General features: G+C 40.3%; 1 protein-coding gene across 3 annotated transcripts; it reads right to left on the bottom strand.

The window, feature by feature from the left end:
• Positions 1-3,527: 3,527 nt before the first annotated feature.
• Positions 3,528-74,965, bottom strand: PRMT8 (protein arginine methyltransferase 8). 3 transcript variants are annotated; one of them, XM_074901907.1, is made up of 11 exons: positions 74,854-74,965; positions 74,066-74,477; positions 37,194-37,379; positions 34,545-34,700; positions 28,740-28,803; positions 24,966-25,108; positions 24,489-24,576; positions 20,852-20,967; positions 14,186-14,336; positions 6,946-7,067; positions 3,528-5,103 (listed from the first exon to the last, which is right to left on the bottom strand). In XM_074901907.1, the coding sequence occupies exons 2-11, from the start codon at positions 74,138-74,140 to the stop codon at positions 5,020-5,022; spliced, it is 1,185 nt and encodes a 394-aa protein (XP_074758008.1). In that variant the 5' UTR covers positions 74,141-74,477; positions 74,854-74,965; the 3' UTR covers positions 3,528-5,019. The 3 variants fall into 3 exon arrangements, with proteins under 3 accessions (XP_074758008.1, XP_074758007.1, XP_074758009.1); XM_074901906.1 differs by lacking the exon at positions 74,854-74,965 and having other exon boundaries at positions 74,066-74,689; XM_074901908.1 differs by lacking the exons at positions 34,545-34,700; positions 74,854-74,965 and having other exon boundaries at positions 74,066-74,689.
• Positions 74,966-144,179: the final 69,214 nt, after the last annotated feature.

Genomic DNA, 144,179 nt, shown 5'->3' on the forward strand with positions numbered 1-144,179 from the left:
TCAAACTAGGCAAATGCACACACTGGCATAAATTTACACCTCATATGCCAACCTGAAGATTACTTATAAAATGTGTCCTCCATGCCACCAACACAACAAGGTAAGAGACCCCGAGGCATTCTTTAATTAGTGACCCTTGGAGTTACATTCTTTGCAAACCCTTTAGATACATCTATTAATCAGTGTGTAACAGCAATATATGCATAGCCTCTGTTAGAAGGAAAAAAAGGGTGTATGTGAGGATTACAGGTGGATAGGTGGTGTAATTCATATGAAAGCTAGGATGCAATCAAGGGTGGTATATGGAAGAGAGGGACTACCACGAGGGGACTACAGGAGAAACTATAATAGTTGTATATTCTGGTGTCTAATGGGGAGTTACAGTGGAAACAGAACTAGACTTGTCTCAAGGGCAAATAGTTTGAAGTTATAACTTCAAGAAGAAGTTGAACAAGAGCCAACAGTTTGAAGTTGTAACAAGAGAAATTCCAGTTGAATATAAAATGCTTCCTTGTGAGATTAGCACAGCACTGGAACAGCTGCTCAGAGAGGCTGGGTAATCTCTGATCTTGGAAATGTTCAGACCCTTTCTGGACAAGGGCCTGAGCAACATGGGTTAGCTCTGAAGTTAGCCCCACTCTGAGAAGGTGGTTAGAATAAAGACTTCCAGAAGTCTTTTCCATTACAAATAACTTAAAGCTTCTGTGAGGTTCTATGGCAAAATAACTCCAGCTACTCTGTTTTGCTGTCCCCTTTACAATTCAGGTACTTTCTTTTTTCCCCTTCACCCATCCTCCCTTATATAGTGGGAGTCATTGCCTGTAGCTAAAGTAATCTACTCTTACTCAGCTGAGAAAGGAGTTCTGAGCCCCTGACTCCACCTGAACAAGGGAGCTGACAAACTGGTAAGAGGTAGGTCACTCTGATGTCTGCCTGCTCCACCACCCTCCCCACCCCTCTCTCCTCCTACTCCTGCCTGCAAAAAAAAAGCATGCTCCCCAATGAAAGCAGCCTCTAAAGCTAATTTCCCATTTCTATAACACTCATGGGGCTTTGTGATTTGAAAGTAATTATAATACTCTGTTGCTTTGTTGATTATACCAGGGATACTGGGACATGATTTTGTTAAGTAAATCTTTCTTTCCTAAGTGTTATTTATACTTTTTTTGCAGAGAACATGTTGCATCTACCAGTATGCACAGTACTTGAAGTTACTGATTATAAAACACAGACAGATTGTCCTCTATTACACGGAGTTCAATTCATATGAATGGGGCCACTTACAATGTTACTGACAAGATGTTGAAATGATAGCACATATAAGTATTTTTTATGTAAGTAGTATATGTGAGATGTATTTTACAGTTAAAGGAGAGTGACGGTTAGATTATCTTCTTAAAGTGGGGGTTTATCCTTTGTTATAGACATTGTATACCACGTATCCTCGGTAAAATTACCTTCTAAGTGAAGGAGGTTTTTCTTGATTATTTACAATCAAATCTGTATGTGGTAAATTAATTTATAAATTAATATTAAATTTAAGACAAGTCCTGTAAGAAATTATCTCTGAGAAGGTTCTTCAAGCTAGCTCTGTAGTGAAAGCATGCTGTCTCTGGTAATATTATTGTCTATATTCTGAACCATATCAACCCCTATAAAAAGTCTAAGACAGTATAAAAAGGCTCTAAAACTCCTAATTCTGCACACGGGAAGGTCCCCAGAACAAGCCCTGCAAAACCCAAACCAAAACTGTGAAACTTTAGTAACATTAGGCAAGGGCTAGTTGCTGCTGGGAATAAGAAATGCATGTGAGAATAAAGTCATACTCTACTGTTCGCTAGAGAACCTTGGGAACACTGAGTGGCCCTCTTAACATTAGGGACCACCTCCCTAATCCTGCGGGCACTGCAAGTGTGAATTGCACACTATGCTTTTTAGAGGCGTGCTCAGTATCTAGCTTTTTTGGATGCTCCTTTGAGTTTCAACTGACAGGACAGTCCTTGGGAAGAGCTTTAATACTTTTGCCTTAAGAATAGAGTCAAGGCAAAAATGACCTACTTTTTTTTTTTTTTTTTTTTTCTCCAGGACTGTATTTGTTACTCATCAGGGACAGTCTTTTGTGTAAATACTGCATTTCAGTTTCTTTCTCATGCTCTGTCCTCAGCTTATCATCTTCTTTTCCTGTCAGTGGGAAGGAAATGAAAAGTTTTTCAACATATATCTGTTTCAGATATCAATGGCCATTTTGTCAGTAGTATTTTAATGCAGAGCTTTGAAGATCAGTGGCTTGGGTTCAACCCTGGAGTTCATGATAGACTTTTCTATTCAAGCCTTGAGAAGATTAGGCTCAGACTCCGTGGTAGTTACCCAGACTTGCTGGATTGCTGAGGAAAACCTATGAGCTGATTGCACCTGGCCTGCGAGCTCTTCACATATCTGTTTCACTAGTGCTGACCTAACAAAATCTATATGTGCTGAACTCATCGATGCTTTAAGAACATTAGTAGTAGTTAGTAACACCTCTAATGGCCTTGGAAGCCCAAATTTTCTTTTTGATCACTGTGATTTGAAGATACTCATCACTGCAGTAGGCACTCTCAGTTCTTGATGTGATGGAGAAATATGTGATGTGTTTTTGATATGAAGCACAAGTCAGGTTCCCAGGGCTCAATGTGACTGAGTGTGTTCATCACCCCAGAACTGTGCCATTAACAGCAGCAAGGACATGCAACACTGAAGTGAAGGGGCACTTGTAGTAAGAATGCAAGGTGGGTGCTTTTGAAGGGGCACATACATTTCATTCTTCTTAGGTGAAAGATGAGGCAGAAATGGCAGTACACAACAGTGCTTAAAATACCTCTCAGACTGATTAATGAGCTGTTCTAATCAAGTTTTCTTTGCTGCATCCAATACTTTCTGCCAGGCAAAAATGACACATTCTCAGTACAGGCAGGCAGACCCTTGTGAATTACCTTTTTTTTTTTTTTTTTTTAATTTTCTTTTTTCAAACAAGATGTTGGGGTTTTTTGTTGTTTTTTTTTTTTTAAATATTAAAGATATTAGAGATTCATGCAGTGGGCAAGAGAAGTGGATGGTTTGAAGTGCTGTTAAAGTGTAAGTTAGACAACAAAGCAAGAGTCTTTCCTCTTTCAGTTACAGTCAGCTCAGTTGTTACTAGTAAAGAAGATGAAAACATTGTTTGGGTATCTGTATAAATGGAGAGGACTGAGAAAAAACCTGGTAGAATTCCTTACCTTAAAGTCCTAGAATGGCAGAAGTGTTAGTAGAAAGTGACTTCTAGAGGTTTTCTGGTCAGTCATTACTGAAAGGATAGCTGATCTAGCTATGAACTGTTCCCTGAAAATTACAGCAATATGTGAAAGATAAAATCCTACTCATTTTGTGAGGAAAGTTGTTCATCCTCATTCCAAGAAAATGTAAGAAAAGTGCTTTAAAACAACAGTGATGAACTACACTGCAAACAGTATGCTTTACTGCTGAATTACAGTTTAATTTCATTCTACATAGATACCATGTGATACAATCCCTAGACCATAATCTTTAGACCATAAGAAAATGGAGGCACTGTACAGTTTTTGTGAAGGGAAAACCAATAGAAATAGGTTTCTAAAAAGTGAAAAGTTGACAAATACTGGCAAAATACATCTTCAAGTATGCTTTATTTGCAGGTGATTAAAAAGTTTTTTAGGCAAAAAACCTAGTCAATCTCATCCATGATGGAACATGATTTAGTGCCTAATGCCAGACAGACTGGAATATGGGTAGATAGGACCGATGATGCATTTTTTGACGAATTACATGTGGTTAAATGGTCAGGATTCATATAGTAAAAAGATACATACGTATGAAGAATTATAAGCAGTTAATATTTTACCTATAAGCAGGAGATATTGTAAGAAAAACAAGGGGTGTAAGGGGATGGGGAAGCTACAGACATCTTAGTAATATCAGAAGCCACAGACATCTTTTTAATGACATTAGCTTGTTCCTGCAAATCACTGCACTCTTGAGAATAGTATTTGCAATTTATAGCTTATCTAAAACATCACCAAAAGGAAACACTAATTCTTATTTTTTTAAAAAATGATTTTGTATTAAGAATCTTGCAAAGAACTGAAATATGGCATGGCCAAGAAACATGAATTACCCACCATTTCAGAGACTTTGCATTCATTACATTTAAATACTAGGTGTCTGATTTCAGAAGGTCTCATGCAAAATCCAGCTATAAAAACTCACCACAGAATATTTTCAAGGATAAAAAGCTATTTTAAAGCTCTGACAGACATCCAGTTGTGAAGGTGAATTTTAAAACTAATGGTCCACATTTTCCAGAGGACATTCAAAAAGATAGTTGTTGAACTTTCTGTAAATACCCAGCTCTTATCTACACTTTGCATGGAATATTTACCAAAGCTGTAACTTTGGACAGTTAATGGAATATATCACTGCCTAGAGTAGTGCCAGAGGTAACATCATCATTATCTTTCCATAATTGCATAATGAGAATTAAATAATCACAAAACAAATTCCTATTATGAAATGACATTTTTTTTCTCATGTACAATATATATATTCATTTATATTGAATATAAGTCCAGTAATACTATCACAGTAATGTGCAGTAGTGGTCTTTCATAGTGAGAAAACTGCCCTAATCTTCTTTAACATGCAAAGCTTGGAAGAACCAGAAATTCACAGTAAGTAGTACAATTTGTATATGCATCTTCTGCCATCCTAAAGTTAACCAGAACACTCAAGACTCTTGCTTATTTTTCCTATATGTTTGACAAAAGCTACAGTTCTGTATACTGTACATTCACAGTGGGATACCAGCCCCCTATACTATCTGCAAGAAGGATCAGGTTACCACTTTCCATCAGAGTAAACATTCTAGTATTTAATACAATAATCTTGTGAACAGTAGTTCCTAGCTTGAAGTTCAGCAGTTCAAGACTTGATAAAATTCTCCATTTCTTCTCTCTGAAAGGTTTCTTGCTAGCGCATTTTGTAGTCATTAGATACTGACATTTCACATAGCTGTCCTTTAAAATCCAGGTCTACTGTGAAATCCAGGTCACGCTGTAAAAAAATTTAAATGTAACATGTAAGTAAGACCGTAAGTTCGGTGTATGAATTCAGTTATCATTGCTTGGGTTGAAAAGACCTGCAGATTCAAGAGATACCTCCTGTGGTTTATAACTTCGTTTGGTTTTAAATGTTGCTAACTATGAAAAAGCAGGATATAGGATGTGTAAGAGCATTCACCATAGAATCTATGTCTAGGGCATATTTGTATATTCTCAATGCTGATTTAGAGTCCTGGTTACAACTAGGAAGTTTCTGAAAAACTCTGCTATCATACATATTCTATAACAAATTTTTAAGGGCATCCCCCATTCAGATGCTCTTGATCGAGTGTAAAGGGCTTTCACACTAGGAGTTAGTCTAGAACAGATCTAGTAAACTTCTTGTTGTAGAGAAACCTTCAGTCATTCCTTTTTCTTACGACATTTTTTTTTTGAAAGAGGCACTACACAGCCCTACAAAACAAAGCTGTCTCTCTAAAAGCTTTTGAAAGGCTTCGTGTTTCAGAAGAATAAAGCGCTAACAAATCCTTCTGAACCGAGGTAGTCCCTCTGTCTTATGATAACTACTGAGAACCCATTAATTTTAGCACCTAAATCTGCATTCAGGTGCTTACTGCTGTGCGAACAAATTTGATATATTTTCTTCATTTTTCCCTCAGAAGAAAACTGATAAATTCAACCCAAAAGAAAATGTTCCAGTTCCCCAAGAACAACATAAAGGTGGGAAACAGACTGTTTTCTTCTACTTTCACAGCATGTGGTAGCTTCAGGAGTGAATGTGTTTGTTTTAATGCCAAGTTTATTTTGTGTTTATTTCTTCCCCTGTATCAACACTACTATGAAAACCATATCCAATCTGTATTTGTTACAAAAAAGGAAAAGAAATGCAAAAAAAGGAAGGCAATGAAATGTTAAGATTTGCTGCAGTCAACAAATGCAGTATTTCAACAATTATAACAACTGCATGGATGGATTATAATCAGGTTATTTTAATGGCTGTATGTTGTAATAGAAAATGAAGAGATTCTGCTCAAGTTTTTTGGCAGAAAATGGTGTCTCTGTTTCTCCTAGAAGCCATACTTCTCATGTCTTGCTCTTATATACAGGCAGGGGTTGTCCATCAGAGCACATCTCACAGTCTCCTTACAAGTTAAAAGAAGCACTGAATAATTTACATACTTGGTGAGGGATTCAGCCCATAACAGAGAAACTGAGAAAGCTTTCACCACTTGTCATAGTGTGATATCCAGTATCCATCATGCTTTAGCTTTAGTCTTAAATAAAACATCTGTATTTTCTGTGGAAACCCAGTTTTAAAACAACCATATCACTTGATTAGTGAGCTCCAGTTGCACATTTGATCAGTGAGTTCATACAGACATTCAGCTGAAATCTGTTACTTAATTTCCTAAAGGAGAGTTCTTAAGCACTGCGTGGGAAATCTGGCGATAGATAGGGAACTGAAGTATTCTTGATCGTCCTCTATTGGAAGAAGAGAACTTACTGCTGATTTTAGTGATAGTATGAAGAGACTCTTGTTTACTTGTGTCACAAAATGTCAGCCAAGCTGATTGCAGAGGGCAACTGACTTGGTGATGTACTTGAATCATTTCTTCCCATGCTAGCTTGTTTGCAGGCTGAGTTCTGTGACATTAGCACTGCATTATCATTGCTGTTAGCAGCTTTGGTGAAGCTGTGACTAGAGCTCTTACTAATAAACATGAATTTACAACCTTTAGCATGCTCATTGTTTTACTTACGTGCACTTTATTTACTGTTTATTTATAGTTTGTGATCAATAGAGTTGGAATTAGAATCGGTGATGCTGACTCACCACATTTTTTGCATTTGGTTTCATGGATATAGTCCCATAGATTTCTTCTCCTCGTCTCACAGTTAAATAGTCCTCTAAGTAGAAGACAGTTTGCTTCCAGTGAGTATAGGGAGCATCAGGTGCTAAAAAATATATATGGATATTAATTATAGACATTTCATCTTTGCATTGCACATCAAATTAAGACTTGGGAACAATTGAAAAAAGCTTTCTTCTCATAGAATTCTTTAATTTATATACTATATTAGCAAATATGCTTTACAACAACACAATTTTCTTGACTGTCAGTGGCTTGTCTTCTGACTTCTACTGGAATATGTCAGATGTAAATCACACCCAGCAAGGACTCTGCAAAGTGGGTTACTGGGCATGATAGGCACTTTTTTGATGTTTCCCTTTCAACCCACACACATTCAAACTGGGCAAATCAACACTAAGTGCTTTGAAAGTCAGAAGTCTAAATTAGTTCAAAAAACAATTACACAAAACCATAAAAGAAGGATTCATAGAAAACCCCTATTAATCACAATGACGCAGATGAAACCTTTGACTTATGATCCCAGAACAGGACAGTTTATATTTTCCAGGAGGATACAGCTAGGGAAAGGGCACTTGCACTTTAAACTCTTTAAAAGGCATTTGCTGTGGGAATTTGCCAGAGATGAATATTGGTCTAAGTTCACTTCTAGTCTTGCTTAGCAAAATCACTTCGATAACTTTCTGCTATTTCAGGGTTTTATTTTACTTTGGTTTTATTTCTGAGTTAAATTCAAATCTTTGAGCAGTGCTTAATGAACTTGCATTGGTTACTTCTTATTCCTAGCATTCTTGCAGTTAAGAGCCTCTAGGAACCTAAGAATAGCTGGACAAGTTCAGAGACTTCCTGTCCTGACAAAAAAGCCTCCAATAAATGTATTTTTCTTCCATTTGTTTCTCCAGTCACTTTCTGATGCAGACATGGGCCCAATGTATTGAATTATGCTAATAATACCTTAGCACAGTTCAATAAAACAATGATCTCATTTCATTTCAAAATCAAAGTTTAAAAAAAATATTTGGCTTTAGAAATTGTTTGTGACTGGTGGAATAATGAAGCTTTTTTTAAAAACTGCCAGGACAGGAATTTTTAACGGTCCTTTTTTTTTTTTTTTTTTTTTTTTTTTTTCCCCCAAATCCTAGAATCAGAAGACCAACAGAAAAAAACTTTTGTCAGAAACAGTGTTGGCAAACTGATATCTTCCAAAGGAAAAATATTTTACCAGCTAATTTCTGGCTATATGTCTAGACAGTTTTAATGACTGTTAATCTCAATGCCTAATTTCTTTCAGGAGTTCAGATCCAGAATCTGTTTTCCATTTGGACATGCTCTGTAAAATTTCTAATTGAAAACATGCTAGACCAAAAGTAAGATGAACTTTTAGTTTAAATCATAGCTGCTATCTTGTACACACAGATGTACATGTGCACATGCCCTTATGCAGAGCTATCTTCCTTAGAAAAGCCTGGCATATCTGGAAACTGGTGCTCCATGGACAGGGGGGTTGTGTGGAATGTAGGCGCAGGTCTTGGAGTCCATAAGGTATTCATAATTAAAAAATGACATATCAGTGAAGTGGCACTTCCTCATGTCCTACAAACCTGGATATTTTACTGAATTCAGTAGAGCTCTGCCAACAAACCCTAGCTGGAATCCAGACCAGTCTTCTAGACAGTGCTGTCTACTCCTTCAGTTACTGAAGGCCAAACAACCTTTTAATGATAGAGTTACTTCTTCTGCACCTACCTTATCATGATGTGCTGAACAGAGGCAGAGAACCACTTCCCTTAACCTCCTGTCTACACTCATACAGGTCAGGATGATTGGCCAGATTTGCTGCAAAAGCATACTTCTGACTCACGTTCAGTTGTTGCTCACCAGAGTCCAAGAGTCTTTTCCAACAAAGCTGATTTCTATCCAGTTGGCCTAAGCAATAGCATGGAGTTGTTTGGTCCCAGCTGCAGGACTTTGCAGCTGGCTTTGCTGAACTTTATAAGGTTCTCATCAGCCCATTTCGAACCTGTGTAGGTCTCTATAAATAGCAGCCCTTTCTCTCCAGCCTATTCTCCTCCCAACTTGGGATCATCCACAAATTTGCTGAGAATGCACTTTATGCCATTATTCAGGTTGTTAGTAAAGATGTGGAATAATACTGACCTCACTGTATGTCACCTGTGGGATGCTACTAATAGCTGGCCTCTGGTTTGACTTTGCTGACTGACACATTTTGAGCCAATTTTTCACCTGTGTTATTGTTCACTTATCCAGTCTGTATCTTACCAATATAGCTGTAAGGATGCTATGCAAATCTGTATAAAGCCTTACCACTGGTGAGGCTGCACCTTGATTACTGTGTTCAGTTTTGGGCCCCTCACTACAAAAAGGACATTGAATGACTCGAGCGTGGCCAGAGAAGGGCAACGGAGCTGGTGCAGGGTCTGGAGCACAGGTCGTAGGAGGAGCAGCTGAGGGAACTGGGGGGGTTTAGTCTGGAGAAGAGGAGGCTGAGGGGACACCTCATGGCCCTCTACAGCTGCCTGAAAGGAGGGTGCAGAGAGCTGGGGATGAGTCTCTTTAGCCAAGTAATAAGCAATAAGAAAAGAGGTAATGGCCTCAAGTTGCATCAAGGAAGGTTTAGACTAGATATTAGGAAGCATTTCTTTCCAGAAGGGGTTGCTGGGCGTTGGAATGGGCTGCCCAGGAGGTGATGGAGTCCCCATCGCTGGAGGTGTGTTTAAGAGTTGGGTTGACACAGGCTGAGGGATCTGGTGTAGCTGGGAACTGGCAATGTTAGGTCAATGGTTGGACTGGATGGTCTTCAAGGTCTTTTCCAACCTAGATGATTCTGTGAAAAGGCCTTCTAACGTGAAGATGTACAACAGCCACTGACCTCTCCTCATCTATACAGCTAGTCATCTAGAAGGCAATCAGGTTTGTCAGGTATAACTGGCTTTGGTAAATCCATGCTAACTGTTCTCAGTCACCTTCTTGTCCTTCACATAGCTGGAAATTGTTTCCAGGTGCATTTGCGTCATAACCTTCCCAGGAACTAAGGTGAGATTGACTGGCCTGTAGTTCCATGGATCCTGTTTACAGCACTTCTTGAAGATGACTGTGATAGCTGACTTTTTCTAATCATCAGGAAATTTCCCCCATCACCGTGACCTTTTAAAGATGTTAGAGGGTAGCATTACAATGACATTGACCAGCACCTCAGCATGCTTGGATGCCTCCTGTCTGGTCCTATAGACTTCTTTAAGGTTCTGTAGTCCTGATAGCATGCCCTGAGGCACAACTCATGTACTATCAGTTTCATGGTTTAAAAAAACCTTCTTCTCCAATGACTGGAAGGCACCTCTGCTATTATTTTAGATACTTTGAATAACAGTTAACCCCTCCACATAAACAGTACGTGTCTTAGTGCAATCAGAGGGGCACCACATGGGATCCAGATGAAACCCTGGACCAAGTATTGTGCAAAGGAGTCACAACCAATTGGTTCCCCCAGGCTTCAGAGTGGTCTCTACATCTGCTATAATTGGTGATATGGCTGTAGCCTCATTTGCATCAAAGAAGGCCAGAGTGAACTTTGGTTTTAGAAGAAGCCCTTGTCAAAAACACAAAAACAACTTGAGCATGGACTTGAAAATCTTAAGAATTTGACTTTGCACAGATATCTGGATAGCAGGTCTTCTCCATCTGCATACAATGGCATCCAACCTTTTTTATTTGGTGGGTCATACAGCCTGCTGGGCAAGTGAGTCACTGAAGTAAGATGTTCAGAGAATTGGCAGTAAATCAAAGAAAAGCATTCAATGGGAGAAATGCCGCATTTGCCAAGTGGCAGGAGACAGAATTTGGAGACATAGGAAGCCTCTTCAAGCAAGCCTCCAAGGAGGCTGAGCCACCAACAGCTAAGAGATCTAGTTACAGAAAGGGTGATGAGAAAGGGCAAGTCTTCAAAGCTGGAAGGATTGTAGAATGGGAGTGTATGACTAAGCATTCAGAAGCAGCCTGTGGAAGCTACAGATAGTTTAAAGAAGCTAGGTTTTCAGGCACTGCTGATGAACCCCATTCTTGGTAGAGGTTCATAAATATTGGAGATTGTGACTCCTTTCCCATCTTTTTTATGACAGGTAGGCACAAAATACCTTGTACATATATTTGCAAGTTGAGGTGGGTCTGCAAAAACCTCTCTGTAAGAAAAGCACTATGCCAAACTTGGCATCTGCCCTAGGCTTTTGTTCAAATGTAGCCTCTTCTCCCTAACAGTATTTAACCTTCCTCCTTCCTCAAGTTCTCAGTTCCTGTGTGCTAAGGGAAGCTAAGCCCACCCGTGGTGGTCTTGCAGAACATTTCCTGTCCAAGCGCTTGAATGAGCCCTTTTCATTCCATACACCCAAGAGGCAAGAAGAGTCAAAAAAGTCCTCATCCCAGCCACCTTTTGCTATACTGATACTGGAGCAAGTCTATGCCTACTCTGCAGACAAGCAATGCCTTGCAATAACATCACAGGTCCTTTTCCTTGCTACTTTTGATGCCTATTCACTGCGACGTTTAAGAGTCAAGCAAAGAATGGCTGTGTTTGAGGGCCAGATATGTTGATGGGACACATTTGGCTAGAAAACATTAATTAAATAGCCTAATCTTTCAATGGATGTTTCTTAAAACATGCATGTTCATATGCACACGTAAAACAGAAACACATTCCATTATTCCTTTGCAGATGAAGCCACATTCTCAAAGACATAAAAGACCTTTCATGTAGTTCTGGCAATATAAGACCTCCTTTACTAAGGTAGGTTTCAGTTAACATCACAAGACAGTAACTACACCCTTCATTCAAACCTATTTTTTACAAAATTGGAGGTTTGACTATATTACGTTTTAAAAAACAGTGGGCTGCCTTCTGCTGAAAAAAAACCAGCCTCCTGTGGAAAAATCAAAAGCTGAAAACTGTTTTCCACCTCAGATAATTTTGTTCAGCAGAAACCCAGAAACCTGTGTCCAGCACAAACTTCAGGATACTACCACAGTGCCTCACAGATTGTTCATATCTACGCTTTGTTCCCCAGCACATACCGATGCCTATCACGGTGTGGGAGATAGTATAACACATTTATAAAATGACCAGGGAAACACAGTTATTGAAAAACGTAAGAATATGAGGCACCAAATAACATCATCCATACAGTTATACTTCTAGAACCAAATATAAATTAAGTATTTTAACAAAGTATTTTGAGCTTTAAATATCATGTAAGGGGCTGAGAGCTTCTGTGAAGGGAGGAAAAAAAGTGATTTCTAATCATATTTAGAATCTGGCAGTAGCCACAAGTGAGCGACTGATGAGTTGTGGGCTGGGCCAGGAGTAACGGCAGCCACCCCCCACTCCCACAACAGGCAGCCCCAAGGAGCACCAGCCACCAGGAGCGTGGTGACCAGAGCGGGCAAACGGGGCCTGGCACAGCAGTTTGCATGGAAGGACGCACAGGGAGGGCAGCTCTTCGAAGGAGGGGCATTCCACTGGCTGAGCAGAGAGGCTTTAAATTCGCCTAACCCAGCAACGGGGCACCGTTCAGGTGGCTCCTCAGGGGTCGGTGTTGGGACCAGTGATGTTTGACATCTTTGTTGGAGACATGGACAGTGGGATCGAGTGCACCCTCAGCAAATGTGCCAATGACACCGAGCTGTGTGGTGTGGTCGACAGGCTGTAGGGAAGGGATGTGCCATCCAGAGGGACCTGGACAAGCTGGAGAGGTGGGACGTGCAAACCTCATGGAGTTCAACAAGGCCAAGTGCAAGGTCCTGCCCATGGGTCTGGGCAATCCCAAACACAAACACAGGCTGGGCAATGCGTGAATTAAGAGCAGGAGAAGGACTTGGGAGCAGTAGTGGATGGAAAACTGACTATGAGCCAGCAATGTACACTTGCAGTCCAGAAAGCCAACTGTGTCCTAGGCTGCATCGAGTGTGGCCAGCAGGTTGAGGGAGGGGATTCTCCCCCTCTACTCTGCTCTTGTGAGACCCCACCTGCAGTGCTGTGTCCAGCTCTGGGGCCCCCAACATCAGAAGGACACAGGCCTGCTTGAGTGGGTCCAGAGGGGGCCATGAAGATGATCAGGGGCTGGAGAACATCCCCTGGGAGGACAGACTGAGAGAGTTGGGGGTGTTCAGCCTGGAGAAGAGAAGGCTCCGGGGAGACCCTATAGCAGCCTTCCAGTACTTAAAGGGGACTACAGAAAAGATGGGGAGGGACTCTTGATCAAGAAGTGCAGGGATAGGATGAAGGCTAACAGTTTTTAAACTGAAAGAGGGAAGATTTAGATTAGATATAAGGATGAAATTCTTCCCTGTGAGGGTGGTGAGGCCCTGGCACAGGTTGCCCAGAGCAGCTGTGGCTGCCCCCTCCCTGGAAGGGTTCAAGGCCAGGTTGGACGGGGCTTTGAGCAACCTGGGCTAGTGGAAGGTGTCCCTGCACATGGGATGAAAGATGATCTTTCAGGTCCCTTCCAACCCAAACCATCCTGTGATTCTACAAGCAACTTACATTAGGTCCCATTTACACCTGTTTGAGTTGTGTAATGATGCTAACTGCAACCAGCACCATCTGTAATTTATTGATCTTGTCATTAAAGCGTCATAAGGTTGTTTTTTTTCTCATAACACTGGCTGTATTCACTCTGGTTAACAATGCCATATAGGAATGGAGTTACTCCTTTAAATATCTGCTCAATAAGGTAAGTTAGAGTTTCACGTTTGAGTTGTTAGAGTTGTTTTACATAAGCAGTATGTGTGTTGTTAGATCTTGGAAAAGTATGATGTTTTTTTTCTAGACTCTGAGACAAGCATGAGCTTTTGCTGAATTTTGGATTTGGGGGAAACTAGGATGCAAAGTTGCTGCCTCTCATTGAGCCAACCCTGTCTAATCAGAGAAACTTGTCACAGGATTTAGATATAACTAGTGATGGGCATAAAGTCCTGGGTCTTAATTTGAGCTGAAATCTAAGCTTGATAGCCCTGATGTTTTGGCAGAATTCCTACAGGCAGTTGTCCTTCCCCCATCCTGCTCACTTTCCCCAAAATTACAATGTTTTTTATCACTGAAATTCAAACCTGGTGTTACACTAAACCTTCCTGTATCATTTGACCAGTATCACTGATTATAGCAATAGGAATGAAAATAAAAGAAATACAGATTACCCGTAGAAAATCCCATCTTCTTGTGGCACTTTGTAAATTCGATATTAAAATAGGTGACCAAGGCATGAATGTAATCATTACGCTGAATTTGGAGGCAGAATGCAGAAGTAAATGCCAATTCTTCAGTCTTCACTGTATAAATATCTACTTCCTGTTTTGAGGAGAAAGAAAAAGACATTTACATGCAGATGTCTGTGACTCTAAGGTAAATGTTAAGTGATGTACTTAAGCATTTTATTTAATGATCAGCAACAGAGACAACTGGCAGCCCTTTAACACTGTAAGAAATCAATGGCACATTTGAATATATCAAATCATCAGCAAATGATCCAGTTATGTGACTAGGTTGACGGAGTGTGATAAGAGAGACCACTCACAGAAGAGTGTGTGCCCTTGGGAATGGCAGGGAGGGGCTGCGGGAGCTGGAGGAAATCAAGGTAAAATGTGCTTTGACAAATATAGGCACAATGGATGCTGAAACAGAAATATAGGTCCCAATTCTAAGATGTTTTGTCATCAGGGATTGTCAGCTTGAGGAAAGATGGCAGAGTTGAGTTTTTAATAAAAATAAACCTCTGATTTGTTTAAGCATCTCTGGAAATGAATGTGACCGTGTCAAGAAGTCAAAATATTTGAGGCATGACAGGGGCTTGCTTTCTGCCAATAATGCTTTCTAGTCCTGTGTCAGATAACCAGTTCCAGTTAGTAAGCATCTTACTCTTAAACTAGATGAAAGCAAATAATGTAAATCGTACTATGTCTTGACTGCAGTAGTTGGGAGCAAAGATATAGTCTCCAAGACTGATTATTCCTCTCAATATTTAAATCTCACTGTTCAAGGCTTAAACTAATGTTTTTTAGATGGATCTGATTTCTCCAGCTAGATATTGCTTTTATTTGGGTTGTTTCCAAAACTTCTAGTCATGATAGGGAGGATACTAAGTCTGAAATGCTATTAATTGTATTCTAACACTATGGGAAATGTTTCCTATCAGTGCACTTTCTGATATCCTCCTAAGCGTATCTTGCTTCACTGTCCTTATTGTCTTTGTCAGGGAATATTTGGCAAGAGACAGGTATGCCCAAAATATTTTTCTCTATATTATTTGGAAGGTCAGTATTAACGACAAAACTGCTTATGCACACAGAGAAATAGAAGCTTTGTAGGCAGAAATCCAAATTTCCTCTACCACCATAAGCCAGGAACCGTATCACCGACCTCACCAGCATTAATTCAGACTCACATTGCAAAAATGGAGAGCAGAGTCTAGAATGTCCATTAGAGGGCTCTTGTGGGCTCTTTTAGGGCACTATAAAGGGCTCTTTTAGCAAATTGCATTCTATGATCTAAGAGAAGTCTGCAAAAATAGACATCCAAAGTTGCAGCCATATTTCAGTTACCGAGGTGTTTGCATGGGCCACTTACCATGTGTTTCTGAGACTTAGAAAACTTATGGTGACATGATTTAAGCAAGCTATAGTTTTGGTTTGTCTCATTATCAATATTGTTCAAGAATAACTTAACCATAATGAAAATTATTCTACATTGCGATTGCACCCTGAGTCACTAATGTTTATAAGTGACCCATGCTTATAAATGGTCATTTAAAGTGACCTAAACATAAAATTTAAGGTGATAGCCTTAAAATGTTTGGGTTGTTGGTTTTTTTTTTTCCACAACAGATAAAAAGAAAAAAGCATACTAGGAAAAAGAATTTCTGAAGTCTCCTGGCAGACTTCCATAGCTGCCTGCAAAATTTGCTTTGACAAGCTAGACTGGACTGGTGGGTGGTAGAGGCAGATTTCTGCAATTTTTGGTGGCTTCTTCGTGGTATCACTTGTGGAAATTGTGAATTAAGTCCAATGATGAGGGATGTAGCTCCCTCTCTCTGAACTGTATTGGCTCTGCAGGGTAAAGTGGAATCAAAAGCAATAGGAAATATTTTTATTAGAGAAGTTAGTGGAAATGTCTCAGAAGTAATGAACTATGCAAGATATGAGATAAATGTGGAGAGTTTTATTAATTAATATAGTTTCGAAACTGGCCTGATCCTGTTTTGGTGATCTCTTTGAATCGTAGTCTGGCTACTATATATTATGATATTAAATGTCACTGCTCATTGAATGCCAATTAAAGCTAACAACACAGGGAACAAATACTATATTTGCATAAAATAAGTGAGAAAAGTAATAATTTACTAAATTTTATTTAGATTTCAAAAACAACAACAAAATGGGCATAGTTAAGCAGGGATCTGATCAAAATACAGTTCTTAATTATACTAAAAAAATAAAATGTGTTAAGCTGAGCAACAATAAAAGTGTCAGAATTATCAGCTAAATAAGGAGGTCCAGACTGTGGTTGACACTGCATGAAACACCATGAGACATCCCATACTACATGTCCCTGTTGCAGAGACACATAGAGGCCAGTTTTCACACTCACTGCATAAAGAATGGTTCTTGGGCTGTCCTGTGGCACCAACTGCTTTAGGACTGAGCAAATGATGTATAGAAAATAATTTAGAATCACAGGGGTGATGACAATGAGGTTGAAAAGTGGTATTGCCACCTGCTGTGTGTTTCTTGAGTTGTATCACCCTACCTGAAGGCAACCTAACTAATGAGAGAAATGGCCCTGAATCAGCTTCACTGATGGGAAAATCCCGACTTGCTGCCTGACCCACCTCCTCATGTGAATCATAAAGAGATACCACTGCACCTCTTTTCTCATCTCCTTCCCAGCCAGTCAGCTTATGCGGTGAGGATTGTGTGAGCATGGAGGTAAAGATTCAGACCTCATTGAATGCCTGGTTTTGTGGGGGATTTTGTTTGTTTGTCTTTTGGTTTGGGGTTGGAGTTTCCCCCCCGCTTCCTCTCTCCCATTGCACCAGCTGTCTTGGTTTGAACGAAGAGGGAAGTGGTCACCCCAACACAGGATGGGATGGTGAAGGCAGTGCTGCTCACAGCAGGCCAAGGTGCTGAACTGATGTAGAACCCGGAGGACAGGCAGCATTGGTACAAGCAGTATTGCCAGCTACAGGAAAAGGATTGATCTGAAGGCTGACAGTAAAACTAATTGCTAGGGAAGGGAGAACCAGCCAAACCCTCTTTTCTGACAAGCACTGAGAAAATGACCTACACTGTCAGATGCACACATGCATACACATGTGAGGGCAACACCGAATGCAACAGTCAGCCCCCAGAACACATTCACTTTTTTTTAAAAAAAATTATTTTTCTTTTTTCTTTTCTTTAACGAGTGCAGAGAACTAACAGTATTAATGTGGGGAGAGAAGAAACAACATTAAATTCTGGGTGTTTCAGGGAAGCAGTGAAAGGAAGAATGGAGTATCTGAGATTGTTTTGACTAGATATTGCAGTGTATGTTGGTTCTCAATTAGATGGAATAACAGGGAAGCAGGTATAGCTATGGCTTCCTGATAACAGAGACCTCAGCTTCCTGCCAGGGCCCCTTTTCTACCATCTCTTCCTGTTTGCACAAAAGGAAATGCTTGAAAATGACTAGGGTGTTGTTTGTGTTTTGTTTGTGAGGGTTTTTTTGGACCGTGGGGAGGAATAGGTGGAGTTAAACCTGAGGATGCTGAAAGGAAAGACTGGGGAGAACTGTTGGAAAGAGTGACAGGGAAAGTCACTTAGGAAAGGGAAGGGAGATTTTCATGTGGAGAAAAGAGTAGAGAAGAAATATGAGAAAAAAAGAGCAGTGTTTGAAGAAAGATGGAAAATGACTGTCGCAGGTGCCTCTTGCTTCACTTTAGCAGAAGCTGGGAGAAAGGGATGTGATTAGGGTGTTCACTGAAGTTGCAGTGGAGCAAGAGAAAAGTCTCACGCAGACTGCCTGGTCCTAAACCTCATGGGTCAACATTGCTATGGGAGAGGAACGTGGGACTCTTTGGAGCTCACAGACAAGTGCCTCACCTGTGTGGCTGGATCTCTCTGAGCAACAGTACCTTTCTGCAGAAAATACTGCAGGTCCTTTGAAACAGGTGAATCATGATATTTCCAAAACAGCGAAAATTTCTCCAAGAACTGGGTATTTGAGCACATAGGTCAATGCTTTTTTGCTATTATGCTATGTTCTCTGATAAACAAGAATGTTGCATTTTTTTTTTTTTTTTCTGCAGGGAAGGCAGTTTGTGCTTTAAGTAGCATTGAACTGTGTAATCTTAAAGTGGTGTGTGACCTGCAGGAGCTTTAAACTGTTCCTGGAAAGTGTGGGACAAATGGGAGCATAAAAGTAGATTGATTTCTTTGGTTCTTTCTCTGTGGCTAGATAGGGGAGGATATTCAGGAAAGTTCAACTGTATTTTTTATTACAAATATATGTGGCACGTTCTTCATTCTTGTCTGGTTTTGTGAGTTTTTGCCACTCTTTCATTGCGAGTTTTTCTACAGCTGTGTGAACAATTGATTTATTGTTATTGTAGTCTCTGGTGCTCACACCAAATAAAAATTAACACGGAGAAGAAGTTTTGGGTCAACCCAAACCCATTTGTATTTCTCTATTGTTCAAGGGGATCAGAGAAGAAAACACAACTGGTTTACTGAGTTTGAAACAAACTTTCCCATTTTTTTAGGCAATGTTACTGTGAGCAGTAGGCCCTCAGAAGGACACTTGTACACCTGAGATCAGTTATTGACTCTGGTGGTTTGAAGATGCTTTGGTTCCCCTACTCTCTCTGGCTGATTTGGTTTGGAATTTAAACAGAGGACTCCTACTTGTCAGGAAAATTCCTATGCCCCTGGAAATATATTTAAGAGATCATTCAAAGGGGAATTGCTTCCACAAGAGAGGAGATGCTGTATTCCCTGCAAGCACCACCCCCAGTGCACCCGTGGCTTAGTGGCTAGAGTTTCTTGAAGAGTTCAAGGCTTGGGTTACATTCAGTTCCTGAAGAGTACAAACGAGGAAATTTTACTCCAGTCTCCATCATTCTAGATGTGTCATGGTTACATAGCATGCAGGGGTTGATGTCTTATTTTGATGATTTTGTAGAACAATTTAGAGCATTTAAATCGGGAATTGGAATAACTGCAGAAGCACAGGGTTCTGACTGGTCTGTTAGGAATGCATCTAGCAACCAGTTCATCTACTGACTTACGTACAGGAAACCTGGATTCATCTGGTAGGCACCCTAAGTTAGTTGAATTTGAGCTGAATACACCCCTAACAAATCCCTTTGTGAATCTAATATGAATAAGCTGTGCCATCTTGAAATGCTATAATGAAATTTTTGAATAATTCAACATGAAATACTTTGTTTATTCTCAAATATTTTCTTATGCTAATATTATTCTCTAAATTCAAAAATATTTTCAGGATCAAAGAAATGCACTTTCTAGAAATATACCATGTGCAAAAGTAAATTAAATTAGAAAAAAGAAATGCAGCCTCAGTTTTTCCTGCTTCCATATTGCTATCTTGAACAGAAGCCTCCCTCTTTCCTGTCTTTCATTGACAATTTTACTTTTTTTAGTGATTAGTTGTGAGATTAGGGAGAGATTCTAGAATGGAGAGTGTTTTCTGCTTGTGTAGTTATTACCCGCTTTGCTCCCAAGGTGCCATTACATGGTAAAGCACCATTCAGTGTATGGACATAAGATGTCAGGCTATGTAGAATTAGATCAGTGCAGATGGACTGTGCATGCATAGTACTCACACAGAGTTTCTACTTCTGTTCCTTTTTGCTGCTTTCAGTAAAGGTTCTGCAGACTAAAGGTATGTCTTTCCTTTTTGCATATGGGGATACTTAATGCCTTGTTTGTTACTGGCAAAAAGTGAAAGGGAAAAATTACAAATGAGTCTTTGGGATAAACGAGCATACTCTTGGATGCATGGACCTGATTTTTACCACTGCTATTGATGTGGACAGCCTTATTCATAACAGTACTCCTACATGAGGAGGACTGCTTTGCATGGAAGGAATTTTAGAACCTTCATGTGTTAACCAGGGGTCTTGTGAACAGGGAGTAGTGACCCCTCTGTCTTATATATAGAACAGGGTAGAAGCTAATCTCTGGCTGCAGATGTTGGGGCTGTGAGAGCACAGTAACATTCTGGATAAGGCTAAGAATTAGGAAGTTATACAAATAAATTAGGTTCCAACTTTGATACGCTCTGAGGTAAATTAGAGTTATTTCATCAGAGCTGACCAATTCAGGAACAGATGCTTCAGTCTTTTTTTATTGCAAACAGAATCAATTTACCCCTTTTCCTCAGCAGCATTCCATCAGTAATTTCCAACCTCTACTCACAAGAAGGTAGGACAATTAATATCTAAATACACTATGCCCATATTTATCCAGTATTTGCACATGTATAATTTGTAAGAGTATTAAGTTACAGTAGCAGTAGCCAGACGAGTACAAAGTCACAAGGAGAATCTTGCTTTTGGGTATTCCATAAGTGATAGAGGTATCAATGTTCTCGCTTAGCTCAGGTGACAGTATTGGGCATATGCAACATACTAGTACTGCCTAACTTAAAACTGCACAATTTTCCTTCTTACTGTAATAGCATTCTATGATGATGGCTTCAGCAGCTAGTTAGAAGCATACAAAGATAAAACATAAGTAGCAGGTCTCCAAAGAATCCTATAGTTAGGTGTAAACATTCATAATTAGGTACATTTGGAATTACCAAACCTTTATTAAACAGGCATTGGTCACCACTTGCTTTGGATCTACTATGTCCACCAAAGGTTCCTTCATGGCAACATCCCTAATACAGGTCATGTCAAAGCCGTACACATTCTCCCACCCTGTCAATGCAAATGGATGTGTCAAAGATTAGCAGTAATAATAAAAATATTTTTTGTTTCTCAAAGCATCTTTCATTTGAAGGACTTTCTACCATGCCCTAACTTTCAGCTCTCTTTGCTCCCTGCCCCAGTTGTCTAAGTCATCACTGATATCTTACAGATAATGCAGTTGTGGCAAAATAACCTCTCAATGTAAATCTTTGAACAAGTGGCCCTTGTTTTCTGGTGTTTCCAAAATTGTGTTATATGAGATTTGTCGATGATTTTCATGGCTTCAGACATCTGAGAGTGTTGCCCAAAATCATATAATATGTCAGGTTGAGACTTGGGAATAGCTGCTAAGGTTAATCTATCCTTTCCTATCCATTCTGGTTAATATTTCCTTTTTTTTTAGAGACTGCTATTCAATCAGCAGTTTGCATGCTCTTAATTAATTTAAGTAGTCTTATTTTCAGCAAGTGAATTACTGACAGGAGTGGACTTAGAGGTGTGTTTCAATATCTGGGGCACCCAAGTTTTAATCTGCATGTACATCATGACAAAAAACCAAGATGTCCACTTTCTAAAAGATTTAAAGCCATGCTGATCTTCTGATTGTTCGGATAAATGTTTCTTATCTTGCTGAGGGGTTTTTTTCCTTTTCATTTTGTTCAAGAAAAAAAAAGATTTAAAAGTACACTGGCTTTGCTTTTAAGATTGCTTAACAAAATGAAAACAAAACCCTTCCAAAAAGTGAAATCTTAGTCTTACGAATCATATGAGACGAGGTTCATTCAATGTTCCATCTGAAAGTCTAAGCTGAATACCGTGAAATTTTTAAAAAATTGTTTGAACACAAGCAAGGTAAACTGATAAACAGCAACAGTAAGCATGTTTAAAATGTCTTGTTTCTTCAGAGCATAGCATTTGGGCTACTGGTGTTTCCAGAGGACTATGACTGAAAATGTAGTATAAGCAAAAAATCGGCATATTTCTAAATCGGAACAAAGCTGGACATGGAGAGTTCTTTGTTGTGTTATCTCTTTATTGGGCTGTGAGTTTCTCAATATTTCAGGGGAGCTGGTGATCAAAACTTTCGTTTCAGGCATCATGAGCGTGTGGGAACTTCAGATTGTATTTATAGAAGCCATATGTTTTTATGTGGTTACTCAGAAAAGATTAACTAGGAAACCCTGAAGGAACAATCTATTAACAGTTGTTGGGGCCTCCATTACTTGATGTACTTCAGCCTGTGTGGGATGCCTTTGAAGTATATGCCACAGTCTGTATTTGACAGAGACCTGTCACAGGAGTTAAAAGATAAAATTACATGTTTTACATTTTGCAGAAAATCAGAGTAATTTACTGTAGTAGTACTCTGTGACATTAATAAAGTTTGAGAAATCAGAAGTCAGATTTTTTTTAGCAGCCTCATATTGCAATATTTCTTAATCAATATGATGGTTCTTGAGTGCCCTTTGAAATGCTCAGCCCTGCATCTCATATGAAGGCAAGACTCTATCCACCTTGAGAGCAAAAAAAGGAAGATGAAAAATTGAAATGTAAGGAGACACCAGGATTTATAAACTGAAAAGAGAAACAAGGTGGTGGTGCAGATACAGTGAGGTGGAAATAACTGAGGAAGATACAGAGGTATAAAAAGTGAGGAGGGAAGGGAAATCAAAAGTGAAATCAGAAAAGAGAGTGTCTTAAAGGCAAACAACATTTTAGAAGAGAAATAGAACCTGAAACATTTTTTTAAAACGATGAAGAAATGAACAAGTTGAAAACGGGTAGAAAAAGGCTCAAGGCCTAGAAAGGTAGGGGTTCAAAAGCAAGGTGAAACAAGGCATAAGGGAATTTTTTAGGCCAAAATGGCTTTGATTCCTTTACAGAATGCATCCCTCATACGTCCTTTTGAATCTGTAAATTTTGTAAGGAATTTAGCTGTCAAGGTCATCACATCACTGAGGAGAAAAATCTAGTCTGTGCTTGAGGAGTAGATAGAATTCTCCCTGGCACCTACACAGACTTCTTATCACTGCCCCACTCCTTTGGGCTTGCTTTTGACCCAAAATGGCAGCTTTGACCCATTGGCAGTTGTTTATAGGCACTGAATTTGATTAAAGAAACACCAAACTTTCTTTTCTGAGAGAAGCTGAGAGGCAAGGAATGAGGAGTCAGGCATTTTCATTTAAAGGTTGACTGAACCCACTAATTTTACTCAAGCTTTTGCATGTATCCTTAATTAATAAAACTGCTTAGGTATTTTGTGAAATTTTTTTCCCTCTAATGGAAAATGCCTTTAAGTGAAATTGACCAACTCTGAAAAATAAATAAAAGCCAAAAAAAAAAAAAAAATAAATAAAAAGAAGAGTGAAATAATGTAGAACTTACTCATTTCATCAAAACTATTATGACCAAATAAATCCAAACTTGGGTGACCTGGGGGATAACAAGTTGAACATGAACCAGGAGTATGACCTTGTGGTGATGAAAGTGAACCACATGCTGAGACATGAGGAGTGTCCAAGAAAACCTGGGACAGACAAGGCTAATGGTGGGATCTAATTGCTATCTGCTGCTACAGAAACAAAGTCAGATTCCCGTCAGGTGACAAGGGACAATGAAGGCAAATTTCAGCAAGGAAAATTCTGACTGGATATTCAGAAACATGTTTACTCCTGAGGGTGCTTTAGTATTTGAACAGTGCCCAGAGAAGCTATGGAATACCCATTTCTTGACTGCAGGGCAGAGCCCTGAGACACCTTTAACAGTAAAATCTGGCTTGCTTTGAGCAGAAGGCTGGACTAGGTGACCTGTGGAGGTCACTAACAGCACCAGTTATTCAATGAAACTACAAGGAAAAAAATCCCAAAATTATAAATGTAAAGGAAAAGTCAGTTTATGCATCTATGAAGTAAACCAAAAAAGTTTAGAACTTTTTTTTCACATCAAAGTAAAATGGAAATTTCTGATCCTTACTTTTCATTTAAAAATTCTCACATAAAGTGTTTTAAAAAGTTAAAAAAGCATTACTTTTTTTACTTCTTGACAAGCTTATTAGTGAGATTTTTTTTTTCCTAGGCTTATTTCTTAACATTCACAATTCATTTGCATCTTATTAATTTTTCTGTTCCTGTTATTTTAAAACCAGAACACAGCACCTGGAAGGCAAAAGAATACTACCAATTTTAATGGCAGTTATGTGGGATATCTATTTATCGAAAAAACAACAGAAGGAAATCTCCTAAAATCCACATTTGAAAATAGAAATAGAGGTATCAACATACTCTAAGCAAGGTCTACGTCAATTGATATATGCATCTTTCCTTTTAAAGCATTTTAAATTACTACAAGTTTCCTGACTTTATCAACAGACTAGAGTTTTCTTAGTGTTCATGTTTATCGTGGAATTCTGGCCTCATCAGCATGATTACTTGGCTTTTGCAAAACTTTGCCAGTGAAGAGATTAGAGTAGGCCACTATAAATCACATATTTTAGGAAAATAACCATAAAAAGGTGTTGGGTGTTTACTCACAGTGAATTTTGAAGTCCTTGTACTGTCTGTCTTCAATTGCTACCACGTACAAAGCAGCTCGGTCTGGAAACATTAGCCCTCCAGGTTTCTGTTGATGAATTGTGGGGAAATGGATCTCGTAATCTATTCACCTGACAAAGACATCACATTTTGAACTGCACATACAAAAACCAGACAAGCACCCCTTGCATGCCTTTATTGTTTTCCTTCAGATTGTCACATCAGCTTTAATTTCAGCAACTCTTGCAGCCTGTAGCAATGTCATTGATAGTGTCTATACGAATTTCACCAGCAGTTAATCAAAAGCAAAGCTCTTTCACTGAAATTCCCTTTCTTAATCTTTTCGTTAAAGCCCAAGAAATGGCACTTGGACATGTAACTGTGTCTTGTTATGGTGATAGTAGGAGAGGGAAGGCTTGTAATCAGAAAATAATTGATGATTGCTTCAGCAAGGAGCATGACATGCAGAGCACCTACCAGCCACTTGTCTCGTGCGAAGATGACTGTGTTTAACATTGACTCATAGAACAGACAGTAACCCATCCACTCGCTGATGATGATGTCTACTTTATCCACAGGTAATTCAACTTCTTCCACTTTACCTTTAAATATTGTGATTACTGAAAAAAGAATCCAAAGAAATATGTTTCACATAATAAAAACATCTGACTAAGTTCCTTACTGATGAATGTCAGGATGACCTTTTCAATATGATTCTCTTCTTGAATGCCTGTAGATAAGGGGTCACTCCATGCAACTCAATGGATTTTATACTATTTTAAAACTACTTGCAGAAGTTTTTGGATCAGTACAAAAGGGAAAAAAAATCCCAAACTAAAACCCAAACTAAATAAAACCCATGTATAAAAAAACAACAGAAAAACAGGCCTTACCTGGTTACCTGCATGATCTCATTTTACCTGCCCTTTGGAATTTGGAAGATTTTGAGATCATTAACCAAGTAATGCAAAGAATTGACTTAGAATCCTTTAAATATCCCTATAGGGTTACACATACATGATCTCATCACCGAAATATTAGAGATTTATGTAAGTAGGATATAACTCTGCTTTTCAAACATATTATTCTGGCTTCACAATGAGGAAACTAAGACTTATTTCTTCCATGAATTCTGGGGAATGGGTTCAACTGAGAAAGTCAGATCTAGCCTGACAGTACACAGTTTGGACAAACATGGTTCTTTCATGAAAAATCAATCATTTCATTCTTTTCTGCTTCATGATTGAATCTTTTATAACATACTGGCATTCTCTGTCTGAATCTTCTATCTGGTTGAGACTTGAATAACTTTCCACAGTTATCGAAAGTGACCGCTGGAAACCACTGCTGTCAGCTATTTTATCACCAAATTAGTTTAAAGGAAATTAAAAAGGTTGCTAGAAGTTTGATGTAGTAGAATAGCAGATCCTCAGAGACACTATTACAACACAGCACATTAAATTACTGGCAATACTGTGTACTATTTACAGGAGACTGGGTATGCACTGCAAAAGCAAATCAACAAGCAATTAATAAAACTTGTTGATACTAGAACAGATATTTTGCTTAAAGGAAAATTCAATGCTGGTCCATATTTAGTTCAGTTGTAACAAATAATCTTGTTTCAGGATGACTACAATTCACCAATCATTTTTCCATTTAAAAAATGTATTTTCTATTTACAAATGTATTCCAAATTCTTTAGATAAATAATTTTCAGCTTGTGTTTGCTATTTATATTGTTTGTTGCAGTGGGTAAAGTCTCATGGGTCTGGATTCTTCCTTGATAAGGTAACTTATGCACTTGAAATTCAGGACTAAAGTGAGTAGGGAATATTTTACTTTCCATTACTAATTGATAAGATTACTGTATTACTCTGAATAAATGGCCATTTTTAACTATGGCAATTTTTACTGATGAACGTGGTCAACATTCAGTTTAAAGATGAAGGTACTTTCATTTACCTAGAACTAGGTTAGCTGTTTAAGTGTGCAACTGTGGGTTGAGTGATTTTTAAAACTCGGCCCAGGGAAAATGAGGTTTCGTCTTTCCAAAATACATGCAGTATTACTCTAATCAGATGTGGCAACTTTATTTGCATAGCAAACTTTTAATCCAGACTGGCCCCCTAAGAAGTTGGGAACACTCTGATTCAGACTGGTAACACAACGTATCAGCTGGTAAGAGCAACCTGATTGGAAAAGAGCAGAGTTCTCTTCTCCTTCCCATTCTTTAAACTCCTTCCTTTCACAGTTAGTAGCTCAATAGTTCATCTGTTGTTACACTGAAGACTCTTCATGTCTATAAGCTCCAGCCACGAGTTCTCTTTAGTTCTCTTTTCTCCCAAGAACTTTCACTGCCACAATTCTTTTGGAGTGAATTTTAGCACTGTTGACAGCTGCCAGGGTGACACACCTGCAGACTTTGAAGCCCTCTGTTTATACCTAGAACAGTCACAGTGTAAGCAGCAGCAGCAGCACAAGTTCCTCCCACCTCCCTTCACTTTGATGAAACATCTTCATAAGGCATCATGTGGGAACAGATTGTGCTGTCCCCAGCTGTATTGTATCTGTTCTGGAAACAGTGGGTTTTCTCTTGGTTCAGCCCCTTTTGCTGACTCTGCATTTCTCTAAACAATTAGGGGGAAAAAAAGAAAAATTTCCATGAGCAACAAGATCCTTCGGCTCAGTACCTGGTTGCATTAAAATAAAAGTGAATGTGGGTCAGTGTGAAGTGTGTAAATGTAAATGTTAGTTCAGCTGTGTAATCTGTTTATACTGGAGGCCAAACTGCAGTTGGACAGACTGTGGAAACTATCCAGGCAAGTCTCTTGCCAAAGGTGAGGGGTCTCTGCTTCTTCCTTCACAGTTTTTCCAAGGAATTGCTCCTTGGAGAAACAGGAGGAAGAAGCAGAGATAAATACTCTGGAGCACACTGGATCCTTCTCATTCTGAAAATGGTCCCTTCACACACAATTCCTGTTTGCTGGAAATCCAAACATGAATTGTAGTATGCTATTTGTGTATCTACTTGATGAAAGGTCATTCTGGGAATGTACAGGCTCTGCACCAAAGGCGCAGGATAACCAAGCTGAGGTCAACACCTCATTGTTTTAGTGCCTTACCCCTACTGTGGAGGAGAGTACTTTCTGGTCCTTTGCTTCGTTCTTTTTCTGAACCAAAAGTTGCTTACACTGGCTGGCCTCTTGCATCCCCTGTCCCTGTTGTTTCTTTCACGCCACAGCACTCGAATAGGCATACTGTACAATAAATTCTCCTCCCAAACAGCTCCATGTTAGTCAGAAGCTGCCGGAGACAGCAATAAACATTAGAGCAGATCTAAACCAGAACAGAAACGTATACCTGCATACGTGCTAGCAGAGCACCAGCACAGACGCAGCAAAAAGTGGGGGCAAACGATTCAGTCTCGCCAGCTATGACTTGCACTGCTCTGCAGCAAAGGCAAGCTCTCACAAAGAGCACTTTTAAACAAGAACTGTCTCACAGCCTCAGTTTAAAAAAGCCTGATTTTTTAGGTTGTTATAAAGATATCTTCTGTGCAGTGATTTGGAGGAGGACTGAAGACACGAAATAGAGCTTGTTGGAGATTATTTTTTGTTAAGAGTTTTCAGTAGGTTGGGGGTATTTTTAGTATTTTTTTAAATTTGTTTTCACATCCCTGGAAATTTCAACAGCTTTCTTTTCAAGGAAAAAAAATGTTTTCTCTGATGCTGTTATTCTGAGAATTGAACATTTTAACTTGTGTGAGTGTGTGTGTTTCAATATGGTTTTCAAAAACCAGTATTTTTTTTCAAGTTGGAAGTCAGAAGAAACTCTTAGTGAAAAATGTGTATTGATCTGGAATGTTTTTTGCTTTGAACCATACTTCAATCTGAATGTAAATATGTGTGTTGATTCTATTTAAGAGATAAGGTGGAATTCAAACGGCAGAATTAATTTGAAAAGTTCTGCTCTAATATGGGGCCTTCTGTCTGCTTTACTAAATCGAACTGCCTGCCAATGAGTTCTATTTTCTTCTGTTGTCTGTGAGCCTAGAAGTAAATGTAGCGGTAACTTCTCCCATGAGGAACTGTTGTAGTGCCTAGAATGAGGTGTTTAGTTTTGTATTTAGGTAAGTAAATTATTCAAAACTACCATTTACATATAAACCATACAATATAAATTAATCAGAAAAAGCAAAACAGTTCTCTTCTCTTTCTCCTGAAGAAAACATTTTTATATATGCCTTACTGTTGTCCAAGTGGTTGGCCTTGATAATTTTTTCTGAGTAGTCAGATATACTTGAGCATTCAATCTAGGGAAAAAAAAGGAAAAAAGAAAACCAAGAGGAAGAGTAATTATGTGTTAGGGATCTCAACTATATGAATAAACCAAAATCTACTGAAAGCAACAAAGACTCTACAGAACATGTAACCACTGATAAAGTGTAAATCAAACCTGTGTGGGCAGGATCATGACCAGTGATACCTTAATAATTAAACCGTGGTCTGTGTTTGAGTTAAACTGGGTCATACAGAAAAGATTGTTTTTAAAACTGTTGAAATGTGGAAAAAAGTGGTCCTAACTACAAAATTACATAATTTATTAATCATATTATTTAATTTATTCCTGCTACTTCAGAATATTGCCTCCTCCCCCCGTCAAATCCATTGAAGGGAATGAATTAGCATGGTGCTGCATTTCCTCACGTATTCTTAAACAAAATACATGCAAACTTTGTGAATAATGTTAAAATTCAAACTATGCCAGTACTGGTCTGTGTCAAGAAGCATTTGCTTTTCTCTGTGAAAAATCTATCATCTTTGGCAATGCATGCTACCAAAAAATATTTACACATAAGAAATGACTGAAATTATTGTATTTACAAAAACATCCAGACCTGCATGTCTTTTTCTATGACCAGTGCTGTGCTTTTACTAAGAAAGGAATTACAAAGTACCTTCTAGTTTTAGATTTGCCCTTAAATTTGTTAAAATCTGAGTTCTAGCATAAAAGCCCATGTTTGCAATGACCTTTTGTATCTTTTAGAGAAACACTGCATTCCACGAATCTCTCTGGTTTTTGTGCCCTATTAAAATCATGAGGGCCAAAGTTGCTGGTAGTCACCAAATCAGTTCCTAATTTACCTCTTCCAAATTTGACATTAAACTGCCAATAATACTTTGTATAATCCTTGTCTCTCTAATTCCCCTATGGGAATATCAAATAGAATTAAATTATCTCTAGTGAGGTGTTTTATATGTCCAGTGAATACCGTTTAACCTTTAAAAGCCAAACTGTGCTTGACCTCTGTGGTAGCACTCACAGATGACAGAACAGCAGATGGAAGGACACACAGATCCCTTATTCTTTTTATATAGTCCATGAAACAACTAGACATATTAGCAGTCATAATATCAATTCCTGTCCCCATGGGAACATAAGCATTAATTCTTCTTAGCTTGCCTGTGAATGCAAACCACTCCTTAAGATGTCTGACTCAATGGCCTGAATAGAAATCAAAACTGGCATGTAGAAAGGAACACCAGAGTGCCAGTCCAGGGAGTCCAAGGAAGAAATCCCTTGGGGAGAACTCCATCCTTTTTCTCCATCCAGCTTCTTGTTCCCTTACTGTAAACTGTATAGACTATATGTCTTGTCTATACTTACAGCCATTATAACATACTCAGTTTTCCTGTCTGTATTCACATCTGTCTGGCATTTTCAATTCCATTGCCCATTCTTTCTGCTTGTTTTGGATGATTTTTAAATAGAGCATGGGTATGTAGATGTTTGGAGGTGGCTTTCCAACCTTTCTAAAGAAAAAGATGCAAAGAAATAAAAAGTTCTATTTCATGAATGACTATGAGTTTCCAAAAATCAGCTTGATTCTCAAAGAAGCAAAACAATAAAAAAAACAACACTCAAATATTCCAGGAAGGAATATGTATTTCAGAAAATAAACTTGCTTTAGGAGGCTAAAGCTGTTCATGTCTATTTTGACTGGGACTCTATACGGTGGTACAAATTTATTTTAAAAAGCAACTCATTTCAGAAAAATACAATACTGAATTCTGTAGGTGAGGAATTAGAAAAAAAATACAGCGTTGTCAGGTTTTCCCCCAGTTCTCTTTCAAGTCAGTGATCTGTTCAAATCTGTATAATTTTACAAAGCTTTGGATTTTATTAAAACCATGTGTTCCAATAAAATATGGCTGTACCTCAGTTAACAATCACAGAATCATAGAAGGGTTTGGGTTGGAAGGGACCTTCAAAGATCAATTACTCCAACAACCCTGCCATGGGCAGGGACACCCTTCACTAGACCAGGTTGCTCAAAGCCCCGTCCAACCTGGCCTTGAGCCCTTCCAATGATGATCCACAACTTCTCTGGGCAACCTGTGCCAGTGTTTCATCACCCTCATTATAAAAAATGTCTTCCTTATACCCAATCTAAATCTACTCCCTTTCAGTTTAAAACCATTGCCCCATGTCCTATCAGTATAGGCCCTGGTAACATGTCTTCCTCCACCTTTCTTATAAACCTCCTTTTTATACTGAAAGGCTGCAATAAGTTCTCCCCAGAGCCTTGTCACGTCCAGGCTGAACAACCCCAACTTTCTCAACCTTTCTTCATAGGAGAGGTGTTCCAGCCCTCTGATAATTTCTGTGGCCCTCCTCTGGATCTGCTATGAACTGTCCATGTCTTTTTTGTACTGGGGACCCCCAGAACTGGATGCAGTACTCCAGGTGGGGTCTCAACAGAATGGAGTAGAGGGAGAGTACCACCTTTCTCCGTCTGCTGGCCACAATTCTTCTTACGCAGTTTGGGATACAATTGGCTTTCTGACCTGTAAGCATGCCCTGCTGGCTCTTACCCAATTTTCAATCCACCAGTATCCCCAAGTCTTTCTCTGCAGGGCTGCTCTCAATTAATTCATTATCCAGTCTGTACTGACATTGGGGATTGCCCTGATTCAAGTGAAGGACCTTGCACTTGTCCTTGTTGAACTTCATGTGGTTCACACTGGTCCACTTCTCAAGCCTGTCAAGGTCCCTCTGGATGGCATTCTTTCTCACAAGCTTATCAGCTGCACCACTCAGCTTTGTGTCATCTACAAACTTGCTAAGGGTGAACTCAATACCACTACCTATGTCATTTAGGAAGATATGAAATAGCAGTTGTCCCAGTACAGGCCCTTGAGGGGCTCTTGAGTTTCTTCAATTGTATCTAGTTCTGTGCACATACATTAATCTCTACTTCCATTGTACTTAGTCTTCAATCTAATGCCACAAATGTCTCCTCTTTTACTGGGGTCTTTTTCTGAAACAGTCACCACATTCCCAGATTTCCTTTTCCCCTAGGTTGTATCCTCATCACCACCCTTTTATCCAAATCAGCTAACATGTGACATGTGCCTTCATCTTATGTATCTGTTTAATTCCTTCTTACCTACACTGTCCTGTTTGTCTGAAAATACCATAGAATTTCAGTAGTTCTACTGCAGTGATTGTGTTGAATTTTGTATGACTAAATGCAGCAAATGAATCAAGGTTTTAAGGGATAACTGAAGGTACTTTTCTGTCCCTCACTCACCCCTCCCAAACACCAACCACCACATGCCAATCCTATATCTACATGTCTTACAACAGCTCCCCAGCTAGATGAACATCATTGCACCGTTTATGGTTTTCCTCCCACAATGGTTAGGTGTCAGAGCACATCAAGAAAGAAGAACTGAGGGGGCTGGTTCTGTTCAGCTTGTAGAACAGATCCCCCCAATCCAATAGCTATCTTCAACTAGCTAAAAAGGGCTTATGGAGAAAACAAAATCAAACTCTTCTCTGAAGTGCACGGTGACAGGACAAAAGTCAGCAATTGGGAGCTGCAGCAAGGTAAATTCCTGCTGACTGTAGCACTGGAATAGGTGCTGAGAGAGGATTCAGAGTCTCCATACTTGGAGATTTTCCAAACTGGGCTGGACAAGGCCTTGAGCAACCTGATATAGCTTTAAACTTGTCTGCTTTGAGCAGGAGGTTGGATTAGATATTCCCAGAGGTCTTCTAAACCAAATCTTTCTATGAGTCAGTGATTCTATGATTTACACCTCTTGAATACCCAGAGATGATCCTAGCAGTTGGCTGAGGCAGTGTCAAGGAATAAGTTCCAACAGTAAGAGGGGATAAGAAGAACTAGACAGGGTAGTGGATGGATTTGAACCTGAAGAAGGGAAAGAGTGAGAAAGAGGAGAGTGATTTCAGTGGCATCGTAGTCAGAAAACCAACACTCTGATTTTATCAACAGTTCCTACATCATGCGATTTGAAAAATCACATCTAAGTGTAGAGAAGAAACTGGAACATCTCAGCTCTAGCTAATAAATCATGGCAAAAGTTTGCTTTTCAAAAGGAACACTCAGTTTCCATTGTCACTCTTTGCCAATAGAATCATAAAGTCTGAATTTGATTGTAAGATTGCCACTGCCAGATCTCTGAAACATCTGCTTTTCCAACACAAATATAACTCTGCAGCTTGCTGTGTGGCAGGGTTCAAGGTGAGGTAGCTCATGTGACAAGAAGGTTGAAACACTTAGGGTGTAGCAGAGGAGTTCCACACCTAAGTGAGTTCCTTTGAGAGCTAAGTTTCCCGGATAGCACACCCCCCAGCTTCAGTGCTGAGTCGTCCATGGGTGAGCTGACACTGGTTGCCACTGAGCTTTTTAAATGCCTGAGGTACAGCCTCAACTGTAAAGAAGTCCAAAGAAAAATACCCCACAACAACAAACCTGTGGAAAAGTATTTTCCTTTACCGGGTGAATTTTCTGCCAGTGAGCTGGCTCACTGTAGAATCAGATAAGCACCAGTGCCAGCACAACGGAGGGAGGAAGACCATATGGCCAGGGATCTGGGAGATAGGAAGGTGGGAGCACAGCATCATCATTTTGTATATACTTTTACAGCATTGCAACATCCTTGCATGAGACCTGCATTCCTGCATCAGAGAAGGCTACATGTTTATTCCCCCTGGAGCTTTGAGATAATAAATTGTGTGTACAAGAAATACGTTCTAGCTGCCAACTCTGTGTATTAAGTCTCATAGTTAAACTCCAAAACTTTTGCCAGCGCCTTCTGATTTCAGCTATCTATACTTCCATGCTCTAGTCTGATACTCAGATGAGGCATTCAGAATTGACATTGGATTTTGAAAATATAAGCCTGAGAAATGAACAGGAGTCCTTGCATTTCATGTATCATTACCAGTAATAAAGATGCACAATTTAGATACTCAGTGACATCAGTGTCTTCAAATGCACAGATGTAGCCAATAAATTTTAGTAAACAATTTTGTCAAAGAAGTACACAGAGAAATAGAATCTAGTTCCCCTTTCCTATGTTGTGTTGTGTCTGCAGGGCAAACAGAAGTCCAAAGCAAAAATAAATTCTATTTGTCATTTTAAAGTCAGTACAAATAACTCTGAATATACTTAGGAAGCAAATCTATGCTCTCTCTAATGACTTCCCTGCAGAAAACTGCACATTCATGCTCCTAAAGTTCAATGTATTTAAGGTAATCATTCCCTTCTGCTTCTGAAAAGTGTTATTGTTGGCACAGAAAACATGCACATGCTTTCCTGCATGATTCTTTGAGTTGTAATGTACAGGGAAAACTCTATTAAAGCAATTTGTTTCCAAGACTACAAATTTGCAATCCTGAAATACTTCAGAATTTAAAAAAAGCAAGATGGTTCCTTTGACCCCTCTGAGTAGGAGTGAGTCCCTTTAACATTCTCTTGCAGCCAAGAAGAAATGTGGATATGTACCAGATCACCAAAGATTCCATACATGAGAATATATTATATCTTGATTTGGAAAAGGCACACTACTGCAAGTCATAGAAAGCAACAGAACTCCACTGAAGTCACTGTAAATCAAGACATACAAGAGCTTGAAGAGAAGAATTTCAGACCAAGACAAGTAAGAAAAGGTAAATCATCAAGCCAAAATTCTCAGGCAAAATCCACAAAAATCCTCAAAACATGAGAGAAAGTCTTCTTACCCCATATACCTTCTTGGCTCCTGCCTTTGCAGCAAACATGGAGAGGATACCCGTGCCACTTCCAACATCAAGGACAATCTTATCTTTAAAAACATGCTTATTGTGATACATTGAGTTTCTATAGGTTAATGTGCGCACTTCGTCCTTTAACATTTCCTGTGATGAAAAAAATAAAGCTTTGCATTATTATTTGAAGTGCTTACATACATTCAGCAGTGCTGCTGAATGCATTCCCTTACTACAGTTTAAGCATTATTATGCTTAAAGAAGCAACCTGAAGAACTAAGAAGCAGCATGATGTCCTTTGTACAATTCTATTCCTCTAAATATCACTTCACTGTTACAACTGACAACCAGAATGTATGTAATCTAACCACAGCACTGCTTTGGGCATAGACAGAAGCCATAGAGAAATCAAAGCTTTCCTTTTCTCCTAAATTTTACACAGCCTCGAGCGTCAGTGGAGGGACTTTCTGAGGTTCTTCTTTGAACACAAAAGAAAACTTTCCACAAACCATTATAAGTCTTGATAGCCTTGCCCAATGGGATGCAGGAAGTCCATAGTAGAGCTTAGAGATACTGTGATGTACGGTACTCCCTTACTGCTCTTCTGTTCACTCATTTATATAACCAATTTCCAGAAGATATTAATGTATAACCTAGACCATGATGTCACTATTTTGAGTTTTCATGGTTAGGTGCTGATTTTTGCTTCATTCATAGCACCAGTAAATGCATTTCATTCCACTGACACCTTGCTCTCAAGTGTGCATGTATCAGTCAAACTACATCAATAAAGAGCAGTGAGATTAGATCCAACTGCCATTTTTAAGACAAGAGTAGACCATTCAACACATACTTTAATTTTCTCAAAATGTTTCCGTTGGGTCTAGAAGGCTGAACTTTTGCTTACACTACTCCCATCATTTCATAGTTTAAGCAAGTAGGCAAATGAGGATTTGAGTTTCAGGATAAAAAGAATTGGTTCACTGCCCAGCAATCTGAAGCACTAGTGACTTGCTCACTTACCTGTCTTGGCAGAAGACTATATGCACTCAATAACTGTAGATGAATAAAAGGCTATTTTTATCATCATAAAGCATGGTTTGGTATAAGGCAAAGAAAGACGCAGAGGAACAGTCCAACAACACTGGAATGGTGATGGAGCACACCCTCATGGAAACTCATTCCGAACATATTGAGGACAAGAAGGTGATTAGGAGTGTTCAGCATGGATCTGGAGATGATCAACTGATAGCTTTCAGATGGGGGCCTCTGTCCCCTGCAGGGGAGAGCCTTCCACTACTACCACTTGTTGCTTCCTCCCAGTGCTTCTGTGTGGCTCATGGCCAACTGGTTCTGATGCTTCGCTGGACAGAACTTCCGGCCCCTTCTCTGCAAAGGCACTGAACCTCTTCTGTAGCTGGAGATCTGCAGGTGGAACAGGAGCCTTCCTCCTGTTGCCAGAAGTCACAAGTTTCTGGCCTTCACCATCAGAGGAGTCTCCATGTCCAAATCTAGTAAGTAGAGACTCCAACTCCTTTCAGTACAGTTGGGGATTTAGGCTCTTGTACCTTTAGGATCTTGAAGAAAATCCAGTCAGTCTCTTCCTCATGTCCCTGATGCTGCAGTGTCTGCCACACTCCTCTTGCAGCTCCTTTACTTGTTGACACAGATCCTCTACCAGTGCAGGCAAGGAGGCAAGCTCCCACTTCCCAGTCTCACCAGGCCCTGAGACCTACAGAGCTGTATCCTTCCATCAGGAGCTCAAGCTGACTTGACTTCTCTGATGTGTTTTCAATATTTCTCTTAGGTCTCCTTCTCACTCAATTGTTCCTCTACTTCTTCCATTCTTGGATTGAATTTCTGAATGCTACACTGGCAAGATGTAATTGGCAGACAGAAATCTTCTGTTTCTGTATATACCCCACAAGCAATTACCAGAGTAATGGAAGTAGATACCATTTGTTATGTAGTTTTCTGTGAAAAGTGCCACTGATTTCGCACTGCTGGCCTCTTAGCATCCTACTCTTTAAGATCCCATCCTCTTGGGTCATGTAAATGTAAGATATTAGTGTTTCCTTTAGAATTGTTCTACACTCAATTTTTTAATGGTGAATATGGTCCACTGTGTATTTTTAATTTCTTTCAGGATTGTATTTGCTGGAGGCTATTGGACTATATGTTCACATTAATGCAGCCCATGCATTCAAGTAACATACCAGGAGTCAAGAAATTACTTGGCTTCTCATGTCAGTTAAGTATCTGCTTAAGTTCTGCTGCCATCTGTGCTCAAATATGTAAGAGTACAAAAGACCTGACACCAATAAGGTAGTTTCCATGTGTGGTTGGGTTGTTTGCAGCCCTCATAAAGGCACAAAACTGATGCACTCATTAAAATCACCACTGTGTGAGCTCTGTGGAGAACTCATACATAAGGATCTAAGTGGGACAGAGGATTTGAGTACAGGTCTCTAGAGGAATGATATCTTTGGCACTTAACCAGATTATACAGTCTTCTGAGGAAAGGTGGAGGAATATAATCATGAACAAGTGGGAGGGGGATAAATAACTAATAGGTCAAAAAATCCATAAGCATCATCATACTTATCGTTTTTAAATAATTGCTGAAATAAAAATAAGTATTACCTCATGAATTCCAAAGTGAGCATAGGAATCAAAGTAATAATCCCTGGATGTCATCTCTTCTGGATTGATGAGCTTTGCCATCTTGCCTCTGCCTGGGCAGCTTGGTTGCAATGGGACATGTATGACAGATTGAACTGGCTTTGGAACAACAGTAGGCTGAGGAGGCTGGGATGGGATGGGGCAAACCTAGGAAAACATGCAATATTGTTAAGAGGCATCATTAAAAGAAAACATTTCTTTCTATGTCTAGCATAGTGATATTATTGTAACTAGCTAGGAGGTAGTAAGGCTGAAGACTTCTGGGGTTCCATAAGTGAAATTTAGGTTGCCTTCTGTTCCTGGCTCTTTAATTTACTTACTCTATCTTAGAAAAATTCCTTAATGACTTTTTCCTTGATGTTCCTCTGCAGATACCTACATCAGTGTGAAGTAAGGGCAAATTAATGGTGTTGGCTGAAGTGGATAACTCCAAAGTGAGGCAAGGCAATGAAGAGCTAGGTTTTCTCTTTTAGTGTCTTTTTCTGTCAAACTGCCACAGCTTTCTGATGTAATAAATAAATAGTGCCCCTGCAAAGAAGAGCCCATTATCAAAGGATTTTGAACACAGTGTTGCCAACAAGGACAGGATTCACAATCTATTCTTAATTGTCAGGTAATATATCTGAGTGTATTGATGAGATAAGTCTGAGAATGCTGACAATACCTGAAGTCCCTGAGACTATCTGAAAGTCCCTCAGCATGTCCAGAAAGCACTGTAGGGAGCTGTGTGGGATATGTGATACCTTAATTTAGTTTTCTGTTGTTGGCAGATGCAGGAGTTATGTGTTATCAACACCCCCTGGCCCACTGCCCTTCATTTTTCCCTGAATATTGCATCTCCACCAGCAAAATTTCAATAGAGCCAGAATGATCACACCGCCTTGACTCCGATTTGAGACCTGCAGCATCTAAGACAGAAGACAGAATGTTTCACAAACATGAGGCACAGACCATGGTCTGGTCCATAAGCACATCTACAGCTTTCATCCTTAACATGAAGCAAAACGCTGGAAATGAGAAAGAATGAGCAAGATGCTAAGGCTTCACATTATGCAGTAAGTCACCTGCAAATTATGGGTCAACAACTTCATCTATTAAGAAGGTCAATCCTTTTTAAAGTACGTCAACTTCTCTTGTGCTTTCTTTTATTTTCAGATTTAGTAGTTTCCCAGTGGGGACCACTGGGACCCAGTGCGCCTCTCCTAGATACTTTAATAAAGTTCACTCTATCCTCTATAGCTTGATACTGCAAGACATTAATCCCTTGTACTTTCTCTGAATAGCATCAATTAGCCTAGTTCAGTTTACTTCAGTATTAAAAAAAAACCCCACACATTTTTCCCTTGTTCATTTGAAGATTTAAATGTGTCATCTTTTGATGGTTTCTTTGGTCGTCTGTGAAAAATGAATACTAGTGGTTTATATCCTGTAACACCTTTCATCCCCAAAGATCCAGAAATGCTTTACTTGTATGTCTTTTCTATTTCTGACATTTTTTACTTTATCACCTCACCCAGTTCACCTCCCACACAGAATACAATTATTCCCAATTGGTATTTGTATTTCTGTCCTGCCTAGTTTTAAAATGTCCATCTGCAGTAATTTTTCTTAAGCAGCTATTTCATTGCTTGTTCATTGCAAGCAACATCTTGACAGCTCATTCTGTCAAGGTGTTGCTTGTAATATTTAGCCCTTCCAAATTTAATCCTGATGTTTTTAATTACATACTTGAGGTTATATCCTAACGCTTTTTTTCATTGGTGCACACACTATCAAATTTTACAGTTACCTTGCCCTGTAGTCTTTCTATATTTGTCTGGATTACAAAGATTTAAACTGCAGATGTTCAGAATTTTGTTTTAATTTAATACGAACTCTGTAAGGTCTTTTCTCCTAAATGTTGCCCTCTGCATTATTTTAAAAGCAAAATATGTAAATATAACAGTCACTGAACTCTTCATTCCCTAAGAGGTGTCCAGACACAAGAGAGAACATCACAGGCAACTGCTCAAAAGCTGGAGAAAGGTCCATCGGTTTTTGTAAGTGAAACCAAAGGGCTATTAGCATTTCTATTGCTGTGAAACTACAAATTCAGATAGCTTTGCTGTACAATAGAAAGCATTTTCTACAGGAAAAGAGACTAGCCTTGAAGGTGAATCTTCTGTCTGGGTCTTGGGCAGTATGAGTTCTGCACCTGGCTGCATGGAATTTGTTTAGATGGGGTTATGAGAACAAGGCTTATTCTGACTGGAGATACAGAATGAAACTAAATTCAGCAACTCAGGCTAGGAGAGTTGAATGATTTGTTTGCTCTAAAGGAATTAACAGTGTTATAGTCTGCAAGACAGCTACAGCCAAGGAGTGGCTAGATAACTTTTATTAAGCTACTGAGGCAGTATTAGACCTTTGACTCAGAGTACTTTTCAAGTTTATCTAAAGCACCTGAAGACTTACTGCTCTCAACAGTCCATCTACATCTCTGTCAGAGAATACATATCCCATCTAGTGGAAAAAGTAGAAGCCTATTAGGTCTGCTTCTCAGCTGTCTTAGTTTGTAGCCAAGCAGCCCGTGGTAAAATGTGTTGATGGTGGGTTTTGTGACAATGTTAGGCTGTGAATATCATTACATCATGCATTGTCCACCCTGTGCTATGGGTGTCATAGCCTCATGCAGAAGGGGTGGCAGAAAACTGGATAGGGGTGGTGATCTTCTCAGGCAGCAGCACTCTGTCACAGGGACCTTTAATCTGCTGCTTCGTTTCTGTTTTAGGAATATTAACACAACACAGACCCATAATTTTTTGCAGCATCTGTCATACCCATTGCTATAATTTCTTCATGTAGCACTGCAGTTCTGAAACTCCAAGGCAAGGTCAAAATTACAAGAATGATTTTATGAGTGGGGCGCAGGAAATCCCTCTGTCACAGATTTGCTATAGGAACTGTCAACAATTTCAGTCAAGAGTAACTCATGTCCTTTGACAACAAATACCTGGGGAAAACATCTAAACACAGTGACCAATTACAAAACAAAGAAATGCAATGAAAATTATTATTTGTATCAGAAACAATAAAGTCTTCAGGTGTACATTTCTGTGTTTGCTAAACTAGAAACAACTGAGCTTTTAGGGATGTGGTATAACTGCTTTAGGAGAAAACATGCCTCCAAGAGAAAAGGTATCAAGGAAAGACAGCTTCCTGTATTCTTTCCAGAACTGAAAACAATCTTTGATATGATTTACAAGCTTAGCATATATATAACCCTACCTGTCAGAAAGAATAACTCCTGAAAAAGGAAAGCATCTGGGTTGGGGGCAAACCTCACACAAATACTATCTGAATAAACCATGTTTATTATAAATATGGATTCCTGCCAGCTGCAAACAGTTCCAGAACACTGGCCACTACTAATGCAAATGAAGTTTGAAAGAATGCAAGCAGCTGCCTCAGAATCCATTCATCACTGTGCTAAACATGCAGCCCTCTATTTTTCCATTTTTCAATTGCTACTGAAGATAGAGGTGGAGGGTCTGAAGGATCTGAGAAGCAATCTTTTATTATCATTGCTATGGGACTTGGGTCCTGCTGCTCTGTACCATTTCAACATGTAAGTCAAAGGAAATTAAGGAAATATATTCCTACTTCTAAAACTTACATAAAGTTTCTTTCCTCTTTCTTTGTGGACAAGGTTGGTAGATTCCAGATGCATCAGGACTGCTTTTTTTAAAAGCTTTGAATTCTTACAGAAGGAAAGATTCATAATGCTCATTTATTCAAAAATCTCACATCTGAACATCTTGACGTAGGTTTCTAAAACACATAAGCACTTCAGTGATGGATATGACTTTCAGGTATGTGGAGCTGCCCATGTGCATCAGTAGAAACTGCTGAAATTCTTCTTTCTTGAAAACTGGACCTAAGTCAACATGGACTATCTGGGTGTACAATTCCCATAATTCAAAAGAGAATGGGGTATTCAAATGTGAGTATTTTAGATATATCCATCTGACTACAGAGAGGCAAGATGGTGAAATATGCACAACTCATTTTTTAGGTGGTTTGTGACAAAAGCTGAGGTGTGTAGGGTAAAAATAAACTTGAATTTCAATGTTTGTTTCTTGATATTACTATGGAGACACAGGGCTGGAGGTTAAAGTTCCAGTCCTTGTAAAACTGTTGTTCAAGCTGCAGTGTTTTCTCCTTGACAAATTCTTAGTTATTTAAGACATTTTTATGGTGTTGAAGAGGTTAACAGTATCTTCTGTCTGGAAATGCCTACCCTCTCATTAAGAATCTACACTCATTAAGAATGTAATTACAGTTTAATATGATTCAATTTCAACATTCTCTTCTTTTTAAACAAATGGTTTTATCGTATCATTGACTATACTTATTTCTTGGGCCAGATACCTTTCTGTGTCAGAACTACTAGAATAGAATGTGTCTAGCACCACTTTCATTAGACTGAATTTAATAATAAACACCTTTAGCATCAAGAGATTATCACCTGATATGCAGTCACCATAGCAGTTCCAACAGTATCGCTTCTTCCTGCTGCAGATATAAAGATACAGCCAAACATAAGAGGTATTTGGTATCCTCCTGCCAAAATTTAGGCTTACTTCTACAACAGCTTCTTGGAAGTCATTACACAATGGTACAGGCTGAAACCTCCATTGAGTCCTTTATCTTGTATCATTTTGAATAAGTCTTTGTCCCAGATTTGTGGGAGCATATCTTAAGTGATCTTTGGATTGAGCAAATAATCTGGTCCATTATCTGAGAAGTTTTAATCTGATTTTCTGAGGAAATGAAGCTGCCATAGTATCTTGTCTCTGTGTCCCACTTAAAACTTTTGAGCTTTTAGCAATCCAGTCTAACTTGAAAGAAGAGTGGATATATCAAAGACATTTGTATTCTGTTCATTTCTTGAAAAACAGAAATTAAGTAGAAGGAAAGCCAGTTTGATGATCCACTGAAATTGAAGCAGCCAGACTTCGGTTGTCATCCTTTCTACTGGCTCCAGGTTTATTAAGCTTGTGTTACAAGTGTAATGCATAGTCTCCAGACTATACTGTATGATCACTAATGAAGATGTAGGAAGGAGTCTAGGCAGAACTCAGAACTAAGGTGGGAGATGAGGGGATAAAGATCACATACTTGCAGGAAACAAGGTTTCACTAGCTTCCCTACTCATGGAAAAACCTTTTTATGCTGAAAACCCTTTTTATGCTAGGGATATGAAGTTCACAAGGACTGTAAAACAGCCAGAAATCAACGAGTTCCAAGAGACTAGATGAGACAAACATTCAACTGCGGACAGACATTACTGCTTGGAAGCAAGGATATTATGTATGTCTGCATAAGGTACATGTTTTTAGGAAGTTGGGTCTTCAAAGACCAGTAAGAATGTTTGCCTCTCATTGTGGATTTTGTTTTCCTTAGTGCAGCCTTTGTGTTGTGATATTTCTCAAAATCAGAATGAAATAGCCAGTTCCTCAGCACCTATAAATCTACTCTCTGCTTGATAAAAATTAGGTTCAGTTTCTTCTAAATTGCAGATAACTATGATTTCAATGCAACTGCAAATCTCTCTAAACTCTAAACCTGCAAATCTAGCCAGACTGTAAGAAAATTGGGAGAGAACTGATTCTTAAAACTGCTTGCTTTGAAACCACTCCTTCTTCAGCCACTTCAAAGCACAGAGCAGCTCTGAACTTTCTTCATGTAGTGTCTGAAACGCCAGATCCACCTATCATAGACAAATTTGTCCATTTAATTAACAGCAGGAAATTCATTGTCCTTTACAGACAAGTATAGCTTAGAGTATATTACAATTGCTACATGTTAGCCCTAATGTAATGGTGATAGTAAAAATATTGTGAAAACACTGAGGCACATTCTGAAATCTAAGGCTCTATTGTTTGCTTTAGAATAAAACTTCTGTCCAGAACAACTGAGACTAAGCAGTCATCCATGGAACTTGATTATACACTACGTGTCCAAATCCTCAAAGGGTCGAAGACGCAAGCAGGTCTTCAGTATGATAAAGGCATGGCTGGGATACTTAGGTTGCAGGAGAAAAATATTGAGTAGCAAGAAGGAATGCAAAGATCACAGAGGTTTGCAAATCTGTTACTTGTTGTTTGAAAGTTTGTTGCGGTTTGAGCCCAGAGAGTAACTGAGCACCATGCAGCCGCTCACTCCTTCCCCCATCAGGGATGAGGAGAAGATATGATAAAAGGCTCAGGTATCAACACAATTGGACTAAAATGATAGGAAATTAGATGACAGAATGTAAAGATGGGAGTGATAAAAGTCTGAGCAGTTCTAGACCATCCTGTGCGCCAGTGCAGGTGATAAAAATGCTCTTCATCCAACCTGCCCTCTTGACCGCTTACGGCACATTACAGTGCAGCTTGGGTACAGCAGCAAAAACCAGGTGGTAAATTGTAGTTATGGATGTTGAGGTTTAGTTGAAGTTGTGTGGCTTTTTATAAAGATGGAGAGCTTGCTATGTATGTAGAGTAGCAGGTCAGGGCATGAACAATCCTAGTTCAGCATAGAATGGAAGGAAATATAAGAGAAATGTATTGCTGTTAACTGAAATTTACTCTTTGCAAAGTATCCAATGAAAGGATAAAAAAGCATTAGTTAAAAAGTGCTGAGAGGTACCTTTGTTTGGGAAAAGGTTGCATTTTGATTATCTTTGGCATGTGATAAACCTAATGTCTATTATTGTTTTCGATTTAATGCCATGGACTCAACTGCAACACGTTCTTGGTTTACAAGATCGCTCTTACAAGGAACAGCTGGAGAAACGCCTTGTTTTCACCTATACTCTGTTGTGTAGAGCAGATGGTCTGTGTGGGAATACAATGGAAGATTAGTGATGAGGACTGTACACATGCTCAAGTGACTTGCAGCTGGGGTGCTGAAAAACACATACATTTATAGCACTAATTGTTGTTTAGGTCTGTGTGCTTGCTGGGTAGAATGTCTGTGTTTAGATAACATAGGCCTGTGAGAGACTCAGAGGTGCCTTATCAAACATCCCTGAGATTCCTGCCCTGCCGTGAGAAAGATCAAAGCACAGTGGAAAAATACGTCTGCAAAAATCCCTGATACATACAGGTGAAAGCAGCAGGTTTGAGATCTTTTCTTTCTTCTCCTCTTTCTGGCCAGCAAGGACAAAGCTCTGCAGTGCCTGCCTCCCCGCTTGCGTGCCTCTGCCCAGGTGTTGCTGATCCCTCAGGTCATGAGGTAACAAGAATAAATTTGCTCTTTGCATTTCATGTGTGGTTTTGTGCTTGTTCCTGTGTCCTGCTTGCGCCGGCTCTCACATTTGGCACAGTTGGCAGGATCCAGGAACAGCCATGCCATGGCTGAAAAAGAAGTCAAGGACTTGGAAGGCCATGATGGTGACTCCCTTTATTCCAGGATGGTCCAGCACTGAGTACTGGACCCCTGTGGCTGCTATCCTGGCTAAAGTGGCTCTGCTGGAAGCCTGGCCTAAAATAGATAACAGGGCAGTGGTTATCCCCCAGACAATTGCAATGGCTATATGCGGGTTGCCATGGAAAGCAGCACTGGATTCTCCTTCAAGTTAGTGGGGAGATAGGGATGGTGGTTAGTTACTGGTCTTAGAGCTCTTGACCATGAAGTTGTACTGCAGAGTAAAGTGAGAGCACTGGAAAAGGAAATTGGGACTTTACAAGATGCAAAGGCGATCAGGCAAGAAGTAATTACTGTTCAAGCAGAGTGGTGCTATGAGCTGCAAGATATTGTAGAGCAGTTGGTAGCACAGATCACTAATAAACAAAGGGACAAATATGGGAAAAAGAAGTTTCAATTTCCCAAGTCCATGCTTTCACCACAAATGGTCACAGGATCCTAAGGAAGGGGATGAAAATATTCAAAGTGAATCCTCAGACTCTGAGACTGAGTTTGAATTTAATTTAGATAGGGTAGCAGTAACAAGAAATATCAAAAAGCAGTTTTTGAGAGGAGCACCTGTCTCACTAAAACCCTCAATTATACCAGCAGTGACAAATGCTGTAGGTAATGTACGCATCCCAGCAGCTACCTTGAGGGAAATTTGGGCTGTAATTTTGGGGCCATCTGTTTGGGTGGTGAATAAAGGAAAGTTGGTAAAACCGTAAGGATCCACAGCATGGGTGAGAGGAAACAAATGTGGACGGATCTTGGATGAGCTGGTATCCCACAGATGGGACCACGACATCACAGACGTTTCACTGACAGCAAAAGTTAGCATTTATACAAAAAAGCCAACCAGCCCTAGACTCACCACCAACTCCGCATCTGTCCTCCTCACTGCCTGCCACCTCAAGACAAGATACTATCTGGCAAACAGCAAAAAAGTACAAATAAAGGTTTGGCAGGTCCCCCAAAAGTGCTGCTACTGCAGCCTTTTACTGTGAGGGGGATCAACGCCCTTATGTTCCTCTAGCTATAAAGTGGTGGTCTGGGGGGATTTTACATGTGTTACCTCTGGCAGATACGGGAGCTGAGGTTATTGTATTACGTATAATATTGGTAATAAAGAAGCCACATTGCAGATCTGGGGATTGGGGGTCAATCCGACTCCTGTCCTCCGATTTAAGGTTACCTTAAGAATAGGGAATGTCACACTGTTTGCTGTGCTGGTGTTAATTGCCCCAATTAAAGAATATATCTTGGGTGTGTATCCATTGGCAGGAGGAATATTTGAAACTTTAAATGGTCATTTCTGCTTTGGGATTTCACAAGCAGGTTTTACTGTTTGATCTATAACCGTCTTGTGAGGATTCCTGAAGCAGGATCCTGTTGTGCTGCCCTCGCCTGCCAAAGTGGTAACTGCAAAACAATATCATATTCCAGGGGGGAGGCCAAAATCACTCAAACTATTCAGGCCCTTCAACAAGTGGGAATTGTTAGGGCAACTATGACTACTTTTGATAATACTATTTGGCCTGTTCATAAACCAGACGGCACTTGGTGAACGACTGTAGGTTACAGAGAACTGAACAAAGTCATCTCCCACTTGCAGTTACGGTACCAGACATGGTTACTCTTATCGAAAAAAAATCAGCAAAAATGTACAACCCTGGAAGGTGGTGACAGACCTTGCTAATGCTTTCTTTTCAGTATCTATTGCTTCAGAAAACCAAGACTGGTTTGCCTTTATCGGGCAACAAAAGCGATATAATTTCCAAGTCTTGCCCCAGGGATACAAACACAGCCCCTCGTTTTGCCACCAGATGATAGCAGCTGATGTGGCACTATGGCCTGGTACCGTGGCTGTTTACCATTATATAGATGATTTACTGAATATGTCAGAATCACAACAGAAGTTGAAGCAGCGATTGAATCGCTGCAAGCACATTTACAGGACTGAGGCTGGGTGATTTATCCAAAGAAAATACAGGGCCCTAGTACTGCCGTACAACCTTTGGGAATAGTTTGGTATGGACAGATTAGAGAAATACAAAATAAGGTACGGCAAAGAGTCCAGCAATTTCATCTGCCAATCACAGTAAAACAATTACAGACTTTTCGTGTCTTTTGCAGTACTAGAGAACTTTTACCCCGTATCTGGTGGAGTTAATGCACCCTCTGCAGAAATTAACTAAGAAGTTTGTTTGGCAGTGGACCAAGCAATAACAAGAAGCCTCTGATGACTGCGAAAAATTTTTTGATTGAGCATGCACAATTATACACTCCTAGGCAAGGACATTCTTTTGAATTATAAGTAACAATTCTAGATGATACAGTCCGGTGGGGATTGTGGCAATTGGCTGGGCCAAAAAATCAGAAAGAACCTATTAGCCTCAATGTGAAGATTCATATATTACCTCCCGAGAATGCTGTATGGTTTTGTACTCTAACTTCTCCTCTTATTTTACATCCTTAACTGATAGCAGATTCTTGAGTTCTTGCATTTCAGGTATCTTTGATGAATACCTGTGCCTTATCTAGAGGAAAACAGTTTTAATGGTCTTGCGAACCCAACATTGAATTGAAGTTCAATTTGAAAAAGCTCAAGCAATAGCTCTCCAATCTGTGTGGACAATTCCCCCCGTATCAGGTTATTAAACCCAGAGTGATGTTAATTGAAGGGGATGGAGCAATGGCGTATGTATTACTGGAAGGAGATGACACTCCTGTTTTCCTCCCCTATCACAGGTTGGCTCGTCGTGCTTTATAGTCTTGTACGACAAGCACACACCTTAGACACATTTCTACAAGATCAGCATGCACATGCTTAGATTTGGTTGGCCTTTACTGTAACTGACTCATCTGCCTTTTCTATTAAGGGAAGACCAACAACTACAGATCATTTGACCATGTGTTTCATTGGCATGCTAACCCCAGTAGCTGTGTTACAAAATTACACTCTTCTAAGTGATTTTGATATTAATGTTTCTCATTGTATTTTTTCTGAGTAGCTAATGGAAGTATGCCAATGAACATCACAAAATTGATTGACGGTGGGCCTTTTCCTCCTTCCACAACACAAACACTGCCTCAATTTTGAGGGCACGTGTTGTTTCAACATCACTGATGGATCAGCCAGCATAGAGGATGACATTCAGCATCCCCAGGACTTAATGCATCAGGCGAAACAATCTACTGATGGTGCCTGGCTGACTCAGTTCTTTAGTTCTCTTACAGGATGAATGGGATGCCTGATCAAAAGCAGCTTTACCAGCCCCAGCAAGAGTGGCTGCTTAAGCAAGGGGGTAGAATGTGGAAACACAATGGAAGCTCGGCAAGGAGGATTGTAAACACACTCAAGTGACTTGCGGCTGGGGTGCTGAAAAACACATACATATATATATCACACTAATTATTGTTTAGCTCTGTGTGCTTGGTGGGTAGAATGTCTGCGTCTGGGTAACACAGGCCTGTGAGAGGCACCTTATCAAACATCCCTGAGATTCCTGCCCTGCTGTGGGAAAGATCAAAGCACAGTGGAAAAATACGCCTGCAAAAATCCCTGATACATACAGGTGGAAGCAGCAGGTTTGAGATCTTTTCTTTCTTCTCGTGTTTCTGGCTAACAAGGACCAAGCTCTGCAGTGCCTGCCTCCCTGCTTGCGTGCCTCTGTTTGAGTGTTGCTGTGGAGATCCCCCAGGTCGCAAGGTAATGAGAGTAAATTTGCTCTTTGCATTTCATCCGTGCCTTTGTGGTTGTTCCTGTGTCCTGCTTGTGCTGGCTCACACAGTCTAGCATTAGACTCTGTTGCCCATCTGTTTGTTTGAAGTCCTTTAAGCCTCATGAGGAATGAGCTAAGTTGCACGGGGAGGAGTTTCTCAAGTGCTGGCTAAAGTCTCAAACTTGCTTCTGTTGAAGTCAAGAGAGTTTTGCAGCTTCAGCTCAGTGGGGAATCATGTTTTAAAACCATTGCCCTCTGGTGAATAATACTAAAAGTGAAGCATATCTGTCAGATGTCTAAATTCATTCTTCATTTGATGGGGTAGAGACTAAGTTACTGCAATCAATAATCTGATAATGAATTCCCACATATAACCATGCTGTTCCCTCCACAATACAGCATATGGATTTGTGACAGTGTAATGGTCTCTGTCACGAGTCAAGAATCTGAAAGGTGGAGAATTAAATAGAGGAGAATTTCAAAACTCATGAAGGAGGCAAGCTGTGACGTTCTGTGACTAGATGTTCTGTGGCTGTGTTTCCATTCTTCAGTGTAATTGGGAATGGAAGAGATGGATATACTCAAGCACACCGGTTATTTTGACACAATAGACACCTATAAGTAAATCTGACAGGCTGAGAAATAAAGGCTAGACCATCATGGCTACAGTGTTTCTGAGAGACATCCCAGACTTCTCAGCCTTTTTCTGGCTCAGTACCATATATCAGAACAGAATGCTTTCTACTAGAGCTCTTCTGAATTTGGTGCCTTGCTAAGAAGTTGGGCTTTTTGGTTGCTGTATGTTACAGCAGCCTTTCTCCTGTTCCAAAATCCACTAAAAGTTAATCCAAAAGTTAACTCCGGTAGATGACAGAGCAGCACAAACTGCAATCAGCAGCCTCACAAGGCCAGTGGATCTTGCAGGTTGCAGCTCCTGGTCTCATACAGATTTACAGCTACGTCTGACATGGTAACACAGCAAGTTCCTGCTTTCCACTGGGGCATCCCGTCCCTTTTAAGGATTCATGAAAGGCAAATAAAACCAAATGATGAAATAAAAAAAAATCCTTCCTACCTTCCTATTGTTTTAAGCCTCTCCTCTTCTGACTAAAGGAGGTGAGAATTCCAATTTAATGTTATCATTCCTCATTCAGCCTCATTATCATTCTTCATTATCATTCATTTGGTAGAAGCTGAGACATTACAGTAGTGAAAAACAGGAAGGTGCCTTAACGAATGGTTCTCAGCCTATCAATGTTAACTGGGTGAAATTCTGATATTGTCATGGGAACTTAAAATTTTAAACTGAGGTCAACTGTGAGAGCTAAAAATGTTATTGCCAGCTATATGTTATATAATTGGTATTACTTCTATCAAAATCTGAAGTGCACCTAATACCTAAAATAGCCATTAAAAGCCAGGGAGCACTTAAATTGACTGATCACCATGGAATAATTCTCCTTCTCTTCCATTCAACTATCCAGGAAAAAAAGCTGTAGGCCTAAACTATGCTGTATGTTTTCCTGCAATAGATTTGCATTCTGAGATTTCTCATTTTCAGAAATTTTGACAAAGAACAAGAACAAAAAGCAAGAACAAAAGCAATCAAGATGCACAGATACAAGAAGGGGAAACAGCCTGTTGTTCTGACAGGGCTATTAGAGGCTTAGCTTTTGTGGCAGTTCAGAGGGAAGGTTTGAGGTCTGTCTATTGCTTGTCTGTTGTTGAAAGTGAAAGTGAAAGAGGAAAAGCTAATGAAGAATTTTCCATTTGATTAGGCTATAGGCTCTGGGAAATAAAGAGCTTTTCCAAGTTTAGTGTAATTTTATTTCTGATTTGCCTTTCAGGGAGAAATATCTCTGCATTAATAAAATGCAGCAGGTCTTCCAGCTGATTTTAAAGGAGTGGTCACAAACTCAAGGAATATAAAAATAAACCATATCAATTTCATTCCTGGGCATTCATTGCAGAGTCACCTCTGTATTTGGGAGTGACAACTGCTAACATTAAATGCTTACTACTTGCACTGATACTGGTATTTTAATGTCCCATCTGGCTTGATAGGGCAAGCCCTTCTATACCAACAAAAAGTAACAGTGATGGTTAGGAGCCAAACTCACACTACCACTTCCAACTCCCATTCAGGTTTGGCATGGCTGAGTCAGAAGGTTGCACAGGTGTCATATCATTGGAACAGCACTGGCTTAAACTACAGCTGTTAGTCTTGCCCTTCCTCCTTGTATTGTGCGATACAAGTAGTCAAACAGCACCAGTCTCGCCTCAATTTTTGAGATGGGATGGAAACCCTCAGACTGATGTTTGGCTGGCTGAGTGGAGTCTTCAAGTCCTGTGAATCAAGCACTAGTTCTAGGGCATCTGGGTACTGTGAGGCAGTAGCTGGAACAGGGGTAATAGTTCTTCCTGTGTGCATATGAACACTGATAGTTCAAGTTTCCTAGTGAGTAATGTTCTTTGCTGCCTGGGTAGATTTGGCACTTTGCAGTCAAATAGGATGAAGAAATTGTTCCACACTATGTTTCCCTGGGAAGGAGCTCAAAGCCTATATTGTTAATCAGCAAGTCATGATTCAGTTCCTTTTCCTCCAGTGATATGGGGCTCAGTAATAATGAGGTGGGTTTGTGGGACTGACTTTGCACAAACTTGTTGAACTAGCTGGGAGAAGGATCTAGGGTTCTCACTCTTTCTGCCCTTGTTGGCCCCATCCCTTCTATGTGCACCAGAGGGGGCTCATCAGTGTCACCTTCTTTTCCACAGTACAGCTCACAGGGTAGATAGACTGCACTGGAGAATAAAAAGACTTCCCTTTTTCTTCTCTGCAGAGTCCAACATTCAGTGTGCAAGGTCCTATAAAAGAAGCCTCCATAATGTGTGGTGGGTCACCCAGGCAAGCAGAAGTAACCCCACATAAATTCTGAATTAGAGACTATTTATCATCATTGCCATGAAGCCATGAATGGTGCACAGGGATCTGTAGTCAGAACATTAGGGGCCTATTAACAGATGGTATGTAGCTGTATTTTAAGGATGACTAGGCAATTCAGCTCTTTTTGTGAATAAAATTTTTTAAGGACAAGGTCATTTTCTGAGGCACAAAACCCTAGCTTTGTCAGCAATTGTTTTCACTTCATGATCAACTATAAACCAGGGAAGACATGCTACTGTTACCTGCAAGCAGTGAGCAGAAATGTAAACGTGACTGATGGTTTTTATTCATCTCCAAGTGAAGAATGATATTCATGTGCCAGATTACTTTAAAATGCCTCACATCACAAGGCACAGCTTGTTGTAGAAAAAGCAACAGAAGTTATAAGAGCCTGTACTGAAAATATCAAAGTTGAATGCAGTGAAGAGGAAGAGTTTGTTGCGGATCACTGCATAAAGAGTTATGAAGCTACAAAGCCAGAGAAGTGCGAGTTTTCCATTGTGATTTTCTTATTGGTTACTACTATCATTGCTGCTGCGTAAGTGCCTGACAGAATCACGTTTCCCAATAATTAACAAGAGATATATCCTCTTATGAGAAGCTCAAGATGGACACAAAATGGAAAGGAAACAAAAAAATCTCGGTAATTTAAAGCTACTTTACCTTACCCTGGCAAGTGCATGAAAATTTGTTGAGAAAGTTGTGCAGGGTGTGCTACAGCCCCCATTATCCATGCTCATGTGTTTCTTGTAGGGGAAGTAGCTGTACTGCTGGACAGCCTCTTCCCCACCCCATCATCACCTTGACTGACTCTCTAGTGACAGGGAACAAGAACCAGAAAATGCTAATCAACTATAAAACCCGTTATTTTTAGGCCCTTTCTCAGTATCAGGCTGTAAGCTGAAATTCACATGAAAAAGTAGAGCTCTGCTATTTTTAGAGGCTAATTATTAACAAAAATAACCAGAGTACTCTATCTGCACAAATTATTTTCTTAAATTAGCAGGAAATTTAATGGGAGCCTTCCTCTGCTTAGCAAATTTCTAATGCACTGATTCCTGAAAGTCACTTTGCATCTGATATCCCAGTCAGTCTCTTCTCCTCTCACTGAGCTTCAGATGTTTTACGACAGTTCTAGAAAGACATTATATTCTGCAGGCTTTGCTGAACTTCAGGATGGGGGAGGGGAAAAAAAAATGTCCAGTTGATCACCTACTCCATGTCCCAGTCAAGCTTTTGATCTGCACTTCAGTGTAGTTTCAAATGTAGTTCACCTCTAGAGGAGGTCTCTGCCTAAGAAGTATCCAGGTTTATCCACTATTACTTTTTAACCTCGTCAGGATAAATGAGGACAGAAAGGAGAACACGACTGAGAAATGGCAGTTCCTGAGCTGAGGTGCCAGAGAAAATCGACCAATTTACATAGTTCAGTGCCATTTCAGACCTACCAGCAAACAGGCACCACCATTTAATAGAAGTCCCACATTTGGCACTTTTATTTTTCAATTAACAATTAATTAGAAAAAAAGAAGTCTGTTTCCCTGCACTGAGCAAAGACACCCTGCTACTTCCTTTGAAGCTGTAGCTCACTGGTTCTTAGTACGTTATAGCACAGATTTTCTCTCGATCACCTGTCATAACCAGGCTGGCAGATTTTTGTCCTCTCTGATGATTTTAAGACCATCTCACTGTGTGACTTTGAAGGAGTGGGCCATCTCTTAGTGTGGGTTAATCGGAGCAGTGCATCCTCTTGTGACGGTCTAAACCCCTAGAGCTGGAATGTGACTCTGATTCAGCACATAAAATGGATGAAGGCCACTGGAGATGGGCAAGGGCGATGTGCCCATAAAAGTCAGGGAATAATGCAGGTTGTGATTAACCACAGCTGGTGCAAAGAAGCTGACTTTATCTCAACACAAAGGGGAGGAGATGGTGGCCTTTGTTTCAGATAAGCAGGTGTCAAGAGCTGAGTGGATCAACTAGTGGATTAAACGTTTCTCCCTCAGTTTGTGAAAGGAGCTGTGTGGGGGAAGTGATTACATGGCTCAGCCCATCAAAAAGTATAAAAGTTGAACAACTAACAGAATAACTTCAATGAGAGCAACAGGCTTAAGCTGCCTTCAACTCAGGTATTCCTTCCCTGCCGCTGTGGACACCCAGCATCATGACAGTCAATATATGACAAAAAAAAGGAACGGGAATCACTTTGGTATTATAACTGAACTGCAATTGCAATTACTATATTTTACTGAGTGTAATTTACATACCTATTGTGTTTTCAGTGTATTTTGTATTACTCTACTAAATCAGAAATCCCATGTAACATCAACTGTCTTCAAATGAGACGTTAATAAGACATTTGATACTTAACGTTACAATCTCCATACATGTAATATCTAAAAGAAACTGGTCAGGAGAGTATTGGACTCTAACACCTACCTGCAACTAGTATTTTGATTTGTAATCATTAGAATAAAACTCTTGTGAGGACACTCAAAGCTTTATTTTTATCAGATGTCAAGGGCCCAACTGTAAACACATAATTCAGAAGAAAAATGGCAGAAGGCCTTTAACTTGTGCTCAGGAGCCCCAGCTGCTAAAACAAAAAAAGAGTAGCTTTTCTGCCTCACAAGCACCGTTAAGTGTATGGTGGAGGAAAGTTCTGACTGTTCTCTCAGGCAGCTGGAAGTTCAGGAAGAAACTTCTTGAGATTTACAATGAAGAGTGCATCTTCTCTTCCTTCTCCAGACTTACCTTGGAGTGAGAATGTATAAATTTTATACTGAATGATTTCAGGTTAGTTAAAATATCACAGAACATCTACCTTGAACCACTGCCACTTCTATTCATTAAGAGGATGTCTCCATCCTGGCTTTTTCTGTTACCATTTACCTTCCCTTTCTTGCTGTTGCCATTTTCATAAGTGTTCGGGCATTTTGTCTCAGCAGTCCCATTGACGGCGATTCGTAAGGCAGCCTATGTTATTGTGTGAGGAGAGCGGGCGCACACTTGGCCAAGACCGAATGGAAATCCTTGCCTGATTTATGGACACAATGTAGTATGCTTTGTCCACAAAATCCAACCTGTGACTGTCCTGACAGTTGTCAACGACACCTTCTCTTTGCAACATGTTTGTCTTTGAACAAGCAACTGCTACTTGCACCACACAGTGTCAGCTGAAGCCGAATCCTTCCTGCAGGTCTCGGGCATGCAAGGGCAGCCTGCATTCTGCTACCCCATTTCTGTAGCTATCACACACCCTTTCATGTTTTTCTGTTGACATCCTGTGTGGGTTCTGATCCTTCCTTCTTGCTGTGAAAAGCTTTGGCTCTGCCTAGTGCATTCACAAGAGCACATGGGCAGCAAGACTTGCATGTATGTGCACGTGTGGTTCTTCCTTTACTTACGCAGTTACAGAGAAGGAATTCAACTGAGTGCTGCAGAATCACTACAGTCTGAAGAAGTGTCTTTGCTTAGAAGAGCTGTAGAGCAAAAAGGAAAATACTAGAGACAATATGAGTAGAAAATGTAACTGATAGTAGAAAAATCTGTATAATTGGTCTTGCATTGATGCTGTGTAAACAGGCTGATTAGCATGAAGACTGATGTTCTCAGATTAAAGTGCTTCTGACCCATGATTTTCACTGATTCATGTGACTTTTCTTAACCTGAAAAGCTCAAGAGTGAATCTCAGCTTTAGAAAGGTTTTTACAATTCCCAGTTGTGAAGAAACCTTGAAAACACTAAGTAAAAGTTTCTGGGTACTGAAAGGCCTATAAAAGGTACACATTGACACAAAGTCGGTGGGGGGGTTTTTTTAGCCGTTCTTAACACCTTTCCACATAGGAGGTTGGAATTATTGTTCTCTAGCCACAGTCTGGGCACAGCATGATACACAGCAATGCAGAATTCTTTGTTGCACCAACCCTATCTGTGTTCCAGTGGTGGAACAGGCCTTCAGTTTCTCTTGACTTTTGATGTGCTGGTGGATGGGATAAAAGAAAATTTTCCATCAAAATCTGTGCATTGTCTGAGATAAGTGTGAGTCAAAGGATAGGACTGAAAGTGTTGCTTGCTAGTTTTCTGAACATTAACATGACTTAAGAATCAGGCAAAAAAAAAAAAAGTAAAATAGTAGAAGCAAAAATAGTGTTTCTCTATAGCCTGCTGCTGGCCATGTCACTGAATTCAGATCTGATAAAGCTGATTTATCTTTTTCATGTATCTCAGGACCAGAAGAACAGCATTTGGCTCACTCCAGTACTACTCATACCACATTTCCACGAAAGAAACCTTTTTCCCAGTTTTTCTAGTGGTGATTGTTGGAAGCTACAACAAATTAACATGGAGAGTGGGAGAAGATTCAAGGTGATTCAAGGTTTTATTGACACAGAATACTGTTTTGTTTTTTTTTTTCTTTGGAACCTATCAAGCTTCTTGGGATCCTGTTTCTTTAAATATTTCTCCTGTTCATGGAATGATTGGCAGCTGAGTGGGATAGAGGAGAAGAATCATCAGCTCTCACTTCTGAAATGGCTGCACAGTCAGAATTAATGGGGAGGGAGAGCCTTCTGACAGGAGGAAGATTCTGAGAATGTGAAAAACAGGAAAAAATGGGATTTTCCATAGGACTACGAATCAGGGGAATATGTTTTCAGGGCTGCCATACAAATAAAAATCACTGTGTTTGGTCTGTTAACATTACTGAAGGTTGGCAGCCAAGCCACGCTAGGCTCTGTCTAGGATCAATAGAAAGCAAGAGGCTTCTCTAAAGTATGATTCAGGTTTGAGATGGGCAGTTTCCGTTCAGAAGTGTTTGTTGATTAGACAGGACAAGCAGGCCACCAACTCAGGCATCTTGTTAAAGCATTTGAATTTATGTGAGCTTATCCAGATCCCAGTTCACCCATTTAAAATAAAATAATAACAGAAAACAAAAAAGATTTGTTGATTCAACGATAGAGAACATCAGGACCCTAACTAATGAGTTGTGCATATTTGTTAAAATAGCATGGAAAACAAATTAGTGTCATCAAGAAAATCCCAAAAGAGTGACTTGAATAACTCTTGAACCTTTTCAGGAATTCAGCATTGCAAAAGGCTTGTAAAAATGGGTTTTCCTGAGACACTGAATCACTGGAGGTAAAACCACTCAGCACCAAATAAAAAACTGCTTATTTTTCTCCTTTAATTGACAACATAGTAATTTTCAGCAGAATTCTGAAGCATAATGCGAATCAGAGGAATGCACTGTTCAGCCACCAGCAGCACAACTGACATAAATTGTATATCACAAGGACTAAGGTTTCTTTTGAAGACCATACCATGAAGAAAGATCTAAATGATTAAAAGATGAAGGAAGAACAAAGGAAACTGCAGGCAGCATCTCCCTTACCTCCTTAAAAAGGTCCAAATAAATAATACCATCTTTATTTGGCATGAGATTTCTCACTAAAAAGAGATGATTAAGTAGGATTTTGATCTTAAACTGGTGTCAGAGATAATGAAGTCATATGTAGCTGTTAAAAGACTTAAACTAATGCAAAGTGATAAAAGCTAAATACAGAATTGTTGTCAAGTATATGAAATAATGAATTGTCTTGATTTCCTTTGTTCTGGATTGTGCAGACTGTACAATCCAACAGCTGTAATAAATAATTGGTCCTTTTTTTTGAGACCTCAGTTTGTCAGGTGTAAAAGAAAACACAGTCAAGAGAGATGTGAACATAGTCAGCATTTCACAGGACTGAATGTTTGAGGAAACCCAGGGACTGTGTTCTTCTGTTACAGATTCCTAAATTTACCATATTTTTTAAATACCAACCAAGGAAAGAAAAAGAATGCAACAGATAAAATATATATATAAAGGCCTCAGATTTCAAATTTTATTTATATCTGTGTTTGATTTAACGGAATCACAGTACCACGGATCAGTTGAGGTTGGAAGGGACCTCTGGGGGTCATCTGGTCCAATCCCCCTGCTAAAGCAGGGGCACCTCAGCCCAATTGCCCAGGGCTACGTCCAGATGGCTTCTGAGTATCTCCAAGGAAGGAGACTCCACAACCTCCGTGGGACACCCGTGCCAGTGCTCAGTCATAGCCTTCTTTACACCAAGGGCACGTTGCTGGGTCCCGTTCAACCCGGTGTCTACCAGGCTTGCCCGGTCCTTTAGTGCCAAGTTGCTTTCCAGCTGGGTGGCCCCCAGCATGTACTGGTGCATGGGGCTGTTCCTCACCAGGTGCAGAACTTTGCACTACCCTTTCCTGAACTTCATGAGGTTCCTGTCATCCCATTTCTCCAGCCTTTATTTGCTTATTCAGATTTATTTTGATGTAAAATCAGTGTTTGAACAATTTTCTGGTTTTATTTTTCCTCATGATTTGAGATCACCAAACAAGAAAATGGGTAAAAACAGGAATTACATATCAGATTCCCTCTTTCTGGCAAAAATACTAATTCTCTGTTGTTATTTCACTCTTATTATCCACTTAAAATTCATATTCCCCTTAGTGGAGGTGTAAGTGGTAGTGGATTTTAAGAGCAACTTTGATTCCCAGTGGCCTCTGTGTTTTTAATAGGGATTAGACTTTCACACCTATGAAAAGTCTGCAAGTAATGAAAAATGTCAAATGCAGTCAAGAGGCCCTAAATATAACATATGACATGGAAAATATAAATGTACTTTATAGAATATGATTAATACTGATGTTCATTATAATGACATATCTTACAGGAAAATGTATTGCTAATGACTTAGGAGAAACTAGCCGCTAGAGAACTGTTCTCATTCTTTATACAAAAGCTACTCTCTGCACACAGTACAATTCAGAATTGCTAAATCCTGTTGAAAATTGTCACCGTAACTAGGTACTTGTAGCATTTATTTCTGTCCTTGTAAGAGTGTACTGGTCGTGGATTTACAAAGGGATGTAACTTTGGCTTCCAAGAAAGATAGGTATTGATTATACATAATGAAGCACATAACAGTGACTTCAATATAACTATTACCCTGAGATTCTAAATGAAGCACAACAGATATCTTATTTTTTAAGACTTTAATGACTTAATATATTATCCGTATTTGGCACAGTTGATCTACAAGGTACAAGTGATTTTTCCATTCATTCTCTTGGTGGATCTATAGTTATCTGAAGTATTTCAGCATGGTTTAGAGTCTTAAGCCACTTAACATAGGGTTATCATATTTGTCTATGGTTGGACAGAAATAGTACGTTTCAGGAAATGTTAGACCTGCTCACAGACAACTGGTTTGTATGTGCTAAATCCAGTGCATTTGTGAGTCATCAAACTTACTGTACAATATGCACGATAAGTCCCAGACTTGATTTAAATAAACTACTTACTGTCCTGGTTTGAGTGAGTGGCAGGCGTTTTTGGTAGCAGGGGAGAGGGCAACAGTGGTGGCCTCCTGTGAGAAACTTCTTGAAGGTCCCCCAGCTCCAAGTCAGACCTGCCTTTGCACCAAGGCTGGGGCCACTTAGCTGCGCCTCTGCAAGAACATATTTAAGAAGGGGAAGCTGGGAGGAGTGGTGGGAGTGGTGAGAAGAAGTTGCAAGGAGAACGTCGGTGTGAACATCGAGGTCAGTGGAAGAAAGGAGAAGGGAGGGAGGTGCGCTAGAGCAGAGTCCCCTGTATCCCATAGCGAGATGACAGGGCTGCCCCCCCCCCCCCCCCCAAGAGGGTCTACGTTGCAGCAGATACCAATTTGCCCCACGCCGACCCAGGTGACTGCATCTGAAGAAGGCCAGGACCCCATGGCAAGAAGGCCCCGCTGTTGTAGCTCGGCGATGGGAGGGCTGCAACACATGGGGGTGACCCACATGCCCGTGGGAGTGACTCATGTCTGGGTTGGTTTGTGGAGGACTGTGCTGTGAGAGGGGGACTGTGCTGGGACAGGGGAGGGATGTCAGGAGTTCCCCACCCCGAGGTGGAAGAAGTCCTCATTCCCTGCACCACTTGGGGGGAGAAGATCGAGATACTGGGAGCAAAGCTGTGCCTGGAAAGAAGGGAGGGGTCGGGGAAGGTGTTTTCAAGATGTGATAATGCTTCTTGCAGTCCTACTCTGTCTGCTATGTGGTGTTGTTGGTGTCTGTATTAAATTTTATGTTCTCTTTTTCTTTCCCTAATGAGCCTGGGTTTTGCCAGTGCCTTAATGGATGAGTTCATCCTTCCCTGTCCTTATCTCAAGTTCCTGGGTCTTTTGCTTCCTTCCTTCCCAGCACTGGAGCAGCATCTTTGCCTATTTTCCCCTTCTCAGCACTGAGGCGAAAGGGGGGAGTGAGTGGCATCTTTGCTTATTTTCCACCTCTCAGTGCTGGGGGGAAGGGGAGAGTGAGTGGCTGCATGGTGCTCAGTTGCCCTGAGCTCAAGCCACAAACAACTACAGACTTGGTTTACATTATACTACAAATTTAAATTATACTACAAGTCCCAGACCTGGTTTAAATTATACAAATGTGTGTGGTGTGCAGAACAATCATCATTCAAAAATACAGATTCACTTGGCCATTCCAACTGTAGTATAATCTCAGGTAAAACTTTCAAAATTCCTAAATTTAACCTATACAAAATACCTGTGCAGAACTAGAATAAATGTCAAAGTAAGTACAGGTATACAGTATAGGTAAGATGAGGGCCAGGATTTCAAAGGTATGTGGAAGGGCATGTGGAATGAGTGTCACTCCTTTAAGGGTATCTGGTCAAGGACCTTTTCCAATGCAACAGGGACAGTAAGAAAAGCCATGAACAAGAACATACAGAGACACAAACCTGACTGACTTTATAAAGCAATGGGAACCAAACCTGGTCAGTCACATCAACTGGTAAGGGCATGTGAGAAGGTGATCTGACTGGGGACCTGTCAGTTGGGAAACTAAGGGGAAAAGGGGGAAACCTGAAACAAAATACACCGAGACACAGACCTGACAAAACAAACATGGAGGAAATGGCAAGGAACAAACCTCAGCACTCACACTAACTGATGAGCTATGAAGAAACCACAGGTGCCACTTCAGGAAGATCAGCCAGGACTCTAATAGCACTTAGGGATCTGGTGTAGTTGAGAACGGTCAGTGTGAGGTTAATGGTTGGACTGGATGATCTTCAAGGTCTTTTCCAACCTAGATGATTCTGTGACTTTGCAACTGCTAATACTGCACACGGGGGGACCCTGGACTGCGAGGGGCGCAGGAATGGACAGAGCTGCACAGAGCCACGGGGAGGGGGATGTGCAGGGGAAGGGGGACAGGGAGGAACAAAGGGTGGTAGACAGAAAGGGGTGCAAGTGGGGCCAGTCGGCTGTAAAACGGGGCTGGTCAGTACGCTTGTCTGGCTGAGCCTTGTGCCTGATCACTGCAGTCTGGCCTGGCTTCCTGTAACTTCTTATTCAATATCTTCTTAAGCATCTCTCTGCGCACGGGCACCCTCTGTGCCACGTGCTGCAAGGACTTGGGGCAGCTACTGGTGAGACCTGGCTGTGTGTGAGGGGAAGCTGGTGCCAGCTCCCGGGCTCAGACCTGGGGGTGGGCGCCCCTGGCCTGTGGTGCCAGCGACTGGGACGAGTGGGGTCTCCGTGTCAGCTACTGGACCCAGTGGGGGTCTTGAACCCTCCCACGCTGTCCCTGGGGTGGGAACGGTGTCTGTTCCCAAAACCAGCTCTGCGGGGACAGCGTGAGCGAGGTGAGCAAGGAGCTCAGCGCCACTGGAGCGGGCCCACGGGTCACTGCCCGTGTGCCTGGTGCCAGCTGCTGGGGGGAGTCTGTGTTTTCCCCAGCCCTGGTGTGCCGGGGGTGTGCCTGCGTATTCACCAGCAACCTTTAAGCTGCACTAGCCAGTGACTGTGGGGAGCCTGGGGTCTGGGCCAGGGGGGGACTTGTGAATATGGACTGCATGAGGGACGGGTGAGTGCTGTGTGTTTGCAGCAAGCGCTAAGCTGGACCAGTTGGCAAGCTGGGGACCCTGTGGGGCAAGTAAGGGGGCCCAAGATTCAGGCAGGGGTGTTGGCCAGGCAGAGAGGCCACGCTGGCAATCAAGGGATCTGGAAACGTGTGTGTGTGCACTTGTGAACCTGGAGAGTGGGGGGGGGGGTTGTGTGTGTGTGTGCCTGCACCTAGTGATCTCCCGCCTCTGCAAACTGAAGAGGCGGGGGCTTGGCTGGCTGTGGATTGTCACGTATGTGAGTCCCGTATGTCGGTGCTGTTGAAGGCAGCGCCTTGTCTGTGGCAGCCTGTGATGACTGGTCACGTCGGTGTCCTCTGTGTGTGTCTGTGTGTGGGTCTGGGATACGTGCGCAGCCTCGTCACTGCTTGAACCTGCAAACAGGAGGTGATCTACGCTGAATCTGACAAATATTTTTAAATGCTCCCTTTCTGAATTGGGAGTCTGTATTCCTAACAGCTCACCAAGTTAGTTAAATTTAAACTTAGTTTAGAGCTTTGTTAGCAGTATATCTGAAATGTGAGCTTGTTATTTCAACTTCAAGTTATTTCAACTTCCTTCAAATGGAAGGCTATAGCTTCCCGTGATTCTCAACAACTAAACTGAATTTTGTGAGAACACCCATACAGAGGAAGACTGTGAATATAAAGGATGTTATTCAATGAGAAGCTAGGACTTTTCTGTGAAACTGCCTTTTTAAACATAGATTTTTCTCTGTCAACAGATAAATATATATATATAAACATTTGGTATAAGACTTTAACCAGGATTTTATCATTTTACAGTATATTAGCCCCCACTGGCACAGTAGTGTCTTCTCTGGCATAGTTTTTAATAACACTGACAACCTAGGTGCATAAAGAAATGAAAGACACAGAATAATATGCAGTTTGAATTTAGGTAAATATAAAACATTGTGTCTATATGTATAGATACACACTTGATAAGTAATTTTTTAAGTAAGCATATTAAGGTATGTTTAAGGAACTGCATACTTTTCTGTGTGGCTGAAATGACAAATCATCACAATCCTAAAGCAGTTACTGAATTACTAAATAGTAATACAGAATTACTAAATAATCTTGCTCACTCAGTATTAATGCTCATTTGCATTTTAGTTCTAAGATAGGGGTAACTTGAAATAGCGTTAGAATAGAAACTGTGGTGTCAGTGTAGCTGGATATCTTGTTGGTAATTCATTAAATATCATACTCTGGAACTACACTGGATACAAATGTTTCTTTAATGGTGATGGTATTTTGTAACCTCATTGAAGTAGATAATTAAATGTCAAGTTTAAAAAACCCTGGTAAAGGAAAGCTCTTAAGGCTGCTTAGTAATGGACAAAGAAATATTAATCTTTCTTCAGACTGTAAAAACAATTGTGTACTTCTGAGAGTGACTAGTCTTCATTTATAGCAAGGATGACATATATGTCCTTAAGCATTCTGTAAATTTAGCCTAATGAAGTACACTTGCTCATATTTGGCCATTAAACGGTCTGAGAAATTTCACTGTAAGAGACTGAGATTAATAACCCACCAACTCCAGGCTTGTGTAGCCCATTTGTTCTCAAAAAGACTGCAAATACCACGACTGACTTCAGTGTGTTTTCAGCAGTTAAAGAAACTTGGATGTGTACCTAACATTCAGAACACAGATAATCCCACGAGTTCCAGTGGAATTACTTTTGCTCCATATTACATGAGGTGGATGAGGAATGTGTTTAAATATCCTGCCAGTATGGAACTTGATTCTACAATAAATAATCATGCTGAGTGTTGCTAACGCACATGAGCAATCCAGTGTGTTCAGCATTTCTTGCATTATTAATAGAACATTTACTGAAGTGTTCAAAGATCTTCAGCAATTCATGTTACCTCCAAGAGTTTCTAAACTAGACCTGTTAAAAAGACACTTACACAGTGTATTTCAAAGGCAGTTGTTGATAATCATGTTGACATAGATCAGGCTTGTATAGCTCTCTGTTAACAAGAGAGTAAGATTTTGCTATTTCAGACCCATCTTTTAAACAGAGTTAAGAAAGGGATATAAGAAAGTATGCTCCTAACATTTTTATACAATCATGAAACAGAATGATGAAAACCCAATTCTTGAGTAAAACCACTGGTGATTCATCCTTTTTAATACAATTTTATATATAGATGTGAGCTGGTTTTGAATCTATAGAAATCACAATTCTGATGACACTGGTGCATTTACATGAGGGTAAACCTGTCGAGATCAGAATGCCTTTGTTTCTAGTAGGCATGGTTAGAACACTCAGTTTTACCCAGTGGAAATAGATCTTGCAAGCATAAATACTTTTGCCTTTCACTTTACAAAGTGACAAAGACATATTTTATGAGCACCAAGGAGCATTATTGCCTTTCTGTTGAGAAAGGAACAGACTATCACATAGAAAGATGGCACAGAGACTTTTTTCTTCAATAAAATAATTGTATTGAGGCTACATGAAAGCAAGTCTTCTATTAAAAAAAAAATATCCTAGAGAATAGTTTCACATTTTTATTAAAATCTCACAGTAATAAGTGAAAGCACCTTCTTTGCTTAAAATCGTTATCTTTGTCTCCCATTAAGTTTATTTGCTTAAATAAAAAATTGTCTTAGAAAAGCAAGACAGAAATTGAATGTCAAATACACAGAAAACAGAGACATAAACCCAACTTTGAATTGGGCTAGTTTTACTAGTTCTAGGCTAACCTTCATTAAAACTGTATACACACTGTTACAGTACTAGTATTATAATTCATTAAAGTATGTTTAAAAAAACCTAAGAAGTGTGACATGGAGTTTAGCACTGGAGGTTTGAATTAACCTCTTGGTACTGATGAGAAATGATAGGTAGCAGGACACATGCTTCGCATGACCTTGAAAATGACAAACAGATTTTTGATTTAATAGAATATAAAGGTTCAGCAGATTGGATATTAATAGAAGGGTGATGTAGTTAAAACACCAAGCTAGGAAAATGATCGTCTCAGTAATATGTCAAGCTCAGCAATGACAATGTGACTGTGATCAAACAGAGGTGAGGTGAGAGCCAGTCTGTGTGCCTGAGGTGGAACTGCGGTGAGCTGGAGCTGAGCTGCTGCTCCAGATCCTGACATGGAAACTAGTGAGGAGTGTCCTATTTTCTCCTGGGTCTACTCATTGGAGTGGTGATGGGGGTAGGTCTCAGTGTGTGTGCCAGTGGGTGAAAACGTTTCACTGACAATCAGTCATGTATCTCTCACAGTATGGTCAGTCAGTTATTTGTGAGATTAACCATTGATTGACCATTTGTGAGACAATGCTGGTAAAAGCAAATTTCAATGGAGAATTTCAAGGAGGCTTTAATACACAGACCTTGATAACTAATTAAAAACAGTGTTGTGTTTCTCTTTGTTACATTCTTTCCTCATCAATGGTTGGTTGGGGTGAATCACAGGGCTAGAAATACATACTATATCATCTTGTTGGGGTGAATCACAGAGCTAGAACTACATACTATCTCCTCTTATTCCATGACTGACTAATGTAGTCAAAAACGGTCAATGTTTTTATTGTCTCTGACAGAGAAATTAAGGTTTGCATTAGACCTTGCCAGCTGTTACAAAACCCCCCTGTTCTTTCTTTATTTACAAGCTGTAAAAGGGTTAAGTGATCCACTCTCCTGATGGCCTCCTGCTACCTCTGCCTACAGTTCCTGGATTCCTGCCATTTGTTGAATTCAACAATGGGACAATGAAGCACAACAAGAAAATATTCTCCAAGTAAACAGGCACCAAAAGGGAGGCTCGGGAATAGGTGGGCCCCTTGTTAAATGGTGCAGGGGCCCTGGTGACAAAGGATGTGGAAGAAGTCAAGGTACTCAGTGCGTTCTTCACCTTGGTCTCTACAGGTAAGACCAGCCTTCAGGAGTCAGAGTGTGATTCTATGACTTTTTGACTTAAATTTAATGATTTAATAAAATCCTGCTTTTATGGAAATGAGCAGCTTCTCTGGATGTTGACTAGATTTCTCTGACTTTCCTTCCTGCCTCCCTCCCTCCCTCCCTCCCTTCCTTTCTTCCCTTTCTTTTCATATCCACTCCCTCCCTTCTTCCCTCCCTGTGCACCTGCCCACCCCCTTTCCTCTCTCCTTCCCTCTCTTCCTTTTCTTTTCTACCTTCACAAAGCAATTTCATTATGACCTTTGACCTCCTTTAATTTTTTAAATTTAAAAAGCACATTCTGTTTCATGACTAAATATTTTCCAGGGCTTTTACTTGAGGGCAACTTCATGTTTGCCACTTCTAATCCCAGAAATCTAAGGATCCTCAAACCTCATTCAAAGCTGAAATTTTAGTCTACAACGTACTTTCTTGCACAATAAAATATGTTCCCTTATTTGTCTTTTCTGCCCAATAACTGTTCTTGTACCCCAGTTTTATTCTTTCACATCCTTTGGCTGCTTCAGGTTTGCAGAGGATCTAGTGGGTTAAATCAAATCAAACAGGTAATGATGGCCCTTACCTTTTTTTTTTTTAAGGCTCAACAATAGAATAGGCAGAGCATCCCTAACAATTGCTGGACACCCTTTGCCTAAATTCAGCTACTCCTAATTAAGTTTAAAACACCCGACTCCTAAGGAGGCAGCTATGTTATGATGTGGCTAACACTATCTCATTTGATTTCCTTCTGAAACAGCTGTTCCAGCTGTACAGTTACACAGAATGCAAACTGTGGATAAGAAGCAGTGCTGCTTTTCAGATTTGAGCTCTGTCTTTCTAGAGGAAATAAATAAGAAAAGACTAATCCAAAATACCAAAGTAAAACATGCCAGACACACAGCTGGGGCACAGTCACAAGGGATTTCTGCAGAATACGCTTTATTGACACTACCTGGCCATGTGCATTTAATCAGTTAGTCTTCTGCTGTAAAGTTCTTCCAGTGAAGAAAATGTTCTCTCCTTCCATTCTCATAACATTTCTGCAGGGCTTTTAGTTAAAAGGAGGTAAGCAAGATGCTATTTAATACAACGGTCATGGGCCTGAGAAGATGACCTGTAAGAAGAGATTGCTGTGTGCTGAATTTACTGGATTTATGGAGGAGGCTAAGGGACAATCTAATAGCAGCCTGCAAGTACTTGAAAGATCATTAAAAAGAAAATGGAAGCAAACTCTTCTCAATAGGGGTAGTTGAGATTACAAGTTGCAAAGGTCACAACTTGCAGTTTGGAAGGTTCAGATAGGAAAAAAAAAAAAAAAAAAAAAAAAGGCATTTTCACAGAGAGTTCTGTGCAGCACTGGAAGCAGTTGCCTAAAGGGGTAGTGGAATCTCTGTGCTTGGAGATTTTTCAAGACCTGGCTAGAGACAGCAATGTCCAACATGATCTAATGCTGGTGACAGTTCTACACTGACTGTGAGGTTGCTTAAGATATTCTATAGAAGTCCTTTCTAACCAACACATCTGTGTTTCTGCAACACCACTGAGTGCGATCCCTATTTATAAAGGACTTGGTGGCCTTACTACTGATATATCCCAATGTAACTGAGGTTAGGGTAAAATTAAAAAAATAGGTATCCTGTACTTCAGAGAGGATAATGTCTAATATAGGGCACAATCATGAGGTATGTGGTCCTCAAATGGAAGTAGCTCAGAAGGAGTTATGGGAAGGGTTAATTACTCCCCTATTTGTGACTAAGGGGAAAAGAAAATCAGTAGCTGGTCTTTATCCCAAGCTGGGGTCAAGCTTCAGGGCAATGGATCAAAGAATAGTATAAGGATATAACCAGAAACTGAAACAGATGGCAGGGTCTCCTCTCCTATCTAAGTGAGAAATTAAGGTCCACAGCAGAGATAAGTTTGGACTGATGAACTGTTGTTGGAGGCCCTTGCTTGGTCACACATTATTCTGGGCTCTGAGACTGGGTTTGAGCTTTCTGGTGCTATCAGAAGTGATGAAACATAAGCTTTTTGGCCAGAAAAGGACAAGAAGGACAGAAGAACTGCTAGGCCACATGACAGACCCCAAGTGTGCATCATGGGCACTGAAGGAACAATTCAACACTAATCCTTGGACACCGCTATGTGCCACTGCTTCCCAACCAGTCTATGTTTACTTTCATCGTACTATTACAAGAGAGGGAAATGCTACCTTTTCATTTAAAAAGGGGAGGGGGAACTGTGACAGAATGGTTCTGATGCACTTAGATCCCTGCACAGGACAAGATGAGCACTATGAACAAGTGTATGGTCCAGACCAAACAGTACGCTGGATGTGAAGCTTGCCAACTGCACTATGATGAACAGTGTGCCACCAGGAAAAGCTGAGGAACGCAGCGGTATAACACAGTGTCTTAGAAGATAGACACCTCCATGCCTTCTCTTTCAAAGTTGTTTTTTTCCCCCATTCTTTCTCAAAAAAGCTTAAGGAACTCCTTTTCTTTGACTAGTGGCTATAAAAGGTTGTAATGCCCTTTTTAAACAATAATTCACTCTGGGAGGAAAAGACCAGGTACCATGCCGTTCTCAATACATGCAAACTTCCAAGGGCATGTCTTAAGTGCAGGACAGGATATTTTAAGTGAGGGAGAATAGTATTCTCCTCACCTTCTTTATGGTGTATATGTCTAAAATTTTAGCTAAACATTTTACTCCCACCACAATTTCCTTGCAAATGTTCTGTTACTGAAATATTCTCTTCATTCTGGAAAGCAAAGACATTGAGATTTTATAATCACCTTTTACACTCAAAATACAAAGCAAAATTATATTTAACTTCTGCACTTAACAGAGTTTTCATAAAAGCAAACTTGGCAGTGAGTGCTTCTTCAAGTGCAACTGCCTTACTTCCAATTCTGGTCTCTAAGTCTCCAAATTGTTGATGCAATAAAATGAAGATAGATGGGTTTTCTATTCCAGGTTTTCAAACTGAGTTTCTATTTTAATAGATATGCAGATTATGGAAATGGCAAAATTTTACATACCTTTTAAAATTTGCATTTTTTGAGATAGATTTTTCACAACTGGGACCTGAAAAATCTAGCTTATAAGAAATAAATATAGCCATTATCCACCATCTTTCTACACCTCTCAAAACTCAGTTTAAAACTAAAATACTAAGAGTGAAATAGTGTCCGTCCTCACAGTCACCGTGATGTAAGAAAGTAGTCTCAGCTTCCATGCAACAGCCTGCCAAGAGACTCCACCAAGCAGCCAGTATCTGTTCAAGAACACAGTAAAGAGCCAGGTAGGCTGTGATCAGTCAGCAATTGCTCCACTCTGACATGGTGAAGACACCCTTGTGGCCACCAGCTCAGCCACTTAGTGGGCAACCTCCACTTCCTTAAGTGTTTCTTGTTTCTGTTGTTTAGCGGTTATTCCCATAGAAGAAAGTAAGTTATGGAAAGGATAATCCCATTTTATCCTAAACTCTGGATCAAAATAAAACTGCCATTAAAGTTAGTGAGCAGGACCACAGGTAGCAGGATTCTCTGTGAAATCAGAGATAGGAACAATGGGTTTCATCATTCATCACCTTTAACTGTTCATCACCTCATCTGCCAGTGAAGTGAACTTTGCTGCAAACTCAGACAGGCTGAGCCAAATCTTATTAAAAGATTAGCCTCAATGCTTTTGTACCTTTATGTGTTTCTCTGCTCTGCCTGTACCAGTAAGTGCACAAGCCTCCATCTTTCACAATCAGGCTGAAGGTGAAGCTCTGGAAGGCACATAAGTCAGTCTTGCTAAGCTCAGTTTTGGCGTGGAGGTAGAACTACAAAGGTGGTCATCTACAGAACTTTTTGCACTCTTCTCTGAAGAAATTGGTGGTTTTCACAGACTGAGGTTGGAAAAAAGAGTCATTACAGCAAATTCTGTGCAAAGTGATCACTAAGAGGGAACCTCTCTTAGTATTGCCACAATGACACAATATGATCTGGTCCCCGATGTCACCAAGATGAACCATACCCTTTCTAAAAAATACCAGTCTTCTTGACACTAAAATGCTGGTCACTAGACAACCCTACGCTGGCAGAGGATGATCCATGGTCACATATCTTTATCTCGAAACTCTGCTTTAAGTGATTGCTGTAAGCAGTTTCCTTAAGCACAAATGCCTTTTGATCCTATTCATATTATTAATGCCAACCAAAAGTTAGTTATTCAATGGGGCCAAAAAATTATGGTCAATGTCTTCAATTGTTAGTATTAGATTTGAGAAAAGAATGGAATACATTTAACTACACTGAGATCTTCACTGATGGAATACATTTAACTTCACTGAGAGCTAAATTAATGTTCTGCACAGTTGAAGTTGGTAGGAGAAGATGGCTCAGAGCCATATTTCTGCTCCCCCATTCCTGAGTTAGCTAGAAACCAAAAAAGCCCCCATGCTTATATTAGAACTGACTTGTTACTAGCCTGAGTAGTATGGGCTACTTATTCCTAGTAGGAGCACTGTACAGGTAAGAACACTGTACAGGATCAAAATGGGGTAAAGTGGAATGCTCCCTGCTGTAACTCGGAGCTGTCTCTACTTTCACAGGCCTGGATCTCATGATACTGCACCAGTTATACTAATCTGTATGGGGAAGCACGTCTGTCATGCCTGTTACCCCAGATCTTCAGGAGAATGTTTTTTTTTTCTAATCCAAACCCAAGCTTTGTATTCAGGGAGGACTCTACTTTGCTACCATTAATAAATTATCTAATGCCTTTATTCTTAGCAATGAAACGTGTCTCTTTTCTCGCTACCGACGCTATGCAGTCTCCAGCATAAGAACTGCCTTTTATGAAGTCAATGTGCAATGGCATTGTACAAAATCAGCCTAATTTCAGGTTCTAGGATTGTTTCGGCCAGCGACTCACCTGTTATATGTAAACGTATACGTCTGTTGGATGTGCCTGTAAACCCTGGCACACTGTGCTATTGCGGGACTTTGTGCTTATTGCAGCCTTTCAGTACTTAAAGGGAGCTTATAAGAAAGATGGGGCCAAACTTCTTAGCAGGGCCTGTTGCGATAGGACAAGGGGTAATGGTTTTAAATTAAGGAGGGTAGATTTAGACTAGATTTAAGGAAGAAAGTTTTCACAATGAAGGCAGTGAAACACTGAGTCGCTCAGAAAGGTGGTAGATGCCCCGTTCCTAGAAACTTTCAAGGCCAGGTTGGATGGGTCTCTGAGCAAGCTGATCTAGTTGAAGATGTCCCTGCTCAGTGCAGGAGGGCTGGACTAGATAAGCTTTAAAGGTCTCTTCCAACCCAAACTATTCTACGATTCTATTCCCTTCACCTCGCATACATCCACAAGCTCCATTCAGGCACACTTCTGAAATCTCACTTGTTTCCCATCACTGATACCAGGGCTACTATTCATATGGATTCCATTTAATGCATTTAACATAAAAAGATGCAGAAACCACAATCTACAGCAGGTCAGCACCATGAATTTTGCAGAATTTTCATGCGTATGTTCTACAAAGAGTCTCTCACTTTTTTTTTTTTTTCTGAGTGCCCTTATTTGCAGAGAACTCAATCCTAGTTCTGTTATTTACACAAACAGTCCTGCTTTATTTAGACAAGTCCTCTTTCATGACTAAAGATACAGAGGTTCATTTTTATATCTTGAGGAAAGATTCTACATCTTTTGTTCCAATAGAACTCCCCTTAAAGTCCACAGGATTGCCAAGGGGAATAAAGATTTTCTGAACCTTTGTTCCCCTGTGCACTCCAAGCAAAGCTTGAAACCATTCCAGCACACTTCCTATTAGTGTGAGTCCGTGCCCTTCAGTAAGGCTCTAAATAGAAAAGACTTGTGGTTTTATTCCCCTTGACTTTTTGTTTTATACAAAGCACTGTGTACTCTCAGGCTGCTATAAACACATATTCCACTTAATTCCACTTAAACTCTGGCAGATAGACCAGTATCAGGCTGTTATCAGTACAATAAAATTACAAAACTATTCTGAGCCTGATCCAAGATCCAACAGCACCTGTGGCAACACTTCCACTCACTTAACTCTGTTTTGTATCAAGCTATAAGGCTACGGGCATACTGGTAATATAAATGTCTGTACAATCTGGTACCATGGCAGCACACTTCTGCAAGTTTCCTGGTAACATGAGGTATCTTCCTTGACTGGAAAGTAATGCCAGTGAGCTATTATTGTTATCTTACTGTAGTTTTGGTCTTCCCTTGTCTGCATTTGTTATCATTTGTTTAACGAGCCAGCACTACGGTCATCAGAGGGTCGTTAAAAAGTTTTATCATACAGTAATCCATGTTCTTTGTCTTAATGTTTTTGGTTTTGTTTTTTTTAAACAGTATACTTGCCATATTTGGCCAAAAGTTTGATTAATGCTCTTAGTTGTGGTAGATGTAAAAAAAAAAAAAAAATCTGCTATTAAGTCGTAACATAAGTAATTGGCTCAAATCAGTCTGAGTAAGAATCGGGTTTTTTGAATGATTTTCAAGTGGGGCATTTTGATCATTTAACAAAATGTTTTAACTCTTCATCTCTTTACAGCTGACATTTTTTACATCATGCATATCACCACGGCATCAAATATTTCAGAAATTTAGTGAGCATCAAATCATGCATATTACTGGTATGCCACTGGTTTCAAATGAAGCAAATTTATACCAATTGCAAATTTATACCAATTGCTATTTTTCTCTGATGCTGCAATAAGCCCAAAAGTGAGATGCTTTGCCTGTATATTCCTTCTGTCACATAACATTTGCAAACTTCAGGAGAAAGTTAGAGAAATACAGGTTTGAAGGTCAAACTGGTATCATATGACTGCTAAATATAGGTGCTTGAGGAGTGAAAGAGCTTCAAAGGTCTTGGCATATTTTGCTCAGTGCACTTTTAAATCTGCACGGATGCAGACTACTCTCAGTACATAACAGATCTTAACATCACAAATATGAAAATTAATAAAACAGAAAATATCTCGGCAGGTGTTATTAATGTATTCCCCTGATCTTCTTAAGGTAGAAGTGCAGCAGGATATGCCCAATATGCAATATTTTCACTCATTTCACAAATCTGTCACTGATGAATACTCTGAGGACTGGAAGCACAGCGTTTTCATATTCTCCTAACCTGTATGCAGCATTGGAATGAAACTGTCGTTATTAAGAAAGCCTTTTCCATAAAATGACATTGCAGTGTGTGCAGCATTGCACAAGCAGAAAGACAACGGCAGTTAAACAGCAAAAATACACTAACAGTGAATTGAAATAGAAGAGGAACATTTAAAGAGCTCCTCTCACCTATTTTCCCTGTCTACTGACAATTTCCAGTGAAAAACGGCTTTGAAAGGAACTGGCTGTACTTGTACGTTTCTCCTTGCAGTACTGCCCAGGATCCTGGGACTTTTAATGCAATATGTGCTGTCAGTACTACGACAGTTTACAGATGTGCAGCCAGACTTCTTGCTATTTATAGATGCCTCTTCTGCAAACAGTATTCTACGGGGTTGTAATGCAGTAGCAGGCATGTTCTTTGATTTAATGCTCGCATCGCGTTCATTTAAGAAGATCCTGCTCTTCACCTGGCATGGCAAAGGAGGCATATTTACGAAGGTCAAGCAGGGAGAGCACTATTCAGAAGAGAAAAGTGGAATTCCCGAGGGAGCAGGACACCTACTGGGAGGACTATCTGAAAGGAGTAGACATTAGGCAGAAACATTGGAAGAATAAAGAAGGGAATAGTCGCGTGCTCACTCACACTTAAGTGGTGATTTTGTTCTTCTTTACCTCTGCAGGGCAGCTGGGGAGGATGGTCAGTGCCCCCAGTAAGGGCAAAGCTTGCTTGGGGTGCAGTGTCCCTGGGGGTCTGTACACGGCTGCGCTGCATGTCACTTAACGGTGCGTTAAGTGTTCAGAGTGCTAGGCACGGTCTATTAATAGAAACGGGGAGTTTGGCACACACTCGCACTTTCGCCTGTCTCCTTCTCACATGCTCCCAGAGAAGCTGGGACTGCATCCTGCATCCTTCTGCTTTTCCAGATCTGAGACTTCGCACACTGCCGTATCTCTTGAGAAGTCTCAGTGAGGTCAAGGCAGCCCTAGACAAGTAAACGAGGGCTGCTCAACCCCAATGTTGAGGAAAACGAAGGTAACGGGGCGGGGGGGGGGGGGAGGCGCGGATTTCTTGCAGAAAATCTGAGAGCTCGCCAGAGTACCCACCCTCTGGGTCCGAAGGCAGTGCAAAGCTATTCCCGGCACTGCCCAGGCCAGCCGGGCGCAAGGGGGAATGCTCCTCCCCCCCTGCCCCCGCGTCGGGCAGCTCCGCTCGGCAGCATGCAGGATGCTGCAGAGACACGGATGCTCCTGAAGTCCCCCAAAACGATCCCAGCAGAGGCCCCGCGGCGTTTTTCCAGGCGAAAATCACCCAGAGCTGGCAAAGGTGCTGTCGCCAGAGCCCGTCTTTGTTCCTACCAGCCTCAAACCCTTCCCCAGCGCCTCACACCCCCCCTCCCCTCCCTGCAGCCCGCGCGGACCCTCACCCCCAGCCCGGTCACACAACTTCCCGGGGAACCGGCCGTAAAGCGGCGGCTCCCGAACCCGAGAGCCACAGGAGGGTTCCGCGGGGTGCGAAGTTCTCTGCCGAGGGGGAGCGGGGTTGGGGGAGACACACACACACACGCAAGCAGGAAATCATAGCCGCGACAGAGGAGGCAGGAAAGTTTATTTGCACTTGCTGCTGCTTCTGCTAAGGGAGCTGTGCTCGGGGCTGGGGGAGCTCGGGCGCCGGGCTCTGCCTCGCATCCTTACCTCGGTGCTGTCGGCAGCGTTCTCCGCCATTTTCCTCCTCAGGAGCAGGCAGCGGGAGGAGTGTTTCATTCCCATAAGAGCTAGCCAAGGGGTTGGGGCTTCGGGCTTGATGTTTTGTTCGGTGTTTTTTCAAAGACCTCCAAACACTGGTGTGCGCCAAAGGGTAGGGAGAAAAAATTACGAGAAACAGCAGTAAATCAGTCAGCTTTGCCCTTTCTGCGTCGTCCACGGGGAATGTTTGTCGCCTCTTAGCATCGGGAGCTCCTCGGGCACTTTCAAGTCTTCGTCTTTCTCCCCTTTCCTCCAGCAAGCTCTTGGGATGGGCAGAGAGAGGCGGCGCGGCACACACTCTTCAGGTTAAACTAAAAGGCTGTCGGGCTGTGAGTCCTCCCCTTCTGAGAAAGCAGTCGGGCTAAACAGGAGAGAAGCACCAGCTAAACTGAACTTGGGCGTGCAGTGACCAGCTGGGCATCTTTGTGTCCTATGGCTACTCTTCCAGAGGCAGAGGGAGCCAGAGACAAAGCAACAGGACAAGGAAATCATAGCCCTTTATTTTCCTTCTTTGGGCTTCTTTCTTTCTCTCTCTCTAGGTCCCAGGAAACTTCCTTTAAAGATGGTCACAGAATTTACCACCCTCTTTCTATGAATGCTTTCTGAAATAGCAGACACCCACCCCACCCCCTCCTCCTACTACTACTCCCCCCCTTCCTCTTCCTCCTCCCCCTCCTCCTTCTTCCCCCCCCTTCTCCCGCCCCCCTTCCCTCTCCTCTCCCCTTCCTTCTCCCTACCAAGCTCTGCCCAAGAGCAGAAGGGGTGTCCTTCTCTGGGAATTGCATTCACGTGTCTTTCGTAGAAAAAAACATCGTATCGAGCTGCCCCCACTCGTCGACTACACCCTGTCACGCACAAGCACGCATTCACACGTACGCACACACACGTTGTCTCCCTCTCACACGGACAGGCACTATTTTTTTTCTTCCCCATCCCTCCTCTTCTTTTGAATCAGCAACACTTTCCTTTGTAAGGACTCTGGGCAAGGCTCTTAGAGAGCAACCGAAGAAGTCTGCTCCAGCTGCTTTCCTCCGAGTTAAGTATCAAACCTGCTTGCTTAATATATCTTCTCGTGTGTGTGCTCCCAGCTTCTGTTCTACTTGGAGTTTTTCAGCAGGATCCACGCTTTGTCAGGTGGCCGTGAATTGTAGAAACAATCTCGATCCGGCTGCAGCTCCTGCTGAAAAGGGGGGGGGGGGTGGGGGGGGTGGTGTTGCGGGGGGAAGGGGTGCAAGGAGTGGTCTTGTTGGGGAGGGAAGGGGCTAAAGGTCTTTTGAACCTCTTTTTAGCCTTTCCCTAATGACATCTTCCTCTGTGGGAGTGGATTGCCACCTTCCCCACACATTTCTCTTGTTTTCACTCCTCCGGGCACTTTCTAGTTCTGAGTTGTCAGCTGGGAGGATTAGGTTTACCTCACTCGTGTTGCTGTGGGTAAGGGCGGGAGAGGGGGCGTATTACATAATTAATCCTTCCAACTTCACTTTCCGCAGCTCCAGCTCCAGCCCACTGTTCTCACGTTTCTGTTTTGTTTTTATACGGAGGAGGTGAGAAAATAATGCTGGTGTGTGGGTGTGTGTTGCTCGAAGGATTTTAAGGACCAGAACAGGCTTGCTGCTCTCTGAACAGTTTGAAATAATTTCCTCTGGGGGTGCCAATGGAGACCTGAAGAAGAGGTTTGAAAGATTACTTTCGATGCATATTTTAAGCCCATAGCCAGCTCAGATGCTACATCAGTAGCAGATTATGATGGAGCTGGGGTTCTGATTTTTTGTCCCCTGCAGCCTATTTTAATGTTTTTTAATTAGAGTTTATCCTCAGCTGACCTCTGGAATACTAACATACCGTGAAGTACTGCCAAAACGACAGGAGGTCCCTGAGCACACAGGAGGCTGAAATATTCCTGGGGGTGGGGGAACGGAGATAGAGAATGTGAATTAAAGAGCAGAGAGCAAAATTATTCTCCTACTCCCAGGGATGAGGAGGTGGGGCTAAGAAAATTAAATAAGCAAATTCCTCCCTTTTACTTGAAGGACCCTCACAAATTCTCGTTCAGACACAGATCAGTAGATATGCAATAGATTTCAGGGATTTGTAACAAATCACACAGGAGTAAGCAACCCAGGGAAGCAGAAGGTGTGTGGTATGCTGAAATGTCAAGTGACAATAAGAGTATGCCATAGAGGGCACAATGGTACCATATGGAAAGGTTTCAAAATGTGAGAGTATATTATAGACGCACATGCCATACAGCCTAAGACTGGACCTCTGTGAGATACTCTTCAGAGCCATCTGATCATCTAGTTTTTCACAAGCCTCTGATTTCCTGCTTCTCCTTTCACCTCACATTTATTCTAACACCTTAAGTTCTTTCATTAGCTCCACACCACTGCTAATTTTTTCAATAATCATCCACACCTCCTTTGTTTATAAAGTAGAATTTTATTTCACACCTTTTAGGCATGGGGCTCAAATAATGACGGAAGTGAAAGCAGGCCATTCCCCCTTTTCTTTGGGACGTTCATGGAGCTCTTGAAAAATCTTAAAACCCTTCAAACATGAAAATCCTTACAGCTATTGCCAATGGAAGCTATTTTAGAGTATTCCAAAGCTACCCTCACTGTCTTGGGCTGTGGAACTCTTTCTCATTAAGTACTTTGATTTCTGGGTAGAGGGATAAGGAAAAAAAAATAATCTGCAAATAAAAATTCAATGTCTGCAATCTTTGTGACCATGTTTTCCTCTGCTATGTCATGAATATCTGGTAGTTAGTGAGTGCATGAAGTTTTAATTAGCATGCATTTGGACTAACCTACATAGTTTTAGTGTGTCTTCTCTATTTTCAGGTGATACACACAGCTAAACTTAGCCTAATTAGATCCTTTAAAATAAACCAGTGTTCTATATAGAGAAAAAGAATTTGATTTTTCAAAACTACTCCAGGACGTATTTTCCAATTTTCTCTTGACAGCTGGATCTGTATTTCTGGTAGAGCTCAATCACTCTTTAGTCAGCTAAATGAGGCATCAGATTTTCAAAAGCACTCAGCAACTGGCAAAACTGGCAGGCAGAGATTTGATTATCCTTCCTGCTTCTGCTTCAGATACTGCACGACTTGCCCTGGCACCTATTCTTGTCCTCCTCCACCTCTTTGTCAACACAGATGATACCTGACTGCTCATCCTTGAATGTGGTGCTGATGCTTTAGAGATACCAGGAAAACCTTCCAGTCTCATGGTTTCCAGCATAAGGATGAATGTTTTAGTCCTGAGCTCCTTTGTAAGTCTGCCAGATGGTTGGTGTCCTCACTCCTCCTTTTATGTTCTGTATGTGATTGAGGAAACTGCTTTGAAAACACACACCATTTGCTCTAATCTGTTTTATTCCAAAGGGAAAATTATTTGTCCTTCAGGACTCTTTTTGATCAGACATGGGTAGAAGTTATTCCTTGCAAGAATCAATTAGCAATATCAGTTAAGAGACTGAAAGCAGTGTGTTTACACATACAGATGTCTGTGTGCATACACAGATACTTGGCCAGACCTTCAGTTTGAATATGGGCCTCAGTACAAGTTCCTGTTGATACTGAAATTCACAGGAACACTGAACTTGAGGAATACAAGCTTTCATACTGTTTAGAGGACAGGTTCTGCCCTCAGACATGTGAATATAAATCCTGCTGACATCTGTGGTTACCTAAGGGTGCTAGTTGGCCATTGGAGCTGAGCTTGGGAACATATTTCTGATCCCCTGTTTTGTTAGATCTCAAGAAAAAGAATATTGTCATGAAGAAAATGTCATGGTAGTAAACGTGCATTTGCAACAAAGCCAGGAAATGTCAAAAGCGTCTTCTGAATTTAAATATATCGTGTGTAAGTACATGCGAAGGTCACAAGTATTACAAATGGAGTGGGGTTGTGCTGAAGAGAAAATGAAAAGAGAAGTTTCCATTTATTACTTCAGATTTCCAATAATAGCAGCTGTGATTGGGGCTGCTTTGCTACTTGCTGAGTGTGGCAATAATACTGTGCTGGCCCTCAGAAGATTCAGACTTATTGCCAGCTTTGTCATTGGCTTGGATGCAATCCAAATGTCTGCGTTTAAGGTGGGGTAATCCTGTGCATCCATACAGACTGAGAAAATGTGTAGCAGTCCTGATGGAAAGCATCTGGGGTTACGGGGTGGGGGTGGAGCTAGGCTGAATATGACTCATCGTGCTTTCTCACTGCATAAAAGGCAAACTATATAATTATCTACATTAAATGGAAAGTGGCCAGTAGAGCGAGGGAAGTATGATTCTCTCTCTACTTGGCACTGGTGAGACTGCATCTTTGATTCCATGTCCAGTGCTGAGTCCCCTGGTTCAAGAGGGAGGTGGATACATTGGAGATGGTTCAGTGAAAGACTGCTACCATGGTCTCGTAGGGCACTAACCCCCAAGGAGAGTTGGGCTTGTTGGGTTTCGTGAAGAAGAGGTCAAGGGGCACCCAGTAGCAGCTTACATCTAGCTTTAAGGATTGTAACTAAGATGAGCCAAACTCCTCGTGGTACAGTCAGATGATATGAAAAAGGGCAACAGCTGAAAGTTGTAGCTTGGAAAATTCAGATTCAATATTAGCAAAAGCCTAACTTTTCTTTGTGCTTTATACATCAAGGAAAGACTTTTATTTTTTTTTCAATTGCACATCTATGCCTGAGGATAATATCAGTGAAATATGGGATCTGCTAAAGGTAAAGCTAAGGACACACATGAACAGGAGAACATCTTTTTCCTCTAATAAAAATTTTCTCTCCAAAATAATATTGTGGGGAAGAAGATGGAATGAAGTTGCTGCTGTGGTGATTCCAACTGAAGTAGGTAAGACACTGATAATTTGGCATCATTTCAAGTAGGAGGCAATAGCAGTGCTCCAGTCAAACAATGAACGGGAAATACAGGGATGAGTAAGGAGAGTAAGGGAGAATATGAATAAGGAAGGAGGGCGGGTGGAGGACTGGCAGAAGAGGAGTGGCAGAAAAGGTGAAAAAATGTGTAGCAAAGTTCTGCATAGGGAAGTACAGGGTAGCTGTGGTAGGCAAAGAAAAGCAGCGATGACAAGGCTGAAGACAGGAGAGGGTAAAAAAGAATAGCACTTTGTGTGCATCTGGGCACACAGCTTATCAGAAAGAAAGTGAACTAATATTCAACCACGAACCCATCTTTACTGAAATGAAATGGAATTCACCATCTTCCATCCTATCTTGTCACTTTCTGCTCTTGTGTGATAGCTTTTGAGAAACTTTCCTTTCTGAGAAAAACTCCCCCTTCTACCTTATATTGTTTGCTGGAATCTAAGATGGAATTTCTGTATTTAAAGACAAGACCCCTTTCTGTTTCATCTGCCCTGCTTTTCTCTCCTGCTGGATTATAGCATGTTTAGCAAGTCTGAGGTGAAGACCAGGTAAGTAAAAATGCCCCTTTTCATTCAAACAAGATGTTTTGTAGCTTTTTAAGTATCAATTTTTAGTTGTTTCTTTTCTTCTTAGGCTACAGTCTGTGCTTAAACTTTTAAATTGCTTGTCACATAGGGTTAAAGGAATTTAACTAGACCACAGACAACTTTGCAACAACTGGGATTACTCCTCTCCTTTCTTTGCACAATGGCAGGCACTCTCTCATCTTGGTTTTGGTCACTTTCTGGTTTTCACCTATTCTTAAACTTCCTTTCTTTTCTTTTTCTTTTTCTTTTTTCTTTCTTTTTTTTTCTTTTTTTTTTTTTCTTTTTTTTTCCTCTCACCTTTGTTGAGGGTTAGACTATTGATTTGTGGCTAGACTGGAAAGTATTAGAGGAATTTACTTGCCCTCTTCAGTGATATGCATGAGGGTTTGGGAGCACTCTTGTAAAGCAATTTAACTGGAAGATCTATGAAAGTCACTCAGATGGCTCTGTTGGGTCTGGCAAATAGCCGTCTGTCTGCTTGCTTTCTCTTCCATAACTGTCTTATACAGTAAGCCATGCTGCTATGTGTCTCACCTTTTCCTGTTGTGAACAGTTTTCTTCAAACACATGCACATGTGTTCGGCTGTCACTGTCGACAAACAATCAACTGTAACTATGATAGTGGGTTGACATTTTTTTTCTTCGCAGTTTGGTGTTTTCCTTCCTCTCCCATTAAGGAAAATTGCCAAAATACTGCTGCCTCCCACGAAAACAAGAAAAACAAGAAAGTCTGATCAGTATGTGCATGTATTTCATGAACTAAGAGCAATGTATCTTATTTTCCAGAACCAGCCTAATACTTAGCAGAAGTGAGGTCATACTTCTTTACAATGTTGCCTGATGATGGTCCCCAATAAATTAAATACAGTCAAGCTTTGGCCAGGTTATAGTGTTGAGTCAGCACTCTGAGGTGCCTAAGATGATCATTTTTCTGGCTGCAAACAGAGCTCAGCCTCCTGAGTTATTGATCTGGTTTTGGACTTGGGCAATTGAAGTGCTTGTGGACTCTGGCAGAATCTAGAGATTCTGACAGTTCATTTGTTGTCCCTGCCAGAGAGAAGATATTTATTTATACTAAACTCCGCATAATACAGGTATAGTTGTGTGACCTAGGTGTTAATGGTGCCTGTCTTGTCTCTTGCTTCAAACTAAATAAAATAGAAGATGGTAGAAGCAAAAGAGCCAAAATTGAGAAGTACATGAACTTTATATGTGGTATACTTATATTTTCTTTCAGAGAAAAGAGAGCAAAGCATTCAGAGAGCAAAGCATTATTTCCCTGATTCTTGCTTTATACTTGTGGCACAGAGCTCAAGTGAATTACATGCAACATAAAACAAATTCCAGGAGGGCTGGGCCAGAGCCAGTTTTCAGGTCTATTTCAGTAACTGACAGGATCTTCCTGTCCATAAACCTAAGAACTGGCAAGCTGGGGAAAAAAAAAAAAAGAAAAAAAAGAAAAAGAAACAAAATTCAAGCTGCTAGTTCAAAACAGTACATAATTAAAAATGGAGGATTTAGAAAAAAAGAGATGCAGAATTAGAACTCTTCCTCTGACTAAGATAATTTCTGTGATCCATTCCTTTTCATTAGAAACACTACCTACTACAGTGTGGAAAAAAACAAGAATAGAATGGATAGGTTTAACAAGAAGGGTAAACCACTGCAACACCAAATGAAAATGTTCTTATCTTAACAGCAGTCTTGGGACCTGCAAGATTTTTGACAAAATATGTAATCTCTTAATGACAAAAAAATATAAGAAAGTGGCACATTCTCTCCCTAGTACATTCTGGAAATACATAAAAATGATCATTTATAAGTAGTAAATCCATGTGTGTACCAGCTTCCAAAGAACTACCAGCTTGGTGAGGAGGAGAAAGGAAACCTACAGCAATCTAAACCACAGAGGGTTCATGTTACAAGTAAATTTAAGGCAGGTTTTTAAAATGGCATATGAACAGTCATGTTCATTCTGTAAGAGCGTGAGCTCAGGAGGAATTTGAGACATGCTGGACTCAAAAATAATATGCTGTTCTGTGTCTTTTGATATCAGGATAAATAAAGAAACAACCACCACCTTAAACTGCAATTAATCCTCAAATAGTCCCTGTAAATTATGGTCAAACAGGAGTATAAACCTTGAAGAACAATTTGAATGGGAAAGCCTGTTGAAGTTTCTAACACCTATGCGTTAGAAGCATCAGATTTTCATTTTGTCTCTACCCCAGTTTACTAGATGATTTTATCTGTCTTCCAGTTTTGCAATCTATAATAATAATATCTAAATTTAATACTAATCTATAATATTAGCCTGCAGTTTGGGGTGTGGAGAATTAGTTTATGGCTGGACACGCTTTGTATCGTACATGTTTAAAGATGATACAAAGTCTCCCTAAATGCAAAGGATTATTTAAAGCACTTCTTTTATGTGACACAAGGATGGGAGAGACCACCTGGATTATCATTTCAGGTGCTGTAGTGGGTCATCATCAGGTATTACAATGATATTTGTAATACCATTGTAAGCACTCATACACTGCAAATTTATACTATACTTATCCGATACACTGCAAACCAAACGTGCTTCGTTGTCCCATACAATCTTACAATATGCAGTACCAAAGAGCAAAAAGTCATCAACCTGTGGTTTGCAAAAGGAAGATGGCAGAAGATATTGAGCACATGCAAGGCTGAGTAGAGAGTATTGTCAAATAGAGTAGCCTAACCTTTGTTATTCCCCAGGGCTAAATGGTTTTTATATGTTTTTAGATTAGATTTTTTTAAATTATTTTGCCTCTCTGAATGATACTCTGCCGCATCTAAAAGCTGTTTTATCTTTATCACAACTATAATTGTGAGACACAAAAATTCTCATATCTGAAAACCCGCTAAAAGGAAAGCAATCATGAATGGCCCTTGTGGCAAAATTTATGAAATTTTAATTGTGATATAAAATTCAAGTTCATCATATAGATTCTGACCATTGCAGAAGCCTGTGAAAACTGTAAAATATGAATGTACTAATCAGGATATTCCAACATGGCTTGTCACTGTGCTCTCAAGCCTGGTCATCCAGACCTCTGAGCCATCAGTTCCTTCTATACTCACAACTAATTGAAAATATGGTTGTTAAAGACTTAACAGTTCTGTATATGTAGTGAGGATGATCAGTGTAGTATAAATACTCCCTCTTACCAAGAAGTGTATTGCTGATGAATGAATTTAGAAAAAAAAAAAAAAAAAGTTTACACCTGGTTTCTCAGTTTTCTAAGCACTGTCATTCCAGCAATCTCTAATTCCCTAACTGGCATATAATATACAGATATATTCCTTCACAACAAGTTACAGTCACAGTGTAGCTGTGTATCTTGGCTGTGCCAATGTGCATACTCAGCACAATCATTAATTCTTTGGGTGAATTACTCTGAGGAGCTCTGAGGAACTCTACAGATAGTTTCTGCTGGTTGAGACAACTAATTTGAGATAATGGATTGACATGACGTGGCTGACTGGACTTCTAGTTGCCTTCACAACAAAGTATGTGACAAACCGTTGCAGAAGCTCTCCAAGTGGGAATTTCAGACGGTCCTGGAGATTTCCCCAGGCAGTTCCTGCTGTGTGTAAGACAACTGACAGGCACTATTAGTATGGTATTCTCTCACAGATGTCCCCAGGTAGTTGCTGCTGCAGGACTGACCGAATTGTGCTAGGTAAGATACTTGTAACTAGTCATTAGAACTGTTCTTACAGATGATACAGAAATGATCGCACATAACACTTAAGACATCTAGACCAGGTTTACACACATAAGACTGTGTCAGCTGTATTATAAGAATTCAGCAAAGCAGCAGTTCAGTGATTCTCATCTGATTCAGCTGAAGGTGCCTTTACAAAGACACTTGCAACAGAACCTTACAGTGTCACTGGACACCAGCTGACCAACCCGTTTGAGAGATTTGATTTCCCACGTGAACATTTTCTTATGCAAAAAATCCCAATAAATCAGTATTTTCTTAACAAAACATCTATCTTATGTGTGTCTGTAACATCCATTCTCATGTACAGCACCTCCATTAGAATGTTCATTGGCAGAGGGGGAAGTGTGTGGGGCTGAAAGCCCATGAGAAACTGGGTCTGGCTCAGAAGCAAACTTCCTTACAGAGACGTAAATACCTACTGAGCTGAGATGACTAGAATAATTAGACTGGTGTTGGAGGCCCAGAGTTAGACCTCTGATATACCACTATGGAGTTATTAGGGATGTAACTTTTATTAGTTAAAGTGCAATTAGGCAGGTGGTATGAAAACACATATAATTGGCAGAAATAACGGAACTTAACTATTCAAGGATATTTGCCTGGCAACTCACTACCCTAATCAATATATAGCACCTCAGAGCCGTCCACCAATTACAATGTTAAATACCCAGGAGCTGCTCATCCACCCTAGCCTGAAGGGGAGAAGTCAACCTTCTGGAATTCCTAACTCTGGAGCACCTCCAGGGACACCTGGGACCAAGCTCACATGGCCAGAACTGACACTCTTAACAGCCTACTTCTCCAGAAGCAAGCCATATATTTCTAAGTAGACACATACAAATAAACTGAAGACTAAATGTGCAACTAGTGTGTAGAAAGGTAAGGGTTGTTGCTTTATTCAGAAGCAACCTGAAAATTATATTTCTGAATCCTGGTGAGGACAACTGCTAGGTCATTGAGACTACTGATCACAAGGTTAACTTGCATCTTATGCCTGAAAAATCATGGCCACAAATAATAGTATGTTTTCAGGAGCCAAATATGAAACTGTGTCCAATAACGGTACAGATACTCCTGAGCATAAGAATTGAATGTGAGTTATTGGACAGGAGTGAAAGAGAGGGTTGAAATCTTCAAGGATACAGCAGGTATTACAAAATCACATAGAGATCAGTGATCATTACTGCACAAAAGGAGATTGAAACAGTTCAGCTTGTTTAGTATACCAAAGCAAAGGCTGAGAGGAAAGCAATTACTCTGTCCATACACTAGGAATAAACAGAAGACCAGGGAAACAGTGTCTCAGCTAAAGGACAACGTTGACACAAGAGCGTAAAGGTATAAAGTTGCCATGATTAGATTCAGGTTGAAAATTCATAGTAGTCCTCTGAGCGGGAAGTCTGGAACAGCCAGCTACTCGAGGCAGCAGGGGCTATCTGCCTAGTTTTAAGACTGCACTCAGTACATTATGAGCATGTGCTGAGATAACATAAACGGGTGCATGTTTTTTTTACTTGCCATACTCAGCACTGAGAAGATAATACAGGCACAGAAGAGATCAATGTCAGGTCATTGCATCCAAAAAAAGAATTCCAAATTAGAGACTAGAGAAATTTTTACATTATTTTTCTATTTAATTTTGACCAATGTAAAACACAAGGCTATAATCAGCCAGTAAATTTTGCTATTCCTGCACAGAGAAAAGCACTCATATTCACAATACTTGTAAGAGATTTGCTCTAGGTCCTTCTTTGAGATTTCCCATGTGTAAGAAAACTTTTTTGCTATCTCTGAAACAGTTATTGTAGAATTAGTGTGACAGGGCCCAAATATAACAGCTCCCAAGTTTATGATGTCTAGTATTTCAGAGTCAGGTGGGGGAAAAAGAATTTATGTCAGGCTGCCCAACAACACCAACATCAGGACTTTTCCACAAAACAACAGCTCAAACTTTACCATGCAGCAGATGAAGACCCTGGAATTTCCTAGAAACTGAGTTGGGCTGGCAGGAATTCAATACCCGCAGCACTGGAATAACATCAGTGAAGACACTGCCTTTGAAATAAGGCTGCTGGTTAAAATATGGCACTATCCTTTGCAGAGGCCAACATCTATTCCTCTCCATGTTGAAGGAATATATGAACAGTCTTAATGACTTCCACAGCAGAACTTCAACTGTTGACTCTCCAGTCATATGCAGAGATTTAGGAAATCAAAGCCTAAAAGACATGAAAATTCTTATGCCTTTGTACTCCAGGGCATTTGGTACATGGTTTTGGGTCTTGTCCATGGGTTACCACTAAGAAATTTCCCTTTGTGGTAGATATCCCCTCTCCACCTTTACATGGATCTTGTAGAGCACCAACTGGTGGGGATTTTTTTCTTCATTATTGTGCTGTGTTCCAACTGCCAGTAACAATGTGATCATTACAGTGACTCCTGATAGGCCACTCTGTGTGCCTGAAAAACCTACTGAATATCAACACTGAATTAAAAGACTGGCCAGAACATGAAGAACATTACAGGGTGGGGTGGCCTCTTGTTCAGCCTCACTGATCCGTAGCTCCATAGACATATTCATAGTGCCCACATTACTGGTGCAGCCCACTCCCCTAAAACTCATCTCACCCCAGACTTCTTAAGACATGATCAGCAAACTTGTACAGTGGGAGTGCAAGTCTGTATTTTTTATTTTATTTAATACTTTTTCTAGTCTCATTTAAACTTGCAGTATTAATTTCATTACCTCTTAGAAGTGTATTGTACAGGACCGCATGACCTTGAAATACTTGCATTAGAACAGGAAGGCATGGCTTGTTTTCTGTCTAACCACAGTGCTCTTTGAGACCAAGTAGGAATATGAGGCTTCAAAAAAATTGAGTCCTTCAGGGGCGAAAGGAGGTGAGGTAAGCTGACCAGAAGAGGTTGCCAGGGACCAGCAAGGGCTGGCAGCTCCCTCACAGATGGCCAGCTGGAAGCTGAGCATGATACCAAGGCCAGAGGCCTCATCAGCTGGGGAAGCCCTGGAGGGCTTGGCAGGGAACGGTCTGAGCCATCTTTGAAGAGCTGCATGGCCAGGCAGGAGGAATCCATAAACCTCGTTGGAAGCCCCAACATGCTTGACAGGGAACAATCAAAGTTATGCCTGGTGAGCCCCATCTGGCTTGCTGGGGAAGCTTCCAAGCTGCCCCTAGGGACCCCCAGAGGGCATGGTGCAGAAGGGTTCTTGCAGTTTTTCAGGGCCCCCAGGTAACAAATGAGATTGGTGGAAAAGGGTCCAAGTCACCACTCCATGGGCAGCCTCAGAGGGAGGCTAAGGTGGGGAAAGGTTCAAGCCACCACTGTGGAGCCCCAGAAGATTTGCTGGGGAATGGTTCAAGATTACTTTGGGAGGCCAAGCTTGGCCTGGAAGGGGCAACTAATACCCAAAAGCCCTGGCAGACTTGGCAGGGAAGGGGTCTTGCAGTCCCTAGAGAACCCCAGATAGGAAGGGAAGGGTCAAAGCCCCCCCTGGGTAGCTCTGGACAGTCTAGTGATGAAGGATCCAGGTGATGAAGGGACTAAGCCACCCTTGGGGAGCCCTTAAGGCTGGGCAGGTTTGTTGGGAAGAATTCAACCCACCCTGGGGAGCAGGTGAGGACTTTAGGGGGAAGGGTCTGTAGTGTCTTAACATTGAGGAGTTAGCTATCCACTTAACAGTTAAGCTGAGTAGGCACAAGCCTGTTCTGTGCTAGGCTGCATATATAGCTTGGCCATCAGGTCTGTGTTATGCTGCTGATGTCCCTTGGCCGCAGGGTAACTTACACAGTTGATTGTAATAGAGGAGCCTGTAGGTATCTCCCACTCTCTGTTGGCAATTACACCGCCTGCAAGTCTTTGTCTTTACCTAAAAGTGCACCTAGGAAAGGTCACTCAGAAAGATATACTACTTGCACTAGTACAGGCAGGAGTGCCTAGGCAACAGATAGATGGCAATTAACATATTCAGGGAGGTGAAAGAACCAACCAGAGAAGTTTTTTTAACCTTGAGACTAGAAGGATATTCACCTTTTAGAGCTAGGGTGTGTTAGCAACCTTAAGGGGAGTGGGACACAACACCATGCCTTGGAGCTGCCCCTGCCAGGTCAAGGACACTGGGTGGCCCCAGAGGGCCAGGCCCTGAGTGTGGGAAAGCATTGAGGGTAGCAGGCCTAGTCCAGGAGCTGGGGTGCCCTCAACACAAGCGTTCTCTCCAGCAGATCCCAAGGTGGGGCAACCTCAATGGAAGTGGGGCACTACTCCAGTCTGCAAGGCCCCAGAGGCAGAGAGGGGAGCTGGCATCCTCACCGGGGCACAGAGGCAAGGCTGCCTTGAGAGGATTGAAAAGCCACGCCAGCCTGCCATGCCCCAGAGGTGGGGCAGCCTAGAGGCCTCAAGGCAGGGTGCCCAAGAGGGGAGCAAGGCTCTACACCAGCCTGCCAGGCTGTAGAGGTGGGATGGCCTTGACAGGAGCAGGCTTCACCCCCCATCCTGGAGGTGGGACAGCCTCGAGGGGACCAGGCCTCCTTGCCAGGTCCCAGAAACAGGGCAGCCTGGAGAGAAGCAGGGCACAACGCTGAGCCTTGGCGGTGAGCTAGCCTGAGAGGGTCAAGCCTCTCTGCTGGGCCCAGGAGGCAGAGTGGCCTCAAGGGGAGCAAGGGCACTGTGGAGGCTCCCTGTGCCCAGGAGGTACAGTGACCTCAGTAGGAGAGGGGCAACATACTGGTTTGCCTGGAGAGTATCTGTTAAAATATGTCTAATAAAGAGAGAGACCCCAATATGACTCTTAACTATATTTTATCTTCTTTGGTTTCTCAACACTAAATATTTTAAAATTTGGCTTTTTGCTGTAGAAGATTTCAGTTTCAATGGTTTCCAAGTGAAAAGAGTAATCAGTTTCTATGACAGAATAAAAAATCTGCCATTCTCACTGATTTAGATTTAGGAGTTTTCTTTGCCAGGTTGCAGCTGATATTCCATATTGACGTCTTAAAACTCGGGATTTGCATTTCACAACCAGGCGCACTCTGTTGCCAATGTATGTTAAGTAATGTCACTGTATATTTACCCCAGGGAATAATACCAGACCACTATAGCTGAATTCAATCACAGAAGTGATGACAAGTCAGTTTACACCTTAACAAGAGAACATCACATTCCCAAAAGCTATGAAAAATTAACTCTGCTTATCATGCCACATGCACCGCAAAGTAGAGCTGTACCACGACAAATTGTATTATTTGTGTTAATTGTATTACTATGATCTTTTTCTTGATTAAATACAAGTCAGTAGGATATGGTTTTAACTGCTAAATGTTGATGCAGCTCAGTTTTTACTCCCTTAAGCCCTGCCTCTTCTCTTTAAGACCTGCTAGGTATTTTTTGCTCAGTGTTGGCATCTGCTCCCTTCCTTTCTCTAGGCTCCCCTTGTTCCACAGAAAACCTCTATGACCTGCTACAATTTCTGGCCCAAAGGCAGATGAGTGTGGGGAGGCTGACCTTGAACAGAAGTTGAAGACAAACTACTGCAATCAAAAATAAATGTTGATTTTAACAGTCAACTGTAAATAAATTAAAAAAAAAAAAGACAAATGCAGCAATCCTGATTAAACATGAAGGGCCTGATTCTCAGATCCCTTGAGCTAAAGGTACAAAGCACAGGCCAGACAGCACCAGAATGTTTCACATACATCACTCATGAGGAACTGGTATCATTGGAGCTAATAACAGGAAGGGCTACAAAAGCCTTCCACTAGAGGATGGTAAGAATGCTTACACCATTTCAGGATTACACATATTAATGCAGTCTTTTAGGCAGCAAATATTTGTTATGTAAGGACTCTTCCTTCATAGGTAAGATGAAAGAATCTCTAACTCTCTTAAAATAATAAATTTATCTTCCTTTCTTATCTTGACTTCTTCTCTTTTTGACCTATACAATTTATAAATCCCAAGAAATCTGTCTAATCTGTTTATAAATTGTCATATTAAAACCTATGCTAGAGAATGCAGACTGATGTTGCCATTAGAGATAGTAGATCTCTGTGTGTGCTGATATGAAAGTGGTGTTATGAGTGTTTTGGTTTGTTTTGTTTTCTAGGGAATGTCAATGGGAATATATATTGGATCAAAGAAAATTAATAAATTTAAGACTTGTTTACTTTTTGAAGAACTGTAGATATTTCTGTCACTCCTCCATTTTAATGGTTCCTTAGCCAAGAAAGGCATATTTATAGCTTTCTCCATGTATTCTTTCCACACAAATTAATCCCTCCAAACAGACCCATCAGAATTTTTTTCTTTCTCTCTCTTTATAGTGTTTTGTTATTGGAATATCTGTCTTTAAGGATATGTCTAGAACTGCACACAGTATAGTTCTGTCAGCTCCAGGGGGAGAGAGACTACTGCTGTGTGTTATCAAAGTTCAGTACCACAGGCCTTTTTTGCTGGCATATTCCTTTAAAAATTTGTCTGATTTTTAATTATTCACTTTGATATTCCTGAATTTAGGACTGTTGAACTTCTTTCTGAATATTTCCTACCAATCACATATCTGCCTCCAAAGTTACATTTTCTGAAACCTATTAGGAGGGTCTCATTGCTGTCTCACTTCAAACACCCATGAAATGCTCTAGGTTGGGATCCTAGAGGATCCTAGAGCAAATCCACTCCCCTCCTTTTTTTTTTTTTTCATGGTAAAAAGAAAATGAAAATAATGATACTTTACTTACTTGTCAGATATCATCACTCACTGCAGGTGAGTAAGCAAACAGGAATTTTAAAGAAGAAAATAATATGCAGTTTTGCTCTAGAAATGGCTATCTAAAAATGGCTCTTACGCAGAATATTCTTCTTGATGTTGTTGCAGGAAAGAATGGACTGTGATACATAAGGCACAGATAAAAATATAGAGCACACAGGAGACTATCAGATTCTCAACTCTTGAGACCTCTCAAGCCTCTGTATCTAAAAGGATCATTAACGCCTTTGGCTATTTTAAACCCAACTAAACCACAATATAATTTCAGCATTATTGTATATTTGCATCTTTGATTTCAAGGTGAAATTTAAATTCTTGGTTCTGAAAAATAAAAACAGGCCAACCCACCAAAACTCCCCTAGTTTTTAATTGAAGCAAATATGCTAAAGAATATCTGAGACAAAGAATTTTTTTCTGGAGATAATCATACTTTTGGAGTCTGTATGAGGACTGAGAATATAAACATGGTTTGTGCATCACTGTCAATGGGATGACTTCTACAGTTGGTGATTGAACACAACCTTGCTTTTGCAAATGCAACATATTATGGTCTTTTTCAAGAGTACAAGTTTTCATGAGGTCATTCCATAAAAGAAAGCACATGACCCCAAAGCACATCAGTTTATTAACAGAGCAAATGAGCTACTCAAATTATATATACTCTACTTTGTCATACATAAATGAATCTCAGAAAAATTTCAAAGCACTCTGCTTGTTCCTACTCCAAGTATATATTTCTTTGATTTCAAAACAACTGATCACAGCTTTACTTATCTGAGTTCTGTCTAAAGAAAAGTGCAGTCTGCAGTATTAAATAACCAGCAAATAATAAACTGAATTAACCAACATGCCATAAAAATCATCAGCTAAGGAAAAGGAGAAGCCAGAGCAAACCATAATAGATTACTTTTTCAAGTTATGGCAGAACCTCACAATGCAAAGAGACATTCAGTGACAATTTAGTTAAGAACCTGGGTCTTCATAAGCAAGCTCTGTTGTTTCCTTTCTAAAGGAGTATATAGCATTACCCAGCTGCCTTCTGTCCTTGTTGCTCGAAACTTTTAATTCAACCACTGAATAAAAAGAAGACAACACGTCCATTTCTCAAACTCTTCAGTTCACAGCATGATATTTTAGACCAAACCAGTTTTCTTGGCAGAGTATTCTAAGCTACAAGGTTTCCCACTGAAGTGGTTGATATGAAGGCTCATGTTCCCTTTCATCACCCTTACGCCCACAACAGATACTAGTAGGGTAGTGACTGAGAGGAAGAGTTGCAGACAGGAATCTGTTGAACTGACAAAGCAATAGTCAGCAGATTCTTCTGTCAAAGGCCTCAGATTCCACAAAAACTAGTTTCCAAAGCTTTTCATCTCATATAATGATGTTCAGTACATCTTCAAAAAAGAGTAGCCTTTTCATATGCATGTATTCCTTTGCTTTAAAAAGTCTAATCCCAGAATATACTGTCAGTCATAAATCTAAGCACTTTGTTACCTGGAGAACTACTGTTGCTAGTAACTGTGACTTCTAATGTGCAGGCATTAATGAGTGTGAATCAGAGAAAGCTTTTTTCTATGAGAAAACAAAGTCATCAGTTGAAAATCACTTTCCTTAGGAAAATGTATTGGAGTGGGCTCTCTGACAAAATGAACTTTGCTATTGATTGTGTATGCATCTCTGAAAATGTAAGTCTTTTAATTGTAAAAACCTAAACTGTAAAAGCTCTAAATTCAGTATTAGGATTCTGTCAAAAAAAAAAAAAAAGAGGTTGAGATTATATAATCCAAATAACGTTTGGCTTTCAATGCCATTGGAAAACATGTTTTCTCTTCAGGTGTAACTAGGTAAATTAAGCTTTGATCGTAATTTTTCCAGATTTACTCTGAGAATTTCCCCCTAAAAATAAACTCTGAAATTAAATAATTCTACATGTTATGTTCTGCTTATGAACATTTTAAAATGAGGTAGAGCTTGCAACCTCATAAAAATCCATCAAAGCCAATGATGATCAGATTCTGTGTAGAATACATCAACTGACAATTCATGTGTCTCACTGACTTCTGTTCAGGTTTCTCTTGTTCCCATCAATCAATCAGTTGCATTTGTCAACTAGTTCTATGTCCTCTAGATACCGAATGAACAGTCACTTCATTTGAGTGTGTTCATCTAGGGCTGCTTAATTTTTGATTTATCCAAAATGGAAAAACTGACAGGTCTTGTTAAAAAAGAAACAATCCCGAAATAAATCTAGGGTTTTTTTTTCCATTAGATCAGGCATGATGATCCAAATCAATGCATTTTGCTTCTGTAACTATAGCTAATAGTTATCTTTCTTACTAAAAGATTCCTTTTCAGTGCAGGTAATTTGATAAACTATTCTTACATAGCCAACATCTTTACAGCAGCTTCACTCAAGCATAAAATAATTTAAAATCCTTCCTTTGAATCTTGAGTTGAATTTCATTTCTTTTCAAAATGCTGCTTAATGTATATGATGAATAATAAAGTTTTTCATCTACCAAATAGGAAATTCACCATTTCTGAAGACAGCTAAAATGACAAAAGTAAGAATCTGAGTGCTTTAACAATCATGTTTTAATGCATGATTGCTTTAGCAAATTTACAGAGACAATGTGTCTTCTTGACTAGTGAAAGAAAGGACTGTATTATACAAACCTAGGAATAAACCATCCTTTTAAAAGAAAGTAGCTAAACAGTACAAAATGAACAATAAGATCACATGAATCAAGCTTCTTCCAGATATTTTAGAAACACTCAAAATGAGCTGTTTCATTTATCTGGATTTAATTTATTCTACTTTGCAAAACAAGATAAAACAGTCTTCTCTTAGAGATCTCACTAAGGTAATTCCAAAGGTAATTTATGTGAGCCTATTTATGCTGATGTTTCAGTTCTTACATGAAATAGATTTGACCATTTATAGCTGTGGATCAGCAGCAATGATAGAAAGAAAACCCATGTTACAGCTGGTAGAACCTGTTCAAAATAAAAAATTGCTTTGGGAAACTTGAAAAAGGCCAGTAAACTTCCATGTGCAGGTCCCTGATAAATTCTGAGCTGGAATCCAGGGTTTGCACAGGAACAGAGATTACATTTCAATTTAAGACATGATTCTTATCTAAGTTTTAAACTGTAACCACTCACAGGGTAAAAGCAGATAAAAATCCATTTGCGTGTTTTCAGAGATTACATATTGCTTTGTTTACAAGAACACAATTGATTATCTCAGCAGCAAACTTAGCACTCCCTACTCCCTACTTAAGTCATGTGCTTAAGTGCAGTATGACTCCTTGTGGCAACAGGACCAAACCTTGAGTAGTTGTCAGAAAGGCCTCGGATGAAACAGGCTCTGAGAGTCACCTGAAGTATCTTGAGAGAGCCCCGACACAATAGAAACAAGACACTTGCAGGAGGGAGACAGGAAAGTCTGCACAGATACTTCCTTCTTTACTGTTGAATGATTTCAGCCTCCAGAGCTGTCAGGCCAGTGCATGACCAATACACTTAAAACTGCCATCTGATTTTTCTATAACCACGCTTTTGGTTGGCTTGCCAAGACTTTCAATGGAGTATCATAATTAAGAGGCACAATTAATTTGATATACAAAGCCTCCTATGCTTTTTTGACACCTGCTTTGTAAAGTGCCTCTCACTAGGGAAAATCCAGCAGAAGCATTTTTTTCATTGTGACTTCCATTTTAACAGTTATTCAGTATTGCCTTGCAATACACTGAAATGTAATTTTTTTTTTTTTTTAAAGGCACATAGTTTTCTTTGCAGCTCTCCATTCTCTTCACTTAGAAGAAATGTGTTGGGATAATCATTGGCTCTGTATGGCAGTCCTTTTTTTACACTGCATTACACAGATACAGATTTATTTTGGCATTCAGCATTCCTACATAGTTTGTTCATTGGTTCTTCTTCTTTTGTAATGCATCAAGTGTCAGGGTTACTGTCATATGCATATTTGATATAAGCATGAGGACAGGAAAGAAAAGGAGGCTAAGGACCTGGTTTTTTTCTTTTGATAATTCCTTCACTTTTTTTAGGAATGTGAAAGTATCATCAAGAGGTAACTGTTTAACTGAAGAGCGCTCTCTACTGTGAAAAGCTTCTGATGTTATCTTCATTAGTTAAGTTTCTTCCACATATTTGTGGGTTTTTGTTATTATTTCTTTTTACAGATTAAATTTTGATGCATTTAGCAGTTCTGAAGCCATTATCTTTTTACTCAGATATTGGGATGGTTATTCACATTAGACTTGCCATATAACATAATTCTGGTAAGCAAAAAATAATGTCAACCCAATATAATTTCTATTATTTTATATTATCTACTGGCTTTTTTTTTTTTTTTTAAATAGGAATCATTATTTACTTACTGAAAGAAAAACTAATTAAAGGAAATAACGTTCACAATTTTTGTGACACTGGTTTCTGTCTTTTCAGAGTACCTTGAGCTGAATAACTGGTTTGGGATCTGGCCAATAGGAACTGATGAGTGCTCTGTTTTTCCTAAAGTAAATCACAGGATTGGCAGTAATTGATATCAAAGATTTTTACCAAGAGTCTGGAGGCAAAAATCTCTTATTATCAGAATTTAAACTGGTTTGATTTAGACTGAAGTCAAGTTTCACAGAGAGCAGTGCAATGAAGTACAAAAGGAAAGTACTTTTTGTGCTTATCTTTTTGGACTGACAATATGAAAGAGTCATGAAAGGCAGAACTTTAGCTCTTAAGAGGCAGAACACATACTTATGTGGTAAGATTTCAAATAAATAGCATACAAAAGATCTGTGAAATACTTATACAGTATCTGACTATGAATTGTATTTAATATGTCTTAATCTTATGATTCACTTTCCAAAGTTTTTTAGAAACAACTGAAATTGGACTTGATGTTATTTGATGTGGACCATGCTGGTAGACACTTCAATGAAAAAGTGATCTCACAAGACAAAGTTAATGAATGTTCAGAGGATCCTCAAAATTCTAAGAGCATAATTCTGCAGGATATTTCTGCAAATCCCCACTCCTCTCAGAAGGTACAACTAATAGAGGGGATTTCCATTCACTCTGTATATCTCATAGATTTTTGTTGTGCTTATGAAAATATCTGAAACATGCTTAGTCTAAAATAAATGTTCGTCACTACTAGTGACACAAAAGACATAACAAAACACAGGTCCAAGAGGAAAATAAACCCACATCACTGGAAGATGCTGAAAAATTATATAAAAGCTGTTGGTGTTATCCCAGAATCTGTGTTCTTCTACCTGGTGTGCAATGAGCTGGAAACCACACAGGGTTGAGATATTTGTTTAATCCATACCTGTGCAGAGGCAGGTACAAGATGGTAATTCCACAAAGCTAGCACACCACACACAGGCAAGAGACATATTTATACACTTTAAACCACACAAATCCATGTTTAGTGTAATGACCATTGGTCAGTTTCTTATCACTTTGTTCCTCATTGGTTAACCACATGCCTCATCTCGATTTAAAGTTACAGTGTCTTCTTATTATTCTGCTCAAACTCAAAGGGTGGGGGTCCTATCTGAGTAGGGCGCTTTTTCTCATCAGGAGGTGTGGTTTTCACATAATGAGCTAAATTAAGGCCTAATAAAGGACACAACTCGGCAGTCTTTATAGTATCTCAGAGCACATGAGCAAAGGAAGTTTCTTTTTCCTCAGTTCAAGGTTCCATATGTTCTCTTTTTCATTTTGCAAGGCTCTACTATCTTTGAGCCTATTATCCCCTCCCAAGGCTTTGTCCTGTGGAATGTTTCTTTTTGTTTTAATCTTTAATTTTTCATTATTGATGCCTTTTGAAAACCTTTGAAATGTGTGATTTTTAGGAATGGTCCTTTTTTTTTATAATATATGATTAGCAAGGCAGGTGTTCTGCACCTGTGGGGCAGTAAAGTGACAGAGAGACAATTCTTTCTGGATCGCAGTAAGAAGGGACCAACAGCAAATGGCTTACTAAAATGACTGTTTTCATAAGACAGGATATAAAGAGGAATATAGATAGCAAGTATATCTTGCCTCCCTTCAGATGCTGGATGTCCTGCATTCATACAGCATCAGACAGACCTCGGATGGATTTCGTCCCCATGGCATGCTACTCAGATTCCATCTATCGAGAGTAATTCTTCCTTTTTGGTCTTTCAAGCTATTACATGTTTTCTTGTAAGAAACCAGCTATATTCCTGAAGGAGGTTCACATGGGAACTTCCTGCTGCACATTTAGATAAAAGCAAGGCCACACAGGTGGTGTAGTAGCCAGTAGCAAGTGGAAGCTGTGTGGAGGCTCCTCTGTTACAATAAGCAGTCTGAGTTTATCCTGTGTCCAAAGAATTTGTGCAGTACAACAGAAGCCTGAAGGCCACACCTACGTGCAGCACAGAGCAGAGCACAAACCTGGGTCTATTCATGCAACTGTTATGTAGATTCCTCAATGTATAGCGGTCTCCCAGTCAGGATCATTACAGCAGGTAAATACATTTTTTTCTGAGACATTAATAAAAATAGATGATTAGAGATATGTTTACTTGAGGTTATCTGCTACATAAATTTATGTCTCTGCAATTGCAAATACAGTTTAGATAGCTGATGAAAATAATCATATTTTACTTGCATTTCCCTCCTTGTCTTTACTTTTCATAACACTTCAATGAATATGTTTCCTTTCATTCTTAAAGTTAGCTCAACCAAAGTCAAGCACCAGTCATTACACAAATGGTTATACTTGAGAGAGAAATTTGTTCCTTCTTCAAAGGCTATAGTTTTCTCAGAGATAAATTGTCTGATTTGGATGTATACTAAGTTCCTTTTACAAAGCTTTGATTGTGAAAGTCTTTAAAGCAACAGTAGGTATAGGAGACTTTATTTTTTACACTGTAAAAAAAGCAAAATGCATGAGAATCAAAAAATGATTCTTACTCATCACAGGCCCGATGAGTAAGAAAAAAATTGAAAAGAAAGGAGAAAAGAAAGGAGGTAAAGCAAAAGCTGCATGCACATGCAAAGCAGAAATAAGGAATTCATTCACTGCTTCCCATCAGCATGCAGATGTTTTTCCAGGGAAGCAGGGATTCATCATGTATAATGGTTACTTGGGAAGACAAACACCATCACTCTGAACCTCCCCCCTTCCTCCTTCTTTCCCTCAGCTTTTATTGCTGAGCACAACATCCTATGGTATGGAACATCCCTTTGGTCAGACGGGGTCAGCTGTCCTGGCTGTGGCCTCTCCAAACTTGTTAACACACCCCCAGCCTACTTGCTGGCAGGGCTGTGTGAGAAATGGAAAGGGCCTTCACACTGCGTAAGCACTGTTCAGCAATAACAAAACCTTTGGTGTACTATCGACACTGTGTTTGGTCACAAATCCAAAGCACAGCACCATATGAGCTACTGTGAAGCAAATTAACTCTGTCGCAGCTAAAACCAGTAGTGTATCAACAGGCACTGGCTTTTACTTTTCATGGTCCACTTAGTGAATTGAACTGAGTATGTAGAGGCCAACTTGTTCTCAGCTGGGGCTCTAGCAAGGCACTGTCAATCATGGCCATGTGGTTGCAGTCTCTAAAGAACTGCAGAGAACTTAGTAAGCTTTCAGGGCCTGGGATCACTGTGACACACAGGGTGTACGTGACCCTCTGTGATCATTCAGGGTGACTCAAGCTAGGGCCAGCCCTAACAGTGAAGAGATTATAACTGAAGAGTGACTAATACCTGTCAGGTAGTCCCCAAAGAAGTGACAAAGATTAGCCGTACCTCACAAATACATCCCCATGCCCTTATCCTAATGAGGGGTTTGGGGAACTATGTCAGGGGCTGGGGTCACTGTGGCTGAAGGTGGTATCAAAAAAGTCTATAGGGCTGTGACCTGTTTATAGGCCACAACCTCCTGCAGGTTTTGGAGGTCATTCTAGAGTTGTGGGATAGCCCTATGTTCCTGACCAGACTACGGGCTAGGATCCATGGTGCTCAGCTCACAGCTGAAGACGGTCTAAGATAACAGATGGTGGGGAAATGCTGTCAAGATTACAGGGAATGTTACAAGCTCCTCAGGGTAAATTGAGCCTGGTGATGCACTGAGAACCCTGACGCACAATAATAATGTGGGGTTTTGACCTGCTACAATAGACTCAAGTGGACCCTCACTCTGTAGAGACACAGAGTGGGGCAGGCAGGTAGAGGGAGCAGTCTGGAAACTTTTGCATGCCACAGAGATCTTCCACATGCTAATCAGAATACTATGTAGAAAAAGAATTGGACAATAATGTAAATTGGAAGACATCTCTGAAGGGTGTGGAAGAGAATTTGTGGATGCCTCATTGCTGGAAGTGTTCAAAGTCAGGTTGGATGGGATTTTGAACATCTGATCTTGTGAAAGATGTCCCTTACCATGGCAGGGTGGTTGAATTACATGCTCTGTGAAGATCCCTTCCAACCCAAACCATCCTATGATTCAGTGATTCAGCTGTTATGAACTCCTGTTCAAAGCAAAGTTACATCCAACTCTGAAGTTAAATCACCTTGCTCAGGTCTTTAGCTACAGAAATTCTTAGTATCACCAGGAATTCCACAATGTTTCAGGGCAACATCTTCCAATATTTGACTACCCTCACAGTGGAAAAGATTTCCTAGTCTCTAATAGGAATGACTCTTGTTCAGCTAACGCTGTAAGCTGTAAGAAAATCCTGCTTCCAACTTCTCTCTACTGCCTTATTAGGTATGTAAGTGCAATAATATGTTCCCTGAGCCATTTTGTCTTAAGACTGAGCAAATCTAACTCTCTCAGCCTCTTCCTGTATGCCAGAAGCTTCAGCACCATGACCATCTCAATGGCCCACCATTGGACTTGCTCCAGTATGTCAATGACTCTTGCAATGTGGAGGCCCAAACTGAACACAGTACTCCAGATGTGGTGACACAACTGTGAAACAGAGAGGAATAAACATTACCCTTGACCGGTTAAATTGTTGCTAACCTCACCCCTCTATGTCCTTGGTCACTTTCTACACAAATTGCAGAATCCCCAAGGTCACCAGCTCATTTTTTTCAAAGCTGCATTCTATCCTGTCGACTCCCAGAATGTATTTTGCTGCACAGAATTCTTCAGTCACAGAGGACTTCACATATGCCTTAAAGAAGCTTGTGTCATTTCTCCTGTCTGCTGAGGTCCCTCTGAAGGGCAGTTCTCCCCACCATCATAATGCTCTATATAATCTATGTCTAGAGCATTGGAAGCAGCAGTGGTTTCTTTCAATCCTTTCTGCTTCTCTTTCAGTCAGATGAAGTAGCTGTTCCATTGAAGATATCTGTGTTAGACTCTAGTACCACAATTTTGTTAGTATATAGAATAAGAAGGAAAAAAAAATGCTGTTATTAAAATTGAAAACCCGGCTAAAATAAGGAACTCTAGATCCTGGTTGACACCCTGGGTCATGTTGTCTCAGCCCATGTGGTAGGTTATGAGGGGGTGAATCTTTTGAATTCCCTGAGACCCTGTGTGCCGGTGGAAGAGACAGTCTCTCCTCAGCAGAACCGCAGGGAGGCTGAGTCATGATAATGACTCAGAGGAACAATTATGCTGGTGACTTTATTAGCTGACCACTTTAGTAAGTGAATGGAGACAATTTGGCAACAATGAAGTGATAACCATCTTGGGAATGAATAAAAGCACTTTGATGATGAAACTATTTTCCTAATAACCCATCAAAGATCAACCAATCCCAATTCAAATCCTACAAAACTTATACACATGAATATATGTAAGAAAGAGAGAGAGAGAGAGAGCGAGCAAAAAGAGGAAAGATAAAAGAGAGGAGGAGGAGGGGATAGCAAAAGGGGAACCACCACCCTTGGATCCCGCAAGTTGCAGAGTAGCTGGCTTGGTCTGTAGGTGATGGGTCAACAAAGATACATGTGAAGTATTGCCTTTATATAGTCTTTCTCATGCATGTGAAATAGGTTATTTCAGAAGGTTCTCATTTTCTCTGGCTTGTACCTGCACAGTTAGGCAAATTCTGTCTCTGGTCAACAACAGGAGGGAGGGGGAAAGAAACAGCCCACTGCCCCACCTCTGCAGAGCTCGCTCTGCTTCTCCCCCACAGGGCATCCCACTCGAGTTGTTTGAGACATCCTCTTTAGGAACAGTTTCTTGTTTATGAACAGTTTGTGACACATGTGAAAATTGCAACCTTGTGTCCTTTTTCACTTCTAATAAAACTTACTTGGGTCCAGAGATTTCCCATGAACCTCCTCGTCTTTCAATAGAAAAAAAAATTCCCTGCTTCAAACAGAGAGCTCTCCTGGGTTTTCTAGAACAGTCCTTCTAACGCAAAAAATTTTAGAGCTGGAGTAAGTTCATCTTTACAGCAGCTAGTGGACCTAGCAAAGATGAAATATATATCAAATATATATTTGATGAAATATATATCAAATATTCAATATATGAAATATATGAATATTTGATATATAAAGACTGTTTACCCCTTATAATCCAGTCCTTTCATTTGGAAAAAATGAAATAAAGATTCTCAATATTCAAAATGTACTAGAAACGTATGGAAATATTTTTTTTTCTTCAGAGTTTACTCCTGAAAGGGAAAGGTCATGTCAACCAAAGGAGATTCCTGAGAACAAGAAAGTAAATATCACTATTAACTTCAGGAAGGTCAAGAAGGGATCTACAGGCTGCTCAGTAGTAACTAAAGGATGGTCCCTGCTAGATGAATATTAAAGATATGCTAGGATAATAATTTTAGGACTAAGAAAACCTTTGGCTGCTCCTTTTAAATTTATCAATCTCAGAAAAAATGTTATTTAAAAACTAAAGAGCAACATCACAAGGGTAAGGGAATGTAAATAAACAATAAACATAAATGTGTAAAACCAGATCTAGGCACCAGTCAGGATGGAATACAAGCCAGAAAGAACAAAGAAGGTATGAAAGTATATAATTTGAAAGAAATTTGCTGTGTTGAGTTTGTGTGTGGCAGAGTTTTGGTAGCGGGGAAGGGGCTACGGAGGTAGCTTCTCACAGGAGAAGCTTCTAGAAGCTCCCACAGTTTGAAGCTGGACCTGTCTCTGGCGAAGGCTGAGCCTATTAGTGACAGTGGCTGCACCTCTGTGATATTTAAGAAGGGAGACCTGAGGAGTAGTTGTGAGTAAAATACCTCTGCAAACACCAAGGTCAGTTGAAGAAAGGAGTAGGGGAGGAAGCTGTGCCAGAGCAGAGACCCCCCTACAGCCCATGGTGAGAGGACAGGCTGTGCCCCTGTGCCCATGGGGGTCACCAGTGGAGCAGATGCCCACATGCAGCCTGTGGAGGACCCCACACTGGAGCAGGGAGCTGCACCCAAAGAAGGCTGGGAAAACTGAGGGCAGCCCACGCTGGGACAGGATGGTGCTGGGAAGTGCTGCAGCCTGTGGCAGGGACCTACGCCAGAGCAGTTCATGGTGGACTGTCTCCTGTGGGAGGAACCCCACGCTGGAGCAGGGAAAGAGTACAAGGAGTCCTCCCCGGGAGGAGGAAGGAGCGGCAGAAACAAGGGGTGATGAATTGACTGCAACCCCCATCCCCTGTTCCCCCACATGGCTGCACGGGAGGAAGTAGAGAAACTGGGAGAAAAACTGAGCCCAGGAAGAAGGGATGGGTGGGGGGAAGGTGTTGGATTTTTTTTTAATACGTTGTATTTCCTACTATGTTTAGTGAATTAGTGTTAGTGGTGTTAAAATTAAATTAATGTTCTTTCTTCCCCAGTTAAGTCTGTCTTTTGCCCGTGACCATAATGGGTGAGCCATCCCTCCCTGCCCTTGTCTTGATAATGAGCCTTTTGTTTTATTTTCTCCTCCCCATCCCTGAGGGGTAAGGAGTGAGTGAGTGGCTTCTTGGTGTTCAGTTGCCCTCTGGGCTTGAACCATGACACTTGGAATACAGTAACTGCCAGAAAAGAAATGTTGCTCATTTTTCTGGTAAGGATCTACCTTACTAAAAGGGATTGCATGTCCACTAGCATTCAGTTTCTGGAGTCAAATAAATGACTGTCTCAGCAATCACTTCAGTTTAATTCTGTAGTATTTGACTCTGATGTAAGACCTTATGAAACATTAACATTTTCAAAGGCACTTCCTTATTCTTATTTATATGTGCATCTAAGTTCTTTTTCCTATTATTTTTTTTCCTGTCAAAAGAGCAAATTATATATAACAGCAAAAAAGCGTTAAATAAATAAATAAATAAATACACCTGACTCTACCCATCTATATTCAGGATAATTCTGATATTTTAGTGGGCAATTTAAGATTTATTCTGGCCTGGAGAAATCAGAAGCTGGATTTTCATTGTTTGCTTACTATGCTTCCTCCAAGTCCCCATTGTTGTAGTAGCAACAAAGATGTTACACAATTGGAAAAGGGAAAGGAAATGTAAATGATCAAATTTGAGAAAAGCTGTGTCTACTAGATAATCCCTCACAGATCAGTACAGAAAACATGAATCAGCTTTAAAAAAGGGCAAGAGCAAGGGCAGATGATAGTGATGATCTTTATCAGTGTCTTGAGAATAAAAATACATTTTCATAAAGACACTTAGCAGAGGAGTTCCACATAATCTGTTTTCTTCTGTGGTGTTACCCATATGCATGATCAAATGGTGCTTATTGGTGGATACATTGCAGTATTACTGCCAGTTATTCTTACCACACAAAGTCCTGTTAAAATCAGCAGAAGTATTCGAAGAATCTCAGTGAGAATCTGAGCAGCAAATTTAAGAATGTTCAACTACTACTAGTTGAACTAGTAGTACTACACTAGTTGTTTTCACAATATTATCTTTCAAGACGCAGCCACAGTCATATCAGCCATACCTGGTAGTGCATACTTGATAGTTTTGACTAAGCATATCAGAACAAAGGAGCAGTCATCAAAATAATAAAATACTGTTCAAAGTAGGCTGTGATCTTACAGTGAAACAGAAATGACTTACAATGACTGGAGTTCCAAAAAGAAGATCTGACAGAATACAAAACATCTTAACGGGACAAAAATTCCCCACTGTATCATACTTTGAAAAGATAACGAAAACAAAAATGGCAGTGTTCAGAACCATAAGCACTTAAATTGCTTTTCCAGACTCTGTGTGCTAATAAATATGTGGTCAACTGTGCACATGACACATATGTGTACAATACATGATCATGGTTTTAAACTTGGCCTACAAGATTGCTTGCTAGTATGTGAAAGATCAAATACCTTCCTAGAAGAACTGACTTGGAGGTGCTAAATTTGCAGAATGTTCCCCATATAATTCCTATACATTTCTGAAATCAGAAATACTGCACAGAATAAATAAAATTAAATAAGAAACATGTAATTGCATTGACAATTTTTATTTTGGGGTATTTCACAGTGACTCTACTACTCTTTGCCTACACACAGCAATTTTAAAATGTATGAATAATTTAAATTTTCCCTCTACAGAAATGTAGATTCCTTTAAAGTAGACAGAAGGATGGATTTACCAGTCACAATAATGGCATTTCTAACTATCTTGTCTTTTCACACAGACACATCCACATGCACATTTCTTAGAAGTTTATATAAATTTTGAGTTTATTTTGAAAGTAGATTATATTTGGGAAAATGGTTGAAAACAATACAATCAGACTTAAAGAACGTTTTACCAGTGATCTATCATCAGCCTAAAGGTATACTGGATTGGTCTGTATTTGGTCCAGTTTTATTTAATACTTTATTTTGAAATATAAAATGCACTGGCAGAGTTTATCTCTTAGGAATTAGATATACATGTTTTAGAGAATAGACTCTGAATTCAAAATGATCTTGAAAAATTATACTCTGATATCAAGAAATGCAATTCCACAAAAGACAAGGACAAGTTATTTACAGCTCAGAAGAAATAAATGTAAAAACTAAATGGGAAATAGTTACAGTGCAATGGTTTACAAGCTAAGCTGGAGTTCTTAATTTGACGTATGCAGAAAAAGACAAACTCATTCCAGAAAGCAATACTGTCTGGATTATAAGGAAAACATGGGAATTCATTTTTCATCTGATGAGGTGCTACTGAGATTGCAGCCCTGGCTGCAATTCTTGGTCATCAGACTTGAAAAAAGGTAAATTAGTTGCATAAAGTTCAACAATAAACTATAAAATTGACCAAGAGTTTGAGAAAACCTATCCTAAAAGAGAAGACTAAAGGAATTTAGGTTATTTCATCTGGTAAAGACAAACCTAAGGAGGAATGTTATAAATCTTTCCTTACATAAAAAAATTTTACTGCAGATAGTGGTTAGTTGACATCACATCTACTGGACAAGAAGAAGAGTTGTTTGGAATTGCTTCTGGAGGTCTCTAGCCCAACAATCCCACTCAAAGCAGGACTATCACTGACAGAAACCCTTTTGATAGTTAACTATTTACTATTGACACTTGAAAACCACAATGGAAGGCAAAGTCACCATTTTTCTGGGTCATCTGTTCCTGTCCTATACTAACCTGGTGAAATTATTCTTTCTAATGTTTGATCTCACTTTGCTCAGCCACATTTTTTTTGTCTGTTGCTTCTTGTTTTCTGGCACTATGCAGAAAAGTAATGTGGTGTCTCAATCTTTGTTAATCCCAGATGGGGATGGTTCAGATGGGTTGCTACATATTGTTTTTTTTGTCTTCTCTTTACCAAAGTAACCATCAAGCTACTTCAACTCCCCTTTGTAGATCATGTGGTCTAGGCCCTGCACCATCGTGGCAGCCAGTCTCTGCTGGACCCTTTTCAAGTTTCTTGAGTCCTTCAGTTCATGGCTGATTGAAGTTTCCTAGAATAATTTCCCTAATTACATATGTTTTAAGTTCTTAAAAAAGATAGGCAAGATCTTTGAGACCTAGCCTTCCAAGAGAGGGAACCAGATGCTGTACTTCATGCAAAGTCAAATGAGCAAAGGAGGTCTAGCTATGATAGGAGTGGTTTAGCTCATAGCTCAAGTCTGCATTTTCACAGGCTGATAACAGCTAAAAGATGCAAAGTGGTGCCTTGCAGGGCTGTCAGAATTTACCATAAACAGATCTGCATGTTTCATTACAGAAGAAGTTTCACTTTCAAGATGGTTTTCAAGAACCAATACATGCTCCAGCAATTCAAAGACCGCAGTGGTAAAATAGATTTTTTGTTAAATGATAGAAATCTCTCTCTGTATTTTCTTGCCTCTGTAACTTGCTTAACTGTCAAAGTATCAGTTTTTGCAGTAATTTTTCCTTTCCTTGAAAAGTAACAAACATGGAGACCAGTGTTACATCTTGAATTTTTGATTCTACAGCAATTTGAAATCAAACTGGATCTCTCCCAAGTTTTTACTGTTCCTGTTAAGAGAGAAGATTTTGATCTACAAACCTCAACCACAAGATCAGCGCATTGAAATCATCCGCACTGCAAAAGCACTCCACTTTTTGGTCAGTTTTGTCCTGACACAAAATAGTTTATTACAAACACACAGTTGACATTTAATTAAGCAAACAGGCACCTGTAAAATAATGGTGAAGTCTATATCTTGATTGTTGTATGATCTTGTATTCAGAGCAATCATGACACGGCCATAGATTGACACGATGTGATACACCATGTGCTCTACAAAACAGGAAAATGAGCTGGAGGTGTGGACCTAGTACATGAATTCTACATATGTCTTTCTGTTCACAGAAAGAGAGTTATTCTGTTCCCCACTCTGGTTTATCTATTTTGACTGTAAATTTGACTGAAGAGCATGAGATTACTCCTCAGTGGGAATAATGTGCACTAATCTGATCTGATCTTCCTAAATAGTAATTTAGAATAAATAATAAGCATAATCATGTACACTGATATAAAGCATAGCTTGCTCAGGTACTAATACAGTGACTGTTTTATAAAGCATGTGCTGCTCCCTCACTCTTTATTTTAAACAGGTGCATGACAGACTGGAGGAGTCGAAGGCACATCTGGTGGCAGAGGAAAGATAGTTCTTTTTATACCTAGGAAGGAGAGGGAGAACTTAGGAAGTTACTACAGTGCCTAAGGTCTTTCCAACCCAGAATGACAGGGAAACATGTCTAATGGTGTAACGTAGATTTTGTGCCAAGTCTGTTTTATTTATTAGACTGGGTACTGGTTTGGAAAAGGGAATTTAGAGTTTTTACATCCAAAAAACCCCCAGGACATGTCTTGCAAAATCAAACACAGGACTTCACAATTAAAGAAAAGGATGTTACAGTAAAGAAAAAAAAAAAACACCAGAAAGAGAGAAAACTGGGGAACTTGGAGACATCTAGCTAATTTTAACAGCTTGAATTTTAATTAGGGTATGATTTATTGCATTCGATATTCTTCAATTCTCAGAGCAGGGCTGGGGCATTTTCTAAATAATATTATACTTTACAAATACTCCATGGACAAAGAAACCAGGAAAACAATAATGCCAAATGATACCTAAAAGGTTTTTTGCACAGCAAATTGAATATATGCTTGAAATATGATATAAAGAGAAGGGGATGACATAATGTACTTTTGGATAGCATTTTCCAGAGCATTATTTTTTACATAACTAAGGGTTATTATTCTGCAAAGTTCTTAAATATATGTTTAACTTCAAGACCCAGAGTCGTTTTGACTAGTGGTATGTTTAGATTTAACTGCAGGACTAAGTGCTTAAGTTGTTCAAGGACCAAGGAATCTCATGTAGGAAACTAAATCGCACTAAATAAATGAGCAAAATAAACACTTCATAGTAAGAGTCCCACCACATACCACACATACTTCATAATTAAGTTGGGTTGATCCTCTAATATTATTCTTTTGTAAAATACAGAAAAGAGAAAAGAAGCTGGAACTGATATTGAGATCACACATGATACTGAGCATACTAAATCTGTTAGCTGTTTCATCCCAATTCCTGTTTCAAAGGAAAAATAAAACAAACCAAAACAAGCAAAAAACCCAATACAGACCAAACCAACAAAAAAATCCCAGACACTCAGTGTCATCATGTTAATATTTGTTACAGCAATCAGACTCATGACATTGCTTGGAAGCAACAATGAGAAGTTTGACAACTGCTAGAAGGTGGGACATTGAAAAGATGCAACTCCTCTGTCATGAAATATTAAATTTGGTTATCATCTTTTGGAAACCTTTGCATCAGACAAGAAAAATGCAGAGAACGTTATTTTTTCATTCTGCGAAAAGCTAATAATCTAGTGTTCAATTTTTAATTAAATCCCCTACCCATGCATCAGTATGCCAACAGGTTATAAAGTAAGATTTCTTCTTGGTAGTTGGTGGCTGTTTGTCCTGAACTATGGTTAACAGTTCTTGCACTTTACTATAGGACAATGGGAATAGCCATACATGAGTGTAAGAATTTTTCCAGTCAAAGTAAATGTATGCACAACACTGTTCAGTGAGAGGAAATTCCATAGAACATAGTGGCAAATTTTCAGTTAAATGAATACCTTTTATTTCTGCGTTCTAAATAAAGTGAACCATCTGCAGCTAGAGTGTATCTAAAGGTAGCATGATCCAAAGGGCTCTGAAGTTCAATACAGTAGATCCCTTTTACATCAGCAAGTGGGGTTTATTCAACAGTTAGTATCTCATTCTACTAGAAATGCAAAATCTGATCATCTCAGTCTCCTTCCAGCATGAGAGTAGGATTTCACTCTTGAGGAACTGCCAGAAGAAAAGCTCTTCATTTTTATTAATATTTATTATTTTAAATATGCGTATGTTCTATGAAGAACTAATAGGACTAAAAGCATTATAAGTACTTGTTGTACTGGTTTTGGCTGCGACAGAGTTAATTTGCTTCACAGTAGCTCATACGGTGCTGTGCTTTGGATTTGTGACCAAACACAGTGTCGATAGTACACCAAAGGTTTTGTTATTGCTGAACAGTGCTTACGCAGTGTGAAGGCCTTTTCCATTTCTCACACAGCCCTGCCAGCGAGTAGGCTGGGGGCGTGTTAACAAGTTTGGAGAGGCCACAGCCAGGACAGCTGACCCCATCTGACCAAAGGGATGTTCCATACCATAGGATGTTGTGCTCAGCAATAAAAGCTGAAGGAAAGAAGGAAGAAGGGGGGAGGTTCAAAGTGATGGCATAAATAACTGTTATGCGTGATGGAGCCCTGCTTTCCTGGAAATGGCAAAACATCTGCCTGCTGATGGGAAGTAATGAATGAATTCCTTATTTTTGCTTTGCTTGTGCATGCAGCTTTTGCTTTACCTATTTACTGTCTTTATCTCAACCCTTGAGTTTTTACACTTCTACTCTTCCGATTGTCTCCCTCATCCCACTGAAGGGGAGTGAGAGAGTGGCTGTATGGTGCTTTGCTGCCTACGAGGGTTAAACCACAACAGTACATTTTTAGTTATTTCCTCCCCCTCAACACCAATATTTCTTTCATAACTGTTCCCAATCCCGAATTATGTTTTTGCACCAAATATTCTTGGTATACCACATATGCTTGAATAAGGAGACTCACAAATACTGGTTAATTAAATCAGTTAGCTGTGCTACTGAAATTGCTATGCTTCCTCAGTTCTTTACTTTATGCTTCTCTGCTTTCATGTCTGCAATATCCCTCCCGACCTCAGCATCACCACTCTGTCCTCATCTGGATGTTCAGCACAATCCGAGATCCTGCACAAGCTTTAAAGCATCTAGAGACGTCAACTCACATTGGGCAACATTACCAACAAGCAGAGATACCTCATCTCTGATCAAGGCAGCTCCTACACTTCAATGGTTGATATAAGACAAGGTGGTAGGGCTGTGTGTGTGGTTTTTTGGTGGCTTTATTCAGGAACACTACACTAGAAACAAACCAGAATTTACTGTACGATAAGTCACTGTGTGCTGATTGCAGCATTCTGTCATTTTCCTTTCCACTGGCAGTTTTATCCTGCACATGACAGACATTGGTTAAAAACAAATTCACTGTATCTCTTAGAAATTTCACACCAAAAAAACCAACCCAAATTTTGGGAGAATTTTCTGGAAAAATGCTAGGAAAACTTGAACATCTTTGCTAACTCTAAACCACTGACTAATTTTCTGAGATTTTGAAAAAATCCTGATATGATATGTGGTACGGGAAAGATTTGGGCTGTTTATAGTGAAGGTAGGAGGTGTTAAAAATGGTTTCTGTGCTGAAACTCACTGACTACAGAACAAAGGATCTTTCAATTCCTTGTAAGAGTCACACTTTCAGAAAACTTAAAGAAAATTCACCCAGGTATTACTGCATATATTGGCAAATTTAGAAGTAAGGAAATAATTAACAAAATTGGTTGAGGTCCTTGTGAGAGCCTGAAAGCAGACTAGAAGTTGCAGACAGGTGTTTAATGTTGAATTTTGTAAGGGACAAGCTATAAATCCATTAACAGTTTATGCAAATTAGACCATGTAAAATCAGTTAATGCTGCAGTTAATAGAGAATGGTGATGTCAAACAAGTGTAGAGAAATTACTTAGACAAGCAGATTCAGAAGTGGAATATAATAATTTATTGAAAGCTGTATGCTTGAACTAAATGCCCAAAGCCAAATATAAACAGTTGCTACCTGTCAAATGTAGTAGGAAAGAACAAGAATCTGCATGTACTGGTACAGTCAGATTTTTAACTTCTGATCGAAGGCACACAAAGAGTAGTGAAGGCAAGTGCAAAGAGTACTTTAAGAACACAATGCTCTCAATCTCAGTGACAGTTTGTTCTTCGGCATAACATGACTTACGTGTTGTTTGAAAGACAACATACATTTCCAGTGGGAAAACAAAAGACAGCAAGCCAAATAAAGTGATAAACAAAAAAGATATACACTTCATGTTAGAATCAAGAGATACATAGTCTTGAGAAATGCCTAAGAAGAGATGACAGTGATGAAGTGGGGAAACTCTCAAAAGGTGACAATAAAATTTGAACTGCTGTTGTGAGAACAAGGAGAGACCAGGAGAACATGAAGGTTTAAGTCGAAAGGTCAAGTGGGAAAGGTGAATGCATTATTTTACAGAAAATATTTAAAATGGACATCTCAGAAAGGTACATGAAGTCAGGTTGTACTCATTTAACTAAAAATTGGATAACTATGGAATATTGGAAGTTCTATTCCAAAAGTGATTACATAAAAATTGCACCTTCCTACTCAACAGATTTGGTTGCTGTGTTTGTTCAGATTCAGATCTATTTACCTTGAAGACAAAAATATACCTTTACAACTTTTTATTCCTAATCTGTCTCCTTGCAGAGCCCACATGATTCAGCCAGGGGTCTATATGTTATTCATTCTTGTACAACAGCTAGATTACTTTGCAAGTTTCAAACAACTATCCTTGTAAGAGCAACCAGAACACAGATTCAGTGCAAATATTACAGAATTAAATTTTACATTCTGCATTGTAGAGTAGGCCAGAAAAGATCTTATTGATTCCTCCTGGTCTTAAAATCTGTATGTGAAATACAGTCATGGGGTTTTACCACTGACTTTAGTCAAACCTAAACATATGCAGACATAAACTAATTCTCAATCTCTTTCTGTCATTTGTTGGCTTGAATGAAATTGACATTTAGCAAGCAAAATTCTTTGGTTGGCGGTGTAGCTGTTAAAGAAACTCCCCAGATTCTCAAACATCCTTCACTGTAATATTATACAAAGGTATATATTTACAGAAAAGATCTAGAATGGACATCTAGAGGGGGGCTACAGCACCTTACTTATGAGGACATGCTGGGAGAGCTGGGGTTGTTCAGCCTGGAGAAGAGAAGGACCCGGGGAGACCTTATAGCGGCCTTCCAGTACTTAAAGGGGCTACAGGAAAGATGGAGAGGGACTCTTGATCAGGTAAGGTAGGGATAGGACAAGGGATAATGGTTTTAAACTGACAGAGGGTAGATTTAGATTAGGTATAAGGAAGAAATTCTTTACTGTAGGGTGGTGAGGCCCTGGCACAGGTTGCCCAGAGCAGCTGTGGCTGCCCCCTCCCTGGAAGGGTTCAAGGCCAGGTTGGACGGGGCTTTGGGCAACCTGGGCTGGTGGAAGGTGTCCCTGCTCATGGCAGGGGGAGATGGAAATAGATGGTCTTTCAGGTCCCTTCCAACCCAAACCATTCTATGATTCTATGATCTCAGCAAAGTACTTAAATTCAGATTGTATTTTCATATTTAACTAAAAACTGAATAAGATAGAAGTACTTCAATTACCTGTGCAATGTGAACTATAGTGGTTCAGTCCTCAATTCTCTCCTTTATTTTCCGTTCTGTCTTTAAGCCTTCTCAAACCGATATGAAGTTTTTCAACTCAGTGCAAATGTATTAAATTTTAGAAAAGATGGTTTGGGATTGGTTAACCTCATTAAAATTATCTGTTGCCACCCCAAGCTACTCCTCCTGATAAAATGCACAGAAAGTCCCACTCCAAATCTGCCCCATCATAAAGAATAAAAAAAGGACAATATAATTTCCAGTGTAATTGATCATTTCTCAGTTCAAAGTAAAGACAACATGAATAAAGTGCTTCCATCTTCAAGCTGAAGAGTCTCATTGAAATGAAAACCTGTTCAGAAAACTGCATAATCCTGGAGAAAGCATGTGTACCAGTTAGCCCCAAAAATAGATCTAAAATAATGTATGGGCCGGAACCAAGCTTCACTCCATGGTCAGGAACACACATACACACTGACACTTGAACCTTTACCAGCAGCCAGACCCAAAACATTCAGGGTGTAATAGGCCCCGATGGTTGAGGCCTTGTGTAAGCCAAGAAAGTGCACATTGTATATGGGCCCGTTCTGCTATACTGGCCTCCTGCCTACATTCCTTCTGTGTGTACCCAAGAAGACTGTGCAGGTTGGCACACTGTGCAAACACACCTTTTGATTGCAATGTAGATGCACTCAAAGAAGGATAGAGAAGGATCTTAGCATGAACACGAAAAATGTGAACTGGATGTTTTGAAGAAGGGGGAAGTGGGCAGAATGGAAAGGATGGGAGAGACGAGATCAAAAGAACTACACTATCTGAAGCAGTGATGTTAGTAAGGGAGAAAATGAACAGCAGAAAGAAAAAAGCCAAGGAATTCAGGACATAAAGGAGGGATTTCTAGGAAATGTACTACTGTGGAGATGCTGTGGAGGGAGATGTGACAGACAGTGGCTACAACAAGATGAGAGCAGTATCTGAAAGGCATATAAGCCTAAATTAGAAGTCAAAGGTGTAGACTGCAAGTGGAAGTGGTCCGTAGTACAAAGTATAGCAAGAGGAAAATATCCAATTTACACAAAGTTCTGGTAGCAGGACATAAGCTAACATTAAAGGTGAACAAATTTTGGATCTTTCAGACAAAAACATCTGCATAAGGAGTCAGAATTGAAGTCATATAGAGCAAGTAAAGAGTATCTTTAGGTGAAGGCGAACCACCTGTATTGAAAAGCTCTCACATAAAATGTCTCTGAATTTACCTTTAAATATGTCTTAAAAACCAGCACTACCGATGTCATTGCAAATATAGTGATTTATACCAGAATCTAAGAAACCAATCCTTTTTTTGTTTGTTTGTTTGTTTTAATATCCTATGTAGCATGACATATTCTACCACTGCTGAATTTTTTTGGCTATGTAAAAAGAGTGCATATAGATAAAGGGACAATAAAACCATAATACATTTTAATAAAGATGTCTCTTACCTGCTACGTTATAGGCTTTTAAACAAAAAATATAATTTACAAACTCAGATGATATTCTAGTTAAGGAAATTAGATCAAAATTGTACAGGACAGTGCTAATAAACATCTCAAAACTAAAGAGTAAACTCTTGCAAGCAACATTGAAGGCCACTAAATATTGTTGAATGGAAACAGCTACAGAAGCAGGGTAAGAACAACAAATATGATTGTGATACCATAATCAAAATGGAATCTGATCATTTTAATATAACCCTAAAATGAATTAGATTATAAATAGTTTTTCAGTGTCAGCACCAAGCATTTACCAATTTCACAGCACTCAGCTTAGACAATAAAAACAGGGCAGTGAGAGTTAGGGTCTGCTTTACCTTGCAGCCATTCAGTGATGTTATAGTTCTGTTTAAAATCCTTACAGTAAGAGTCCGAAGTTTAACAAGATACTGTTCTTTAGCTTCATTACATTTAACTCTGAAGATATATTACCTTTATAGTAAAACCAAACCAACAAAAAAAAAAAGGAAAAAGAAAAAACCTACACACACTACTGTCCTAAAAATGCAACTGCTATGTTTTTCCTATGTTAAGCTTCTTTCTAATGGACTACCTTAGCTTTTCTTTTCACAAGGACTGAACTGGGAAACATTAGGGCTTGTATTCAACAGAAAGAGTATGAAAGCAGGATGTGTTCAACATACAGAAGGCATTTACAAAATGCTATAGACTACTGTGGTGCTTCTGAGTAACTGAAGACATTCAATTAATAACATGATAAAACTGAGCTCTGCACATCATAGGAATAACCTAAAAAAAACCCCAACAAAACCATAGCTGCAATCACCACCCTTTGGGATTTGTCAGAGATGAGTAAGCAATGGCAATTTTATCCACTACTAAAAATGCTTGCAAGTCAATAAATAGTGGTCAGTAGTACTGAAAACATTAATAGGAAGCATACTGTAGAGACCAATGCTTGTAACATTGCAGACGCGGTCTGAACATCCTCATGTTTTAGGGTTTTTCATGTCTGACTTTTGTTATTTTATACCAATCTAACACTGTCAGCTAGATTCTTGGCCTAGATATTCAGTCCCATGTAAACCATTCACTGACACACTAAGAACTGCTTTCTCTCAACACATTCAAATTTGAATACTGACTAGAAGGCATCTCAGATGCTGAGAAAGCTCAGTCTTTCTGGAGTCAACCTGCTGCCTTCTTCGCATAGTAGCTTATCCAGGAAAGAAGTCTTGAGCAACAAGCTGAATATCACACACCTAAGAATGGTCAGTTGCTCATTGTTGACCCTTTGAGAGGCAGTATGTGTTGTTTCAGCTCCCTATCAGGAGCAGTTCTGATAAAAACTTACTCAGAATCAATGGTGGAAAAGATGTTTTCTCTGAAGAGAGATCACAGGGAAAAGACTTGCTACTGTCCTATGTTATACAACCTCCTCATACTGCCAGTCATCACCTTCAAAATCCTAGTACTTGCCACTACTGATCTTGTTTTTCATTCCACTTATTTTCTGTCTCATTCTTTTGTTGGTCATAGTAAACTAAACTGCAAAGACACTCCTTACAGGGCTCAGGGACTCTTATAAATACACTGCCAACACCAACAGTTAACAGATAGCTCTTCCCTGTCAGCACACTGCTCTCTCACAGAGGGAGCACTCTTTTCACAAGGTATTGAAAATTCACTATATGCAAGTAAGTTTTTTGTGGTTTGTTTTTTTTTTTTTTTTTTTAAGAATCATGCAGTTTGAACAAAACCAGGAACTGTTGCACTTCTTTATGTCTACTAGAAGTCAATAAAGGCAGGAAAGGAACAGGCAGACTGCACTGCGAGACCTGTCCAAGAGTCAGCTGTCTGAAAATGTGTCATCCTAGTGAAATGATTTTTTGAAGTGTTCTTCTTTTGCTTTTACCATTCCAAACCAGAATAGGATGTAAAGGTAAGGAGTTCTCTCTTGCAATCTATAAAGGGCTATATGTATAGGTAGTATGATATATTAAACAATATTAGCAATAATTGATGTTTGACCTATAGCTCATAAGGTTTTGTTGTATTGTAATTGCACAAAAAATTTTATGAAGTATCAAAAGTAAGCTTCAGGTGAAAGGATAGTCAAAATAGTTTTTGCTTACAGTTTAGCTGTCATCCCTTGAAATACGATCTGGAATCTGAGCCAAACTGAATTTCCTTCTGATTACCATAAGCAATAAAGTTCCCCAGAATAAATTAGGAACTCACTGGCATGTATGTAAATTCACCACCTCAGTCATGTTCTTGTAACAACTCCCAGGGAATTCTGCAGACTCTGTTAGGGAACGTTAATCTCAGTCAGAGGAGAACCACATGGGCAGCGTAACAATTCACATGTCCGAATTTGTTCATGAGAGTTAGAAAAGCACCTTTTGACCTTGTTTATCTTGGCAAGATTATAATTTTAGTTATGGCTTATGGCTGAAACCAAAGCAGTAATAATTAGCCAGAAAATTACTTTTGGAATGAGGTCATATAAAAATTATCAGTGATGTCTGGAGTTTTAGCTGCTATGTATAATGGAAACTGGACGTAGACTAAATGTTACATAGGATATTAAAAAAGAAACATGGAAGACACACTGGCAACTGATGAACAGCTGTAAAGCCACATTCACTTTGCAACCTTTTGAAATAAAAACCTTGTAAAGTCAATTTAATTTTAATGACCAATATAGTTCGTTCTCTGCGCAGAGATTACCAATGATTCTGTATGAACAATCTCATATTACTGCTAAATTTCAAGCAAACACAAAAAAATCCTTTCCCAATACTTTGTAAAAATTTTTAAAATCTTATATATTGATATTGTAAATTCTTGTAGGATCTTTTAGATTAAGGCACCTTCCTCTCTATACCAGTCAGGCCAGAGTGCTTTTTCCTCTAACACTAGGCACTGAAATTCATCTCTTCTAAGCAGACACTTTGTGCTACCAGTGCCTCAAATAGAATATGAAGTTTGTCAGAGGACCAGCTTGCCACTGTCTTGATACTCTGCAGTGCTGAACATTGCAAAGAGTGGTCCAGGGTTTTATTAAGACTTCATAAATGGTAAAGACAGTCCCTTATTCATCACTGATTTCATAATCACCCTTAGTACAAACACCAGATAATGAACTTATTTACAATGAATTTAAATAAAAGCAACAAGATTGCAAAGCTTTCATGTTCATGGATTACTGACTGTCCCTCCATCTCTTTAAAAATAGTAATGTCTCTCAGGGAAGCCAGATGCAGTCACATTCCTCTCTGAATTCAGTGCTTGATTAAATCATAAGCAAATCATCAGACTATGATGAGCAAACCACCCTCTAGACCAAATGATGTTAAAATCATCAAAGCAATGTCAAAAATTAAAATCTCAAAGCATAGCCTGACTGAGCCTAGTATTTTCTAAACATGCATGCACTGTTGATTAATATATCTTATACAACCATAAAAAGTAGACCAAAGCGTATGACTCATTCAAGTCTGCTGGCTGAAACTGCTGGCTGATTACATTCATATTCTGGGATCATGAACAGCGTTATGGTAGCTGACTCTAACTCAGTTTTTAAGGGATAATATTACAGCCTTATTGGGTCAAGTAATGAATACTCAATAGGCAGGAATACCAAAACACAGGCACTGGCATCAAAGTGTGTAACACATATAAACATCAATCCAGATACATAAAAAGTATGTTGTCTTAACTGACAGAAGTACATAAAGGCAGTATAAAAAGCTACCCAACTGCTGGTAGAAAACACCTCTGAACAGTTTACAATGAGTTACACATACAGCTTTATGACAGCCGCCTTTCAGTTAATAGACCTTCATGAAGTTACATTAGAATAATATATATTCAGACCAAAGTTCTGTATATTTTCAATTTGCTGCAATATATAGTGAATTTCACTATAATCAAACTATAATCTCCAAAAGGAAACAATCCAGTAAAGGTTTACCATGTCTCTATTAGGAATCATACATATAAAGATCTCTGGAAAAGGAAAGAATAAAAATAAAATTTTGGCAGAACTTATGCTATAAGTAGACTGCTGGCTTATTTGTCAGGCTAGTCAGGTTTGGAACAATGTTAAGTAATAAAAGGATACCATAATCTGCACACATTATTTCATATGTATGAGATCTGAAAATAACCCCAGTAGATCGAGTCGTAGCCTACTCAAGGAATATTAGCATCGTTTTAGAGACAGACAAACCAAGGAACCCTGCAGTTCTGTGACTGCTGCAGATCCAACAAGCAAGTGCTAAGAGCAGAAATATAATGCAGGATTTCCCACACTCCTTTTCCTAAAGAGAATGGGAAAGAAGACAGAACAACTTCCAACATTTATTAAAATGCTAAACTCCGAACTACTTTTTGTTGTTTCTTTCTCTTCTCAATGCACAGAACTTTCAATCTTATTTTCAATCTTTCATTACATACTTATAATCATATTCACATAGCAAACATATATTCCTCTATCACAACTTTCCACACAGCTGCCTTTGGTCACCAGCTCTTTGATGCACTGCATCAAAGCAGTGGTTGCATGAGAAGCTTTTATCATCCAAGGCCATGTTTTGATCAGTTGGTTGGTATATCACTAGAACCTCACCACAAAAATAATAAATACATTACATTAAGTGCTGTAAATATTTGTTATTTATAATAGACATGTCTAACTTGAGGTCAATTATAGCATATTATTATTAAAGAATTATTATAGAACTCCTAATATTTTTTTCCCTATTTTCTGTATTTTTCTTTTTTAACCAAAAAACCCTACACATTTGTTCAAACAAAAAATCAAACTACATGCCTTTATTCAAGAGCAGTCCTTTACTAGGTGCTTCAGCTAAGACAGATCCATTAATATATTCAACCATCTACGTCCTACTTAGCTGTTTCCACCTCGCTGTTTCTAGTATTATCCTTCGGTTTTTATATTTAACATATTGTACAAAATCTCTTTGTGGCTTTTTTTTGTTTGTTTGGGGGTTTTTGTTTTTGTTTTGTTTTGTTTTGTTTTTTTTAGTATATGAACAATTTCTAATAGGAAGTACTTGCTTAAATCGGGCATTTAATTTTCTATAAGAATCTGATCCACAGTACCTAGGAACAAATGAGTCCTGATCTGGTTCATGCTTTTAGCTGCTTTCACAATAATAAAGTTAATTAAGGCTAATAATTCTGGTGCATGAAGCAAACCAGAAGTGGTAATAAAGGCTGGCTGCAGATACAATCTGGCAACAACTCAGTAAGGGACCATCCAATTTTTTCCTTTTAGGCTGTGTTAAACCCTGACTGTCAAGATAAATGGGTAAGCAGAGAAGCAGGCTCTCTTTCTTTGGTTTCTGTTTCTTTGCATTTTTTTTTTAAACACAAACCATGAAATTCTGGCCCCACTATGGTCAGGTGGCCAATTTACAATTCACTGGTCTTAAGACTGGAACCACAAAGCAATTCTGCACTATCTAGTGAACTCTACTTCTGTTTAGAGTCACTGAGTTGAAAAAATAGTGGTTATGAAAAGTACAGGAACCAAAGGAAAATGAAAAATATACGTAGCACTCAGTGACCTCGAAGGCCAAGACTGGATTTTCAGCATCCCCTTTGACACAGATGATCAGCCAATGCTTTGTAAGGAGGTCAGGGACAGGTTTGGTAAGACTGAATAAGAGCAAATCATCCCAAATATTCTTCCTTTCTTTTTGTGCAGCTTCATTCCAGTGCATTGCAGAGAGGAAAACCTGTGGCCTATAAGGTGACAAATGTCACTGTATTCTGTTTCCTATTATCTCGCATTCTTCCTTCTCTTTCTAAACATGACCTTTTCTATCTAAAATTTCATCTTACCATATGAGGAAGTCCTATAAAGCAGGCCAGCTGCTCCAATGTTTCTCAGCATCAGGGAGGCCAGGGCTGAAAGGCACCAAGTTTGAAAGAAGTAAGTATACTGCTGTAAAAATAAAATATATTCTAGCAGGTGTGACTTCAAACCAGGACTACAAAATGCTGTTTTCCCATGATGCTGCAGCACCATGCGAATGCACAGCTGGACTTCTTTGCTCAGCATCCTGGGAAGGCAAATGATCAATTTTCTAAAAGTCTTCCAAGTCAAGAGTCTTAACCAAAAAAAGCAAACTTAAGAAACAGCAGAAATTATTTGGAAGGAAAGGAGCTGGATACAGACTAAAGAGACAGTTTTAAGAAGTCTCCCCCTTTTTCATCTGTCTATATTCCAAGAACCTGATTGCTATTTCTGATTAGGGTAGAGTAAGAATAAACCACTGGAATGAAAAAAAACGAAGAAGTGTCAGAGAGGTTTACATTCAAATTATTCACATTAAAATTATTCAATTTCCAGTACTGTTACAGACTGAATCTCATACTGCATTGAGACAGGGAGTCTAAACAATCTTAGATTGATGGTGCAAGGTCTGCACAAAAACAAGGGGAGGCGTATAGGCGATTATCTCCTAGCCCAAAGAGAAGTTTCTTGTGGTCCTTGAAGTTGTATGTTCCAGCAACAAATCATCCTAGATTCTAGCACAAACTGACCTGGTGGTTTGGCCAGGGCCCAGGGAAACAACTGAGACTGTGCAGAACAACAAGGTGAAAAGTTCATCAGCGAGGAAGAGGAGATACTTCATCTATGCGACCCTCGCCCATAAATCTGCGACCACTGAACAAGGCCAAAGGAGCTCAATACGCAGGCGCAAGGGGAGGAGACCTGATTGCCATGAGAAGCGAGGGGAGGCGGGGGTAGACTATGTATATGTATAGGCGTTCTATGAATATGCACTATTCTGTAACATATAAGCTGGACGGGAGCTGCAAACGGCGCACATGCTTGTGGTGGAGTGATCCCCCATGCGCCCAGCGCTGAATAAAACATACCTGCTTTATAACTCCAAAAGTTATAGAGTAATTTCTCCACAAATCAGCATGAAGCCAAAAGTAACTATGGCTAATTTCAGCTGGATCAATGAAAACAGTTCAATCAACTAAGTAAGAATGCTTGTTACATGTTCTTGACAGCCCAGAATATGTATTTCTCCCCTTAGACCCATTTTATCTCAATGGATGAAAAAAAACCAATTTGGGGCAAAGATAAATAAAAGTGTGCACAAATTAACTGTGCTGATTTTTTTGTTTTGCAGCATCATTCATCTTAACAGAAACGTAAAATGGCAGCTGCCCAGGTACCTTTACAGCAAGCAAAAAGCAAAGACTACATGAGAAAGTACACAGAGAATGCAGTACCACCTTTCTCAGATGCCACAATACTGGCTACAGAGAACCTACTGAATTACCTACTTAACTTTACAGCAAATGGCTATGTGTACTGGGTCTGGCTGAGGTGGAATCGGTTTTCCCCTATAGCAGCCCTCACGGTGCTGTGGTTTATGCTGGGAGCTGGCAGGGTGTTGATAGCACCCTGGTGTGGTGGCTACTGCTGAGCAGGGCTTACACAGCACCAAGGCTCTTTCCGATATTTCCCCCCTGCAGTGGGACGGGGTGGGCAAGATCTTGGGAGGGGACACAACCAGGACAGCTGACCCCAACTGACCAAAGGGATATTCCAGACCATGTGACGTCTGCCCAGTATAAAGCTGGGAGAGAGGAGGAAGGGGGTGGGGTCACCCTTGGTCCTCCGAGGCAACCACTACGCATATTATCGCCTGTTAATGGAAAGCAGAGAATAAATCTGTTTGGTTGGGGGTTTTTTTTGCTTCCATGTGTGGACCTTTGCTTCGCTTTGCTTATATTAAAACTGCTTTTGTTTTACCCGCAAGCGTTGGTCTATCTTATTTTCTTCCCCCTCTTTGCCCTGTTGAAAAAACAAGGGGAAAAGGGGGGGAAGTGATAGAGCGACTTGGTGGATACCTGGCATTTAGCCAAAGTCAAACCACCACACTATGTATGAGTATTTTTTGCAGGGCTTATGTGGTCCCATTAACACAGCAGTGAATTTCAGTCTTATGGAACAAGCTGCATGTGAGCTCACCATGTTAAAAATGTAATCATATACATATCATTTGCTACATAAAGTTGGGATTTTACTCTCCATCACTGTAAGGTACTTTTAAGATTATTAATGGGCAAACACTTGTTTATTTGATACTATGAAGTATAACCTCTTCAAAGTCTTACAACCCTCACAGGTATATATCTAAGCAGATGTTCCCTAGCTATTTACTCACAGATGGGAATAGGCTTTGAAAAACATAACCATAAAATAGGGAGACCATGAATGACAACAGAGACCAACAAAAAGACCTTTAAATAAAATTTTATCGCAATGCATTCCCAACTTTATGCCTGAATGAGCTAAGTTGCTCTACAAAAGATGCATATGCAGCTTGGTTTTAATACCATTGTGTAGAAAAAAAGTGAAAAAGATTCCCAAAGCCTGAACTATAAGGTGAAACTCATCCCTTGCCAAGGGATGGCCAAAGCCAATAGAATGAGTTGTCAAAAAATTTTCAAATCAGCAAAAGGCTTTTATTATTACATCTACCCTGTGAGACAAAGGGTGGCTGAGCAGTGACCAATATGCTTCCTGTCTACATGGCTGGGTGTAACTCACATCCAAGCAATCTATATTCTTCTTAATAAGAAATGAGCTTGGGATATCTCATACCTTGAGTACACAGGCCATATGACTGACAGCAGGATCCTGAGTATGCTCAGACTCCTTCAAACAGTTACAGAGCTGGGTGTAAGTCTGAAGTGTGCTCATGGGTGCAATATGCATGTTAGACAAATCTGGACAGAAAAATTAGTTTAAACCCATACTGGACTTAGAAATGTAGGTAGATATGACCAAAAGGCCCATGTGATGCACAGAGCTTCATGTAGCTCCTTCTGCTTTAGGGGAAACCACCTTAAGACCAGTGTGGAAGCAGTCACTTATTGTGATCAGCCGGTGTTTTAAAAGGCTTTCACAAATAGCTAATTTTTCTGCTGACAGACCAGACACAGAGCTCTAATTTTAACACATACAGCCTCAAAAACAGCTTTTAAAAATACATTTACTGACCTTAATAAAACAAGTTTTGGTTAGAATGAGTCATGCAGTCTACTGTCTTTTTTACACTCATTTATTTTACCTTTAATCACCCTGACTTCATTGAGAATGTGCTGAGGAAGGAACCATAAGAGAAAGCAGAAGATGCTCAGAGATAGACAAGGCCTGCAGCAGATTAACCAACAATGCCAGACTTTTCCACTCTGTAATGTTCCTGTATCCATAGGACATACATAGAGCAATGAAGTAACACTTAAGGCAAAAAATGAAGCTGGGGACCTTCTCAGACTTTTTTTCAAAGGAGCCTGTGGCAAATATCTTTTTGCTTGCTGCACCCCTCTCTTACTATATCAAGGCTGGACCATACTACCAAACACGAAGAAGAGAGAAAATGGGGATACAGATTCTTTTTGCAGAAACATTCTTTCCTGGTACTTCTGAATTATAGCACAGGGAGATTGTGGAAATCAGCCACATGGTCCTTTCTGTCTAGTTTATATGCTGCAGGGTTTAATTTTAATTTTTAAACATACCATCCTCAACGAAGGAAGCAGTAGCATGGGATAAAAAGCTACATCAGTACACATGGGCAAATATACTTTGCCAAAGATACAGAAGCACAGACTCCTCGATGCACAACCCTGCATAAAAACTGTGGTAGACTATGGTAGTTATCTTGGCTTCAGAAACTAGCTATTAAAACACAAATATTTGAGCTACCAAGAGAATATTTCATTAGTGATGTGTTGATAATGAATTTTAGTGAGGTCTCTTTGTTTCGCTTGGCAAGAAAGCCTAAGGCACAAAATTATCTCCTTGGTTTTGGTGAATGCATTTAATCATATGTGGCTGGACAGCTGCAAGCTGCTACTGCTAGAGAGCATGTGGTTCTGGAGATAAAATATTCTTAGCAGTGACATCTGGAGCTTTGAAGGGGATCAAAGAATAGGTGTTTTCTAAACTTCCCCTGGGTTAATGGATCTGAAGTGCAACATCATGGTTTCATATTTCTTCACTGGAAACTGAACGTGACATATCCAGATAAATATGACAAGAATAAATTCAGTTCTGCAGCAAAATGTCCTTGGCATTTTTTTGTCTTTAACTCATAGTTTGGCTCCTAGGGTGTCAGTAAAGACAGTTTGTTTCTGCTGTAATTGGGAAGATACAGGAATAAAATGCATGTTCATTCCTGTTGCAGGTGAAAATATTTGACATGGTTATGATTAATATTAATAGCAATTTAAGATTTATTAAATGAATGAAGTGGATCAAAAGGTTGAATTTTAGCAACACTTAATTTGGTGACATTTAAAGACTGACAAGGTGATTTGGTAGAATATATTATGTTTAAAATAGCAATTTAATTACAATTTTGAGAATGACGAGATTCACACTAACTGCATGGTATTCTAAATCAAAATGTATATATATGTATAAACACAAAACATACACACACACGTAAACAACACAAATATTTGGATATTCAATGAAATATATAGACATCCACATTCATGACAGCAAATGTGCATAGTTAAACACATAGGTAAAGAGGTGGATGGAAGAGGCTAGTCTATCATTAAAATGTTCTTCTTCCCGAGTTTAAAGCAAATCTCACAGCGCATTGGTATTTCTCAATAGGCAATAACTGAGATTCAAGAAGAAGTCTTACTTCACCCTGGCTTTCCCTTGGCTTTGTGGGTAGATAATCTTTAAACTTCAAGAATTTTGAGCCTGAGAGGCATCCCAGCTCAGGGGAGATGCTGGTCACAACCCACTGCGATACAGGAGAGCTCAAAGGCTCTTGTTTAGAATCACTATTTATAGGGTCTGAGATAATTGACTTTCATCAGGGTCTTTTCCATTTCAGCCCAGCTTGATGATGGAATATGCCGGTCCTTTCTACCAGTTGTGCAAGCCCAGAACTTGCTCAGTCTTGGGAGTTCTGGTATCACCCCCTTTGGGCCACAACCCAAGTACAGATATACTTGTCAGGAGATATTGATTGTTACTCTTGTTCTTAAGCAATAAGAGAGGGAGGCAGAAACCAAGTGTGCTAAGGGAGTGCCCTAACACTTTGGTCCGCTGCCTTTGTCATTGTTCTCAATTGGTTGGAGAGGAGGGAGCAGAAACCAAGTGGGCCAAGGGGTCACCTTAACACTCTGGTCTACTGTCTTTCCTAATTCATTTGACTTGACATGTAGTCCATTTTCAAGCGATGGGGAAGATCGGAGTCAGGAGCATTAAGGAAGTGACTTTATGCTCTGATTCACTACCTTGCCCTGTTCATCTTGGGTTGGCATGTGACCCGGGGGGGGAAATTGCACTAAACACCGAGCAGCCCAAGAAAGGGGTAGGGGTTGCACCACCACAGTTCCCTTTCTTTCCAGACATACAGCCAAGCAGACACTGAGTTCATCACATGCTAAAGGTAACACAGGAGTAGTTGTCTGGCCTCAAGGACAGTACCAGATGCTTCAAAGGGAGATGCAAGAAGCCTCAGATTAAACCGATAAAGAATGACTTTCTCAAAGGGGAAGTTGTTAGAGATCTCTCGAACTTTCTGTCTCATCCTGGATGAATGATAACTTTCATCCAGAAACACATGGGCTTTGTCTCTTTTAACCCCTTAGTTCTCTTTCTTAAATCTCTCAGGTGTGTCTGTGAAAATGAGCGCTTTTTTTCTCCCTAAACCACTGTTAATAAAAGAAACAACTCACAAATCCAGTAACTCTATGTTTTTGTTTTGGTTTGATTTGTTTCAATTATTCTTCATCGCTAAAATCTTTTGTTGCTGGTCGTTATTGACTGCAAATCTTGTGCCTTGTCAGTGCAACTTTCTGTTTCTTGAGACACAGTGACTCCTACAGTTCTCCAGAAGAACTGCAGCTGTGCACAGTTCAGTACCTGTGAGCAGGTATATAAAAATATAAGTACATTGGCTCAGAAGACCACGATCTCTTTTTACAAACATGGATACTGTCTTTATAATCTTTTCATGATTTAAAAATAATGAAATGTGGGAAGAAATTCTGCATTCCCTCTCAAAACCCGTGTTCTGCACTGACATAGACATCAGCTTGACTTGACTGCCTACCTGAACTAAGAACAATGTATTCAGACAGGGGAAGAGACTCAAGAATGCTGTCTGCTTGACTGCCGGTTTCTCCTGACAGAGCCATATGTTTGAGAGACATCCATTACATTCTAGTTTTGAAATTAAAGTGAGAAGAACATTTTTCCTTTTAATTGTTTATTGGTGTCCAGTTTGAAAAAAAAAAAAAAAAAAGCAAACCACCAAATTCCCGTAACTGCGGAAATATATTAAAGCTTTTGTTTCAGGAGTGAAAAAAGATATCGGTCATTCAGTGCATCCCTGAGCTCTGAAGAACTGAGCCAACACCCATGGGGCTTTGATTTTTGCTATTATTTGGTCCAAGTCAGCTTCTCTTCCATGACTGAGTAGCCCAGGGGAAGCCAAATTCTCCTCCCGTGGTTGACATCAATGGTATCAATGGAGTGATTCTTAAGTAACATCAATGACAGGGTAAATGTAAATCTTATTCAATATTAAATTCAGTAAGATAGACGGGATCCAAGATCTTTACCCTGGTTTAGTCTTCTTTCCATCAGTCAAACAATTCAGAAGGTACACAAACCACCTGTGTGACACGACTAAGATTTAATGGCTTCAGCATACTAACTGAACAAAAGTCAAAGCAAAGATTTTATTGGCCTCTTCAACTCATTCCTCTCTGAGGCTAGTTTGTAACAAAAGTTTTTAATGGCTGAGCAGCATATTTCAGTACATGTGAATAAACTTATAAGTCTCAGGTTTCTGTGTATTCTCTGTATTACTCCACCTTGCATCAGCAAATGGAAAGTCAACAGACCTTGTTCTGAGAAGGGGAGAGAAATGATGTGCAGTACAAAGCTAGCAGAAAGCTGTGAGAAAAAAGAAGGGAAGAGAAAGTTGTTCTTATAGAGTATCTGTAAATATTCTGTAGGAGTATATAAAGAATGGACTTAGCCTAAGTTGACCACTGAGGAATGAGTAACAACATGTAGTAGTTACAGTAATGGACTCTCTGTTTACTTGGCCAATTTCCACTCTCAGTTTTACAAATGTAAAGTTCGTGATATGAATGTGTGACATCGCAAGCTACCTAACAAAAATGTCCTCCCTGTGACTACTGATAGCAAGCTATGGTCCTAAGTGGTACCTTTCACCGAAAAATTCCTTGGCACGCTTTGCCATACAGCTTCAATTTATTGGCAGAAATGGAAGCACAGTTATGCAAAATAAGTTGCTCTAAAAGAAAGATTTAGTAGCAAGACCACATTTTCTTGATCAGATAGTTGAGAGTTAGGTCCTCTCTTGCTATGAACTGCCTCTGCATCAGGAGGCTTTTCCAGTCTTGACATTAAGAGCTTCTTTGGTCAGGATCATTCCTATATCAACACGCATAAATGGCTTTGAGAACAGATCTTGTTTCATGTCCTGCCAAGAGTAAGGACAGGCCAAGACTGACCCCCCCACATCTAACTGTGCAGAAGGTGCTTGTGATTTTCTGTTCCGCTAAAACCCCGTCTTACTCAGAGAATATTCAGAAACAAGCAGAACTATGATTCAAATTTTGTTTTGTTTACAGTACAAAAAGATCTATTTTAGCATTGTTTTGCCAATTATCAGGCCTAGCATAAAGGACACGGCCAGCATAAAGATAAACCAATAACCAGATGGTATTTGATACAAAAGGGTCAGTACATGGGTGAGCACTGGGGGTACAAACAAGTCAGTCACATTATACATAATTGACATCAATCCCACTGACCCCAACAACGACACCCCACGACCAACAATGGGTGGAATAAATGGTGAAATGCATCTCCCATAGAAGGGATGGGAGACAACCCAGTCAACAAGCCAAACACATCAGACCAAGGAAGCCACACACTGAATCTCTACACAGCCCACATTTACAAAAGCCAGACCTGAGTGGAGCCCAGTCCCAGGGAGGCAGGAGGTCCTTCCCCAACAGGGAACTCTGCACAGGGCACCCACCTCACACACAGACACTGCCCCTCCTGCAAGGGGTCCCAGCTTTGATCCCTCAGTGGACACCTGACCTTGGGTTACTCAATGCAGACACCTGGGGCTCCTTTACCCAATGGCTCTGTCTGCCAGGCCGGAGCACCCTGGGGGGGAGCCTAAAGGGAAACTCACCCCCCTTTGGGAAGGGCTGTGGGAATCACCCATATGTCAACCTTAACTTGGGGCTTGGGGTTGAAACCCCAGCATTTCAAGCATCCAGAAAAGGGAAAATAAGTAGGGAAACAATGTAAAATGAACACTCCAAAGCAAACACATCCAAAATATTACCACGTTCATTGACACCAGCAATAAAACATCATAGCAATACCCTTCAGCATGCCCTGAAGCTGCACGATGATGCACAATTAAATATTTAATAAATATCAGAGTTAATTTTTAAAAGTCTCGACTAACATCAAGTGAAAGCCCAAACAGGAAGAAGAAACTCTGAAAACACAGGATATGGTCCAGGAAATACTTATATTGCAAAGACATTAGAATAGTGCTCAAAGTAATTAAAGTATCACCTTCCTGCTTCTGACTTCGATGGAATTCATATGTACCTCAGATGGCAAAAGTCCCACCTGATGTGTTGGGTTACAATACCTTACAAACACAAATATAGAATCTTGAAATCAATATAGAGCTGTAAAGAATTGTGTTGTACAATAGGAATATGTCGTGGTTTAAGTCCAGAGAGGAACTGAGCAACACACAGACACTTGCTCACTCCTTTCCCCCCAGGGATGAGGAGGAGAAAATAAAACAAAAGCCTCAGGGATCAAGACAAGCGCAGGGAGAGATGAATCACCAGTTATGGTCACGAGCAAAAGACAGACTCAATTTGGGAAAAAAAACACATCAATTTAGTTTGAACACCACCACCAGCAACAATTTATCAGTCAAATCAGAGAAGGACAGTGAGAAACACAACCACATCTTAAAAACACCTTCCCCCCACCCCTCCCTTCTTCCCGGACTCAGCTTTGCTCTCGATTTATCTCCCTTCTCCCCCACAACAGTGCAGCAGGGACAGGGGATGGGGGTTGCAGTCAATTCATCACCCCTTGTTTCTGCTGCTCCTTCCTCCTCAGGGGGAGGACTCCTTGTACTCTTTCCCTGCTTCAGTGTGGGGTCCTTCTTATGGGAGACAGTCCTCCATGAACTTCTCCAACGTGAGTCCTTCCCACAGGGCTGCAGCTCTTCCTAAACTGCTCTGGTGTGGGTCCCTCCTGCAGGCTGCCGTCCTCCCAGCACCATCCTGCCCCAGCGTGGGCTGCCCTCACAGTACCAGCCTTCTTTGGGTGCAGCCCCCTGCTCCAGCGTAGGGTCCTCTATGGGCTGCAGGTGGGCATCTGCCCCACCGTTAAACTCCATGGGTGCAGGGCACAGCCTGTCCTCTCACCGCAGGCTGCAGGGGGGTCTCTGCTCCAGCACAACTCCCCCTCCTCCTTTCTTCAGCTGGCCTCAGTGTTTGCATAGCTATTTCCCTTACTCTTCTTCCTCCTCTCAGGTTCCCCTTTTTAAATATGTTATCACAGATGTGCAGCCACCATTGCTAATTGTCTCAGCCGTGGGTCTGACTTGGAGCTGGGGGAGCTTCTAGAAGCTCTTCACAGGAGCCACCTCTGTAGCCCCCTCCCCTGCTACCAAAACCCTGCCACACACAAACCCAGCATAGAATAACATTCCAAGTCCCATGAGAACTAGCCCTTAATAGAGCACTAGAGAGCTAGGTATAATAAATAACCTTGAGCTTGATTCCATTGTTAACTGTGACCTGCTCTTGTAGAAGTGCCAGTGAGTTTTCTCCCTTTCACAAATTGCTTGTATCAAAGCATACCAGTCCTTCCATACCTTTTCATCTGACTTTTGTGAGTGTTACAACTTACCTTCATAGAATATAGCCTACTCCTAAATGGAACACTAAATAGTTCCTTGCAACTAAGATGTATGCTAGAGCTGATACGGCTTTAATCTCTTAAAATTACCACTACCCAAAAGACTGAACGGTACTGAATTAAAACTAAGGTCTTCATAAGAAAATACGCTTGTCCCTTGGAAGATGGGGGAAACATTTCAATTCACTGGTCTATCTTTTGTCCAGTGAAATTGATAGCAGTACTACCAGTCTTCTGGGACTGTACGACTGTACATCAATCAGACTTTGTGACTGTAATACTCTCCTTGTGTGGGATGCATCATCAGAAGCATCCCAAAGGGGAAGGATTTATCTTTCACTAAGTTCAGTAGATGTTGAGGAGCTGTAGTCCCTTAATAGGTTAGATCTAATGAATACCTCTCACTGTGCTCCTATTGACCATGGTTATGGAGCTTGAACTAATCTCATAAACAGACTTTGGGGCTTGGAATTGTATGGGAAAGGATAAATATGACTTGAATAAGATTTTGTTAAAACATTTGATCTGTGACACAGCTGTTGAACAAGTTATCAGAATCTTTGCAGTTTTTCAAATTATATCATCATAAAGCTGCCAACTGTACAGTGCTTGCTGGTAGCATTCCAAATCTGGAAGCCCATGCCAAATACCCATCCTCAGTGAATACCTTGTTTGCTTTCCCTCTACAACTAAAAGTACTTTATGTTGAGAGACTATTTTCATGCCATACAACAACACTTCCTGTGCTCTGCCCATCTGCAGAATGTCCTGCAGAATAATTATTTACTTTTGATAGAGCAGATTCCTCACTGCTTGGATTGCAGCCCCTGGAGTGATTGACACAATTACAAATTTCCTTCCTATTCTAGGAGAAAATAGTCAGTGAAATAAGTGAAAGCTACCCCATTTGAGGGAAATCTGCAGGGAGACAGAAATTATGTACTGTGAGAAGGAGAGAGAAGGGTTATGGCTGGAGTCAAGCAAGGTTAAGGAGTGGAGGGCTGTAAGAACTGCTTATATTAACGTCTTCACATGGATGAGAGCAGCTGAATCAACTACAAGAGTCATACTGAGAGTTTTTCTAAATGATGCCAGAATAGCCCGCTCATTCATCTGTCATCCACCTGGCCCCTTCAAGGCGCACACACATCTTGGACATTAAGCAGTAGTTAACAATGAATTGCCAGTCAAGCAGACTTTTTGAAGAGACTGAAAAAATGGAGGATAAGGATCAAAATTGTTGAGCTAGGATTTTCATATCTAATCCCACAGAATCTTCCCTTCAAACTCATCCTGGTTTCTTCCACAATGACTTCAGGAACTAATGAGATGAATTCTTCCAAGCTCTGTTCACTGTAGGAAAATATTTTCAAGAATTTAAATTTTCCTCAGGCGTTTTGACAAAATTCAAGAGAAAAATTGCAGAAGAGAAATAGAAGAGTGACGAAGAGTGAGCTGCTTAGTGAATTAATGGTGGCCCACAGGATCTTTAATCTTCCTGCTCAGAATTAATTTATCTTTGGTAGTTGTTAACTGGGATTTGTACAAGATGTTGTGTCTTTTAAGGCAATTAATTTACACAAGCTTAGACATTTCAGAAGGAACCATTACAGCCTTAGTTGTCCCTTCTGTTTAGTTTCTTCAAGAGAATGCAAGCAGGAAATCTGCATTGTGATTGGGAGTGGATCTATCACTTGAGGTAGCCTGGACTGAGATAGGTATAGCTCCAAATAGGCATTGAAGATAGCTTGCAGTCCTGCAGGTTCAAGCGTAAGTGAAAATTTTACCTTGCAGTACTCTATGGCATTCTTTATAGCACTAAGGGAGACAGAAAAGACAGTCTTACTGTTAAAATTAATTTGTTCCAAAAGTAAGACTTTGTACATAAAATCTCTCCTAGTTGACTTTAAAGTCAGTAAATGGAATATATGTTCCTGATAGTTTCAGTAGGTAGTATTACTATTCCTATGAGAATAGGATTTCCTTCTTCCAGTTTCTTAAGAGTGTTAAGTGAGTAGGACCTTGACCATAATCCTATTCAGGCTGATAGAACAATTTAATGCATTTTAATGCACTGCAGACAGCATAACAGTCATCTCCAAAAAGAAAGTTGAAATGTGGAACAGATACAAAGTGGAAGTCAACTTACTGGATACAGAAAAATATATTTTACACTGTCCTGGGTGTGTGAGAGTCAATTTAGAAATTAGCATTTATTTATGTGAATATCTCTGTGTTGGCTTTTTCAGGGATAGAGTTAATTTTCTTCACAGTAGCTAGTATGGGGCTATGTTTTGTATTTGTGTTGAAAATAGTGTTGATAATACAGGGATGTTTTCCATTATTGCTGAGCAGTGATTACACAGAGTCAAGGCCTTTTCTGCTTCGCACCCCACCCCACCAGAGAGTAGGCTGCACAAGTTGTGAGGGGACACACCCTGGACAGCTGACCCCAACAGACCAAAGGGATATTCCATTTCAGATGAAGTCATGCTCAGCATATAAAGCTGGGGAAAGAAGGAAGAGGGTACATTTGGAGTGATGGCATTTGTCTTCCCAAGTAACTGTTATGCATGATGGAGCCCTGCTTGCCTGGAGAGGGCTGAACACCTGTCTGCCAATGGGAAGTAATGAATGAATTCCTTATTTTGCTTTGCTTGTGCACATGGCTTTTGCTTTACCTGTAAAACTGTCCTATCTCAGCCCATGAGTTTTCTCACTTTTACAATTCTCTCCCACATCCTGCTGTGGGGGGAGTGAGTGAGCAGTTATGTGGTGCTTAGTTGCTGGCTAGAGTTAAACCACAACAATCTCAAATTAAAGAAATATTTAAGACTCTTTGGCTTTAAGATTCCCCTAATGAACTCACACAGAGTAGCTTGAGGTTGGAAGGAACATCTGGGGATTGTCTAGGCTGAAGTCTGCTCTTGAATCATTGCTAGAGCAGCTTGCTCACTGTTCAGTCAGGTTTTGAGTATCTCCAGAGATATTTGATATCCAAAGATATTCAGGGACTACAAACATAGCTGGGCAACCTGTTCTTGTGTTTGAGTACCCTTACAGTAAAAAAGAGGGAATTTACATTTAAACAGAATTTTCTGTAATTGAATTTATTCCTGTTACACAACTGAGAATAGTCTGACTCCATTTTCTTCATTCAGACATACATACTTATGAATTAGATCTTTCCTGGACCTTATCTTTTTAAGGCTAAACAAACCCAGATCTCTCAGCCTCTCCTTGTATGAAGGATGCTCCAGTCCCTTAATCATTTTTGTGGCCTTTTCCTGGAAGTGCCCCAGCATGGAATTACTCCATGTAGTTATTGTGCTGGGGAGTTCAGAATTGAACATGTATCCCAGATGTGATCCCACCAGTGCTGAGTAGAGGGTAATAACTTCCTTGATCTTCTGATAACACTTTTCTTAGTGCAGTCCCAGATGGTGTTGGTCTTTGCTGCTAGGGCACATTGCTGGCTCATCTTCAACTTTTCCATGAGGACTTCTACATCCCTTTCTTTGCAAAGCTGCTTTTCAGCTGGTTCTTCCCCAGCATGTACTGGTACTTGAGGTTATTTTTTCCCCAGGTACAAGTCATTGCATTTCTCTTTATTGAGCTTCATGAGGTTTCTCACTGCCTATTTCTTCATCCTGTCAAGGTCCCTCAGACTGGTGGCACAACCAATGGGTTTATCAACCAGTCCGCCCAATTTTGTGTCATCAAAACTGCTGAGAGTACACTCTGTCCCGCTGTCCAAGTAATTAAATGTTTAAAATGTTAAACTCTATTGTTCTTAGTATCAGCCTCTGAAGTACACCTCTAGCAACTGACTGTCCTCCAGCTGGACTTTACGCTGCTGATCAGAACTCTTTGAGACCAGCAGTTCAGCCATTTTTGAGTCCCTACACCCACACTTCTTGAGATAGATGTTATAAAGTATGAGCTTGCAGTGTGACAAAACTGGAAGGGAAACAGGGACAAAGTGAACAGTATTCTTGGATTTAGCAAGCCAAGGGGGAAAAAGACCATGTAAGACAGCTGAAAATGATTCCCATTAGTGTTAGTGGCTAGGTGGCAGATGAAACATACAGAGACATTACTGAAGCAGTAGTTTAAGAGATTTGAAAATGCATTAAATGAGGCATTAGAGAAAGACAGAATGAGAAGACTTGCAAAGTGCAAAGATTCACACAAATGATGAAGCAGACATTTCTTTTGAACTCTGCTCTCTGTGATTATTTCATTACAAGGACTGGCTATGTTTAGTGTCACTTGCTATTAAGATCAAGAAAAAAGTGTGTTAAGGAGATGGAGACTAGAGAAATGGAAAAAAACATAGGAAGTGGAGTAAGGTAAGGAAAAGACTGTAAGAAAAACCAGGCTTAAAACAAGTGTTAGTGATAGTGAACTGGAAATGTCTTCTGGAATACATTTTGATCTGACAGAGCTACTGAAAGAGGAGAGGGACAACAAAAAAGCTAAGCTTCACAGGCTTAACTTACCACCTCCCCAAGGTAGGGGACAAGCTAACTACAAACTCCATGCCCACAGGAGTATAGGAACCTTGGACATGATCAGTTACCTCAATATAAGTGTCTAGTTCTACTTGAGACTGTTTTGTCAATTATTAGGCCTAGCATAAAGGACACGGCCAGCATAAAGATAAACCAATAACCAGATGGTATTTGATACAAAAGGGTCAGTACATGGGTGAGCACTGGGGGTACAAACAAGTCAGTCACATTATACATAATCAACATCAATCCCACTGACCCCAACAACAACACCCCACGACCAACAATGGGTGGAATAAATGGTGAAATGCATCTCCCATAGAAGGGATGGGAGACAACCCAGTCAACAAGCCAAACACATCAGACCAAGGAAGCCACACACTGAATCTCTACACAGCCCACATTTACAAAAGCCAGACCTGAGTGGAGCCCAGTCCCAGGGAGGCAGGAGGTCCTTCCCCAACAGGGAACTCTGCACAGGGCACCCACCTCACACACAGACACTGCCCCTCCTGCAAGGGGTCCCAGCTTTGATCCCTCAGTGGGACACCTGACCGTGGGTTACTCACTGCAGACACCTGGGGCTCCTTTACCCAATGGCTCTGTCTGCCAGGCCGGAGCACCCTGGGGGGAAGCCTAAAGGGAAACTCACCCCCCTTTGGGAAGGGCTGTGGGAATCACCCAGATGTCAGCCTTAACTTGGGGCTTGGGGTTGAAACCCCAGCATTTCAGAGGCACTCAGGATGTCTGCACACAGCTGGCAAATACAACAAGAAACTATGAACGAACTTTGCAGTATTGGACTGACACCAGCATCAGATGTTAGGCAATTGAATCAGTCTTCAGTTCCATAGTCTGGGAGACGGGAGCTCCATTTTTTTAGGAATGGAATATCCCTAGTGTGCTATGGATGCACTTGAATAAGCCTAGAGCTCCTGCCATACTGCACACAACAGAACTACTCAACGAGAAGTTTTTCCCATGGGCCTGTAGGATGATTCTGATGCAGAAGACATCCTCATATCATATTGACAACCTTTCTGCACAATTATCTGTCTTGAGCCTGAGTTCACAGATGGCATGTTCTAAAGAGTGACATCCTTAAACTTTCTTCTGAAACCCATTTTTCTTCATGTAAAACCAATAATTCAGAATTCTTTAGGCTAGAAACCTAACTCCTTCACTCAAGGGAGATCAGTAGTTACAATCTTGATTCTGTCACATGGTGGACTTTGATATTGAAGAAGCAGCTGAGGTCTTCCACCATTTCCCTGACCTGTATTTTCTAGCCACTGCCTTCTTTCTACTCACCTCCATGTTTGTAGGAAAAATCTGCAAATGTATTTATACATGTCTAGGCAAATGTCATGCCTTATCCCATAGCTCTGCCTTCACCCCTTGTGTTCATGTCACTTAAAGAGTTTGAAGATTATGTATCAATGTAGTTCACTGACAACAAGATCATAGCAGGGTTATGATTGTTAACTGGTGTGAATACTGTAAGAAACATGTTTTTGGAAGATTCACTGTAAATCAGCAGATATATAACATAATCTCTGAAGAGACTAGCAGAGGAGATGATCAGATATATAATAATTTACAGGGCTGTGTAACTGACGAATACAGACAAGTTTTTACACGAAGCTTGTCAGCCATATATCCTTTTAGTTAATAAAACAAATGTAGCTACTTTTAATTTATCCTGCACAACTGGACCATGAGTAAGATAGTGTGATTTTCTGGCCTGCAGAAGAAGAGATAGGACAGAACAAGAAGAACCCTCACAGCTTTGTGCTAGATAGTGAGCCTTGTAATTCTGAGTGGATGTGCTAAATTAAAAAATGTTTTGATGATAGAAATAGTTGACCTTATAATGATATTTTTGCATAGCATGATGTGCAAGTAGAACAGATAAGCAAAAATATAAATCCACTGTCTTTAGCGCAGTTTAATGTTTGCCTGAATTTTTGCCTGCTGGCCAACAGTACTGTAGAATTAAAACCAGTTAATGAGATTGCTTTAAAGTTAAAAAGAGCTATTCTGGTAAGTGAACAGCTGTTTCTAGTAATTTTTAAGTCAAGGAGTGACAAAAATATCTGTCTTGCCTACACAGATAATCTTCAGCAACCTGCAAAATATCATTGTTCTTCATTGTCAAAATACATTTGCAAACAGCTATTGCAGTTAGTTCTCAATTGGTGAATATGTATTCTAAGTGTGGTGAATTGGAAAATAATTGTCTAATTACTAATTAAAGGAATACATTGCAATGTTTCCATGATACAGAACATTAGAAAAAAATTTGGTACTGATGTCTCTCTCCCTTGATATAGTGAGTTGATGATGATGACAAGTCCACACTCCAGACATCACTGGCATGTCTAAGTTTGAATAATGACAATGTTGTCATGGTGTCTGAAGTTTTACCACTGCTAGGAGAGATTTAAAGTCATTCCTTTGCTCCTGAAAACTGAAGGTACATACACACATGGACTACTTCTCTGACAAAAAAACCCTATTTTTGTTTGGGCTTCTCAGACCTGTGTGGTATATGAGTTCATATGACCAAAACAAGATGTACAAGAGATGGCATCATTCATCATTTTCAGTCCCTGCACTGAAGTATGATAGGTTACAAAACCAAATGTATTCCCTAGCAAATAATATTTCAGCAAGACTATCGTACACTTTACTGACAAACACATCTTTTACAGTGACAGAATTCTCTTGGGAACAGTCTTCTCATAAGTAAGATGTTTCTCTCCATTAACATTTTAAGACAGAATTACTTCAGTTCCTAATTCCATGGCATTGGTTTGCAGGACAAAGCTTGTTTGGAAGTCAAGGCTTCACTAAACAGTATAGCTATAATAGCTATTGTTTGAGAGATTCAAGACTTCACCCATGATATCTTGAGTGCAGCCAGGTCAGTGTCTGTGTAACATACTCCCAAACATGTCTTGTTAACATGAGCTAAGACATTCTGTACATACACCAACATAAGGTGTTTGATCATGAATTGCTTGGCTGTTTAACAAAGAAACTACCTTAGTAAGATGTGGACCCTAATGTTGTAAAGTTTTAGTACTGGTTAGCTTTTTAAATTGTTCTTTCAGCATCCTATCCATTCATTCAACCAAGCCATTATCTTGAGGATGGTAAACAATGTGGAATATCCATCTCTAGTCCTGGGCCCAGTCTTGGACATTAATGTGTTCCTTGGTCACTTTGTATTTGGTGAGGAGGTCTATACTGATTGACGAGTTGTTCTAACGCTTCAGTTGTGCTATGTTGATTAGCACACTTGATGGTGTTTAACAAAGAGCAGTGAACACATATTGCTGCACTCTCAAGGAAAGTGGGCCCATATAATCAATCTGCCAGGTATTCAAGGCCCATTGACTGCCCTTTATCCTTCCCCATGGCATATATAATGCCCTTAAGTGTAGCTGTGTACAAGTAGTACAATTACGTGCACGTTTTAGAAATATTTAGTGACAAAGGAGTTTGATTTTGAACAACTCCCCACGTGTGCACAGTGTGAGCTAATCGATGTCCACAAGGTATATGTGTGCTTATAGCCTGGGCATGTGCTTCAGTAGAGGTCATCTTATCTACTTCTCTATCATTTTGTGACTCAACGGAATCATTGTTTTGATGAGTTGAGACATGCCTTACTTTTAAAGGATGGCTTTGCACATATTGCCAGATTTGCTGCCATATATCTGCTCCCCCTATATAGGGTATCTTTGTATATGCCAGTCTTCTTGGGCCCAGCGTGGTAACCACATTGTGAGACTTTTGTATACAATCCAACTGTCAGTGTATAAATAGCGTGTGTTCCTTCCCAGGATAGCAAGAGATGCTGCAATCAATTCAGACCACTGACTATATGCCGGTAGACTAGTTTGCCATAATATAATTCCTGGTAATGCAGCATATGCAACTGCTCTGCACTGTCTTTGTCCAGTTTCTGCATATGTTGCAACTTCCCTCAGTAAACCAGGCATCTTGTGCTCTTCTATTAAGTCGTCATAAGGGAGAGCCTCCTCCACAGGAGATGGAGGGGCATGTCCAAGGGGGAGAGTTTCCCCCTACTGTGGGTATGTGATTAGATGACGCGGTTCCTATAAGAGTGCCATGTAGAGTGGTTACATGTGGTTTTCCTGTTAGAAATCATTGCTGTAAATAGAGTTTCCATTTCCAATGTGTGGCCGCCTGAGCTATCCCAGCATGGGCCCTCACAGAATCATCAGTAACCCAGCCAAGAATAAGTATGGGTGCGTGTACAGTGACATTATCTTGGCCTGAGATTCTATCAGTTTCTGTAGTTCCCAGACTACAGTTAAAACTTGCTTCTCCATTAGGGTATAATGTATGGCCAAGCCTTGTAATACCTTGGACAAAAATCCTACAGGTTCTTTCTGATTGTTCAGCCCAATCAACTGCCACAATCCCCACCAGACTGTATCATCTAGAACTGTTACTTCTAATTCAAAGGGGTATCCTTGCCTAGGAGTATATAATTGCACATGCTCAGACAAAAACTTCTTGCAGTCATCAAAGGCTTCCTGTTGTTGCCTGGTCCACTGCCAAAAAACCTTCTTAATTAATCTCTTCAGAGGGTGCATTAATTCCGCCAGATGTGGGGTAAAAGTTCCCCAATACCCCAAAAGACACAAAAAAGTTTGTTTTACTGTGATTAGCAGATGAAATTGCTGGACTCTTTGCTGTACCTTATTTTGTATTTCTCTAATCTGTCCATACCAAACTATTCCCAAAGGTTGTACGGTAGTACTAGGGCCCTGTATTTTCTTTGGATAAATCACCCAGCCTCAGTCCTGTAAATGTGCTTTCAGCGATTCAATCGCTGCTTCAACTTCTGTTGTGATTCTGACATATTCAGTAAATCATCTATATAATGGTAAACAGCCACGGTACCAGGCCATAGTGCCACATCAGCTGCTATCATCTGGTGGCAAAACGAGGGGCTGTGTTTGTATCCCTGGGGCAAGACTTGGAAATTATATCGCTTTTGTTGCCCGATAAAGGCAAACCAGTCTTGGTTTTCTGAAGCAATAGATACTGAAAAGAAAGCATTAGCAAGGTCTGTCACCACCTTCCAGGGCTGTACATTTTTGCTGATTTTTTTTCGATAAGAGTAACCATGTCTGGTACCGTAACTGCAAGTGGGAGATGACTTTGTTCAGTTCTCTGTAACCTACAGTCGTTCACCAAGTGCCGTCTGGTTTATGAACAGGCCAAATAGTATTATCAAAAGTAGTCATAGTTGCCCTAACAATTCCCACTTGTTGAAGGGCCTGAATAGTTTGAGTGATTTTGGCCTCCCCCCTGGAATATGATATTGTTTTGCAGTTACCACTTTGGCAGGCGAGGGCAGCACAACAGGATCCTGCTTCAGGAATCCTCACAAGACGGTTATAGATCAAACAGTAAAACCTGCTTGTGAAATCCCAAAGCAGAAATGACCATTTAAAGTTTCAAATATTCCTCCTGCCAATGGATACACACCCAAGATACGTTCTTTAATTGGGGTTAGGGTCAGGGTCAGGTTTAGGATTAGCATTAGGGTTAGGGGATAGAATTAGGGTTAGGTTTAGGGCTAGGGTTAGGGTTGGTTACGGCTAGGGTTATTTTTAGTTTTAGGGATTATGGTTAGTGTTAGTGTTAAAATTAGGTTTAGGTTTAGGGCTATGATTAGGATTAGGTTTAGGTTTAGGCTGAGTAACAGCCAAGAAGTCAGCCAAATAAGGCACTATTGTATTTACTTTACTAAATGATCAGTTCAGCAATTATTATTGAACGTGTTTATTTGTGCATTAATTTCAGGCTAATTCCAATCAGAAACTCCTCTGTGACTTGCTATAAAAAGACATAATTTCATTAGTTTACTTTTTAGTTTATAATTTCATTTTGAAACAGCTTTTAGCAGGCTGCCTTTTTATTGGCCACCTTTTTATGTGTTTTGAAATGATTTTAGTGCAGCTTCTATCAGATTTGCTGTATTGCCATCCCTATAAGCAAATCAATATGTTTTTATGTCCAGCAATAGTAATAATTTATTAATTTTTAATAATTTTAATGCAGTAAAGTAGAAAGAAGTAGAAGGAGGATTTTATTTTGATTGGTTGTGTTTTGATTGACTTCTGTTAACATTTATCTGTAAATAAGACACACACACAAAATACATGTATGTATGTGTATGTGTAGCATCTCTATCTTCCTGAACATACTGTTTTTTGAAAGAAAAGCCTGTTCTTTTTTGCTTTTTTCTAGAATCCACATCCAATTCAGTAAATTGTGCAGTACTGTCACCATGTGCTAGGCATGGGTGTATGCTGTCATGGCAGTGGCTGGTCTTGCTGCGTCTCTGGATGTGTGCCTGCAGCAACCCCCTGTGACGGAGCATGACTGCTCGAGGGATGATAGGTGTGCACGTATGCAGCCTCCTCTCACACCCCAGAAATAGAGATCTGCACTTGTCATGTGAGGGAGGAGGGATGTCCAGCAAGGGGAGCAGGAGTTGGCTGGAGGGGAGGCAGGGGAATGGGTACCAGCCTGCTGTGAGGTGCTTGTCCCTTGAAGATGCTGAGGCCCGTGGTGATGGGCTCTTCTGGGCCTTGCTGCCAAGCCTCCTTGTGATTTTGTGCTAAAATGTCACGAGATGAGACAGAAATAGCACAGGCTTTCCTGGCAGAAGCATGAGCTGCCACACATCGAGTGGGCAGGATTCATCAGTGCTGGGGCTGCTGCTCCTCGCTGGCTCTGTGCGGGGAGGGTGCGGTGCTGTGCAAGAGGCAGGCGTGGACGGCTTCGTGTTCAGTCCAGAGCATCTTGTGTTTCAGCCAAGAGTTTTCGTGTGAAGAGCCTCGTTGTTTCACATACTTCCATTTTAGAACAAATCATAAAACAGCTCTTGGAGAACACAGTCATACACATCATAAAGTACAGTAAAATAATAGTTGACAACCACGAGATGAGTTTTTTTGCTTATTCTCTTCTTCTGTGTAGGTGTCATGGTGTTAGATCGTAGTGGAAAACATGTGATTATATTTCACAGTCACGCAGCAATGTAAAATCTGAATCAATCATAACTTTTTAATAATGAAAAATCAGTAGATTATTTTCTGAAAGGAATTTATGGTATTTTTGATCTATATTGTAGAAAAGAAACTTTATTTTTTCTTAGCTTGAGTTTAATCTGTTCTTTTCATAAGCACAGGACTTCCTTTTATATGCAGTCAGTCTCACTGTTATCTGAGTATATATTTCCATGGTGGTCATTACTGTTAAAAGTAATTTAGCACACTTTAAAGAAGGTACTGTGTAGGTTTCAGTATCTGTAATAATATTGTTCAGCCAGCAAGAGGCCATTTTGTGCTTATTAACAAACAAAAACTCAACAGCCAAGGTTGAATGGCCATCTCCCACTCATCCCAGGACTCAGAAACAAGGAAGGGGTCGGTCAGTGTCTTCCTCCCTTTCTCTTGCCAGCAGCACACTACAGGAGATGCAGAGGTGTAAAGAGCCATAGGGCTTTTGCTTTCCATTTTCTCTGCTTCTAATGTTTGTTTCATATGAATCTTATACTGCTGAAATCTCTGTTGCTAAGAATTGGTTTTGCCTATTCTATTTTTTTTTTAAATGCAAAATACAGCATTGAATCTGCTGACTTCTGTAGTGTGTGGAGCTGAGATGAGCCCCCGAATGAGAGCGGGAAAGGGGTTTGGTGCATCGACAGCATCTGAGCAGATCAACATATTACTGCACAACCACAAAGCTATGCCACCCTCGTCGTTAGTATTGTTACACCCCTGGGCAGGGCAGCTCCAACCCTGACACAGACCAACACCACAAATAATGTGACTGTGAGGTTAATATGGGTTGGTGTGTTGGTGACTGGCAGCAGTCTGTCTTGTAGGTGATGAAGAGCAACCTGCTGAATGTAGCAGCATCTTGGTTAGATGATGTGCTCCTGATGAGGATGGATTCAGGACCCTGAAAAAGTCAAGAGGCAAAAGCAGTGGGTGGGGTGTGGCCAGCAGAGGGGATATAATGTCAGGGTTGTGGGGAGTCCTGTTTAGGCTTCATTAACTCTGGGGACAGGTGGTGAGCCTGGGGTTTGTCCCACAGGATGTGAATGTTGTGTCCTGTGGCTGTGTCCTAGTGTAATTTATGTTGCCTGTGTTCTGTCTTGTATATGGTGCCTTCCACAGGTCTCTGTTCTGCCCTGTGGGCTCTCTGCACTTGGCATGCAGCTTGGTACAGGTGTCTGTAGGGTCTCTAACACCTCAGTGCTTCAGCACAGCACCTGTCGAGTGCCTGTCTTGTGACTGGAGCTTAAAGCATATCTTCCATCACAGATGTTTCTGGAGGGTTGCCTTTGAGGACGTGATTTGTGCTGGACTGGCAACTCTGCTCTTGAAAGTTCTGTGTCCATAGAGATCCCCTTTAGCATTTCATCCCTGTGTCCTTAGGGGCTCCGGTCTTAAAGCCTGGCTTCTCACACATCCATTGTTCTGGTTTGGTATTGCATTGCAGCACTTGGTATAGGTTTTGACTACAATCTGAAAGTGCCTTGCTTTGAGGTGCTTGGTGTTGTCCAGCAACGCAGTGCTTGGTGCTTGGTGCTGTATTGTGGTTTGTCTGTGATCTAAGAGTGTTGCATTGTATGGCATTACATTTGCACATGCACTGAGCAGCTCTAAGTTTGTGCCTGTATTGTCTGGCCTTGCAGAGCCAGAGTAGAGGGCTAAGGTGACTTTTGGGTCTCTGCATGTGAGTGGGAGTTGGGCATATCACAACTCACTTGTGAGGTAGCATGAGGTAAGACAGTAAATCAGCAGTAGTTTTCATATTGTTTTTGCAGGCATCTTGTGGCAAGCCCCCAAAAATGGTTGAGGCATCAAGGTCTGAGGAGCAGCAGAACAGGCCTTGGAGCAGTTGGTCACTTTAGGGGGGGGGGCAGATCAGTCATTACTGCTCTGGATTTTCAAGTGCCATGGAGGACTGTGGCTGTGACGTGTTATTTTTGGAGTTGGGGCAGAGCAGGTGAGTGGAGCTGTACAGGGCTGCTCTCTCATGGATGAATTGTGTATTGAACAGCTTTGTGTTTTGTTTGGTGCAGGTAGCAGAGTGGCATGAGGTCATTAAGGGACTCTTGCATTTTGGTGATATGGCCACTATTGAGGATAGCCATTGAGCATGGACCATGACCCGTGGCACCATGAAAGCTAAGTAGCAGGGCAAAAGCCTGGTGGGGGTGGAGACCCTGTGTGTCCAAACGTTGGCATAATGGGAAGGTTTGTCTGTGGGAAGTCAGCCTCATGCAGATACAGGGAGTGAACATCTTGTGCCATTCCATGCCCTGGCAAAGCAGCTCTGAGATGAGTGGCTAGAGTTGTGCATAGTGTGTGTTCATACATGTTCCTTAGTTATCTGATGTGTTGATGTTTGTCTTGGCCTTCGTGCTTGAGCAGCCTCAGGCATACTCACATCCTACTGCATTCGCAGTAGCCATCTGTTGCATCTCTGCAGCCTCCAGTTACCAGCACAGCGCCAATTCTGACCTGTTTAGCAGTGTGACATAGAAGTGCAATGCTGCCCGTCTGGTTTAGCATTGTAGGTGCATTTCGCCAGTCTTTCTTGCAGCTCTTGCTTGTGCTTAGCCATGAGGTCGTTTCAATGACTCTCTGGAGAGTTCTTCCAGGGTTTTTTTCCCTGTGTCATCATAGTCAAGTCTTTTGCAGCATTTTGTCTCCATTGGTCGCTGTGGTTTTATCACCCATCTTTCGTACTGAGCTTTGGCATTCTCGCACGACAGGCCACACCAGAGCGTCTGTCACGCGGCCTTGGCATTGTTGTGCGTACTGTCAGGCTGTGCCTTCTGGTCTGGGATTAACTCTACCCTGTGTGGTATTCTTGCATCCTTAGGTCATGTTTGTAGAGCATGTACATGTGCATGTTTGAGGTGGAGCTATTTTGTGTAGAAATTCTGGTTGAGGTTGGAATAGTCCAAGCATGGGGCGGTAATCTGCTGATGAGCATGGCCTGTTTGGGTGGAGGTTGTATAGGCTGGTTTTAAACATAGCCAGTAGCTATTGGCAAGAATGTTCTAGAGTCCCTTCTTTTGTCTTTTGCAGGTGCCAGAGGGCCATTTGGATCCTGGGAGCAAATCCTTCTGTGAGATTTGCTGGAGCGTACAAATGGAAGCAAAGAAGGAGCAGGAGCAGTGCACAGAGGGAAACATATTCCCCTGCTTCCAGTTACAAAGGCTGATGCTGTAGAATCGCGTGGAGTGGTGGTGATGTTTTGAGGCGCACAGTGATGCTGTTCCGAGGACAGTTATAGAATTGGGGTGATCTGCCACTCTGGCAGGTGGGTGGTGAAATGGATATGTTTTGAATGAGGGGTGGGTTGAGTGGGTGCTGAATGAGTGTTAGTGTTGGAATGCATCTATCCTTGTATGGGTGGCTTTCTTTTATTTCAGGTTGTATTGAGATAATGTTTCTTTTCAAAAGAATTTAAAAAAAACCCACAAACTGGGGGATTTTTTTTCTCCCTGAGTTTATTTTCACCTGGTCCTGGCTGCTCTGAGGTGATGTTCATGGCCAGTGTTTGGGTCGTGGTCGGGCTCAGGCCAGGGTTTTTGCAGGCAGGGTGATGTTAGAGGCCCCTG

Source organism: Athene noctua, chromosome 3 (genome assembly GCF_965140245.1).
Source record: "Athene noctua chromosome 3, bAthNoc1.hap1.1, whole genome shotgun sequence".
Lineage (NCBI taxonomy): Eukaryota > Metazoa > Chordata > Aves > Strigiformes > Strigidae > Athene > Athene noctua.

Bases quoted from the DNA above. Each gene is read 5' to 3' on its own strand.
- PRMT8 (XM_074901907.1), bottom strand. From the start codon at position 74,140: ATGGGAATGAAACACTCCTCCCGCTGCCTGCTCCTGAGGAGGAAAATG. The intron at 25,109-28,739 runs GTAAGGCATATA...TTCTTTTTTCAG, and splicing joins GGCCAACCACTTGGACAACA to TAATCACAATATTTAAAGGT. The intron at 7,068-14,185 runs GTAATCTGTATT...TATATTTTTTAG, and splicing joins GAAGATGGGATTTTCTACGG to CACCTGATGCTCCCTATACT.